This window comes from Benincasa hispida, chromosome 4, assembly GCF_009727055.1.
Source record: "Benincasa hispida cultivar B227 chromosome 4, ASM972705v1, whole genome shotgun sequence".
In the NCBI taxonomy this organism is placed as follows: Eukaryota; Viridiplantae; Streptophyta; class Magnoliopsida; order Cucurbitales; family Cucurbitaceae; genus Benincasa; species Benincasa hispida.
The window spans coordinates 20533242-20677420 of record NC_052352.1 but is presented as its reverse complement, the minus strand read 5'-3'; the positions used below and the strand labels follow the sequence as shown (position 1 = coordinate 20677420).

Below are 144179 nucleotides of genomic sequence, written 5' to 3'. Positions count from 1 at the left end.
AGAGAGTTGAGTTGGTAATTATTTATTTGCAGAGTTGAGTTGAGTTGGTAATTATTGTCTGTGTTTGTTGTGCAGAGTTAAGTTGAGTTGGGGGATCTAATACAGTTTTTTATGAATGAGATTAGTTCTATTTTTTTCTATTTGTTTTTTATTTCATTCTTTTATTTTTTAGTTTTATGTTTTGCTATTGTTGATTAATTTTCAAATGTACACGTATTTTCTCAAATCATTTATGACATAAACTTGACAATCTCAATTTTTTTCTCAATTTGTAAAACATAATAGATTATTTTTTATATATTCTTTTCAAAAACTGTAATAATTCTAATTCTCTTCAATCTGTAAAACATACCAACAAAATACATTTCATATTGCTGCTCAATTAATTGGTATATTTTATATTATATGTATATATATTGAATGTATGTATATATATTGAAGGTAATTATCCCAATTACTAATTGGTATATTTTATTTATATATAATGAATCTTGCTAACTTAACATTATTATTTCATATATCATACAATTTATTTTTATATAATATGGATAGTATATTTGGAATTGAAATTGTACATAGGATAATTACCTTTCATTTGATTATGATGATGAGAATGTGATGTAATATAGTAACATTTTTCATAAGATCACAAAAATAATATGAAACGACTGAACATGTGGCCGTTGCAAAAAAAAATCACAAAATATATGTTCTTTTCGATACTTATAATATAACAGTCTTAGATAGAACATAACATAAGATAAGATCGGTCTTTGGAAGAAATCCAACAAAAACAATGAACCAAATCATCATATCAAATTTTTGTAAAGTGACTTTCTAAAGGTTTGACGATTAAAAAAAGAAAAAAATCAGATCTGGGGAGAATCCAAATAGCGAAGATGAGGGAAGAGAGAAGAAAATAAAAATATCATTGGTTTTTAGGGCTAGTTTTGAGTGGGTAAAAAATGTGGTTTTAATAACCTACCGTTTTTCTTTATGAGCTTAACAAATATGGGTAATAAATACCCACCCAACCAAACAATTTATACCCATTTATCAAACACCCCTAAACTTTCAAAAAGTAACTATTTTGATCCTTACTCTTATGTTAAATTTTTAACAAATTAATGACATAACTTTGAGATGTATATTAGCATGTTAATATGAACATGATTTCAAATCAAATAAATTAAAAAAGAATATTATTGGACAAATCGAATATAAGATAGAAAAGTAACATAGAAACGACACAATCTAAATCTAACCTTAAACCATCTAAATATGAACTATTAGAGACCATGATTTCTTCAATTGAAGAAATAAATGTGATCAATTTAAGTACACAACAATTATAAGCCAATAGAAACAAGACATTAACAAAACTTCTTTCAATAGTTTCTATTAGAAATCCTCATTCACATGTAATATTTTAGTAATAGTCATGCATGCGAGTCTACATATAAATTTCACTTTTCCAAGATAAAGTTAAATCATACAAAACTAATCCTTAACCCAAAGATTAGAAAGTTACCACAATATACAAGAAAAATGTGTTGAAATGTGAAAATAGTATCTATGTTAAATAAAAAATAAATATCTCAATCAATTTACTTCAATATCTATAAGTTAGTCGAGTTCAACTACTCAATACACAATAAAAGCCTTAATCCCGACCTTCTAGAAAAACATACATAAAAAATAATAAAATAATAAAAAAGGGAAGAAAGAACTCTCTGATGCATGTCACACTTGTTTCCATAGTGATATTGACGACCTTGAACATTGAATCTCTTCTATAGCTCTCAAGAATGATTGGTATCTCCTAAAGTTGAGTAGAAATTAAGAGTAGATTGTTTTTTATTGATTGGTTTTTTCAAAAGTTTAATGGAAATCCAATTTGAATTCCCTTTTTTCTCTTTTAATTCAGTACCAAAACCCTCAACCACAACTATTCTTGGCCACGTTTGGTTGCAACTTTTGAAAGGTTTTTTACTTCAAAATTTGAAATTTGTACACCACGGTCCCTTTAGATTCATACATATTTCCATTTTTATATACTAATTATTGGTCGCCTATACTTGCACTAGGAGATTATCCGTCTCAACATCTATCAAGTGTGTCTTGTAGCGTTGAGTGACATAGTTTTTAAAATCAAAACCTCTAGACACTATAGACAATTTCTAGACTCTATCATTCTAGATCTTGATAAACAATTTATAATACAACCCTAACTCTCATTTGAATTATCGTTTTTCCCCATATTGCTCGATTCCTATAAAATTATCAAATAAACATGTGAAAGTATAGAAATAAATTCCAAAACTAAGAATAACTTAAGCCCAAAGATAGCTCACGATGTGTACTATCAAAACTCAACAATATGTGGGTGTTTAAGAGATTTGAACCTCCAACATTTTCATCGAAAGTATATGTCAAAATTATTCAACTTGACAGGTCTCTTCCGTTAATTATTAAACCTATATTTCAATCACATTTTCAAACAAATGGTAAGTTTTAGATTGGTTCGAAATTTGAGCAACTTAAAAGGATATAGTCAAAGTGCTCTAAATTTATATTTTCAATATATATTATATATATATATATATAGCTAGAGGTATTTATAATTGACTAAAACTTGCCTTACATTTATAATCCCTTTTGCCTTAACTTGAGTTTGGTGTGTGTGGTGTAATTTAGTAGGGCCATGTTTTTGGTGATTGAATTGGACATCTATTTATGTCCCATTTTCTGAAAGATGCTTCTCAAATTTTCTAAGCCACTATGGATTGCTCCCACTTTTTATTTACATATTTATATTTATCACTTCATTTCTAACCCTTTATTTTCCCCAATTTTTATTTCTATGAGCCTAAATATTTGGTACACAATACCCAATATCTCCTCTCCAATCCCCTCCCCTTCTAATAAAATCTATATTAATACCTATTTTTATCCATATTTTTAAGTTATCAATTTGGTAGAGTAACATGACACGTACAATTTTGTCATAATTGTAAAAATTAAAAAATCTTTTTAGTACATACTTAATTCTTTCAAAATTAATTTTTATATTATGATACCTGAAGATACTTTTACTAAATTATTAAGAGACACGTCACATCACTCGATCATTTAAACATAGTATCAAAAATTCGTATGATATGACATTTATTATTTTTTATGAAAAAAGATAAAGTATTCTTTTGCTATTATACTTCAAATGGGGACATACATTAAAATTTGGAAAGTCAAAATCTAAAAATTCCAAAAAAAAAAAAAAAAGGGAAAGGAAAGATGTAATAATATATGAAGGGAATAAAATGTTAAATAAAAAGGAAGGATTAATTAATATAGTGGCTTTCTTACTTTTTTGTTTTTGTTTTTGTTTTTGTAGATTAAAAGGCTACCTCCAAATTAGAGGGAATAGGGTTTATAGCCTTTATTGGGCAGCAAACTAGGGGTCCAAAAACCTTCAAAATTAAATTAAACCTTTTTAAAATAGAAGTGTAATCCAAATAAAAATGAATTTCATTATTTTTTAAAAAGAATAAAGAGTTTGGGGTCCAAAAGTTGTTACCTTATTTAGCAACATTTTTAGTCCCTCTCCACTTGGAACTAAGATTGTTACCTAAGCCTAGCAGCCTACCCTATAACCTAGGTTTTGGAGAGAAAAAAAGGTTTTTTTAAAAAATATATATTAAAAAATTAAAAAAATTGAGATGGGCCCAATGTAATGTGGTGGGAAGGCCCAAAATAAAAATGGGCTTTCCAGAGCACGCTTGCTTGGCAGGCACTCAAAAACAGGGCCTACATATGTGGGCCTCAAATATTTCAAAAGTTTAATAATAATTCAAATTTTTAATTCCATCAAAATATTCTTAAAATTCTTGAAAATTTATTCTCTAAATATAATTTATTATTTATTTATTTATTTTGGATCAAGAGGATGCATTCGTCATGGCTTACATTCTTTAGCTTTTCATCCTAGTGTGGCACTTCTATCCAAAAAAGAAAGAAAAAAAAGGAAAAAGAATGGGCCGAAAAAAATTTTATAAAATAAAAATAGAATAAAAATCATATTATAATAATTGTATTTGCCTACTTTACCTAATAAACATAATTGATGTCGGATAACTTTATCTTACAACATTGGGGGAAGGCTTAACACCACTTTAAAATGGGGTTGTTTTTAAAGGGGAAGAAGGGGGAAAAAAACTTTATATTATACATGAGTGCACATATATAAATCTAATGATGAATATTTTCATCAAAGTTTTTCAAATGCTTTCATCCGTATTCTTTTGTCACGTAAATCTTAATCTTAATTGGGTTTGAATGAATTTTTTAGGCCATATTACCACTTGAAAATCCATGATCAATTTTTTGCACATTTTTTAGGTTCTATTTTAGTCAACTATATAATTTGTGATTTTATTGGGATATCTTTTTATCGTTTTTTCTTTGATTAAATGATGCTAATACGATTAGTGGGGGCCATTAATTTATATAGGTGGTGGATTAATGATGATTAAGGATATATGTGAGATCTTATTATAAGGTTTGTTTAATTAAAAACTATATAATAAAATGGATTTGATATCAAAAGGCCACAAGAAAAACAATTATATATTATTATCTCCAAAAGCTCCTTCAAAAAAAAAAAAAAATACTAGGGTAGGCTACCTCATCTCAATTAGTTCCACTTCTCAAACTAATTATTTTATATTTTATTATATATAATGAAAAATTGAGCAGCCCCATTGTTAATAAAGAGAATGATCCACTAATGATTATGGAACATGGACCTATTAAGAACTATTAATGATAGGCTTGCAACAAGTGATGGTAAGGCCAAAAGGGTTTCAACATACTTTTTTTATATTTGTGTACATTTATTTTTTAAAAAAGACTCAATAAGTCAAAACCTACATGCCCCCCATCTAATCTCTTTTATTATTTTTTTAATCTTTATTTAATCATTCTAATATTTCAACGTGTCAACTCGATATAAATAATTATCGAATCTTATCTTTATAACATTTATTTTGTTGTCAAAACGAGTATAACTTATAATTAAGATCTCTGTTCTTTTTATTAAGATCGGAGGTTAAAATTTTCATCCTCGCATCTTTTGTACTAAAATATTATAATTTTATTTTTACTAAATACAATATTTAATAGAAAAATTATTTTAAATGACAAAACTGCTAAAAATACTTACAAATAATAGCAAAATATCACAATTTATGTGTTAGATCACGATAAACGGTGATAGACTGTTATCTGTGTCTGTGTGATGATAGACACATTGGAATCTATCACGGTCTATCAATGATAGATTGTGATATTTTGATATTATTTGTAAATATTTTTTATTCATTTTCCTACATTAGAAAACAACCCTATTTAATAGTTATTTACGATCGTATTTAGCTCAAAAAATTAAATAATAAATAATTGATTACTATTTAATAAAATTTTAAATTATAACAAATAGAACATAGTTTTAGTTTATTCTAAATGTATTTCATGACATGGAGTAGAATTCAATCGTGTCTAAAACTATAGCAAGCAATTATAAACATAATAGTTTTAGGAAAAAATATTAATTAATGGCAAAATAATGCCATTTGTAGGTTAGTAATAGGAAAATTTTGAGTACTACCACATTATATATCTTCGCTCCATTCATTATTCATAATAGATTAAGCATTTAATAATCATGAAGATGTATTGAATAAAATAATATATTATTAAATGGCATACGTCAATGATTGAAATGGAAGAAGTATATTATATTATTATAGTACTATAAATTTTTCGTTAGTAAGATAACTAGGTCTAATTCAGAAATTTAAAGAAGAATTTGGATGCATGCATGGGATCTTGATTTCTTCTACTTAGGTATTACTCCAAGATCATCTTCTTCTTTTAAAATTAGAAGTGGATCGATCTTTTAACAAGTGTCGATTTGAAATAACGTTCTAAGTACTTAAAAAACCAATTCAACAATGATTTTAAGAGAACTAAGCTCAGTTAAGTTGATGTGATTCTTAATCAATAGCTTAGGGAACTCCACACATTATAAAATAATTATAATCTAATCTTTCCTTCGCAATTGTGGATAATTACATGTATACAAGTGCTTGATTAAGTCTCATTTTCTAGCAATGTTGTTCACATTTACTTTATCCAAAAGCTATATATAAAATTAGTCTTTTCAAGATTGGACTTTGATTATTGATTTCTCATTTTTCTTAATCAAAGCTTAGCACTATTATCTCACTCTTACATGTTGCCTTCTTAATGCATTGCACAGAGAAGAAAAGGTTTGAATAAAAGTATAAAATAAAGAAAGAAAAAAAATAGCAGTAATAATAATAATAATAATAATAATAATATAATTAATGGACCATTTTAAAACCGATTAAAACTGGAATTCAATCCTATTTAATGTTCATACTTATGCTTAGTTATATAGTCATTTGTAATGTTTTTTTTTTTTTTTGGGCATGACATATTGGTTAAGAAATTTATGCACCTAAAAGATTATAAGTACAAATCTTCCCTCTCCATATTAAAAAAATAGATTATATAGATTTTTAATAAATTAAATACAAAGAATGAACATAAGTGTTTATAAATATCCGGAATCAAAATATACAATAACCACACAATAGAGTACACATAAAAGTTCAAAGATTTAAATAAATATTTTTTTAATAATGGTCAGTTTATATGCCTTTACTTAAATAGAAAATTTTAATCTAGAATCATGGATGAAATTATTTAGAAATTATATATTTTTTTAGATCTATAAGGATGGAATTATTGACTTTTAAAATGTTAATCGATATTTTATCACTGAATTTTAACTAATAGTCACATCAATTTTTTATATCTCGATAAACGAAAGTACTTTATAACAATATAAAATTTGAATAATTATTGAAACATTGATTGATAATTTAAAAAATCAAACCAACGATTATTGATGTAATTATAACACTAAATTGTGATAATCATTTGTTCTTCATGCATATTAATTGAAATAATTAGATGGATTAAGACTATAATTATCCAAGGAAAAAATTAGGCTCGCGTGCATATTTTGTTGATTTTGAACGAAATGAAAAAAGTAATATTGGTGGTTACTCTATCGGGTTGACATTAAAATTTTATTGTGGGCATAATTATTATACTTTGATTTGACGTTAATTATTAAATAAATATAATGCAATTGTGGAACTATCCTATTAGATATTCCTCTCTATACTTTTGATATTATATATATAAAGTTTGCTTTCATATATATATATTAATATTTTTTTTTTTTTTTGAGAAAGAAGTTAACTTTCATATATTATACCATCAAAATGTACTAAATTTAGATATAATATTTAAAAAATCAATGTGTCATTAATTATGAATTTATTAAAGTGAGGGACCTAATTAAATAAAAATAAAGCTAACACTAAACCCATAACACTTTAATAAGAGAAGTACTTTGCAAGTCTCAAACTTTTTACAATTAAATTTGTTTTTATTCTTTTACCAAATGGTTTGACTTTAGATATATTTCTAATAATCATATATGTCTCTTCTATCCTAAGATGGAATGTTTTTTAGGTTAAAAAATCCCTATACCTTCATAAAAAGTATAACTTAGTTCTTAAACTTTAATGATAATAATTTAATCTTTATACTTTAAAATTTGTAATACTATAGTCTTGAAACAATAATTAATCAATAACAATTTAATACTTGTACCTTACAATTTGTAATGATTTAGTCCTTATTTTAAAAAATATTATTAAGATTTAATGAAATTTCTTATCCATGTAGATCGATAAATTAGTCTAGAATCAATCATTTAAATTATAAATATTAAGTCATTACATAATAAAAATGGTCACTTAATTTTATGAAGAGAGGTTTTTCATGATGGGGATTAAATTTGTTACAAAACATGAAAGTATATTAGATAAACAACAACAACAAATCATAATTTTTCATTTTTTAAAAAAGAAATTTTCATTTTTTTACTACATTGTATTTGTACTTATAATTATAGACTAAATTATATGATAATAAGATAAACAACAACCATCGTAATTTTTCGTTTTCATACTTTTAAAAGAAATTTTCATTTTTCTCACTATAGTATATATTTCATTAATTCTCTAATTTAATTAATGAATAAATGCATATGGATTGGTTTCATTTTAGATTCTAGAAGTTGAGTTTTAAAATATAAAATAATTGAAAGAAAAAAAGTTGGTAAAATCCTACATGTGTGAAAAAGACAAAGTGAAGGTGGTTCAAAGTAATTAACTTGGTAATGAAGGGATTTGAAAATGGAGTTCATTTAATCATATGAAAATGAAAGAGGGAGTAGAGAGCTAGTTTTGGTATTAATTTAATATTCAATTACTTGTCCTTCTTTTGAAGTTTTGGAAAGTGCTTTTATATTTTTCACAATAAAAATGGCCAATTTGAGAAAACATTTCATGCTTTGCTAAACTAATAATAAAAACAAAACACACACTAAGACATGATTAATCATATGACTTTGTTGTTTTTTAGTTGACTAGAACATTTGGTGCTAATCATTTTATAAGGTTGAGTTGAAAATTAAATTGTCCATTTCTAAAGGTAAAAGTTATAAATTTTATTATTAAAATACTTATCTTCATTGTACTTAAACATTTAATTCTGTTTTATTTTCGTCTCTAAATTTAATATTAAAAAAATAGAAGGTCAATAATTATTATTAGTTTTCGTCTCCAAATTTTTTTTTTTTTTTTAAAAAAGTGTAGGTGTAGGAATCGAATCTCTGATTTCAAGGTCAATAGTATAAACACTATGCTAGTTGAGCTACGCTCATGTTAGTAAATTAATTTAGTCATTACTAACCAATTAAATTGACGTAGTTCTAAGTATTTGTGTACTGGTATTTAATGCAAGCATGGTTTCAAGTTGAATGAATTAGAGATGAATATTGAATGAAATGGATTAAAGCTAGAAAAAAATAGAAGAATCAAAATGATTGCTTTTTTCCCCCAACAAATAAAAATAAAATAGTTTTTTTTTAAACTTCATGGATTAAAGATAAAGCAAGTTTTTAGAATGGTGAGCAAACTTGAAAGTTCATGGACTGTATGAAGTTAAAACCTAATTATAAAAATATTAAGTTATAAAGTACTATTTAATCATTCTCTTGAAGTTGGAGATTCAAAGTCTCACACTTTCTACATCTATTGTATTAAAGAGTTTCTCTTTTCTCATGGAATAGGTACACATTTATACTCGACTCGAAATCACAAATTAAAAGATTAAATTATGATAAATCTGTAAAATAATTGGGAGTAGATGATACATGTATATTTGCTTTCTTAAAGCATTTGACAATACGTGTGGGGTTGAAGAATTAATTGAACCTCTACTGTTAAAGTCAACAGTAAATCTTGATGTCATTTGAGATATGTTTATGTTGACAAACTTGACGAGATAATTGTATGATGAAGCTCGGGACAGCGGTAACATATGTATTGGATGGACTGAAAAAGAGACCATTTGTCCCATCCTTCAATATTGGATCAACCCTTGTCTATGTTTTTTGTTTCTCTCTCTGTCTCTGTCTCTCTCTCTAGGATCTAGGTTTTTAGAATCTAGAACAGTGAGTTTTGTTTTGTTTTTGTCTTTGAAGAAGTTGGAATTTCGTCTGATGTTATAATATAGAAAGAAACTTTTGCGGGTTCTTTCCCACACTTTAATGATTGCAAACTTGTAATAAAATAAGTTCAAAAGAGAGCTTTTTAATACCCCTTTTGAGCATTACTTTATATTTCCATCAAATATCATTATCTCCACAAAATTGATGTGTCAACTTCATAAACACCATGTTCATAATATATATATATATAAGAAAGACAACAAAAAAATTTTTAAAAAAATTAAATGCCATTTTAGTCCTTAAATTTTATTGGGTAACTATTAATTTTTATACTTTAATTTACAAAAATTTAGTTTGTGTAAATTTTAAATTTGTAAAAATTTAACTTTCATCGTAAAAAAATTAAATTGCATTAAAAAAATAATTTTAGCTATTATTTTTTTTTAAAAAAAAAATCATTTGAAGCCGCATAATAATTGATTGGGTAGCCGATTTTGAAGTAAATATTTTATCTCAAAGTTATTAGATTTAAGTATAACCTTTGGAATCAACCTTTTTTAAATGACTACCAAAACACACAAAAATTTTAAAAAAATAATAATAAAAAAAACATGAGAAAGAACAAGGTCTTTGTCCTAATTGAGAAGATTAAGAAGCCAACTACGAAATTTACTCGAGAGAAAGAAGCCAATAAATTTTTTTTTTTAAACCAACTTGATTACTACTTGATTAGATAAGGTATATAATATATTTCATAGTATATAATATATGTTAGCAATGATCAAAAGGTATGTGATTCGAATCTTTCTATTTTTAATTTTAAATTAATATATCAAAAATGAAATATTTAAAAATTTAGACATCATAATACAATATATAAGTACTTAAGAGTCCAGACAAAATAAGTACATAAAAGTGCAAGACTCAAGTTGGAGTCAGCTTTATGGTTAAATTATTACATTGTATATAACGAAAATTTCAAATCAACCAATGTTTAATTTGATATACCAAATTCAATACGTGACCCAAAAGGCCAAACCACAAGTTCTCAAATGCAAAACAAAATATTTTATTAATTACTATAAAATATGCCTAAGGACAAAAAAAGAATCACTTTATAAAAATCTTCCCTAAAAATCTCCTGATAAATATTTTTTAAAAAATATATTATTATTATTTTAAAATAATTTTTTAGAATCATTTTCTCTCCACTCTCACTAATATTAATATACGTAAAAAAAAAAAGTAGGAATTAAAATAAATGTTTTTGGCCTTTAGGCCAAAGTTTGTATTAAAATAAAATGTAATTGGCCTTAGGCAACAACCCTCCACTCCAATTTTCAGCCCCTTTATTTAACTTAAATTAAATTTTTTCAAAGGAGAGCTTCCAAGCATTTTAATTTAAATTAGTGTATTATTCACTTAACATAAAGTTTGATTAGACATTCGTGGGTGAGTGTATATATATATATTTTTCCCATGCCCTAAAGTGCATTTTTACAACCCCTTTTGCCCATTCTTCTATCAGAATAATCAAAACTATATAATATACTATTATACAATAAAGTTTACATCATTAAATATATCGTGAGAATCTTCCCAAAAAATATATATTTTTTTTAATATATATATCTGATATATTCTATAGTTTAAGTGACATTGTCAATTGTTTCCAATATATATAGAGAGAGTGAGGAAATCAATAGGCTTAACATCTAATTGGATAATTTTTTAAAAGGTTTTTTTTTTTTTCTTTTCTAGGGTTCAATATGGAGCTTTCTTCGTTGAAGCACACTAATTTTGCACTACTTCATGTATTTTTAAATGCTGCACACAGATTTAAAGGTTAATATATATGATTGTCTCAATTTTTTTTTTGCCATCTTTATATTTCATTTTTAATCTTAAAAAATATATATCCTATCCATTTATGTATTTAGTATTAGAAAACATTAGATTGAATGATAAAATACCATTGTGGTCAAAAGGAGTATATCTCAATTGGTATAGCGTTTGTAGTATCAACCTCGAAAGAATATCGATTTCTGCACCTCCATATTGTAAAAAAACAAAACACCGATGTAACATTAATTAATATATTTCATTAATTGAGTTGAAAGTGTATAGTTTTATTAAGATCTCGATATTTCCATTATTGATACCAAAATTTAACCACCAACAATTTTTCTTATCGTTTATATATAAAAAAAACATACATAAAAAATTTTAAAAAAATTGAACTTCTAAAAGATTGTTGGAGATTTCTGTAGATGGTAAAAACCCTATGTGTGTGTGGAAAAATTCTATGACAAACAAAATTATATACTTCACACCCTTGAAGAGAAACCTAACTTTTAAAAGTAAATATGGAAAAATATATTAAAAAATAAACAAATAAATAATAAAAGAGAATAAATATGAATAAAGGTATTATTTGAATCAGTTACCTTTTCCTTGGTGTTTCTTTTGCCTCATCCGTTCATTTTGTGCATTGCATCCAACCAAAAAAGGTTTCTGAAATTGATTTTTATTTTTAAAAAATTTTAATTTAAAAAACCCCCTTAAAATATGGGGTTTATAATTTTCTTTTCTAGGGAAATGATTCGAGATTCTTGCATCTTTCCTTGAGCTCCAATCATGCATGCTTCTCAAAGTGTTACAAAAGGAAAATATTAAAAAATAAAAAATAAGGTCATATTCCATAACGATTTTATATTATATTATTATTATTAAAAAAAATTAATTTATCAGGCTCGTTTGTCTGATTTTTTACTGTTCACACGAGATTTCAATAAAAATTTATTTTAATATTTTTATGCTTTCAAAATAAACTATAGTCTTTCAGCTGGTTGATCTTCTGTGATGATCGGCTTTTGGACTTGTTGATCTTCTTGGATGATCGGCCCTCAGACAATCGACCTTTGGGCTTATTTATCTTTTTAGATGATCAGCCCTTGGCCTTGATGATCTTCTTGCACGATCAGCCTTTGGGCTAGTTGATTTTCTTGGATGATCGGCCTTTAGGCTTGACGATCTTTTTGGATGATTGTCCTTTGGGCTCAATGATCTTCTTAGATGATCGACCTTTGGGCTCGTTGATCTGCTTGAATGATAGGTTGTTGGGCTCGTTGATCTTTTTGGATGATCAACCTTTGGGCTTGATGATCTTCTTAGATGATCGACCTTTGGGCTTGATGATCTTCTTGGATGATCGGCTTTTGAGCTTGTTTATCTTCTTGGATGACCAGCCTTCAGGCTTCTTGATCTTCTTGGAGGACTAATGTTCGCACGAGGCTTTCGGAGAAACTTGTTTCGTTGAGTTGAACTTAAGTTGGTGTTAATGTTGAGGTTGATTTGATGTGATGTGATTCGATCTCTAGTACTTGATCCTCTGATTCTCTCTCGGTTGGGTGGATGTACTTAACTTGAAGAAGAAAAACACCGAACGTTCTTGAAGTAGAAGTCTTGGAAGAGTGTTTGTGTCTTCAAGGGTCTTTTGTCTTCTAGGAGTGCAGCTTCAGGACTTTTGAGAGTCTTCTGCTTGTTGATGAATTTTCTCTAGGCTCTTTGAATGTAGAATTGCTTGTATCTTCAAAGGGCTTCAATCTTTAGAATGCTTATATCTTCAAAGGACTTCAATCTTAAAGCGTGGTCAAAATGCTTGTAACTTCAAAGGACTTCAGTGTTCATAATGCTTCCATCTTCAAAGGTGTTCAGTCTTCAGAATGCTTGTATCTTCGAAGGACTTCAGTCTTCAGCGTGGTCAGAAGCTTCAGGAGTCAAAGAGTTTTCTGATTGTAAAGAGTTCCCTATAAACTCTTTGGAGTATAAAATTACTGACCCGTGCAAATGAGGGGAGTTTCTCTATTTATAGAGCTCCCTGATGAGCTTCATATGCTTGAGCCTGACCTTTGGGCCTAATTTAATTGAACTTAAGCCTGATTTTTAAGCTCAATTAACTGGGCTTAGGCTTATTTTGGCGTTTTAAGCCCACTTTAAGCCCATATTTGGGCGTAACTGGGCCAACGCCCAAATTATAAAACCAAATTAGCCGAAATTAATTTTACTCAATCGACGTCTGCGACGAAAACACAAAATTTGTCTTCAATTTCAGTTTGAGACACATGTCAACTCTTAATTGGTCACAAATTTGATGATTTCAGAATTTCGTCATTAATTTAGCAAATGACGTGGTGGTCCGTGGTTGGTCTGAAATTTTTCCTCCAACAAATGCCTCCGTTTCGAGATTTGTGCACAGATGTGGGTGGAGGAATCTCGAAAAAGATAAAGCCGACATTGTGATGCAAGTAATTCGATCTTGACTTCGATGCTCCCAATATAATTAATCCGTGAGTTTAGTGACGAGTTTAACTAAAATTTGTAATAGGGGACGGCCAAAATTTTAATTTAAGAAAAAACTCAACCTTTATTTGATTTGGAGAGATAAAACATAGGAATTCTCAATTTTTTTTTTTAACAAAGGAGAATTCAGGTTTCATTACAAATTAATTTGATTTAGAGATGAAACTTAAAAATCTTGAATTTAAAATAAAATTCAAATTTCATCCCTAATTTAATTTGATTTGAAGATGAAAACTTTAAGATTTTGGTTTTAAGAAAAAAAATTGAAATATGGCTAAATTTATAAGAAAACTTTGAGCTTTGTCCCAATTTAATTTGATTTTAGGATAAAACTGAGCAATTTTTTGAGTTAAAAATAGAAATTAAAGTTTCACTCCAATTTAATTTAATTTGGAGATGAAAACTAAAAATTTTAGTTTTAAGGAAGAAATTTGGAATATGACTAAATTTTCGAAAAAAAAAAATTTTGAACTTTGTCCCCATTTAATTTGATTTTGGAGATAAAGCCATGAATCTCAAATTTAAAAAATAAAGGAATAAGTTTCATCCCTAATTTAATTTAATTCGGTGCTAAAATAAAATTAATAAAAAGGTTCGGTGTATGACCAAAAGTTTTAGAAAATGAGGAACGAAAAAAAAAAAGAAAAATCATCAAAGATAAGATTTTGGTGGTTAGAAAAAAAGATTTTTTTAACCACCCAAATTTTATCTTCCCTCCTTTCCCCTTTTTTTTCCAATTTCTTTTTCTTTCTTTACTTTTTTTTTCCTTTTTCTTTTTGTTTTCTTTTCTTCTTTTTTTTTTCAAGAAAAATTCGTTTTTTTCTTTTCTTTCCTTTTTTTTTCTGTTTTCCTTTTTTTCCCTTTTATTTTCTATTTTTCTTTTATTATTTTTTTTTTTTGTTTCTTTCATCTTCTATTATTTATTTATTATTTTTTTTTACTAACTTGTCCCCTTGCCCTTTTTTTACAATAGTTAGAACTATCACCTGCACTTTGTTATTTCCCCTACTTCTTCTTATCTTTGCACAAAATGTGGGCTCTTTTCTTTTTCTTGTATGTATGTATGTATGTATGTATGTGTGTGTGTGTGTGTATATATATATATATATATATATATATATATATGTGCACATAACTTAGCAGGGCATTCACGGACGTGCGATCTGTCAGTTCGTCAGCACGATCTGACTTCTGCTAGATCACAGTCTCCTAATGTGGATTGACTGTGTAAGTCTGCCGGGGTGGTCGCCGCTCTGCCAACCAACGATCTGACTTTGCTATGACACAACCCCTATGGTAGGGACCTGTGTAGCCTACAGGGATGAATCCGCCAACAACGATCTGATGCTTGCTAGACCAACAGCCCCTGATGCTGGGCGACTAATGTAGTTTGCAAGAGTTGGTTCGTCAGCTCTGCCACAAATGATCTGATCTTGCCTAGACACAATCCTATTTGGGCGAACTGTGTAGCCTAACAAGGGTGGTCGTCAGCTTCGGGAACAATTGAATCTGGCTCCTGCTAGACCACGACCCATTATGTGGGCTGACTTGTGTACAGCCTGTGGGGTGATCGCCAAAAACGATCCTGACTCTCTGCTAGAGAATTACCCTAATATGGGCGACTGTGGTTACCCTGCAGGGGCGGTCATCAGCTTCTGCAAACAATGATCTGACTCCTACTAGACACAACCCTCCTACCAGGCGGTGGTTTGTCAGCTCCACAACAACGATCTACTTCTACTAGACACAACCCTTATGTGGCGACTGTGTAACCTGTCAGGGGTGGTCATCACTCTGGCCCAACATTGATCTGACTCTACTAACACAACCTCTATGTGGGCAAACTGTGTAGCCTGCAGAAGGTGGTCGTCAGCTTTGCCAACAATGATCTGACTCCTGCCTAGACACAGCCTCTATGTGGGTGACTGTGTAGCCTGGAGGCGGTGGTCGTCAACTCACCAAACAACGATCTGACCCCTACTGAGAACACAGCCATTTTTTTTTAAAAAAAATCTTTCTTCTTTTTTTTTTTTCCTTTCAAATTTTCCTTCCTTTTTTTTCTTTCTTTCGTTTTTTTTCTTTTTTCTTTCTTTTTTTCCTTTTTTTCTTTCTTTGGATATTTTTGTTTCATTTTTTTTAACTTCCTTTTTTTTTTTTCTCGCAAGCGAAAGCCACACTTGAATTGTGGAGATGAAACGAAGTCCGCACTTGATTATTGGAGATGCAGCAAAGCCGCGACTTGAATTTTCAAGATGAAGCAAAAAGCCCGCACTTGAATTTTCAAGACTGAAGCGAAGTGCACAACTTGACTTTTGGAGATCAAGCGAAGCCGCATTTGAAACTTTTGGAGATGAAGCAAAGCCGGCACTTCAACTTATTAGAGATGAAGCGAAGCCGCACTTGATCTTGTTGGAGAAATGAAGCAAAACCACGTCAGAATTTGGAGATGAAGCGAGCATGCCAGGTTTTGGGGATGAAGTGGGACGCCAGACTTTGGAGATGAAGCGGGCCATGCCAAAACTTTGGAAGATAAAGCGGACCACGCCAGACTTTGGAGATGAAGCGGGTCATGCCAAACTTTGGAAAATGAAGCAAGCTACGCAGATTTGGAGAATAAAGCGAGTCATTCTAGACTTTGGAGATTAAGACATTTGAAGATGGAATTGAGCCATGCGTACCAACCATGACTTGAAGATAGAGTCGAGCCATCACACTGGCCATGAACTTGAAGACGGGAGTCAAACCATACAACACTGACCATGAACTTCGAAAGGTGGAAGTCGAGCCATGAAACACGCCATGAACTTGAAGATGGAAGTCGAGCCATGCACACCGACCATGAACTTGAAGATGGAATCGAGCCATGCACACCAACCTTGAACTTGAAGATGGAGCAAAGCTAGACACATTGGCCTTGAACTTGAAGATGAATGTGGAGCCATGCACACCGATCTTAAACTTGAAGATGGAAGCGGAGCCATGCACGCCAATCTTGAACCTGAAGATGTGAGCGGGCCCTATACACTGATCTTGAACTTGAAGATGGAAGCGGGCCCTGTACACCGATCTTAAACTTGAAGATGGAGAATCATCGATGGAGCCTCTGAACTTGAAGATGGAGGAGCATCGATGGAGCCTCTAAACTTGAAGATGGAGAAGCATCGACAAGACCTTCGCGCTTGAGTTTGACAAAGCATCGGCAAATTCTCCACAATTAAGTTTGACAAAACACTAATGAATCTTTGGCAGTAGGCTTAACTTTGCGACTTTGAGCATGAAGATGGCATTGCGAAGTCTCCAAACTTGAGCATAAAGATGAAGCATCGATGAAACCTCTGAACTTGAAGATGGAGAAGTATCGATGGAGCCTCTGAACTTGAAGATGAAAGAGCATAAGTGAATCATTCGAATTTGTAAATGGGCATCGAAGAAGTCTCTGAACTTGAAGATAGAGGGAAATCGACGAAACTTCTAAACTTGAAGATGGAGGGGCATGCGATCCAACCCTTGAACTTGGAGACGGATAAGCAACAATGCAAACATCAAATTTGGAGATGAAGAGGTATCAATACAACCATCGAAGTTAGAGTTGTAGAAGCAATAGTGCAACCCTTAAACTTGGAGACGGGGAAGCAGTAGTGCGACCATCAAATTCGGAGATGAAGAAACAGCGGTGCAACCATCAAAGCAACAGTCTGATCCTCGAACTTGAAGATGAAGAAACAGCAGCGCCAACATCTTTGTAGAGGAGACAAAACTGCGACAACTTTTAGAGAATGAGCGAAGCTGCAAGGAATAATATTTTTTTAGAGAAAGCAGGGAAGTTGCACCAAACTTGAACTTCAAAAAAGGAGAAATAAAACATCTAAATTTGACTTCAAAGAGGACGGGGTGAAGCCTCCAAACTTGACTTCGAAGAGGAATCAAAACGTCATTCCAAGTGTGTGCTTTTAATTTACTATGCTAGCTTCTTAAAGGGATGAACATCTTCAATTTGTTGTGTTGCCCCCAACAGGAATGAACATCTTCAATCTGTCATGTAGCGTCATACATAGGGTGATTGTGTAAGAGTTAAACAACATGCAGTGGAAGTATCAAAGATCCATAAGCATTCTAATTCACTAATTTTGACAAAAACTAAAGCATGCTCTTCATAAAAATGGGTTTTCAGAACATACCTTTGATGAACTCTCCAAGAAAACGTCTGTTCAGCTGCTGTCTTCACTTGATATCAACATGAACCACCTCAAAGCCTTCTCTACTATGCTCTTGGAGCTTTAGATAGAGTTGTGGGACTCAAGAACAGCTTGAAGATGTTAAGAAATAAGAAAAGCTTATAGCAGCAAATTGAAGAAAACAGTTTCTTCTTCATAGTAATTTTTCTCTCAAATTCTGTATTCCCTTTTTTTCTCCAACAACTCCAATTTTCTTTATATATTTAGATGAACATGCAAAGAGATGGAGTGCATGGCTTTCAGCTCATACTTGGAGAATCAAAGTAGAGAAGATAATGGTTTGTGTGTGAGCATAAAGATGATGGTAATGGAGAAAACTCATTTTTCATTTTGTGCAACCATGCAAAACGTTTTTCCATTTTCTTTCTAAAACAAAAAATGACTTTTAAATCATTTTAATTCAAAAATTGATTTTCTTAAATTAATTTCATAAATTAATTTTAAAAAATTAATTAATTTAATATCAAATATTAAATTAATTTTTGCACAATAATCATCTTATTATATTTAAATCATATTTAAATATTTATTCTCTTGTTCCGTTTAATTTGAACATTTCAAATTAATTTCTCAAGCTACCCTAAAGCTTACCCATTTATGAGCTAGTAGGGGGACCTCGCGGACCTACCGATCATGGGCTCCAACGATCCGAGATTAATCGGTTAAACTCATTAGATCGATCTAACCCCCATTCGTTAACTAATGGGTGATTCCACTAAAGCCCATAGTTGAACTCCCCTCACTGTAGATATATTATGTCCACTCGATATAACAATGATTAGTAAATTAACCCTTCACAGGTTGCTCGTAATAACGGCTGGGTCGAATCTCTGTTTTAGCCCGTAATTACCTCTTGTTTCTTAAGTTCCACTGATCCCCTAGTGAATAATTGATTTGTGATCCAATCAACAAATCGAATCCCTCTCAGGCCAATGAGAAGGTAAGGCCTCTTGTTCAAAACCCAGAATCAACACTTGAAGTGAACAACCTCTCTACTAACCCTAATCAGGTAGAAGTGAATTCCCTCTTGCACCCTATGTTCCCAGCTATTCATCCAGTCTTATCCCCAAAATGGTAAGCTTATTGAGCATAGGCAATTGGTCTACTCTCACCGTTTGTAGATCAAAGAATAATCCCTAACAAATAAGAGTTCATAGTCTCAGGATTAAGGTTAAGTTACCTAGGTCATCGCTTTGAAATAGTCAGTCTTATACAGTAAACAGCATTATAAAGTAAGAGTGACAGGTTTCGTGGTCCAATCTTGCACAAAACTCATTTGCACAGGATACCTTCAACTCCTCATGTCTCAACATGCACGAATTAGAATCACTTCGTATGTAGCATTTTACAACTCTTTGTAACAACTACAGAGTAGGTCGCATCCAATAATGTTACAAGAATAAGGTACCCAACCTTATTCATATACTATAGATCATTTTGACTATTTTCTCGAACCCGATTCACTTGTATGTCTCCACATAAAGTTTAAGTACACATATAATAGTCAAGGGACTTAGGTTTATTGGATTTCTAAAAAACAATATATTCAACAACAATTTTATTGAATTCTTAGAATAAGTTCTAATGTTTATAAACCACGAGTTTGAGAACATAAAACCCAACAGATTATGGTACTCTTTTTTTATGGACTAAACTTAAATTGCTTTAAGTTGCCTACGTACCCTTGAAGAAAGGGATCAAGTCATGACGTAGTTCATATATTTTTTGTTTGTTGGACTAAACTTGAAGTTTCTTTCAAGCTGTCTATGTACCCTTTACAATGACAGGGATCAAGTTATAACGTAATTCAATTGTTTTTTGTTTGCTGAATTGAACTTGAAGTTTCTTTCAAGCTGCCTACGTACCCTTTACAATGCCAGGGATCAAGTCATAACGTAGTTCAATGAGAATTTTTTTTTTGGTTCGTTCACCTTGTAAGCTCATGTGGGCCAAGAGTACCATACAGTTTAGACTCTTGCGATGAGGAGCTTCAATATTTAAATTTCAGAAGCTTTTATTTCATCATGGCTTTGATCATCCTCTTTATTTATAGGATTCATCAATATGATGAGTCTTGGCTTCACTATCAAGGAACCTTATGTATTTATATCAACAGATAATTTCCTCTTCATGCGTGAAAACACACAACTATGAATCTTTTCGTCGTTGTTTTCTTCATGAAACGATGTTGCCTTCAAAAATTTTATCCTTCCTTTATGTTGATCGTTTATTGTCTTGAGACAATCAAAAGAAGATGTAGAAGGTCAATTTTTCTTTGATGTGAAAATACTTAGACTTTTGAAGGCTAAAGTTCGAGTAGAAGTAGTCGTTGGACATTGGTCTTCTTCTCCTACCGTGGCCATACTCAATCTATGAAAGATTGAAGATCGAGCATTTGAAGTTTAATATGATTGAAGACAGAAGTTCTTTGTTTCATTTCTTTTGAGTCGTTGACTTCTTCAGTAGTTATATGATTGTTGTCGACTTCCACTATGCCGACAATGTGACATGCAATAACTTCTGATACTTTCTCTGGATGATTATTGAGATAGCTTCTTGGGAGAAATTCTACCAAAGTTGCAAGTCGTCGGAATTGAGAGAAATCTTTGTCTTCTTTCTTAGCAGGTTTAGCCTTCCATGTCATCTTTTTGCCTTTCTTTCTATGAGTCTTGTTCCTTCTTCTATAGCTTTGATAGGAATGCGACTCTTTTTGGGTGAAATTTGGTTGTCTTCTTGTTCAACGATTCACAACTATCCACCCTTCATTGTCATCTTCAACAGGATTATCTTTGCTTCGAAATATGTTGTTAGAATCTCTTGTTGGAAACAAACAATTATAGGCTCAAAAGTCCCAACTAGATGAAACTTTCTCTTTGATTATGAGAAGCAAGCAAGGTTAGGACACTTGTAGTCATCGCTACTGCCGCGTAATTTGTTTGAGCTATTTCATCAAGCTCCAGCTCAATCTTCTTTTCACGAGCCAACTTTAGAATCAGCTCCTTCCGCATAATGCACTTTTCAGCCAGATGACTAACGACTCGATGATACTTACAGTAGTTAGGATCATCTACTTTTCTTGCTTGTTCCGATCATTTATATTCTGGCAGTTGAATAAGTTGTTTCTCTAATAATTGCTCCAACATTTCGACAACATTAGAGTCAGGGAATGGATAAACCTTCTCATGTCTTTCTTTGAGAGTTGGGCGACGCTTCTGGTCGCTATCATGCTTTCTTTCAGACTTTGTTTCTTTTCCTTTGGAGGAAAGTTTCAATGAGGTCATCTGAACGACCATAGATTCTCTTGTGGCACTATCCATGATTTTTTCAATGCCATTGGCTTCATTCTTGTATTTTCTTCCTTCAGGGACTAAGAAATCTTTAGTTCCCCTGTTGGCCATGCTCAGCTTCATATCATAGTGCGTGTTGCCAACTCCTCAAATAAACGAAGCTTTATCCCTTGCAGAATGTAGAAAAGTTCCCAGTGCATGGCTTGGGTGCACATCTCCACTGCAAATAATTTAGTGAGTCAATCTTTGCAGTCCAGACTCAGAGCTCTCCATCGATTGATGTAGTTAATGATCGGCACTTCTTTCCGCTATTTTGTGTTCGTCAGCTCTATCATGCTAAGATGCGCCTTGTGTTGTAGAAGCGGGTGAGGAACTCTCTTTCCAACTGTTCCCAGCTGTCAATCACTTCTAGCTTTAGATCAGTATACCAATCAAAAGCGTTTCCTTTCAAGGTACGGATAAACTACTTGACTAGCTAGTCTCCTCTAGTTCCTACATTTTTGCAGGTTTCAATGAAGTGAGCAACATGTTGTTTTGAATTGCCCTTTCCATCAAACTGTTGGAACTTTAGAGGTTGATACCCAGTTGGCATTCTCAGGTTATTGCTTCTCTTGGTGTACGACTTGAAGTACAAAAAAGAAGTTTGCAACAGTCCTCCGTACTAAGCTCTTATGGAGTTTGTGATCATATCCTAGAGCTGTTGAACTGACAGGGAGGCAACAGAGGGAGATTGTGGTAGTTGACTTTCCTGCAAGACAGTCTTTCCTTTGTCATTGGCTTTTGTAGCTGGAGATTGACTTGACTCAGTAGTTTCTCGAGCCTGTATTTGATCTCTTAAAGCAGTGATTTCATGATCTTGCTCTTCTATAGCTTTCATGAGGAGATTTTTCTTTCTCTCCATCTCTGCCATGGCCGACTCAACCGCTACGTCAGTCACCATGACAGACACTACATCAAAGTGTGATTCTTTATCTGATGGATCAGTAGCAAAAGCATAGTTGTGGAACAAGGGATTTTCTCTAATGACGATCCCGTCTTTAGGAGATTCCATCAACTGGTCCCAGATTTTCTCCGTGATGACAAAGCTTATGTAAGTGTTGCTTGCGACGGTAGCTTTGGATGCAGCTTTCTTTGGTGCCATTTGTAGATTTGTTGACTCAGATGACGAGAGAGAGATGAGAGGTAGAGAGGTCTAACTGGGCATGCCAATTTGTTCGCACGAGATTTCAATAGAAATTTATTTCGTGGAACTTGAATTTTGTATTTGTATTGATTTTGTGGAAAGTGGATACAATTTCTAATACATAGTATTTTGATACTTACAAAATAAACTACAGTCTTTAAGCTGGTTGATCTTCTTAAACGATCAGCTTTTGGACTTGTTGATCTTCTTGGACGATCGGCCTTTAGGTTCGTTGATCTTCTTGGACGATCAACCTTTAGGTTCGTTGATCTTCTTAGACGATCAACCTTTGGGGTTGTTGATCTTCTTAGATGATCGTCCTTTGGGCTTATTGATCTTCTTGGATGATCGGCCTTCGGGCTTATTGATCTTCTTGGAGGATTAGTGTTCGCACGAGGTTTTCAGAGAAACTTATTTCGTGGAGTTGAACGTGAGTTGGTGTTGATGTTGAGGTTGATTTGATGTGATGTGGTTCGATCTCTAGTACTTGATCCTCTGATTCTCTCTCGATTGGGTGGATGTGCTTGACTTAAAGAAGAAAAGCACGGAACATTCTTGAAGTAGAAGTCTTGGAAGAGTGTTTGTGTCTTCAAGGATCTTCGGTCTGTTTCAGGAGTCTTATGAGTCTTCTGCTTGTTGATGAATTCTCTCTGAGCTCTCTGAATGTAGAATTGCTTGTATCTTCAAAGGACTTCGGTCTTCAGAATGCTTGTATCTTCAAAGGACTTCAGTCTTCAGAATGTTTGCATCTTCAATGGACTTCAGTCTTCAAAATGCTTGTAAGGACTTCAATCTTCAGGCATGATCATAGAGAATTCCCTATAAACTCTCTGGAGTATAGAATTGTTGACCGTTGCAAATGAGGTGAGTTTCTCTATTTATAGAGCTCCCTAATGGGCTTCATGGGCTTGGGCCTGCCTTTAATTGGCCCATGGGCTTGACCTTTGGGCCTAATTTAATTGGACTTGGGTCTGGCCTTTGGGCCTAATTAATTGGACTTGAGTCTGGTCTTTAGGACCAATTAACTGGGCTTAGGCCTATTTTGGCGTTTTAGACCCACATTAAGCCCATATTTGGGAGTAACTGGGCCAATGCCCAAATTATTACGTCACATTAGTCGAAATTAATTTTACTCAATCAACGTCTGCGACGAAAACACAGGATTTTTCCTCAATTTCAATTTGAGATACATGCCAACTCTTAATTGGTCACAAATTTGACGATTTTGGAATTTCGTCATTAATTTAGCAAATGACGTGGTAGTCCGTGGTTGGTCCGAAATTTCTCCTCCAACATGTACGTTTAAATTTATTTAAATACTACTTTTATTATCTTTTAGAGTGTTTAAGCAAAGTTCTGAAAATGAAAGCTAAAAAACGAGATGATTTGATAATCAATTGGATTTTGGTTTTTAGTTTTAATTTTTTTTTTAAATTGATCAATTTGGTATCCAACAAAGTTTTTTGTTTTTCAATTTTAAAAATGCTTTTAAAACAGTTAGGGTATTTTAAAAACGGAAAGCAACGTTTTTAAAAATGGATTTAGCTTTATAGAAACGGGCATGGTGAAGATGTTTGTCTTCCACCTTTTGAACACAAGTTGGATCTATGGAATGTGCATTATTTTGGAATGTGTACTGTGATCAAGTGGTTAATAAATTTTCACATGTAAAATCTTTTTACTTTTGTTGCCTTTCCATTTCATATTAACAATTTTCCCATTTTATAAGAAATTGAATGAAAAATAATGTTCAAAATATCTTTTTTGCTATACATTTTATTTCCACGTTAATTCTCCTTTTTTTTAACAATAATATTTTAAAGATTTTTAAAACTATTTAAAAATTTACAGCTTAAATATCGGAGTACCAGATTACAAAATTGTCTCAAGAAAACGACAAAGATTCCTTGGATTTAGAGTAATTATTTTTATTATTTTCTTATTTTCCTATAATTTTTCTTAAAAAATAAAACAATTTTCTTGTATTTTATCGATATGTTAAATTTTTTTTCATTTGATTTTTTATTAATCCATGCATATAAATTATTGCTAATAATGTTTTTGCTAATATGGATTTTTTTTAAAATTAAAATAAAAAAAATCTTATAATTATGTATATTAGACGGAAAGCTAATGCAAAAATAGTTCAATATTATTTTTATAAAAAAAGTATAGAATTAAAACATCGTCCATTTTTATTTGGCTTTAAAAGAAAAAGATACACAATTATCAAGCTTTTTTTTCAAATTTTAAAAAATGGAAAATAAAAAAACAATTACCAACAACAAGTTTTTAGTTTTTCCTTTTTAAAAAATAGAAAACAATAAATAATTATATATAAAAAGAATTTTATAAAAAAAATCAAATAACTATCAAATAAGGAGGTAGGTTTTAAAAACTTCTTTTTAATGATTAATTAATTAATTAAGTGTTTAATTAGGAAAGTTAAAAAGCGTGATAAAGAAGTTGTAAGAAGTTCTAAATATGGGATAATCTTATATATTTTCAAATTTTTTCCAAATTCGGTTATCTTTACCAAATATTATATTAAATTCTTACCTAATTTTAGGTCAATTTATGTTTCCAAAATTATATGAATTTCCAAATTTTCAAATGAATTTACCAATTAGATTAATTTAGGTGGATGATTGCATGTTGATTTTTAAATTTTGGGAAGGATTAAATTTTTTTTAAAAAAAAATAGGTAAGATGAAAAATATATCAAATGTCGATGAATCTGTCCGAGAATTCACCGATCTTGATGTTAATTTGCATGAGATTCATACCGAGATTTTATATGTTTATCGTATTTTTTTTTTTTTTTTGAAAATTTTAATCTTTCCAAAAAATTAAAAATCAAAATCAAAATCAATAACTTGATATCCATGTAAAAAATATATATTTGGATAATTGGTAAATTTATTTGGAAAAAGAAATGGGACTAAAGATTTAAAAAATTACATAAGATTTTATATAATATTTGGTCAAAATTTGAAAATATATGAGATTTAGTATAAGATTTAGGAAGATCATATAATATTTTGGAAAAATTACTATAATCGAGATGTATCAAGAAATACCCAAAAGGGTCAAAATCGATAAGTTAGAAAAGGTTAATTTTTTTTAATCTAAATATCGGTGCTCGAGATGGACCGACTATTTGAAAAAGTTTTTAAAAAATATGCTAGTTTAAGGTGAAAACTTAAATGTGTGATTTCTGATAAGGACAACCATACACAAGACCCTATATTTCAATTATGTTTAATTTTTCCATTATTTACAAAAATCTCTAAGTTAACTTCAAAATTACAAAAAAAAAAAAAAAAAAAAAAAGCCAATTACCATTTAGTCCCCAATCATTAACTTAGTTATAAGTTTTTTAAAATAGGAAAGAGAAAAAGGACACTGAATGAGCTACATTATTTTAGGAAAAAATATTAAATCATACAATTTTTCAAAATATCCACAACTTTCCACCTTCTTCAATTTCTCACTTAAAACCTTGTCATATATATTTTATGTCGTACATTGAGTCCATCTGTGATTTATATATTGTAGTAGATATTTTTATTTATTTCCAACTTCTTCAAATTTATGCTATATACTTGATTTATGTTGAACATTGAATTAATCTGTGACTTATATACTGTGATATAATTGATAAAGGAATTCGGTTAAACAATATATACTCGTAATTTATATAATAGAATTTTCAGACGTAATTTAGTATTTTTATATATAAGATTTATAAACTTGCAAATGGTACAACTATCTATTTGAATGCATATCAAATATACTTATTAGTATATTTCATATACTAGTTAGATCATTTGAAAATATCTAATATAATATTTAAGATATATTTAAAAATCTCCAACAAATCCAATTACTTGATACGTGAAATGCGTTCACTAAAAAATAAAATCATCATTTTGTCTCTCTAATTGAACATGGTAAGAAAATCTCAACTAATTAATATTATATAATGAATACATTTTTTCAAGTATATTCTCTCTTTATCTGCTCACCACAGGGGATATTTTTGTCCAAAAATTATATTAAATCTTATATATAAAAATATTAAAAAAAAAAATTAGACATTTATGAAAATAAATTTTGAAAAATAGATTTAATCTCTAGTAATCCCTTCCGACAATTGTCCAACTAAGTGTGAAAACCCTTCAGTTCTAAAATTTTTATATATTTTTTTTTCTTTTTCATTCTTGAGAAAGTAACTATAGAAATACATGAGACAAAAATTATGGTTCAAGATAAAATTAATTCAAACAGGAGGTTGAGTCGAATTTGATCTTGACTCGAGAGTTTAGGGATTCAAAACATAATTACTATATATATATATATATATTTTGTTTTTTACAATATTGAAAAATGGGGAATCGAGCTATTGACATCGAAGTTGATAGTACAAACACTATTTCAGTTGAATTATGCTTATTTTGGCAACGACTACATATTATTGAAACAAAAAATAGTGGTAAATAATAATAATAAAAAAATTGGCAATTGCCCCATGTAAGACCCAAATCATAAGATATCGAGAAATAACATGGGAGAGCACACATCCTAAAAGAGAACTACCAGTACCTCGGGGTTTAGGTCAACCAACTAAGTCAGTGAATATATATACCAATTGAGAAATAATCGAGCCGTGTCCAAATTGACACCCTGCTAACTCAAGTGCCAAAAACTTCTCTAATACCGCTACTGTCACACTAACCATAAATGTGAGTCAGATGATTGGCTAATACATAGCCTCATTCGACCACCCCAAAGACGGATAGTAAGTAATTTCCAAATGACAGATATCCGACTTTATTTCTTTATATGCTTAGCTACTCCTCGTATTAATTTAAGTATTAGAGTGCAATACACTTCACACCACATTGGTGTAGGATCTTTTATGTCAATTCAGAGAATATCGAGAATAGACCAAGGAGAAATGGGTCAAAAGTCAAAGCCACTAGATACCCACTGCAAACCCCAACGCGAATGAGAGCTAAGCTTTAATAAAAATATCTAGGAAATAGTTCCAAAACCACACCTAAAGTGAATCATTACAATCATACCATTAAATTTTCAATTTAAATAATCAACCCTAAACTTATAAAATTATTGCCATTTAAGCCCTTACTGATTGAAAGTTGAGAACAGAAATTTAAGACATTTAAGCCCTTATATAATATTAAGTTACCATGCTTTTTAACCTTGGCTGTAAACGAAATTTAAATGGACCAAATCGAAAAAGAAAAAGAAAAAAAAAACTTAAATAATAAGGATTAGAAATTTAATTAGTCTTTTATATACTATATATTTACATGTATTTTAATTAACAATACAAAGTTTGAGAAACTCTCTTAGTCTCTCTCAAACTTTTATTTATCTATTTTTTTTTAGCAAATTCTCTCGTAAAATTTATCTTATTGAACAGCGGACTGATCGTGATCAAGAACGACAAACTATTAGAGTTTGGGATTGATTTGAGAAGAAGAAGAAGAGGAATTTTATACTAGATCTCCCGACGGCACACGTTAGCCGTCAGAAGATCCGTCGGGAGTTTCTAAGGAACTTTCGACAAATAAATAACTCGTCGGGAATTCTTATAACTCTCGACGAGCAGTGTCCTACTGTCGAAAGATAGTTCCCATCTCCCGACGACTAGTATATGGCGTTGGGAGTTATTTTTTACTCTCGATACTTCCTTATATCGTCAGGAGAGACCCTATCTCCCGACAACGGTTTTAGGCGTCAAAAGAGTCTCTTTTTCTTGTAGTGAATAAAGTAAATGAAACAAAACTAAAGTATTGTTAACTTTAATATATCTAAAAGAAATCACAATAGAAAATGAATAAGCTCAAACCAAATTATAAATACCAATTCAAACAAGTTTGATCTTTTGTAGTTGAACTTTTTACTTTATGCATTGTACTATTGAGAAAAAAAAAAACTTATTGCTTTATGTAATTCAAATATATAATGGAGAATGAATAAGAAACCAAATTATATATTTCTCTTAAAAAAAAACTCTTATTCAACTTTGTTTTCTCATTTTAGTTTAGCCTAATTTTGACTTTGTTGAACAATAATTAGTTGAATAGAGTTGGTTTGGTTTCAAAGCTTTATTATATTACATACACAACACAACTCTCTTTTTAAGATGAATTGACCATAGTTGTCATATCAGAAATATAGATCAACCAGTAAAAACATTATACATTTATCCTAAAAGTGACTTCTTTCCATTAAAAAAAAAAATGATAGAGAAGATAATAACTATAGTAAGTGTCATAAGTAATTCTATTTTAATGCCCAATAAATACAAAAGTTTTAATATACAATATACTTTTATATTATAGTAAAGCTTGTTCTTCTCTGAAAGTATTTTTGTAGTATTTTCAGTGGTACAAAAAGTATGTAGGATCAAATTAGGTTAAACTATAAATCTAGTGATTATGGTTTGAAAAAATTAGAATTTATTTCATACGATCTATGGTTAGAATTTAGGGTGGATTTGGATTACATTTTCAAATATTTAATTTTAAAAATAAGTCATTTTGAAAGAAACGGGAGTGTTTATCACTCAAAATAGTTTTTCAAATTATTTTAAACCGTTTTGATCAAAAGTGTTTAAATAAAATAAGTTTTTGAAAAATATTTTTTTCTTAAATCAATTCAAATGGACTTTTAGTCTATGATTTGACAAAACTTCATAAACAGTCCCTACCTGTAGAGACTATTTATGATATTTTTATCAAAACATAGAAACTATTTATAAACTATAGAAGCTAAATTCTAATTGTTTTAATTGTACTCATTATATTTCAATAGAGTCATTTTTTCAATTTTGTGGTTGAATAACATGTTTCTTTAATTGTATATATTAAAATCATTTTTGTAACTTTACTTTCATTCTACGACCTCCTATAATCAAGCGTGCTTATTATCTTTACTTTTTTAATAAGAAAAATTTTCAGTAAATTACTTAGAAACATTTTTGTTAAGAATTAAAAATGCATAACAAATAAGAGAGAGTACTAATCAAAGCTTAGCTCAACTAACGCTTTTATGTGTAAAAAGATCAAAAGGTTCGTGGTTCGAATCCTCCACCCTAATTTGTACTAAAGATAGAGAGAAATTACAAACGGAAGTTGATTAAACCCAATTACGAAACAATATTGTTTTACCATGTAAATTAAAGTCAGAAATAGACCAAAACAAGGTGGAATTTTGGAGGAATAAAAAAATAATTTAGGGAAGAAATGTGAGGGTTAACCAAATCATAAAAACCAGATGGGACCAAATGAAATTAAGGTCAAATCATATTGTCCAAATTAAATTTAAACCTAATGTATCAACTAAATTGATAATTCAGGTGTTGTTCGCTAACTTTTTGGTTTTTATTTTTAAAAAAATAATTTATAAATACTACTTTCATTCATAAATTTATATATTTTGTGACACTTTCTACTTGTATTTTCTAAAGCGCTTTAAAAAATAAAAAGTAGGTTATGTTTAATAACCATTTGGTTTTTTATTTTTGGTTTTTGGTTTTTGGTTTTTAAAAATTAAATTTAGAAATATTACATCCACTTATTGGATTCTTTGTGTTTGTTATCTACTTTGTAGAGGTGTTTTCAAAAATTAAGGGCCCGTTTGGGTTGATTTGAGAAAAAAATTATTTTTTTTAAAAACTCATTTTTATTTAAACATTTTTTACAAAAATTATTGAAAATACACTTTAAAAACTATTTTTGGTCGTTGCCAAACACTCCCACTTTTTTCAAAATGACTTATTTTTTAAAATAAACACTTGAAAATGCATTCCAAACACACCCTAAGTCAAGTCTTTTGAAATATGAAAAAAGCTCTTTCCATAACCATTTAGTTTTTGATAATTAAGCTAATAAACATTACTTTTACCTATTGATTTCTTTGTTTTAGACAAAGAAATTGAGAGGAAACTAGCATCAATTTTAATAATAGAAAAAGTTTCGATGATGTGGAAAATTGAATCAATGATTTTTGAAATGGTAATTGATGTAGTTGGCATGTGGATCTCGCACTCGTTCCTCGTTGTCGTAGGCTTCTATGGATTTGACCTCTCACCCCTTTTTTTCGATTTGGTCTCACTTTTCGAGCTGACCTATGTGAAAGATCTTCACATAGGTGTGGTGTCGAGCTTACCACACTTCAATGCGTAAGTTATTACAGAGAGTATGTAATTCAACTAAGCATACAAAAGTAAAGTCAGAGCTCTTGTTACCCTCCTTTCTGGGATCGTTAAATGGGACTATTTTTAATACCTTTTCTCTTACAATCGCCAGTATTTACGTGTAACTCTGTCGATGTTAGAACTATTTATGACGCTCGAGGTTATAGGGTATCAGACCAAAGGCAACTCAATTAGTTTTCAGTTGATATATATTTTGGGCCCAACTGATTGGCCCAAAATATAAGGCTCCAACTTTTTCTTATGAACCGCATTTCTCATGTCGCCTTCCAATTTTCCCTGAGCTTGACTCACCTATGAACTTTGGGTCCCGCTTGAGATAACCTTCCACAAATGTTATTATCATTGAATTATGTTTGAATCGATGAAATCGAAATCGAAAAAGTTTTAATGATGTTGGTTGGACAAGGGAAAAAAAGTGTGGTGGGGAAGTTCAATGAAATTGAAGGGTAGCTGTTGCTATATGTGTCGTGTTCTAGTGAGTAGATTTGTATTGCAACACAAACCGGCCCACTAAAGCATGTGCTTTGCCTTATAACTCTCCATCCCCATAAAAAGAGAAGATTTTGTTGAAATATTTTTGTGAAGTAGAAGAAGAAAAATGCAAGTGGAAGATTGTTTTTTTTTTTTTTCCTTTTCCTTTTCTTTTTCTTTTTCTTTAATTAGTGGATGACACTATTCCCACCATAAAGATTTCTGATACCACAAAGTCACAGGATGGGTCTCAAAAAGACCTTTTATCTTATAAAGGGAGAGAGAGAGAGAGAAAAAAAAGGAGAAATAAGAAAGGGGTTTTTTAGATTCACCTGAAATAGTTCACATGTGAGATATTGATTGAAATGCGTTTAGGCTGGCTAGCCCACCATATAATTTAGGATTTATTGGACTCAATATGGCTTCTTAAAAAGCAAAAGCAAATGTAGAAAGAGAAACCAAACATTTCTCTATTTCTTTTCAAATGGTGTAAAACTATTGTGGTGTGGGATCGAACCATCAAACTTTTATTTAGTAATTGATGTCCTTTTTTTTATTGAACTATATTCGAATTTAAATCTTTCATATGGTCATACTTTGCTTTTTGTCTACCACTATCTTTATTATCTTTCTCTTTCGCTTCAACTATTCTATTTCACCTATTCTCTACAAGTCGCTATCTCTATCTTGGATTATATATAGTTTGATTGTCTTCAATCATTTACTGTCTTGTTCCTTTGGTAGAATAGTTTTGAAACGTGATTTTCATGATTTTTATCAAATACTAACATGTAAATATTAAGATCACCATGTACATATTTATTGAGAGCAACCATAAAAATATTAATAATGAACTTTTAATTATATCATGTTTAACCAAACATGTGTCTCAAAACTTTGTTCTAGATTAAAAAAAAAAAAAAACATTATTTCCATGTTATAATTTTGAATATCATTGGTTATTTTAAAAATAAAAAAAGCACATACTCGATGGTTCGATGCGTTGGTTATTTGATGTAGATAAAAAAGAGACATGGTGACTAAAATGTGAAAAAAATATTAATATCATTTTTTATATCACGTTAATTTAAATATATATTAATTTTAGTCCTTTCCCGCAAAGCTTTTTTTTATTTATATATACATCTTTTAGCAAAGTTTTTGGGAAAAAATTGTGAACCACTCAATTCATGGGTTAATCACATGTACGGGGCGGTCTAGGTAAATTGGATCCAGTTTGAACAAAAGGCCCAGAAAGATGAAGGCCGATGAAAGATGGTATTGGGCCTCTTTTTAAATCAATAGAAATTGCAAGGAAAGGTCTAAAACAGGACGGTAGTTTTGAAAAAGGATCAAAATTTTCAAATATTATTTTTGCAAATAAAAAGGTCAATCACAAGAAATTAGGAACGTAGCTATTTCTATAATGTAAATCCTCTAACAATGGAATTACCTACCAAATTCTATATACGCGTTAAAAAAAAATCATGAAAACTCAACTTCAAAAACATTACTTAACTATTTTAAAAAAATGACAAAATTCTAATTTAATGAAATCAAACATCAAAACTAAATTTATCATTGTTCCCATTTTTCTTGGTATTCTTCGGTTATTCGTCCGACTAAAAATTTTATTAAAGTTAAATTACAGGAAGCCGTCCTATACAATTCAAGAAAATATGGTTGTGATCATTAAATATTAACTCGTCACATCACAATGAAAAGAAGAGGCATTTTGGAAGGGGAGAAAAAGGGATTTTTTTTTAAATATATTATATATACACACACACATATATATAATATGTTAAGATTTACAAATCATACTATAAAACACTTACCTGCAAAACAAACCAATGCAGAGTTTAAATGAACCAACGAAAGGTTCTTCGACAATAATTCAAAGATTGTCTCATAAAAAAAATGGTTCAATGATTAACAAAGGCACACTAAAAGAATGAAATATCATTAAATAATTTAATAACACTATCATTATGCACAGATTGAAACAAGAGAAATGGTGCCAAAATGAAGAGAGCTTGAAGGGGGTGGAGAGAGGCCAGCATTGAATCTCACTGAAAAACTCATCTCCAAATGCAATAGCTGAAATTTGTTGTTATAGTTTATGGAAATAGTGGCCAAACGCATACCCTAACAAACAAGGATGGCAAAACCTTGGCAGTAAAGACATGAGGATGACTGAGAAGATGCTGGAAATGTTCAAGTCAGGTCAATTCGCTCAATGCAATGAAGTATCAAATGAGAAACAAAATGCAGCTCTTTCTCGGAAAGGTATTGGTAGCTTAACAAGTATGCCGCCTTGGGATTCTTGCTCTCGCTAAGATGTCACTCTGTAGCTTCTCTGAGTATGTTGTTTGCAGAATCACGAAACACTTCTACTCATAATCCATACAGCAGTGTGGGGGAGAATATCACCAGTTCAGTCAAAAGGTAAAATAACATTAGAAGATAGTAGGAACGATGGGTCTTCCCTCAATTCGCAATCAACTTGAGTAACTCTGCTAAGGAATTGTTGCAACAAGCAGATGCTGAAAGATGACTCCAAGGGAAGGCAACAACAGCAGAAGAGAGATGAGAGGTGACCACTCTGACTGTCAAAGGCAGACCATCCATTTACTTTGCCGCCATACAACAGATTTTTCGGTGAATTGTTTGGTTGATTTGGAGGCTGCTGAGTAAACGAAAATACCGATTGAAGCATCCGACAAAAGGTCTCAGAATAATGCCAAGCACTGTTCCCATCAGCTTTGTTCTTGAGAACAGATTTTCTATTGCTTCCACCAAGCATTCTGCTGAAGAAACTGAAACCCTTTTAAGTTCAATCAGACTAAGAACATTTACCATCTGACAAGAAAAATAGAATATATATTTAAAAACTATTAATTTGAACCAAGAAACCAAGATGAAAGTTTTAGCAGATGATCGAATTCTGATGAATTTGCTGGAACAGACGAATTTTATATGGCTATAACATACAGACCTTGGTCTAGTTATCTGAAAATTCCTCTTCGTAATAAAAAAAATTTGGTGGTCAAGATCCAGGTACAAGAACTTCAATCTTGACGTTATCATGCAAGAATGGCTCCAAAGAACCCCATGTTCGTCCAACTTTCAGTTTGACTTGCAAAGGAACTGAAAAGAATCGGATTTACAGATCTTGTGATGGACATTTTGAATGTAGAAAAAGGAAAAATGTAAATGCTACATATTTACCCAGAAGGGAGGCAGCATTTTCCATACTCTTCTGTAACATAGCTGCTGCCTCCTTGACGACGGAAGGGTCCACTTCTAACACTAACTCATCATGTACCTGCGTAAAAAACTTCGTAATTACTGAAATGATTCTACATGAAGTCAAATAGACAGTAAAGAACAAGGCAACTGTAAAAGTTATGCAGTTTGAAAAAGGAAACTGCATATGAACCTGTAATACAATTCGGCAGTGGCCCCTCAGTATATTAGAGTTAGCTGCAGGTAACTCTGTAGGATTCCCCGGGTCATCCATTCCAATGACGGAGTAAATGTTGATCATAGCCACTTTAATTATGTCCGCCGCTGAACCCTAGTAAAAGCAAAACTACTAGCACATAATTACAGAATACTCCTAAAATCAAGACAGGGAGAGAGAGGGGAGTTCCTTCAAGCCACCCCAGAACAGAAGAATGGTAAATGGTAATCACACAAAAGGAAAAGGTAGAAATACCTGACAAACTGAATTCACAGCTTGTCGCTGTGCTTTTGATTTTTCTTTGCTGTTTGGAGAATTAATTTTTGACAAGAAGCGTCTTCTTCCTTTTAGAGTTTCAACATACCTGAAAAAAATTGCGATAGAATGTGATACGCAAGTGAAAGGAAATCCAAAGCAAGTTTAGATGTATATATTGTTTCAGCATACACTCTCGTACACAAATTTATAAGTGCATGTATAGAGGACCCATTTCCAGGTAACCTCCTACGACTTAGAATAAGAATTTATCTAAACAAATGAAAATAGAAAAATACCAAAGAGAACAATAAGTTTTTACCCCTTCTGACGGCAAAATGCAACCACCTCATGAAGCCATGAAGCCACACCAGGGAAAGAACTCTTGAAACTTTGAATTTTCTCTACAGCCTGATCTTTACTACATTCCAGTTGTAATGCAAGTGTTTTGGCGCCCATTCCATAAAGGATTCCATATACCAACCTTTTGGTCTGATCTCGCTCATGAGATCCAACAGAGTCTTCCGTCTTCCCTGTCCATCTAGCAGCAATCATAGTAAACACATCCCCATGAGGTTTACTGAGGAGTTCAATCAGTAAGGAGTCTTTTGAAAAATGTGCCATCAGCCGTAACTCTATCTGAGAATAATCCGCCGATAAGAGTAGCCAATTTTCCTACAGTATATTAAAATCACAACTCAACCAAGGTTGCACGCAGAATAGAATCTTTGATTCTTTAACTAAAATAAAAGAGAAAACAATCATCTCACTTTCAGACAAGACAGCAGCATAAATGCCAACCTCTGGAGAAAAGCGGTAACTGTTGAATGCTCATAAGTCATAACTTCTTTGATGAATGAAACTACTTAACCAAAAAAAAATGTTTGATATTTACTCCCAAAGTCAAACAGACAGACTACTCCAAATCTACTCTTAACACACTTTTTTTTTTTTTTGGGGGGGGGGGGGGGGGGGGGGGGGTAAGTAGTCTTTACACACTATTAAAGTCATCCTATCCAAGTTGTCACAGCTACTACATTCACTGACATCACCTCGCCATAGATTAAATCCGACATAATTCACAATCATCAGTTCACCATTTCATGCATAAACATCAAGTAAATTGTATTTTGTACATTTTTCATATTTTAACCCCGTTGGGCTAATAGTTTACAGGCAAAGTGGCATGCAAAATATCATGGACCACCAAGACCATTTGATGTAATTATTACATCAGTATTATTGGTTGTCACAATATTAAAAACGAAGTAAATGTTGAGAACCAGGGGTTTTTACGAATATAAATTATGCTACATACATTTTGCTCTTTTGGATCACTTTCATACAAAATTGCCAGATCCCAAATTGCAATCGTAAAATAAAAATTGAAACAATTTTATCCTCCATATCATATTTCTACAAAATCGCTTTTTTTTTTTAGAAAAAAAAAATCTATTCAGAAAGATATAAAACTAAATAGCATGGACAGGCGACAAACTCAAAAGACACCCACTTAGAAGGAAATTGAATCGTGTATTTGTCCACACTCTGGACTATCAAAAGTGTTGGAAAGAAGAATGTGAACAGTGATTATTGTTATTAATTTCTTGATACAGATTGCTAGATACAATGTAAGAGAAGCATGGACCCCAAAAAGATCCATAATGCTCAAGAAATATTTTTTGAGAGACAATAAATTTCATCAAAGAATGAAATTGAAATGGAGACTAAACTCTCATCCACCATAAATTCTTAAGAGGTTAGTAAATAGAACTTAATGGAAATACCTGCGTAGAGATGAAAAAATCACGAGCGTTAATTTTACAATGCTCAACATCTTCTTCATTCATTTTGAAATCTACCGCATGCTCAACACACTGCACTCCAAGAATTCAAACTTTAGCATGTTGTTTCATCTTTAATATCATAAACAAAATATGGAAAAGAGGAAATAAAACCCCATACCTGAAGGTTAGGCTCCTCCATGGAAAGCCGGCCAGTTGCTGTGGATGTTTGGAGCCAATGACCATGTAGCGTGTATTTATGTGTCCTTGCAGATAGCTTAGCTAACGAGCAAATGGATCCCAAAGTACAGTTAAAGAGCTTTGCCAATGTCCGGTGCTCTTTAATGACTGGAACAATAGGGTGTTCATTCCTGAAATATAAGATCTATATCAAATGCTTGGCTCCCTAGACACACGAGAGCGCTAAGAAAATGCACGGTAAGCGAGTCAGATATCCTTCAGAATTCAAAACTTTTGTATGAACATTTATGGACTTACAGGAATATGAACTTGCAGTTACTTTCTCCCTCTTAAAATCTATTAAATTCTTCGTTACTGATACATGTTTGGTCATGAATTGAAGATTAACCACGATTAATATGAATTTACCAAAGTATCCCAATCGTATTACATCATTTGGTATCCAGTAAATAAATAAATTAGGTGCATTTAAGCACGTCGTACGATGGAATTGAAAATGCTCCTCTCTTCTCTTAGAGTCTAGAGATTTCAATTTCTGCTAGTATTTTAAAATTCAAGGCTTCAGCATTTGGATTCAAATAAAGTGCAAGGCAAGTAATTGTCCTCTTATCAGCGTTTAATATTAATTTGAAGTATGAACTAGAGCGGCTGCATTGTTGAAAACAATTTCTGCATTGGGTTCAAAGAAACTTTCATTGCATTGAAAAAACGGAGAAAAAGATTATGCTTCCCTCCCCTTTTATTGTGTCAACTTAGATGGCTTTAAAATGCCATGGTGAAAATGATGTGATTTCCTCTTTATTTGAATTTCTTTAAGCAAGAAAAATATGAGAAGGAAATTGCTTGTATTCAGAAAAAACGCATTCCCTCAGTTGGATGATGGAATGTGTGGTTTTTTGGGCAACTACAGGTGGAAAAAAGATCAACTCACCGTTCCAGTTGGCTCAACAAAAGAGGATGCTCAACTTTCTGGGATATGATAAAAGATTAATGTTGGGCCACCAATTGTATTTCAATATCAAAGAAATGGTAAGAAGGTAATTGGGGAAGAGTGTTAATGCTGAGAATGTTAAGTGAGGAGGGAACGTGTATGGTTGTGGGGGGACCACTGGCATGAGAGTGAGGTGTCTGTTACTGATAGAGGGGGTATATAAATAATCGTTAGGTTGATTGGGAGGGGAGCTTGTTTTTGGATTTGAATTCTCGAGAGAGAAAAGGGAGGAACCTTGTTATTGCCTTCGGGTTATTTTACTCTTACAATTACTTGCTGAAAGATGATGAAAGAAATCTGATGGAGCCCACCACCCAAGGACAATGAATTCAGAATGCGGATGCTAAGCCTAGAGCCTCTTAATTCTTATGTTGGTATTGTTGAGGGGAAATAAGATTTGAAGACTCAACGATATTGGAGGCCTTTTCCTGTTAACTCGGAGTTAGAATTAAAATGGAGAGGCCAATGAACATCAGAAAGTTTATAGTTCCATATCCTGCATCCTTGCATTTATTATCAATTTTGCATGCATGCATAAAAATTATTAAAATCAATTTATTACCTCAGCAAGTCCAAACAATGTTTATCAGTACTTGGATGTTGTTTGCCTTTGTTGAACCCCTCTGGAATAGACAGCTTCAAATGTCCATATAGAACATTAGCAATATCTGCTGCTGCATACAGGGAGAAGGTCATGCCAGCTAGCCTATAAGCTTCCTTCTCAAGGCACCTGAGTTTTTTTCCCAGTAAATTACGGGCCCGAATGCATCCCTCCATGTCAACACCTATCCCCCAGGTCTCCATATCAGCAAGAATACTTACCTACAAAAGTTTCCATTGGTTAAACGAATTCAAATGCTTCAATAGTATAATTGGTAATATATTTAGGCTGAAGTTACAGATATCATACAGCTGCTTTGTGGAAGAAGAAAACTTCATATTAAGTACCATTTAAATCTTGCTAAAAAGCAACAAAAGCAAATATGAACGTGAACTTAAATCTGATTGTTTTTATTCTTACGACAATTAGATCAGAATTGCATCATATTTATAGCAAACAACCTTCTAACAGCTACTGTTTATTATTTTTATTAGCATTAGAAGAATCAACTCTTATCCTAATGTCATCTTCCCTTCAGCAAAACGTACAGGGGAAAACAAAAGGCAAAATTTACCAATGGAATCTCTATATCGTTGAGAGCTTCCAAGAACTTTTCAGAAATTATTAGCTTCCAGAGTACAGAACATAGAGCTCGTGTCTGTGCAACACGCCGACAGCAACCATTATGGGCTACTCTTCTCATCTGATTCTTCCACTGGCCACTCCGGGTAGCAGCAGCAGCTGCTTCACCAGATAATCTTTTCTTGACTTCCTATTTCATCACCATCACAATTTCAGTTGAAGATCAGATATCATAAAATATTAGACAATTCATCACAGCAGAAAATCCTTCAAAATAATGTGTTATCTTGGTTGAAAAATGATACTAGTAAAAAATATATATTCTTCAGTTATGTTTTTGCATAAGTTGAGTTGATTCTGCCATACCTTCTCCAGGTTTGGGGTTGAATTTCTCTCGTCATCTGGCCAAAGAATCCAAGCTACAATGCACATGTCAATTACATTGCTTATGTGAACCCTGGACAACACTAAATATGAACCATCCACAAGTTTAAGACCCATATTACGTCGAGCAGAATTCAGGAAACCCAATTTCTGGATGGAAACTCCCGGACATTTAAGTACCTGAACCTGAATTTTCAAATTCCATGCAAACTTTCTAACATTTTTCTTCGCAAAAATTTCCCTGATCTTTTTCCATCTCGTTTCTATCATCTCAAACCAATGTTTATATTGTGAAACATCCACCTGATCACCAGATGTGCTGTCATCTGGATAAAGTCCTTTTCCACTCTTGGAGCCCAACAAATCCTTTGGGAGGTTCACATAATACACCGGAGAATTTTCCCAACAGATGGCTATCCCATGTAATTCAAAGGGGACAACGGAATTCACTTCAGATCGTTTGGTGTAATAGAGATCAAAATAAAATTCCTGGCTAGCATCCCACAAATCCAAGAAAGATTCAAATCCACCAGATGCGCTAGCTGCACTGATAGGACCTTTCATGGAAGAACCGTCTCTTTTCAGAGGATGCAAAACTTTAATACTATGTTGTTCCCTCCAAGCATCTTTATCAGTAATTCTTTCCATGTGATTAGAGATTGCAACATCTACCTTTCCTGCACCTTCAACAACGGTATTTGACTCCTGGATTGCAGACCCTCCAACATTCACTGGAGGAGTAACACCAAAAGTGGGCTGTTTTACTTCAACAGAAATTGCTCCTGTTTCACTCAGGTTCTTGCCACCTACTTTTTCAGAACTGGAAGTTCCTCCAACACATGACTTTGTTAAAACATGCTCCATTTGTCGTGTGCTAACAACTCTGTTAAAAGTATCGATTTCAGAGGGAAAACTTGCAGCCGCTTGTGCTGTTATATTTCCATCTGCACTTGCTGATAAGGGACGAGAAATTTGTGGCACAATAAACCCCAATGATTTAAAAGCTGAGAATGCAGCAATCCTTGCCTCTTCAGCTTTATCAAGAACAACTTTACGAGCACCGTGCTTAATCTTCCTAGCTAATCCAACATGCATCCGTTTTTGTGCTGTACTCTCTATACAATCAACCTCAATATTAGAATTTTGAAACTGGGGCAAGATAACTACGATTATAACAGTAGCCACTAGCCAGAAATCATTTAATCCCTAAGAATATAGTGGTTTGAATCTGAAAATAAATGAAAAGTAAAAGAATAGAGAATGAATCACACTCCGCAATCCTAATGACTCAACAAATTATCACTACAACTAAGTGAAAAATCATTAGAGTATCAGGTATTTGTGCATATTTAAATACTACAGTTCAGAGTTCATTGTCTATTTGATTTACTGCAGCTCAGACTGTTGTTTCGGACAGGATGTACTTTTTCCACCATTGGTGGGCAAAGAATGTAAAATGTCTAGCTTTTGGGCTTACCTTATGTATTACATAGAGTTCTTTCTGGTCATGCCTCCCCATATCTTTATGTCTGCTATATAATCTTTGTATTTAGTATCCTTTTGTTTTCTGTCTGAAAGAGTTTGGTTGTTTCCCAACATGGGTTGAAGACAACATATTTCCAAGATCGTGTCATAATTAGTTAGTAATGGGTTGAGAACAATGACTAAACCCAAGTTCATAGACAGGGAGGCTGGTGTACAATAATTAGGAATTAATTTGTAACTGTGATTTGAGTTTGTTTTCATTGTTGGTCTTGGTTTGTTGGTCAGTTGGTTGGTTTACTTAGTAGGTTAGCATCCCCGATAAATAGAGGGTCAATCAGAATACTCTCCCTAGTCCTTGAAACTAGATTGCTTCATGCAGCCATTACACCCTCCCACTAAAATCAACTACAAAATTTGAACAAACTCCTTGGGCGAGGAAATCGCACAATATCAAGGATAATTTACCTGCTGACCAGAATCAGCACAAACAAATAATCGTGTCTTGTTAAGCTCACCTTCTGCAGTCCATGATGCAGACTCAAAAAGAGCTTTAACTAATTCAGCATCAGAGGCTTCTGCAATTGCTAAAGGTGTCCGCAAACCAGCTTTATAGAGTGCTCTGGCTCGAGAACCCTGATAACGGATTGCTCAAAGTAAATAACATCAAACTGCTGTTGATTAGAATATACAAAGGAACAGAAAAGCAAATAAATGAAGCACGGTGCCTGACCTTAACGTATGGAATAGTAGTAAGTTCTACAATCTCTGCTCTAACTCCAAATGAAACACGATTTTGGAACTTGGCTACCAAACCTTCCAGATCGTGCCATCCAAGCCTCTCACAAAATACGGAGACCATAGATGCAAACCTTCCGGCAGTCTCTTGTAATGCTTGAACCATCCCTCTGGCAACTTTAAAAGCTTCACAAACTTCAGGAATAGGAGTTTCCTTCAGAAACAGCATGAATTAAATTAGGTGGAAATCTTTCAAAAGCTGCTCGATTACTGGACTAAATTGAAAGATGAGTAACCACAAAGACGGAATGTAATTTATTTGCTCAGCTGTTGAGAGGAAGAGCAAATAAAAGAATTCTATTGTCTTTGTATACATGTAAGGTAACTCAGAAAAAAGGTATTCATGTTTTGTATTTCTATAATGTAGGGGCACTACAAAACATTAAAATTACCAATCATGTAGAAATAAATGTAAGATAAACAGCAACACATCCACACACCTGAACAAGTCTTGACAAGATGAGGGCCACATAAAATCGTTTACACACTCGAATAGTTTGCTCCTCTGAAGACCTGTCATCATACATGCACCCATGTTCATCCCGCTTGGTACGTAAACCCACGACACCATTTCTTGAGACATTTGCACGTCGAATGGGTGCACCATGTGCCATACGCATCAAAAACGGTTCGGTCACTCCAACTCGATTTCCAACAGACTGCATTTTCATTTTACATATTTATTAGAAGGGAAGTATGTAGAAAAATAAGAGGGAAGGAGTTTGACAAACTTAATTTGCTAGTCATGTAGCAAAGAGACGGCAGCCTGGTGGGATCGTTTGGCGACAGTGAAATTCAAAATACATAAATTCCTCCACATATTATCTTATGGACACTCAACATTATTAATGTCTAACGACATAGACAAGGAAATGTGTTAAAATGAAATAAATAAATAAGCAGACATCAATGCTCAACTTGGATGAAACACACCCTACGTTTCTGAACATGTATGTTGCTGTGGAAGTATTCCATTTCATGATAGTATTTGCGTTGAAAAATAAAGAAGCGATATCTCAAGAGGTCTGACAAGCTACCACAGTGCAGTTAATTTCACATTTACTAAATAACAAGACGTTGAGCTTTATCTGCAACTCCCTTAATCCATCTTAATCCATCTTACATGGAGCCTCACTGGAGCTATTTGGAAATAAAAAACCTAGTAAATTATGATAGACCCTTGCCTCAACCATTTTACGTACAGAAGACGAGTAGAAAGGGGTTGTGCATATGAGAACATAGAAAGAACTTACCCTGTACCATAGTCAAAGTGAGAGGATTAATAAACCAGTGACTGGGAAGAGAAAAGAATCGGCTGGCCCGTAAATTAGCTAAATAAAATGGACTGGAGAGAGAGAGAGGGAGCAATATCCAAGTGGAATTTTGTTGAATAATACTCCTAAGTTGAAATTCTTTTGGCTGTTGACCATTGAAATCATGGCCAATGCTGACCAGAAGGAAGCAATACGGGTCGTATTAGAGCAGTTCCACCTACGGGGCATAATTGCATTAAAAACTAAATGGAAAACTGATTGGAGCTATGAAAGGAAAGTTGGCAGACTTCATTGTCGGCAAATGAAATTTCACTTGCAAAGAATCATCCATTCAATCCAGAAGAGGAGAATGTACTGAAAAGAATGGAGGGTGTGTTTTAAGAGAGCTGAAAGGGGAAAAGCGTTAACATAACTGGAATAAGCACCAAAGATAGTAATTCTTACATGTTTATCGAATTTCAGGACACTAAACATCACTTGGTCCAAAACTATTTAAGAAGGGAACAAGAAGTCTTCTCTCATTTCCAGGAAACAAAAAACTAACAGCTCCAGTTCACAAAGATAAACAAAAGAAGAGACATCTAATTTAGCACCACACATCTAAACTTTCTGGTAGTAGGAATGTTGCTGAATTGTGGACTAATATATCAACTTTTACTTCTTTGCATTTAAATAAGATATATCTTAGAACTTTTTACCAATGGTTTTTATAACATATATCTCAGAAATTAATTGTAGAAAGGGTTAAGAACCTAATCTGGTCCAAAAACGAGACTCTGATTGTAACTTTCTGATCGTCCAAAAGCGATCTAAACTAGCAAAATAACCAACCATACCTGGTCAAGAGAAGGCAAACCCATAAACCGTTCATAGTATAACTCCCAATCTGGCTCAACGTCAACATTGATCGGCGTGACTAGGTACACCAAATGTAAATCAGATGCAAGCACAAATCCTTCTCGGGCCCTTGAAAGATCATCCAAAACAATCTAACGAGAGATTCAAAATAAAATAATCAGTCAGAAAGCCTTCAGTCCACTTAATTACCACTTATCCTACGTAGTAATTGACTGATAGAACCAAACGAAGATTTAACAGTAAATGATAATTTCGTAACACATGCTGTCACGATGAGTAATGGTGATGGAGTTATAGGAGAGGTTTATTACAAGTGATTCTTCTGGGCTAAGGGAGCTTCCAAATGATGCACGTCCAAGAGGTGTGGTACTATACAACTTGGTATCCCCATTCCATTCAAGAAATTTCCCATGGCATAACCACCGAAGAGATTCTTGTGCTGATTTAACCACATCTTGAAATGGTTTTGTAGAATTCAGAAGAGTACACCTTACATATCGATGAATATCAGTTGCAGTTTGAACAATCCCACCAGCCACAACTTCTAAAATTGCATGAGTCATTCCATTCTTATCTTCAGACAAACATGATTGCAAAGGTGGACAGCTCTCGTTAAGAAGTTCATTAATTCTTTTAATCTCTTCTGGTCTGCAGATGAGTACCTGTTTAGATGGAAATGGAGTAAAATGTCGGGAAAAAGAAGAATCTAACAAAAGGTAAATGTTTCAATACAACAAATAAAAAGCCAAGAAGTAGGGTAGAGTAGGTCAATTGATAAATGTTCGTAAATCAGCATTTTAATACAAAACTGGCACTTCAGTTAAGAATGAAGACTTACACTCTCCCCCTTGGTATCAATCCCAGTCCGGCCAGCCCGACCAGCCATCTGTCTGTACCTTGCACCATCAATAAAGTCTCGCCCAATCCTGGGTTGTCGGAAAATGACCCTTCGAGCTGGAAGGTTAACTCCAGCAGCTAAGGTAGATGTAGCAGTTAAAACACGCAAAAGACCCTTGCGGTAGCAAGTTTCAACAACCTCTCTCTCCTCTACCTATTGAGAAGTAATAAATAATTAAAAGATGCTCAAATATGATCTACTTTAGGAATAAGAGATGATGAATATACAGTAAGGCCAGCATGATGGTAGGCAACACCAGATGGAAAGGTTTCCTCTAATACAGGATCCAGTCCAGAAGGACATCTTCGCAGTGCATCAATTGCCGAAAAAATGTCTGTAACCTCACTGTTCTCGTCGTGAATATTAACAGAAAACTTCTTGAGGAATTTTGACACGTGTTTTGCTGTTGATTCACATCCTTTCCGACTGGAGCAAAAGATCAATACCGAGTGACCCTCTTCAACTACCTGAAATACAATTAAAAAAGTTATTCAATATAAATTTAGGAACAAGTACTACTCAACAAATCAAAAGAAATCATACCTCATTACATAATTCTACAATGTGATCTGGATCCCTACCGCCAAGATTAGCTGTTTTCGAGATTGTTCTAACAATTTCCAAACTTTTATTATAAATGGTATTCCCAACTTTGATGTACTCCTCTAAAGGAACAGGTCGAAAATCAGTATGGTACAAGGCTGCCTGCATGAAGATTTTCAAAGCAACAATGGAGTAGTCTGACATAAAAGATGCAAAGACCAAGCCTATAGATTTTTTCAAAAGGTATAACTATAGCACTTGATCCCCAAACCACGTAAATAAGAACTCAAATTATGTATGTAAAGAGTAAGGAGCTATTTCCTATAAAATTTGAAAATATTTTATTTTGAAAAAAAAATCAAGTTACACCTCTGATCTTTGAAGGTTGTATCAATTAAAACCCCAAACTAAAAAACTACATCAATCAAAAACTTTAAACATTAATATGTGAATCAATTTAGATCCTTTATTGTGACTCTATTATCAAATCATTAGTGCATAATTTTCACATGTGTATAAGACTCCTTTAAATGCAGAGATTAACATAATATCTTTTGTTTTTTTAAAAAAAATTAAAAATTAAAAAATTAAAAAAAAATCAAATGGATAATAGTGACTTTTCATTAATATAAGTGTCTTCTCACCTTTTTCTTTTCTTATTTAGGAAGAATTACGTGAATATATCTTTCCCTTACTAATCTCTCTATTAAAACCCCAAACTAAATAATTACATCAATCAAAAACTTTAAGCATGACTATGTGAATCAATTTAGATCCTCTACTGTGACTCTATTATCAAATCATTAATGTATAATTTTCACATGTGTATAAGATTCCTTTAAATGCAGAGATTAACATAATATTTTTTGTTTCTTTAAAAAAAATAAAAAATAAAAATAAAAGTTTCAAATGGATAATAGTTACTTTTCATTAATATAAGTGTCTTTTTGCCATTTTCTTTTCTTATTTAGGAAGAATTATGTGAATATATCTTTCCCTTACTAATCTCTCTATAGTCTACATCATATTCCATCTCCCTCTAATTTCTTTCTACATCCATACCATTACTCATTAACTTTTCTCAATAAATTTTCTCCTACGATCTCTCTCTACCGACACTCTTTTGCCGATCTCTCTTTGTAAACATTTTCTCCCCTCCAACTTCATTAAAAAATTAATGCAAATGCTTTCTCTCACTAACTTCTTAAACACACTCTCTCTTATTTATATCATATCTTTTTGTTATTTTAATTACATCCATTTTAGCCATTTTTCAATTCTTCTTTTTAAAACCTGATCAACTCAACCCAACCCGTACGGTTTGGGTTGGTTATCAATTCATTAAGGTTGGGTTGGGTTCAAATAAAAGTCCTTGATTAAGTCAATCGCTCTATTAGTGGTGCTTCCTGGCTCTTATGGGCTAGGTTGGTTCATCGGCACCTAAAATAACCCAAACCAACCTGAACCAACTTGAACTTATTATTAATGTTAAAAAGTATGTTGATATTTATTAAAAGTAGGGGGTTTTTACCCTAGGAGCATTTTTGTCTTTTAACAATGTTCTAGCGTTTTCTACTATTCTATTTATATGTGTAGCCTCTCTGTATTGTTTGAATCACGGAAATAAGAAAATATCTTGTACCGTGGTTTTTCCTCCCTATTCTAGGGTTTTCCATATAACCATTGTGTGCCTCTTCTCCCTTTCTCTTTTTCTTTTACTTTCATCATGGTATTAGAGCATGGAGACAAAACCCTAGCCACCATTGAGGAAACCCAAACAAGAGAATCACAACTGCCATCGGGTGAAAACGATGGCACCTCAACCACCGATATAGCTACGGCCGTACAGAACACCGTAGAGCAGTACTTCAAGACAATCCTTCCTCATCTTCATAGACCAGCCGAATGGATGGGAAGCTAGCAGACCGTGACTACCCCTCACGCCACACCTCCACCGACCGGAACCCAACCGTTCGGTCTTCCGCCGTTCGGCCCTCAACCTGTTAGCGCATCCCAACCCAGAACCCAACAGATCTCAACCAAAGCTTCTGTTCGTTCCCAGCTACGACCTCTATTCACGATTGCTCGGGTTCCACAGCAGTCAATCCGTGATACGAAGCTGATCCCAAATGGAGGTACTATCCGGCGCCGAACGTGCCACCATCCCAGCCCGATGTTAGCAGCAGCCGTAATCAACCTCCCTATGGCTAGCGGGTTTGAAATTGGGGAATCATTGGCTCACTATCCCGGACAAAAGTCTGACGGTGTGCACTCTGTTTCAAGGCTCAAGACCGCATATCCAACTGAGATCCAAGAACAGTTCACTCAACTTCAACTTCAGATTAAACAACAAACCCAGTCTATTCAGCAACAGATGGCTACTCTCGGGGAAGCTCTTGGTACGACCTCGAATATTCAGTCAGCTCCGACCCAGTCAGATCTGTGTTCAGCAAACCCGGTAACTTCTTTCCTTGCTTTACCTACAACAAATTTATTATCTGGGTCTATGGGAAACTCTGCGGGCTTTATTATTGGGGAAAAGTTAAATGGTCAGAATTATTTTTCATGATCACAATCTATCGAGATGGCCTTCGAGGGTCGTCACAAATTTGGGTACTTGACAAGAGAGATACCAAAACCAAGACTAGGAGATCCTCAAGAACGTATCTGGAAGGGAAAGGATTCATTACTCCGATCAGTGTTAGTAGGTAGCATGGAACCCCAGATAGGAAAACCCCTACTGTATGTTGCCATTGCTCGAGATATCTGAGATGCGGATCAGAAGTTGTATTCCAAACAGCAAAATGCCTTTCGCCTCTATACTCTATGCAAACAAGTTCATGAGTGCAAACAAGGAACAATGGATGTCACAGCATATTTCAACAAATTGTCTCTCCTTTGGCAAAAGAAGGACTTATGTCGTGAAATGGTCTGCAACTGCCCTTGCGGAGGAGTGCTACACTTCAAATCTGAGGAAACAGATTGTGTTTACGACTTTCTTGCAAGCCTAAATTCCAACATCGATGTTGTACGGAGTCGGATACTTGGCCATCGTCCAATAACTTCCCTCAAGGAAGTATGCTCTGAAATCCGTCTTGAGGAAGACAGATCGAATGCTATGAATAATCTGTTGATCTCTCCGACAGATTCTGTTGCATTTAAGACATCTGGACCGGTTAATGACAAACAGAACAGTAAGCCTCCCCCAGTATGTGAACACTGCAAGAAACCTTGGCACACCAAAAATCGGTGCTGGAAGTTGCATGGTCACCCACCTAGTGGTAAACGCCATCAGTCAGGGTCTGGACGAGCATTGGTAAGTGAGTCAGCTAATGGTGGTTCTCAGCCTCAGAATCAGGGAACTGGTCAAAATGACTTCAGTGTTGTGGGTGTCAGTGCAATTGCCCAGTCAGGTACATTTCAATCCTTTGGTCTCATTAGTGTTAATGGTAGCAAGCCATGGATTCCAGATTCGGGGGCTACAGATCACTTAACCGGCTCGTCTGACCGGTTTATTTCATATTGTCCAAGTGTTGGTAATGAGAAAATCAGAATTGCGGATGGATCCTTTGCCCTTGTGGCAAGAAATGGTCATCTATCCCTGTTTGAGGGTTTAACGCTACAAGATGTGTTGCACGTTTCAAGAATTTCTTGTAATTTATTATCTGTTAGTAAGATTACTAGAGAACTGGGGTGTTAGGTCACTTTCTCACTCGATACTGTTGTTTTTCAGGATCTGAGCTCGGAGACGCCGCTTGACACTGCCCAACATGATAGGGGTCTTTATTTCCTTAACGCAAATACTTCCTCTAGAACATGTGATAGGACTAATTTACTTTCATCTTGTTTTTCTACTTCTGAAAAATATTACATGTTATGGCATTATCGTCTTGGGCATTCTAGTTTTCAATATATGAAATATTTATTTCCCCATCTGTTTCATAATGCTAATGTCTCTACTTTGACTTGTGATGTGTGCATTCGGGTTAAACAACATCGTATCTCGTTGGGCTTCCAGTCTTATAAGCCATTCAAACCGTTCACTCTCTTCCATAGTGATGTTTGGGGTCCTTCCCCCGTTACTACCTCTACTGGCAAACGTTGGTTTGTGACCTTCATTGATGATCACACTAGGCTTACTAGGATATTCCTTCTCACCGATAAGTCCAAAGTCTCGTCAATATTTCAACAGTTTTATACTACTGTGGAAACCCAGTTCAATACAAAAATCGCTATCCTTTGAAGTGATAACGGTCGTGAGTTCTTCAATAATTCATTTCGGGACTTTTTAGCCTCTAAGGGGATTGTTCATTAGAGTTCGTGTGCGTACACTCCTCAACAAAATGGGGTGGTTGAACAGAAAAACCGTCACCTCGTCTAGGTAGCTCGATCCCTTATGTTGTCAACTTCCCTTCCGTCCTACTTATGGAGAGTTGCTGTCTTAACGGCAGCTCATTTGATAAACCGGATGCCTTCCCATGTCTTAAAGTTTCACACCCCACTGGAATGTTTCAAGGAGTCCTACCCCAATAATCGCTTTATCCCTGATGTTCCTCTTCGGGTATTTGGGTGTGTTGTTTTTTCCATACCCATGGTCCTAATCGCACCAAATTTACCCTCCGTACTCCGAAATGCGTCTTTGTTGGGTATCCTCTTCATCAACGCGGGTACAAATGTTATCACCCGTCTTCACGAAAGTATTTCGTCCCAATGGATCACCTTTCTTGAAGATCAACCCTTCTTTCCCATTAGTCATCTTTAAGGGGAGAGTACTAGTGAAGAGACTAATTGGAGTCCAAGTTCATTAGTGTTACCTGAACCTAGGATTGTCCTTCTTGAGCCTGTTGTGAGTGTTAACGAGATTATCTTCCTACCAAACAAGTCCCGTGGATAACATACTATAGGAAGAATCTCAGAAAGGAAATAGTGTCGCCTGTTACCTCTCCGGTTCCAGTCCATGAGTCAGATCCAGCATCATCTCCAGGTACTGGTACCTCTAGTAATAATGATGTTTGTGTTGAAAATGACGTTTGTGTTGAAAATGATATAGGTGAAAACAAAGAAATCTTCGACAGTACCGACGATTGTACCAAAGACACCTTATGCAATGAAGATGTGGTTGCAAATGATGACAGTTTTGAAAAAACTACTCCAACAGATGATACTCTTGAAGGTGAATGTGCAAAAGGTTCCTAAGAAGATGAAACTCTTGAGCAGAAGGTTGAATGTGGAGAGTCAAATGAGAAGAAAAGTCACAATGCCTCTCTCGATCTTCCCATTGCCTTGAAAAAGGTACTAAATCCTGCACGAAGTATCCGTTGCAGAGTTACCTATCTTACAGTAATCTGTCTCATGAATTCAAGGCCCTTACTACAAGCCTGGACACAATTACGATAACAACAATATACATGCAGCGATGGAGATTCCTGAATGGAAAACTGCAATTATGGAGGAAATGGGGGCGATTGAGAAAAATAACACTTGGGATCAGATCACCCTTCCAAGAGGACACGTGACAGTTGGATGCATGTGGGTGTTTACCATAAAGTACAAGCCTGATGGAACGATTGATAGGTACAAGGCAAGATTGGTTGCCAAAGGCTTTATTCAGACCTTCGAAATAGATCTCCGAGACTTTCTCCCCAATGGAAAAGTTAAATATTGTCTGTGTCCTTCTGTCAGTAGCAGTTAAAGAGACTAGCCCCTCCATCAACTTGATGTAAAAAATGTCTTCCTTAATGGAGAGTTAGAAGAAGAAGTTTACATGAGTCCCCCTCCGGGATTCAAGAGATAGTTTAATCACCGAGTTTGTAAGCTGAGGAAATCCTTGTATGGGTTGAAGCAATCTCTGAGAGCTTGGTTGGGCAGATTCACTACCTTCGTGAAATCTCAAGGGTACAGTCAAGGGCATTCAGATCACACTCTGTTTACAAAAAAATCAGTATTAGAGAAAATTGTAGTCCTTATTGTATATGTGGATGACATTGTCATATCTGGTGATGATGCCTCAGAGATTGTCAGGCTAAAGAGGAAAATGGTTGAGGAGTTTGAAATTAAAGACCTTGGAAAATTGAGGTACTTCCTCGGAATAGAAGTGGCTCGGTCGAAAGAAGGGATTTCAGTTTCTACACTCTTGACCTGCTTAAGGAAACAGGTATGATGGGTTGTAAACCAGTTGATACCCCTGTGGAGGTTAATGCTAAACTCAGTAACTTGAATAATGGTATTCCAGTCAACAAGGAAAGATATCAGCGGCTTGTTGGAAAATTGATCTACCTATCTCATACCAAACCAGACATATCTTACGCTGTCAGTGCAATCAGTCAATTTATGCAGGCTCCTTACGAAGAACATATGAAGGTTGTGGAGTGCATCCTAAGATATTTGAAAACCACTCTCAATAAGGAGTTGATGTTCAAGAAGTCTAACAAACGATGCCATTGAGGCTTACACGGATGTTGATTGGGCAGGCTCCGTCGTGGACAGAAATTCAACATCTGGGTATTGTACCTTTGTGTGGGGTAATCTCGTTACGTGGAGGAGTAAGAAACAAGGGGTTGTTGCCAGAAGCAGTACTGAGGTAGAGTACAGACCTATGAGCCTAGGAATATGTGAAGAAATCTAGCTGAAAAAGGTCCAAACTGATCTCGATCAAGACAGATCTCCCAATGAGACTCTATTGTGACAACAAAACCGCAATAAGCATCACAAACAATCCAGTGCAGCATGGCAGAACAAAACATGTGGAAATTGATAGACATTTCATCAGAGAAATGCTTGACAGTGGCAGCATTTGTATGCCCTACATTCCTTCCTGTTGAATATGGAAAGTCTTCTACTTTCCTTACCCAGTTGGATTTTATTCCCTGTAATTTGCATTTATTCTTATTCTTACCATATGTATAAGTTTTTTCCATAGTTGGCTAACATGGTTGTATATATAAGGGATGCTCCCTCTTGTAAATTCACAAGAAAAATAAAAGAAAAGTTCATAATTACAACATGGTATCAGAGCAACCTCTCTGAGTCTTTTTTATAGGTTTCACGTCCGAAACCCTAGAAAAGAAAAACAGAACATTGAAATCTCAAACATACCAATTTCCTTGAAGCAGTGCATCAGAGAAACCTCCACCGATTCCTTGGAGCTTCATGTCCGAAGCGAATCTGTACTCCGACTCTCACGAACGGCTGGCCGAAACGCATCAAATCGCGTTTAAACAGCGAATCGCAAACTAATCAAAGCATTCCGGCCAAAACCCATTCTTCGACCGACGACCACAAAGCTCGTTCATCAACCGAAAGTCGTCGACCGTGGGTGTCGATTCTCGTAAGCATCGTCTCCGATCATGGGTGGTCGCTAATCGTGGGTGCAGAGTGTCGATCGCCCAATTGCTGGTATGTGGATCGCTGAACCGAGTCAATAAATTGATAAGTTTTCGTGGGGCGGATCGTGTTAAAGATCGGGTCTGGAGCAGAATTTTTTTGGCAGAAACCTAATCAGATCGGGTCGGGTCTGGAGTGTTTCTTTTTTAACCCAATCGAATCGGGTCTGGAATGGCTCTTTGACAATACCGGGTCTGGAGTGTTTTTTTGAACCCAATCGGATCAGGTCTGGAGCGGTTTTTCGGGTCTGGAGTGTTTTTTTATAAGTTTTCTTGTTTTTCTCCCTATTTTGTCCTTAATTTCTTGTTTTGCCAATCAACAATTTTCTATGGCATCCATAAATTCTAATAATACTGAAGGGACCATACTTCCAATCACTAATTGTTGAATATGGAAAATCTCCTCCTACCTTGTACATATGATTTTATTCCGTGTAATTAGGTTTTATTTTTATTCTTACCATATGTACATTTTTTGACTGTTATAGGTTTTTCCATACTTAGCTATCATAGTTGTACATATAAGGGGTGCTCCCTCTTGTAAAATCATCACAAGAAATAAAAAAGAAAGAGTTATGTATTACCACACTAATCAAATGGAAGGAATTATCTGCATTGGTGACAATCAGTTATGATGTTCATATGTGTAAAAGGAAAGGAAGACTACCTATCAAGCAAAAATCCTATCCCAGACCAAGTTGATCAAAGATACAAGACATGGAAGGCAGAAAATAATATGGTTATGTCGTGGCTAATCAACTCCATGACGATAGAGATTGGTGAAGGATTTTTACTCTTCTCAACTGCAAGCGAAATCTGGTAAGCAGCCCGTGAAACTTATTCTGACCAAGAAAATACTGCATAGTCATTTGAAATTGAAGGAAAAATTCATGAGCTTCGGCAAGGAGATATGCAAGTCACTCACTATTTCACTCACCTATCTCGTCTTTGGCAGCAACTGGATGTATTTGAAAGCCATAAGTGGGAATGCACTGCAAATGAAGCTATATTCAAAAAGATAGTTGAAAAGAAACGAGTGTTCAAATTTTTGCTTGGCCTTAATAAAGAACTCGATGAGGTACATGGTAGAATCTTAGCTATTAAACCATTATCTAACATCAGAGAAGTGTTTGCAGAAGTAAGAAGAAAAGAAAGTAGGAAGAAACTAATGTTGGAATGACTACAAGTTCTGAAACTGAAGGATCAGCCTTGCTCGAAATCTTGGTAATGAGGTACGTATAAATACTCATGATAACCGTTACACAATCGAAACCAGAACTACACAAGAACTGAGAATCGGCAACGAAAACCAAGACCATGGTGTGAACACTATTAAAAACCAGGACACACTAAAGAAGTGTGTTGGGAAATTCATGGTAAACCTCCAGATTGGAAGCCCAACAAAGGTGTTGGAGACAGATGTGGAAAGGCCTATCACGCAAGTACATCATCAGAAAGTAACTTCAACCCCGAACATAATGTGTTTACTAAGGAGCAGTTGGACCTTCTCCAAAAACTATTTGGCCAACTAAAACCTATTCAAAAAACATCAGAAACCAGTGTAGCAATAATGGCACAATCAGGTAACTTCCTTTGGGCCCTTGATGCAACCAAAGAAAATTGTAGTACTTGGATTATTGATTCTAGTGCAGCAGATCACATGACAGGTGACATCTCACTTTTAACTAACTACACACAATGTAATAGTCAAATCATTGTAAAAATTGTTGATGGTGCCTATTCTAAAGTAATGGGAATTGGGGATGTGTTTGTATCTAAAGATCTAGTGGTAGAGAATGTGTTGCATGTCCCAAATCTTAGATGCAACCTCCTTTCCATAAGCAAACTAACGTTTATGAAAATTTGCAGTGCAACTTTCTACTCACATAATTGCATATTTCAGGATTTGAATTCGGGGAAGATGATTAGCAATGCTAAGGAAACCTCGGGTCTCTACATACTAAATGCTCTTAAGCCGCAAGTCAAGGAGTTAGGTCTTAGTAAGTCTATTTTTTTATCTCTAAAGACAATTATGATAGTACATCTACTTTTGTTGCTTCTAAAGATAATTATGTTCGTACATCTACTTTTGTTGCTTCTAAAGACAATTATGATAGTACAATAATATTATGGCATAATTGTTTAGGACATCCCAATTTTCTATATTTGAAACGAATGTTTCCAGATATTTTTAATAAAAGTTCTCAGGTGTTTCAATGTGAGTATTGTGAAATGGCAAAATTGGCTCGATCCTCATATCCGGTAAGCACATATAAACCCTCTTATCCTTTTTCTATGATGCATAGTGATGCTTGGGGACCTAGTAGAGTTCAGAATGTAACAGGAACTAAATGGTTTGTTTCCTTTATCGATGATCACACTAGACTTACTTGGGCATTTTTAATGAAAGAAAAATCTGAAGTCACTATCATATTCCAGAACTTGTTTGCTATGATTCTCAATCTCTTTAACACCAAAATCCAAATCCTTCACACTAACAATGCTAAGGATTATTTTAACACTTCTTTAAAAAAAATTCTAAACGAAAAAAATATTGCCCACCTAAGTACCTATCAAAATGGAATTGCAGAGAGAAAAAACAGACATCTCTTAGAAGTTTCTAGAGCTTTAATGTGTGACGTTAACACTCCCTATCTTTTTTGGGGAGAAGCGGTTCTAACAACCACCTACCTTATTAATAGAATGCCCTCTCGAATATTAGGCTTCAAAACTCCCTTACAAAAACTTAAGGAAGTTTTTCCACATGATAGGTTATTTTCTTAAGTCCCTTTAAAAATATTTGGTTGCACAGCCTTCATTCAAGATCATAGACCCAATAGGAGTAAGTTAGATCCTAAGGCAATAAAATGCATCTTTCTCGATTATGCTCCAAGCCAAAAGGGATACAAATGCTATTCACCAACTACTAAAAGGTTCTATACATCCATGGGTGTAACCTTCTTTGAAACTCAACCCTACTTCCAAAAGCAAGACACCACTGAACCTTCCACTCTCATAGAAAACGAAAAACTTCTGGAAAACGAAGGAAACCAACTAGATCTCATTGAAGAAAGTGTTCCTTGTGTCTCTTATATACATAAAATCGATGTTCCCAATCAAGGCCCCCCAAAGGTAGAAAAGACCCTATAGTCTATACTAGAAGGAAGAACACCCTTGGACGTGAGCCAGTACTCAATCAGAACCCAACCGAAATACTGGAAAATCATGTCTCCAACTCCACAGTAGAAACACACACTGAAGACATTGATCTTCCCATTGCAAAACGGAAAGGGGTAAGAACCCGTACGATGCATCCCATCCAAAACTACCTGTTTTACAAAAATCTCTCTCCCAAGTTCAAAGCATTCACAACTACACTATCCCAAGTACACATTCCGAACAATGTCTATGAAGCCCTCAAGGATATTAATTGGAAGCAAGTTGTATTAGACGAAATAAAGGCCTTAGAAAAGAACAACACATGGGAAATAACAGACCTACCTCCAGGAAAGAAAACAATAAGATGCAAATGGATCTTCACCATCAAATACAAAGCTAACAGAGGAATAGATAAATTCAAAGCTAGACTCGTCGTCAAAGGGTTCACCCAATCGTATGGCATTGACTATCAAGAAACATTTGTCCCGATGGCAAAATTAAATACTATTCGTGTCCTTCTTTCCCTAGCTATGAATAATGATTGGATTCTTCACCAATTAGACATAAAAAATGTCTTCCTTAATGGAGACTTAGAAGAAGAAGTGTATATGGATATACCTACCGGTATAGAATCTACTAAAACCATAAATAAGGTATGTAAACTCAAAAAATCCCTTATGGCCTCCCTAGGGCGTGGTTTGATAAATTTTCAAGAGTGGTAAAGAAAAATGGGTACTTACAATGTCAATATGACCATACTCTCTTCGTCAAACATTCTTGCACGGGTAAAATAGCTATTATCATTGTCTATATAAATGACATTATCCTTACAAGAGGCCATGAAGAAGAAATAAGAAATCTAAAGCTTCTCTTAGCCAAGGAATTCGAAGTAAAAGACTTAGGCAACCTTAAATACTTCCTAGGGATGGAAATGGCCCGCTCAAAAACAGGCTTGAGCATTTCTCAAAGAAAATATGTCCTTGACCTGTTAAAGGAAACTGGAATGCTTGGATGCAAGCCCACTAATACCCCAATTGACACAAACAATCACATAATCAAAGAAAACAATCACACAATGGTTAACAAAGATCAGTATCAAAGGCTAGTTGGAAAATTGATTTACCTAACTCACACAAGACCTGATATTTGTTTTGCAGTCAGCTTTATAAGTCAATTTATGAACAGTCCAACAGAAGACAATATGCAAGTTGTGTACAGAATACTCAAGTACTTGAAAGGAACTCCAAGAGAAAGATTATACTTCAAGAAATCTAGGAGGAGGAACATTGAAATCTTCACAGATACCGATTAGGCAAGCTCAAAAATAGACAGACGATCAACTTTTGGATATTACCCCTTTGTTTGGGGAAATTTAGTCACCTAGCGAAGTAAGAAACAATCTGTAGTGTCCAGGAGCAGTGCTAAAGCTAAACTAAGAGCTCTAGCCTAAGGAATATGTGAAGGAATGTGGCTCAAAAGTATTCTATCTGAACTTAAAATCAAATCAGAAGGACCGATGGAAGTACACTGTGATAATCAAGCTACTATAAGTATCACCAAAAACCCTGTCCATCATGATCACATAAAACATGTGGACATCGATCGGCATTTTATTAAAAAAAAAAAAAATTGAAAACAAAAGCATCTCTCTCAACTACATACCTACCAAGAGACAAATTGTTGACATACTTACAAAGGCCCTATTCAAGAATATGTTTGAAGCTTTAAAAAACAAATTGGACTTTATCAACATATACAGCCCAGCTTGAGGAGGAGTGTTGAATATGGAAAGCATTCTACTTTCCTTACCCAGTTAGATTTTATTCCCTGTAATTGTCATTTATTCTTATTCTTACCATATGTACATTTTTTCCATTATAAGTTCTTTCCATAGTTGGCTAACATAGTTGTATATATAAGGGATGCTCCCTCTTGTAAATTCACAAGAAAAATAAGAGAAAAGTTCAGAATTACAACACTTCCAGTCAACAAATCGCAAATGTTCTTACAAAAGGACTTCTCAGATAAAACTTTGATTCTTGTGTTAGCAAGTTGGGCCTTACTGATATCTACGCCCCAACTTGAGGGGGAGTGTCAAAAGTAGGGGGATTTACCCTAGGGGCATTTTTGTCTTTTAACAGTGCTTTAGGCTTTTCTACTATTTTATTTATATGTGTAGCCTCTCTGTATAGTTTGAATCACAGAAATAAGAAAATATCTTGTACCGTGATTTTTCCTTCCTGTTCTAGGGTTTTCCACGTAACCACTGTGTGTCTCTTCTCCCTTTCTCTTCTTCTTTTACTTTCATCAATATTACTTCTCATACAATTACTTATACATATATTTTTCTTTTATTTTATTTCATGATTTCTTTATTAATTTATTCTCCAACAACTTCTAAAAATAATTTTTTAGCACTTTGAAAAGAAAAAATTTTATAATATAAATTGAAATTGAGCTATTAATCTTAATTAAATATATGAAAATAATTAAATAAAAGTTTTACATATTAATATTTTACTTATTTTTAGAATAAAAAATTTAAACAGGTGACCAGACTAACCCAAACCAATCAAACTCAAATGTTTCATAGTTGGGTTTGGTTCATTATTTAATAAAGGTTAATTGGGTTTAAGAAATATACAATTCAAACAATTGGGTTGGGTTTAAAAAGTGTTTCAACCCAACCCAACCACAAAAACTCCTTTCAAAGGGAAAAAACTTATATTGATCATTCAAAAAGAACTTCATAGATTAAAGAAATAGTATATTCATTGTAATAAAAGTTTAAAACCAAACAATAAAATAAAGCTTTCAGTCCTTGTAACATAGAAGGTTTTTCTTTATAGAAGCATTTTTCTTTTATCAAAACCACTACCAGCACATCCTAACAAGAAGTCGCACAATGTTTCTCAATTGAACAACCAACGTCTACACAAGCCTAAACTTTGAAAAAATAACACCTATGCTTCCTCTAACAACAATCATATTTCCATTAACTTCTCAAAGGGTTATTATTAATTCACTAACCTGAAGCCAATCTGCAACAGCTGCAACATTCGGCATGGTTGCACTCATGCCAACTATTTGAATACCATGAGCAGGGTCTGACTTACCACTGCTCGTCCCTGAACTCTCACCACTGCTAGAATCTAAATTACCTTCACCAGCAGCATAACGAAGTTTAGTCAATAATAGTTCCAAAAGATAACCCCTCGTCTGATCTCCAACCTATGAATAAAACAAGAATCATCCAGGTGAATACCCTGACTGGGAAAGATTTAAGGTATAGATTATCTACAAATTGGCCTCTTCAAGAAAATAGGAAACTAATGTACGAAACATTCAGGCTACTACCATATCAATCATCACTTATTTACAGGTCAGAAAGCAAGAATATCAATATTTATAAAAATCCACCAAAGAAATTGCCACAAGTATGCTACACAACACGAACAGTCCACTATTTCCATCTCACATTTGAAAGTTTTCATAAAGAAATTGTAATTTCATATTGATTTTCTTACTTACCATGTGCAATTCATCAATCACAATAATTCCAATTTCTGACAAACGACCCTCCTCCAACAATCTGTTTATCAAAGAGTTTGCCTTCTCAATTGTGCAAACAGCCACAGAAGTATCCTTAGGAAGCGTTCCACCACCTTGATTTCCATAATAACTACGCACATGCTTATCCAGAGGTTCAAGAAGAGCATCAAGATGCGCAGCCTAGGACAATTAAAAATTGCAAACAAAATATAAAATTATCAAATGTAAGAATACAACTATTGACAAGATCATTGTATCTGCAAAGTTTATTGAATTTGAAAGGCATAGATCACCTTTTCTGCACAAATTGATACATATGGAAGTACAATAAGTGCCATCTTTCCAGTAGAAATTACCCGCCTTAACATTAAAATCTCTGCAACAAAACTTTTTCCAGCACTGCAGAAGATACAGACAAAATAAGCAACACGTGAGGTGAGTTTGGAAGTATTTCTTTTAGCATTTACTATTATAAGCACTTCAATTATAATTACTTCATCATAAAAAATTATTTACTAATAAATTACTATCTTAATGAGAAACTAAACTATCATTAGGAATGGTAAAACACCAACAAAGTGAACTAGATAAAATGAAAGGTTTAACAACAGGAAGGCAACGGAAAAGGCATCATAGTGGGCTGAGGCTCATACCTAGTCCCAAGATGATGCAGCTCAATGACAAATTCTTTAAAACTACTTGTTTTCTGTTTTCACTTGCCCACCTTGGTTGTTGTTAGGATATGCTTGTTAGTTATTTTGTAAGTTATTGGATCAATTGTTACTTGTCAGTCTGTTGTTTAATAGTTGGGTTCTGGTATACTAAGGCTTCCATCTTGTAAAGATTGATTCAACAACTAAATTTTTTTTGAGAACGAAACCACACAAATGAAAAGAGGCTAATGCTCAAACATCCCTACCCCTAGAAATTCTTTTGGTCCTTTCAACCCAAATATTCCTCAGAGTGGCCAAAAAAGTTTTCCAAATAGTACAGCCTTCATCTCAAAATGAAAGATGAAAAGGCACTTCCTCTAATATTGAACGACAAGCCCAACTAGGCAAAAATGGACACACCATGAGTATCCAACATAATTTCAAACAATGAAGCAAACTCACATTTCCAGAACAGAGAATCCAAATCCTTTGTAGTGAACTTGCAGAGAGCATACCACTAGAGAATCATGAATCGGAACTTCTTTACAAATAACTTTATGCTTATATTCTCAAAACTTCTTTTAAAAATGAAACTGAGTGACCTGTAAGTGTTAAGATTAATATGTGCTTCAACTTGCCGTATACAAGCCTAAAATTTACAAAAGGTACTTGAATTGTTTTCAAAAGCAAGAGATTAGTGTACATACTAAATGAAAACAAGAGAATAAAGAACATTTACATAATTTATTAACAAAAATAGAAAAATAAGGGAAACCATTTACACAAAATAGCAAAATTTTAATTTTCTTTGAAAGAGGCTGATAAAAGTGTCGAAAAAAAGCTTGTAACCCTAGGGATATTTTAGTAATTGTATGTACTTTAGGGCTTCCCACTAGTCTATTTATTTGGCCTATTCTCTTGTACTTTGTGTATCAATTCAATAACAAAAAATCAGTCTCTATCGTGGTTTTTTCTCCCTAATCTAGGGTTTTCCACGTAAATATTGTGTTCTTACCTCTCTTTTTTTTCAACATGGTATCAAAGCATGGCGACGAAATCCTAACCACCATCAATGAGAATAGACAAGATTCTCCTCCAGAAAACTCCATTGGTACAAGTGAGACCATATACGCCGACATCACTAAAGCCGTACAAGTAACCGTGGAACAGTACCTTCAAGATGCACTGCCGAAAATCATCCAATCAGTGTCGGACCTCAACCCTAGCCGACCTAGCTCCAGCCGCCCATCCTTGGCCGAGGAAATCCCATCGAATTTCAACCAAAGCCAACCCAACCCCAGTCGATCTTCCCCAGCCGAACAGCCGCATCCCCAGTCGCGTGATACCCGTGTGTTCCAGACCCAGCCGACTCATTCCTCCGTGCGATTTCGCGATGACCCAATCGAGCGGCATCACGATTATCTAGCCGATCAGCCACTGGTTGCGATTTCACGTGACTCCAGGGCTTTCCAAACCCAGCCAATCGTTTCTGCCGCCCGCCTTCACGATGACCTAGCCGCGAAGCCACCAGTCACGATGACCCAGCCGACGAACCCAGCACTCTTCATGGTCGAGTCCACCCGGGAGAAGTCGGCCAAACCCCATTCGCCGGTCTTCTACCTAAGTACTTCGACCGGCTCTTCGATCCAGCGGTCTGCTCCGATGGCGCCGACGATCAGGTCTGCACAGTGTCACAATCGCTCTTTCGTAAGCTTCTCTTAGCGATTGTGCGGCACTTGTTCCCGCTCACGAACAAGCCAGCCAACTCGAATACGGACTGCCGATGGCACACCGAGTGCCTCTTGCAACCTCCAATCCCGTTCGAGGGAAAATGGTTTTAGAAAACGGGTTTAGAGAAAAGGTTTTCGTAAGAAGATTTGAGAGTGTGTATAAAGAAAGAAAGATTGTAGTAGACTAGAAAGCAATAAACAACAACAACGGCTTTATAGAGTACTACTCCGGGTATGAGGAAATGATGGTTAGTCTTATCCCCATATAGTGCATTCTGAACAAAAAGCCAACTGCCACCCTTGCATATGCAAAAGGGCGAGTGGTCACTTACAATGAAAATGAAAAGAAAGCAAGCTAACTAAACTAATACAATACAGGACATGAAAATATGCTAGAAGGGGGTTGGATTGGGCATGCGGCCATAGGCAACAGGCCCTGGACAAGCATGACCGTTACACACAGCAACCTTGCCGAGGGTCGAATGATCTCCAATGACATTTTACCCATATCCAACAGCAGATTGCCGATTTCGGAACGGTTCTTGGGACAAACTCTCAACTAGATTTATCAGACAACATACCAATATATTTTGAAAATCCGATAAATTCTTTCCCTATTTTACCCACTATAAATATTTTGTCTAGATCCATGGGAAATACTGCAGGATTTATTATCAGAGAAAAACTGAATAGCCAGAACTACTTTTCCTAGTCCCAATCCATGGCCTTGGAAGGACGTCATAAATTTGGGTACTTTACTGGAGAGATACCTAAGCCCGGATCAGGAGACCCTCAGGAACAGATCTGGAAGGGGGAAGACTTGTTGCTAAGATCTGTTTTGATTAATAGTATAGAACCCCAGATTGGCAGATCGTTACTCTATGCTGCAACTGCCAAAGATATTTGGGATGCTGTACAACAACTCTATTCAAAGAGGCAGAATGCATCTCGACTCTATACGTTATGAAAACAGGCACATGAATGCAAGTAAGGAACTATGGACGTAACATCCTATTTCAATAAAATGTCTCTTTTGTGGCAAGAGATGAATCTGTGTAGGGAGATGGTCTGGAAATGTGCACATGACGGAACACAGTATGCAAAAATTGAAGAAGCAGACCGTGTCTATGACTTCGTTGCTGGACTAAATTCGAAGTTTGATGCTATTCGGAGTTGGATTCTGGGGCAACAGCCTACTCCCTCTCTCATGGAAGTTTGCTCAGAAATACGTCTAGAGGAAGACAGATCCAGTGCAATGAATAACCCGGTAATTACCTCTACAGATGCTGCTGCTTTTGCCACTAAGTCCTCCAACACTGACGTCGATAAGAAGCTCACTCCTATTTGTGAGCACTTTAAAAAGTCGTGGCTATCAGAAAGTATCAGTGTTGGAGTTATATGGACGACTCCCCGAATAGTAAACGTCGCCAGTCACATGACAAATCAACCCCTAGACGTGCTCTTGTGAATGACTCGGCGAATGAGAACCCCCAGCATCAGCCCTCAGCAGACAGTACAACCAGCCTAAATATAGTTGGAGTCAGTGCCATCGCTCAGTCAGGTACTATCCAGTCTTTTGGTCTTATTAGTATTAACGGTAAAAAAACCATGGATGGTTGACTCAGGGGCGACATATCACCTTACTGGTATTTCTGGTTAATTTCTTTCATATTGTCCAAGTGCTGGTAACGAACGAATTAGGATTGCAGAGGGGTCGTTTGCACCTGTTGCAAGGAAAGGGCATTTATCTCCGTTTGAGGTTTGGTTTTACGGGATGTTTTGCATGTTCCTAAAATTTCATATAATTTGTTATCCATCAGTAAGATTACAAGAGATCTGAATTGTCAGGCAGTTTTTTCACCCGACTCTGTTTTATTTCAGGATCTGAGCTCAGGGACGACGATTGGCACTGCCCGGCACGATAGGAGCCTCTACTTCCTGACTGATGATGCTTCCTCTAGGAACGATTATAGGACTAGCCTTGTCTCTTTAAATTTTTCTAATTCTGAGAATGATTTTCTGTTATGGCATTACCGTTTAGGTCATCCAAATTTTCAATACATGAAATACTTGTTTCCGCATTTATTTCGCAATATTAATATGTCTTCTTTAAATTGTGATATGTGTATTCGTGCCAAACAAAGTCGTGTCTCCTTTCACTCCCAGCCCTATAAACCATCCAAACCCTCCACATTAGTTCACAGTGATGTTTGGAGTCCCTCACCAACCACAACCTCCAAAGGGAAACGTTGGTTTGTCACTTTTATAGATGATCACACTCGGCTTACTTGGGTCTTTCTTTTCACTGATAAGTCCGAGGTGTTATCTGTATTCCAGCAATTCTATGCTACTGTGGAAACCCAGTTTAATGCCAGGATTGGTATTTTGAGAAGTGACAATGGGTGGGAATTCTTTAATACTTCCTTCCAGGACTTTCTTGCATCCAAAGGGGTTATCCACCAAAGTTCGTGTGCTTACACTCCCCAGCAAAATGGGGTAGCCGAAAGAAAAAATCGTCATTTGGTGGAAGTTGCCAAGTCTTTAATGCTATCCACATCCCTCCCGTCTTACCTATGGGGGGATGCTATCCTTACTGCCACTCACTTAATCAACCGAATGCCTTCCCGAGTCCTCAACTTTCAAAATCTATTAGATTGTTTGAAAGAGTCCTAACCAACTACTCGTTTAATCTCCGATATACCACTTCGAGTGTTTGGCTGTGTTGCCTTTGTTCACTCCCATGGTCCAAACCGCACGAAGTTCACCCCCCATGCTCAAAAATGCGTCTTCGTTGGGTATCCACTTTATCAGCGTGGGTATAAATGTTACCACCCATCCTCTCGCGAATATTTTGTTTCCATGGATATCACCTTCCTTGAGGATCAGCCCTTCTTTCCCATTAGCCCTCTTCAGGAGGAGACATCCAATGAAAAGGCTAACTGGTCCACCTATACAGTTCCATTAAAGTCATCTCCTATTCTCGAACACATGTCGGTTTTATCCTCCCTACCAATCAAGTCCCATGGATAATATATTATAGGAAGAATCTCAGGAAGGAAACAGCGCCACCTGTCGCATCTCCGGCTCCGGTTCATGAGTCAAACCTGATATCAGGTACGTGTATTCCTGAAATTAATGAGATTGGTACTTGTGCTGAGACTAACGAATGCAGAGAGGAAAAAGGAGGAGAAGGTGCTGACAACACCACTATGGCAGATGGGAAGATGATGGTGAATAGTGATCCAGAAAATGTGAGTGATACTAAAGATGATGGTGTAAAGGAGGCTTCTGAAGATGAAACCCAGGTAGAGGAGACAATTGATCACAATGGGAATTCCGACGGTCTGGAAGAGCATGATGCTTCTCTCGATCTTCCAATAGCCCTGAGGAAAGGTATTCGGTCATGTACGAGGTACCCTATGCATAGTTACATGACATACAGTAACCTGTCATCTGAATTTAAGGCCTTTACCACCAGTTTAGATACAGGGGTGATATCGAGTAGCATACAGGAAGCAATGAAAACTGAAGTTTGGAAGACTGTTGTTATGGAGGAGATGAGGGCTCTTGAGAAAAACAGAACGTAGGACCAGGTGATCCTACCCAAAGGGCACAAGACAGTTGGGTGCAAATGGGTCTTCACTATAAAGTACAAATCAGATGGAATCGTTGACCGGTACAAGGCCAGGTTAGTTGCCAAACGGTTTACTCAAACTTTGGTGTAGATTACTCCGAGACATTCTCTCCCGTAGCTAAACTCAATACTATCTGAGTATTATTGTCAGTTGCAGTTAACAAAGATTGGCCTCTGCATCAACTGGATGTAAAGAATGTCTTTCTCAATGGAGAACTTGAGAAAGAAGTCTACATGAATCCTCCTCCCGGATTTGAAGATCAGTTCAAACAGCCAGTCTGCCGGCTAAGAAAGTCACTATATGGGTTGAAACAGTCTCTGAGGGCCTGGTTTGACAGATTTGCCACCTTTGTTAAAGGACAAAGGTATATCCAAGGGCACTCAGATCACACACTGTTTACAAAGAAGTCAACTTCAAGGAAGGTTGCAGTTCTCATTGTGTATGTTGACGATATTGTGCTCTCTAGTGATGATGATGATGAAATTGTAAAACTCAAAACAAAGATAGCCAAAGAATTTGAGATTAAAGACCTTGGGAAGTTAAGATATTTCCTCGGAATGGAAGTAGCCCGGTCAAGGGATGGGATATCTGTGTCCCAACGGAAATACACTATTGACCTCCTAAAGGAGACAGGAATGACTGGATGCAAACCTGTTGACACCCATCGAATATAAATCAAAGCTCAACAATACTACCCAGTCAATAAAGAAAGGTATCAGCAGTTAGTTGGGAAATTGATATACTTATCTCACACGAGACCCGATATTTCATATGTAGTTAGTGTTGTCAGTCAATTTATGCAGGCCCCTTATGAGAAACATATGACGGCGGTTGAACGCATCCTAAGATATCTGAAAGGTACACCTAGGAAGGGGTTATTGTTCAAGAAATCTAATAAACATTGCATTGAAGCCTACACTGATTCTAATTGGGCAGGGTCTATTGTTGATAGAAAATCAACATCTGGGTATTGCACATTTGTCTGGGGTAATCTAGTGACCTGGAGGAGCAAGAAACAGGGAGTTGTGACCAGAAGTAGTGCGGAAGCTGAGTATCGGGCCATGAGTTTAGGGATATGTGAAGAAATCTGGTTGATAAGTGTTGTCAGATCTTCATCAAGGCAATGAGCTCCCAATGAAACTGTTCTGTGACAACAAGACAGCAATAAGTATTGCAAATAATTCTGTTCAGCATGACAAAACAAACATGTTGAGATCGACCGGCACTTAATCAAAGAAAGACTTGACAACGGAAGTATATGCATACCTTAGGTTCCCTCAAATCAGCAAATTGCAGATGTACTCACAAAAGGGTTACTGAGACAAACCTTTGATTATTGTGTCAGCAAGTTGGGCCTTATTGATATCTATGCCCCAACTTGAGGGGGAGTATCGAAAAACAGCTTGTAACCCTAGGGGTATTTTAGTAATTGTATGTAACCTAGGGCTTCCCACTAGTCTATTTATTTGGCTTATTCTCTTGTACTTTGTGTATCAATTCAATAATAAAAAATCAGTCTCTAACGTGGTTTTTTCTCCCTGATCTAAGGTTTTCCACGTAAATCTTGTGTTCTTGCCTTCTCTTTTTTTTCAACAAAAAGTCTATCAGTGATTATCAATGATAGACGCTGATAGAAATCTATCACTGATAGACGCTAATACTATCAGTGTTTTTTTGCTATTTTTGTAAATAGTTTGACATTTTTTCTATCTGTGAAAAGTTTCCTTTATTAAAAATATAAAAATTATTATTATTATTATTAATTTAATTTTTTTATAAAAAAAAAGGGTTCAACAATTGACTTTCATGAAGGAAAATGGAAGTGACATATATTGTAAATAAAGGATGATCCTACAAGAATTTCTGTTCATTGAAACCCAAAAGAAGATATTGAAATGAATACTGCTCCAAACCCTTAAAACCTTAAAGGACCATCTTACATTCATCCCAAACCAAAAATTTCAAAGAAACTAGCTCGCTACAAAAGCTTCCCTTTCCATGTGAGGGGAAATGTAGAAGAGCCTCCCTGCATCATTGGTTTGCAATCCCTAATACATACACCATCCCCACCCCCAACCAAAGAAAAAGGATGGGGGAGCTCCCCTTTATTTATTACTAAGGTATGTGTTGGGGAAAACTCTGAAACAAGGTTCCAAAAAGCTTACCTTATAAATTATATCTGTTTTCTGAAAGGGTACCCTCTACAAGACCCCTAAACTAAAGCTAGCAGGCAACAACATTTCCCCCCGTTCTTGGATACTATAAATATTTGTGACACAATAGTAACCCACTCCCGCGAAAGGGAAAAGTCAACGCTAAATTATAGTACCTGGTAGATGCACAATAAACAAGATTTCTTCTCTGCAAGACACCATCTACCTTAAGACATTCAACCTATAAAAGTGAAGCAGAATACTGAGTGTTTTTCAATCATCGAGCATTATAGTAAAGAAAGTTTCTTTTTATTAGAAAAAATAGCATAACAGTAAAGAAGTAAACAAAGTAACACAACCAACATAGTCATATAGCAAAAAGTACCATATATCAAAATGGTAATATTTTCATAGAACCAACTAAAAATGTAATGTGTTTCAGTTATAAAATGATACATTTTATGGAGTACAAAAAAAGAACGCCCATGTACTCCAAATATATTGAGACACTTGCCAGGGAAGCAATTAGAAAGTTTTTTAATACTTTACGCTACCTGCCAAGGATGCAGTTTTGTTATTCCTTTCTCTTTATAAATGCTGCAAATTTCAGGAGGCAGCCAGCAACTTAAATCCAGCCAATCTTTATGTCTTATTGAACTTGAAGGTGTCATTTCCTCTTTGAAATCATGAACAGTAGAAGCTCCAAGTTCATGAACCGCTGTGTCAGATGTGATACTATCAGAGGGACTAAATATTTTTAATTTCGCTTCAGTCACTACCGGAACAGAGGAAGTTACTTTAGTTTCATGTATCTTTTCTTTTGTAAGAGAATCACTGTCACGGGTCTTATTATTATGCTTTGATAGACTATCATGAGTAGTATAACAATAATCAGACTGCTCATTAAGGTCATATGCATTAACTTTAGATTCATTTGAAGCACAACAAGGTGACGTACTTTCAACCAAGTTTTTATCATCAGCCGAGAAGTCAAAATGCTTAACAGGTAGTGAAGACACTTTTCTATTTAACTCTTTTAAATCACTCCTCAATGAAACTAAGGAAGCACCAGATTCCCCAAGCCGGGCTCCACCACTACCTCCACCAAACTGTCCTTTTAACCTTTTCTGAGCAGGTTCCCCTAGTATGGGAAGTTTCTTTGTATTACTCTGACTCTCTACAAGATTAGCTCCTTTAGCATCACAATAAATAAGGTCAATGCTTGGAGCGCATAAACCATCTGCAAACACAATTGCTTCTTTCCAAAAAGCTTCTCCAGGAGAAAATGTCGAGCTTCCAGATTTGGGAGTTGCATGAAAACATGTATTGACAGTTGACACGCCTGGTGTCTTGCATTCAGTCAAACAATAAGGTGATCTAGGTGCATTGCATTTCTGCAGACATGCCTTAAGCATAACAGGATGATGACTGTCGGTATCCTGCATAGAAGCCATGCAGATAAATGATATCAGATTTTTCAAATAATTATATACATCTATAAAAGAAGGTCAAACTAATCACAAGTTTTCAGAAGAAACCAAAACAGATACCCCAGTTTCAACAACAAAATTGAACTGCTTGTTTCCATCACTCAATGCATTTGAGGAATCAGGTTCACCTTTGGCATTTGATGGACCCGCAATAGAATGTATCTTCTTTGGTAATTTAGCCTCCCCCTCTAGTAGAGATGGACTGGGGTGCCGCTTTAGAAAAGTCACTTTTTGCTCTACTGGCGAACTAACAGTTGTCTGTAGTTCATTGCTACAAATATGGCGACAACATTTATAATTTTAATCAAACATGGAAAAATACATAAATAAATAAATAAAAACGTGTTATCTTTAACAAACTAGAGTTAACATATACCTGCAGTACAGAGACAAAAAATCAGCTGCAAACTGTTTAAGCTCTGGTTTCTCCGTGCAGGGTGTGACACCCCAGTCACTTGCCATAGTTTTAACTGTTGAACTGTTGGTCTCGTATGAGTCCTCCAGAGTTCTTTTCTTGATTCCTTCAGTTGCTGCAGCAGTGTCACACCCTCTAGACAAAGTGGGTTCCTCGTGTTCATTTCTAGAGGAGCTATTAATTCTCAACAATAGGTTTCTCTTTACCAGGTCTTGCCCAGACAAGTTTTCCCGAACTGAATATGATGGGTTATCAGAGTTGCAATGGTCCTGTGAGGTCACCAGGTAATTGTCCAACGTACCTTTAGCACCAGGCGATCCTTCAAGTGTCTTTTTCCCATCCTCGTCGTAACTCCCAGACTTCAGACTGGGAGTAAGAGGTTTCCTTTTCTTTGAAGCATAAAACTGTACGCAGTACAGGAAACCCACACATATAAGAACCGCTTAAATGTCCACCCATCAATTCAAATCGGAATAAATAATATGTCCAATCAAATTATTATGTTCAGGAACACAAATATCATCCCATCCCATCAAGAATTGACAAAAGGATTGTAATAGACCTCGAATTAATCTAAATTAAAAACAACAAAGAGCAAATTGAATTTCTTGGTCCTCTTAATGTTCTCAGAAGCCAAGTAGATATTTCCTTCATTCATAAGATCCAAAGCGCAAACATAACACAATATAATCTTCCCCATGCCTCAGAAAAATCGCATAAGACAACGAAGACGGAGAAGGAGAAAAAGAAAACTTTAAGAAATTCCCCTCTGAATCGGCAAGAAGAACATGAACGGCCATTTTTTGAGGGGAACATTAAGAAATAGTAAAATTGAATTCAAGTTGGTGATTAGTATTAGCCCATAGGGTATTATCTATACAGACTGAAGTGGAAGAAGACCTGGTCGATGCGAGAAGGAGGAGAGCCGGACGCCATTCATGAGCAATCGAGAGAGCCTTGACGAAACTTGAACTGCAATCTCGGCAGCGTCTCGGCGCCAAAAAGAAATGGAATTCGAATGAAGTTTTAAAATTCTCAAGCCTACCGCGAAAGCCGATGTACGAAATATTACTCACAGTGCAGCAGCAATGGTCGAAGTTAGTAGGCCATGGGGTTACTGCAGTCATTTAGGGCGTTTGAGTCGGTAAAAGATTAGATTGTCTGTATTTGGGGTATAAATATATTTAGATAGAATGTATGGAGTGGTGGGTCAAGTAAGAAAGTTTGAAATACGGAGTTTAGTTTAATTTTGATATCTAGTGCAGCTTTTCTAAACAAAATTAATTTTGTTTTGAAATTTTTTTTCTATTTTTAAAAATTTCTAACTACACATATTTTCCTAAAATTTTTAACACTATAAAATGTTTTATTTCTTTTTATAATTCTTAAAACATAACAAATTTCTACAAAATAAACATATACTAAATACAACTTTTGAATTCATTTTTTGAACACTCGATTACATAACATATATCTTTTTCACATTCCTAGACACTAAACATATTTCAAACAAATATAAACTTTTAACAACTATTTAACACTTAATCATGAACACCGAAGAAGCTTAAAAATTAAATAACTTTTTGTCTTTCCTTCTAAAAATTTAACATATTTTCACCATAGAACTTGAACACTCAATTGCATAACAATTTTATCTACATCCTCAAAGACATGTCATATTCTAATAAAATAAACATTTTCTCTAATCCTTAACCCTCAATTAATTTTAACTCGACCATAAATGTTAATTAAAACAAAACAAAACAAATTCTTATATTGTTTCTTACCCAGAAATATGAATTCCAAATTTTTATGGCAAAAGATTTTGTTCTTTTTTTGCAAATATTCGATTCTTTGCATTTTATACTAATACAAAGTTTTTTTTTTTTTTTTTGCACACTCATTTTTGCAAATATTTTTTATGGTTAGTTTTTATGGTTAAGTCTAATTTGCCGCTTACAAATGAAATAATAATATCCACAAAAATATCTATGTAATGTAAAAAAATGTACAACAAGGAATGACACTCAATACATCACAATTGTTCCTTGACGATTAAACAAAATTTGGACTATAGAAAGTAGAATCTGAATGTACAACTAATGAACCTCAAACTAATTATTGGAGGAATTGTGCAATTAGTTTTGACTCTACAAGTAAGATAACGATATATAGTTAGATTAGAATAAAGTTAAATGCATATAAAATTAAAATCAGACATACTACGACATACTTTCAAAGGTTCGGAATGAATTAGATCAAAACACCAAGATTAAATAGGGTTGACATTAAGGGTCTTGTTAGAGGTGGTCTTCGTCAGAGTTGCTCGTCTAAGGTGAATGCTAGTGTTGGTTGACAAAGATGATGTTTCTCGGAATTGATCATCGAAGATGGTCTTCGTTGGAGTTGTCATCGAAGGTGGTTGTCAGAGCCCAGAGTTGGTCATTGGAGTTGGTTACCGGAGGTGGTTGTCGAAACCTGGAGTTGGACAACAAAGTTGGGCGACGAAGGTGATCGTTAAAGTGTGTCGTTAGAGTGTGATAGCAGTAGTCACCAAGGGTGGTCGATGAGTGGAGCCATTGAAAATATTAGAAAGGAAGGAGAGAGTCAGGGTGAGTTGGAGGAAGAGTTGGGGTTGTTTGGGTTGATGCCCTAGATCACATGAGTTCTATAGTTTATAATTGCATTGTACAAACAATTTATTTATTTAATAAAATTTGAGGTATTTTATTTGACATTCAGTAGCATTAACCCACACAACCAATAAACAAACATTCAAGAATATCTTCTAAAGCGTAAACATGTATATAGAGACATACAAGTGGATTGTGTTTAAGTGATAACCTGAAGGGTCTGTAGTAGATGGATAAGATTAGGTACCTTATCCTGGTGACACTACAAATACAGTCCTCTTTGTAGATGTTACAATTGTTGTAAAGTTCTACAAATGATATGATCCTGATCATTCATGTAGAGATATGTGAGCAGGGGTGTTCTATACAAAAGGGTTTGTATAAGATCAGACCATGAAATTAATATTCTCATTATAAAACACCATTAATAGTGAGACTTACATTTCACCAAGATGACCATAGATGACATTACCTGAATTCTGAGTGAGTTGTGAATTATTGCATATGAAGGCGGTCATTTTATATGAATGAATGAGAGTGGCCAGTTCGTCGACTCAATATGTCTACCATTTTGGGGATTCGCCTAATTGCGAAGCTGGGAACACAGCTACACAACATATAATTCACTTTTTCCCTAATATTGGGGTAAGTAGATAAATTGCTTCCTTAAGGACTGATTATAGGGTTTGAACAATGTGGCATCATACCCTCTCTTAGCTCGATAGGGGTTTGATCTGAAGGAACTCTTAACAAAGAGCATCCATGAGCACGTTCGGATCTTTCCGATTTCATTGTGACCGAAATACAACATATACATTCTAACATATATTTATGCAAATAAACACTAATTAACGACATGCTTCAAATAATAAAACATAAGGGAAAGAGTTCTCATACCAGTTGAAGACTCTCTTCAAACGTCGGGCTCAAAATCAGTGGAATAATCTTTACACGCTCTATCGTCCAGCAAATCAGTCGGTTGCGGCAGCACGATCGTCTACACGAACGGCAGCAACACGAATAGTCACGAACAAGTAAACAGTGGGGATGAAACCACCAGTTGGAGCCCTTGGTATTCTCGGAGTGATAGTACAAAGTATGGTCTTTGGTGAATTTGGTAGAGGTAGGAGAAAAGACAGATCGTGTAAACGATAAGCAAGTGGGAGAGAAAAAGCTATCGCATAGTTGGGATGCTTATCGTTTAGATGAGGCTACACGATCGTGTATGTTTTACTAAGCAATCGTTTAGTAAAAGGTAGACGATCCTTTAGAAAATACGGCACGCTATGCGATCGTTTAGGGACAAGCGTGTGATCAATTAGGCGCTGGTGTGTGATGGTTTAGACAATGAGCTACTATCGTATAGACTATCAAGCTAGGTGATTGTTATGTACGTGCACTTCTTTCTAAACGATCGCATAAGATTTTCTAAACAATCGTCTAGCTCTTTCCTAAAGGATCGCGCGCCCGATTGTTTGCTAAACGATTGTCTTATGATCGCGACCTATTTGCTAAACGATCACGTACCTTCTTCTAAACTACCAAGCATCGTCTATACGATAGACATCAGCCTTCTCCCATTTGCTTGGTCGTTGTATACGATTTTCCTTTCCTCCTTCCCTCTGCCAAATCCAACAAAGCTCACACCTCCTGGATTCTCACACTGAGAATACCGAGGGTTCTAAGTGGTGGTGTCCTCCACATTGCTATGTTCGTGTGAAAACTGTTCGTGGGTAGACGACTGTGATTTGGTGGATGATTTGCTTGGACATGCTTAGCGAGAGCGAGAGGAGTAGTCCTTGGTGAGAATGAGATTTGGAGAAGAAGAGTCTTCAACTGGTATGTATTCATTCTCTTATTGTTTATTTGTTAAAAACATGTCGGTAATTTATTGTATATTGCATATTTGTTCTGTTAGAATGTAAATGCGGTAATTCTATAACAATAAGTTTGGAACGATCCGCTTCCACTCAGAGGTATTCTTGTATAAGAGTTCCTTCACTACTTCATATAAGATTATGTGTTGTTTTTAGGGCATTTGGCTCGAGAGAAACAATAGAAGTTTATAAAGACTAAGAGCTCTTCGAAGGGATTTGGCTAGTTAGATTTCATGTCTCCCTTTTAAGTTTTGGTGTTCTAGAATTTTTACACTTGTCCTTTAGATTGGAACTTATTTTTGTTTTAGTTTGGATCTTTTTATGAGATTGTGTCTATTTATACAACCTTGTATTCTTTCAGTTTTTTTTTCTTAATCGAAGGGTGGTTTCTATATATAAATAAAAAGTTATAGATAAGAGAATGTCAATAAATAAAGGTCTGGAACAAGAGAAGAATACATGCCTACAAAAATTTGTCATTCTGACATTTGAATTGCATCTATATCTGAGGTTTTGTCTAATGCTACTTGCATGTGAAGTAACCATCTTTCTACCACTCTATGTGTGATCGGGAATGGTCGATGTCGACCTATAAAAGCTGGATGACCTGAAATGTCACCAACTTTTGTAAGGATCATAACAAGCATATTGCAAATAGATTACATTTTTATGTACTCATGAAATTGTGGTCATCAAAGACCATAATTTTATATCAAACTAATTGTTAAACTGTCATTAGGCTGATAAGTTATGCTAAATTAGGGTGAGTTTACAAGTAATCCAGGTTTTTTTTTTTACAAAAAATTATTAACAAAAGTACTTGAATTATGTGCATTATGATAAAAAAATGCTTAATAAGAAATCACTTTAACATTGCACTAGACGCTACACAAGCATATTCTCACAAAGTACTTAAATGTCGTTTGATTTTTACCAATGATAACAGTTTTACGTTACTCTCAAACAAGATGATTGCGGGGAAGAAATATTTTGAACATAGCAAAAGTGTTTTTAAACACGAGAAAAATACTTTGAAACATATCTTTCATCATTTAATAGGTTCCCTTTGTCTCATAAACTAACCAAACTGCAGATTGCCCACACACATGACATCAAAATAACTTATGCTAATTCAAATGGCAGAAAAGACATATTGAGATCTCAATGATAAATTATTAGGTGAAGAGTTTTGAACATCATAATTGATTGATTGCCTTAACTCAAACAAGGGGTCAGATTCGACAAAGAATAACCAAAGACAGATTCCCATATTTAAATATCAAGGGAAAAAACAGCAATTTTTAAGAGTCTTAGTTAGGAATATTAGTATGGTATTAATAAGAGCATAAAGGTTAACTAAGGAGTTAATTAAGAAATCTGGTTATAAATAAAGGGAAGGGGATCAAGAGAAGTTAGCCAGTTGTTGAGTAGTTTAGTGCTTGGGTTAGCATACTCAAGAGGTCAAGGGGTTCAAGTGTCATTATACTTAGCTTATCTTGTAGTTCTTCATCCTTCATATTTTAATATATTTCAGTTTTTAAGACTAGTTAAGAGGTAACCTAACACAATCATGATCATAGTACAACATTAGAACACTGTTCTGTGTATGTCCCTCTATTAAACCAATTGGTGCTCAATTACAACAAAAAATGGTACAATATCGGTTGAAATGAACGAAATGGTTAAATTTAGTCTTGCTTAAGCAGCTGAGTTTTTTATAGCCTGTATCAGGGTAGGAGGTAGGAGGTCAAGATTCATAACCTGTAAAATGGTGTACTATCTCTTATTTCATATATTCTACAGTCTCATAGATCAAACTAATTACCCAAACTCATGGGTGAAATGAGGATTTAGAGTAAAACAAAAAAACTAACAAAGTACAACTGTTTGATTTCATCTTAAGTTTTTTGCTTTTGAAATTTATGGTTGTTTCCTATTTTCTTTTATGGTAATTTTCATCTTTCTTACAAAAAATTTGAAACTTGTGAATTCTTAGGCGATTTCTAAAAACCAAAAGTAAGTTTTGTTTTTTTTTTTTTCAAACTAATTTCGTTTGGTTTTATAAGCTTGATTTTCAGAAACAGCCAAAAACTAAAAGATATCAGTAGTTTCTCATTTTCGGGAGAAGTGGGGAGAATAAAGAGAAATTGTCATTTTGAAATATATTTGGTGTTGGAATTTCTATATTTGTGTATATATATTAACCATCAAATATTTTTCTTGATTGTCTTTATTCTTTTCCATATTTTTATATTTTTAAGAGGTCTTTCTACCTAAAATTGCACATAAGAAAGAATAATCTTATTCCCTCCATTTGGCATAAGAACAAAACATAAAATTTGAACCTCGAGCCTGTTCAGTTTATGCTTTCAATCAATACTAGAAAACTACTAGCGAGAGCAAATGAATAACTTGCCTTTTCTTTGAGAATATAGAGGTAGACCTCCCATCCTCTGCACGAAGAACTCATACTGGTTTTAAATTGCATCTTCTTTCTTCGAATTCCCAAAAATTGATCGAACCACTCCTTCTAGTCTTCATACACTATAGTATTCACAATAATGATGGAACAATAAATCACAGTACCCAACAGTACAAATTACAATCAGTTTGATTCTGATCAATTATAGTTGAAGCAAATAACATTTTCATCAACTGATATGGACACATCCATTGTCTTATTTATCAATCAGCTGTCAATTATAAGTTATTTCCATGTCTACTCGAAGAAGAGAAAAAAGATACAAAATCCAATTTAGAATCAGCAACAATTTTACTTCCTTTCAACAAAATAAGAAAACAACACAAAACTCAAATCACTTCGTGTATGCTACATTGAAGAACAGAAATAGACCTGTCATAGAATCTAGTCGATACATTAACGAACGTCTGGAAACCTAACTTCTGAAACAAATTGACTTCATCGATGGCGAAGGCATCTTCAATCCACTCCATTCAAAAGCCTTATCTTGCAAATTATGCATCTTCTCTCCCTTCCAGTGGTGAACAACTTCTTCAGGTCAATGACTCGAAGGTTGATGCGTTGTAAATGTGATGCAATTATGATGTGAAGTTGCAGTGATGTGTTACGCATTGCACATGCAAGTTTTCCTAATAAGACCCAAGTATAAGCCTCACTAGATTTCTTGGTAAGTCCAGGGTCGAACACAGGGACTACTGGATAAATTTGCGACAATTAATTTTGATTCTCTTGTGGTGGTGAAAACAAATAAGTTGGATGGTGTTTTGATTAAGTATATTTCCTATGCGACGGAGTTCAAATAAAGAGTTATAAAATCGAGAGTTACAATGAGTATGCAGTGAACGGGATGAGAAGGGGTTAGCTAACACTTTTTAAGATTGCGTTCAAGTTATGCGATCATGCTACACACAAATAAAAGCATGTCATCTCTCAATGCAAATGCCATAATTTTTATTTCTAAGACGCATGCGATGTATACGAAAATGTCGATAGGACTTATGTCTAAGCCTCTATTCTTGTCTATGCGATGATAAATGATACACACATACACAAGGTGACTGCATACTATCATATCCTATTTTTAGGGTGCATGCGATGCGTAATAGCAAATAGAACTTATGTCTAAGTTTCTATCTCTTGCTTATGCGGTTCTAATCTGACTCTCTCAAGCCTAGATTCTAATCTGACTCTCTCAAGTCTAGATTCTATCTTTCGACTACTCTCTTAAGTATCTCTAAAGGGTGAATGATGCATACATAAGATAAGATGATCGCATAAAATGTAAATCTTAGGTCATGCTAGCTAAGTACTTCTCAACCCATTCGGAAATTTAGCTATTCATGTGAAGTATGGAGAGATTGAACATAAGTTGGAATGAGAATTCCATTTTCTATAAATAAAGTGCTGAATATAAAACAATGATGGAATGTAGGGATAAGAAGCCCGGTAGCAATGTCTTGCTTCCCGTGGCTTTTTACACTGTCTTTTTCACTCCACTCTATTTAGCTGAATGTTTTTGCTTTCGCAAGTGATGGTCCTCTCTCCCTTTGTAGCGTTTCCTGACAGTCTCTTGATCTGCCTGGGAATGATCTCTCGGCTTCTTCGTCTCTTAGCTCATCTCCGTCTTCTAAATATAAGTATGAATATGAACAGACTAACGACTCTCTATCTTGTATATGATCTATGGTGATCTAACTTGTTAACCCCTTTTACAATGGTGGTCTCCGATATTTATAGAGCTCAAGGTGAAGCAACCTTTCTCTCCAATGATTGCAATGATGGAGGGTTATTAAATCTTTTGTTCTGATGCGCCGATTAAAGGTCACCAAAAATTGAGTGTACTTGCTACAGTGTGGCTTTAACGGCTTGTCAACTAAATTCGGATTCGACCGCCATCAGCTTTCCGTCCCATCATGATTTATTATGCTATCACCTTGATGCGCCGTCTTTATGCGGCCACCTTCTTGAGCAACTTATCGTGTTTGCATACGATCGCATGACTTTGCGATCGCAATCTTTCAATGTGTGCGGACGCCTAATTCCTTGGATCACAAATTTACTTGCGCCAACACATTTTTCTTGCACAAAATAAGTAAATTAACTGCTTTTATGCGATGGGCGCATGCGATCACAATTTTCTCAGTTTAACACTTTGGGACATGATATTGTTTATTTTTACAGTCGCATTTCCTTATTGTTTTACTTATTTGTGCTGTAATAACGTGCATTTCTACCCGTTATCAATGGTCAAGACATTGTTAAGTTAGGTTAGACGCCTTCAATGGCGAAGGATGAAATTTATAGGGAAGATGAAGCTCAGGAGTGAGACTCTCCATTCGAGTGATTGAATGGGTCGATGGAGCTACGCCATTGGACGACGGACTCGAATCTGTGGGCTGTGGAATATCGGTGGGTGGCCTGGAAAATATTCATGAATACATGATGAGCTAATAATGTAGCTCCATTATAGAAACTAAAATATATTAATAAAAAAGAAAAAAAGGTGTTTGCCACATCACATGGGATAATATATTGGATATTTTTGTTGATTATGAGTGTTTCGTGGCATTAACTTGGCTGAATTGAGTTGGATTTTAACCACTAATTTCATACGTTGATATTAAACTCAACTTCACTAACTACGATCACATTCACTATTGAAATTTGCACATTGTCGATCAACTTTGACGATAATGTCATCAAAGACATGCTCCAGCAATCAACTCTGTCAACATGCTTCGAAACCACCTTTGATGTCCAACTTTGTACTAATATTGCCTTCGACAACCAACTTCGACAATGAACTCCAATGACTAACTCCGACCACCAGTTACATCGTTCATCTCCAATGACTAATTCTAACAACCAATAATTCACCCAATCATATACTAAAAAAATTTATGGTAAAAGTATTTTTAAATACAAAATTGAAATTATTAGCTCATAATGTTTAATAGACGTCTAACATAGTAATTTAATGTTAATGTTTTTTTTTATTATTATATAGCCAAACAAAACAAACATGTGTATAAAAATAGGTTTGAAAAAATGTAACCAAACACATTTGTATATATATTTTTTTAACAATTTATTAAAAGTTTTTAAATACAAATAACTTTTTCAAAAACACTTCATTACCTGTCCAAAAGCTCATATATTGTTCGTTCCAGGCATAGACGAATATCCCATACCATTTGGGATAGTTGTTGTCCCTTATGTACTAATGATCATCTCCTTACTTAGTTAATGTGAGATTTTGATTCCATTTCAAACACCAACATACATACATAATAAACCCTAACCTAAATTTGAAATAAGATATCATAAAAAACCCCAAACCCTGTGATGGCCTACTTTTTTTTTTTTTTTTTTTTTAACAAAATATTGAATTAAATACATGGAGTGAGGGGAATCGAACCTCTAACCTCGAGATTGATGGTACAAGCACTATGCTCATTTTGGCATGGCCAAATTTTCACGTGCATATTACACTCAACATTCTGTTAATGTGAAAGTATATTGTATTTTTTTGTTGTTTGTATCAAATAGTAGTACAAGACACATGTAAAAAATTGAAAAATATATGTGAAGATTTTAAATTGACATCTCGATTGAGTGTTAAAAATTTGAGAAAATATGTGTGCAATTGAATGGTTAAAAGAAAAGTTAAATGAACAAAAATTAATCACAAAAAAATCATACTTTTTTAAAATTACAAATAATTGCTCCATATACACCTAGTTTAGTAACTTAACTCTGGACCACATATACTTCATAACTCCACATACATATTAACTCCATACTCTATAACTAAATTAAACGGCTCAAATAGCTCATTAATATTTGTCTCTCAAATTTGTAAACAGTGTTCTTTAAAAAGTTATTGCATGCTTGATTTTTACAAAAAATAAAAAATAAAAATAAAAATCATATATAGTAGATAAGACCATAATTACCATATTTAAAAGTGGATGATTTGAATTCCAAAACACGCACACTATATATATGGAAAAATAATAGTATCGGTTAGTATGGAAAAATAATAGTATCGGTTAGTGAGGATATATTGAGTAAAACTATGAGCAAAATCATGGAACTTAGGCATATAGTGTACAACACACTATTTCGTAGAGATACGTTGAGGGCATATTGTCATGTTTTCCATTTTAGTTAGTGTGGTCGTCATGTCTCACAAACTTTATCTACCTTATTAAGATAAATGATGGTGGATTTTTTGCATTGTTGAAAAATACAACCATGCATTTTTGTGAAGCTAAAAGCAACGTCACAAGGCTTTTGTGTCCAATATGGACAATATCTTCCATAGAGATTGTGGAAAGTTATGTCTATGTTGTTCAATTTTGAGTTTACTTCTTCTGGTATGGTCAAATATCACAAATGATTTATGTCGTACATCAAAGTGAATGATGATTGGTTGAGTTTTCGCATTATTGAAAACGTAATCAAAATCGTACAATCATTACAAAATAAAGGAATCCACGAATGTAAATAGTAATAGTGTCTCTACTGATATCAAACATTTTGGGTGAAAACCAAAACCAAGTTATGAGAGCTTACGTCCAATATATATGAACAAGTTATCACAATAGAAATATGAATAAGTTCGTCTTGTCTCCAATCACTGGTAAAAAAATCATGCACCCAATATATATAACCACATCATCAGAATTTCGATGATTGAGTGACAAATAAAAAAGTCGCAAACTCGTAGGACATAGTCATGGTGACATATATGTCTGATGTATACCAAATAGGCTATGTACTTAGTGACTTGGATGAGAAAAAAGTCTTGTTTATTAGCAAATAGTTTGACGAATTATGACTATTTGAAAGAAAATTTGATGGTTATTCTTTGAGAAAATGATTATTATGAATGCAATCAAAGTCGCGTGTTGGTTAGAAAAGACGAGAATTCATAATATATAAGTATAGACAACATTTTTCATTAATATGAAACCTTTTAAGTAAAAGTACAAATAACACGACAATGACTTATGCAAACTTGTTGGGGTTCAAATTGTAATTAGAGTCACACTATCTCTCCATAGATTGTTAGGTATTTTGCTCACGGGATAGTTAGCATGTAACTAACTTTACGTCATCCTTCCAATATGCATTGTTGAATGTTTAACAATTAAAGATGCGACAAAGTATTCAACAAGGTCACCACAATGTGGATGCTTCCCAATAATTGTTGTATGTAGATTAAAAAACAAAAAATGTCCACCCCAAATAATAATTGGATACAAAAGTAAGAGTGTGTTTGGTTCAAATTTTCAAGTGCTTAATTCTGAAAACAAGTCATTTAGGAAAAAATCAAAATATTTGGCAACAACTCAAAATAGGTTTTAAAACACTTTTAAAGCGTATTTAGACCGTTTTATCAAAAGAGTTTAAATAAAAATGATTTATTTGAAAAACATTTTTTTCTCTATCAATCCACACATGTCATATAACTTTTACAATTTATCTCACACACATACAATGGTGCAAAATTACTAGTCACATTGTGACAACCTCTTAGTTTTTTTTTTTTCTTCTTCTTCTGAATCTCACGTCATTTTATGTCGTACACCTCATTAGATGGTTCACGGTTGATTGGTTTGTTTTTTTGTGTGTAGTGGATGGATACATAATTTCATGTTATGGGCACAAATTTATATAAAGGATAGTAACACGTAAAACCTTAATAAAGACCCTATGTTATACATATGTCCAATTTTTCTATTATTTACAAGAATGTCTAAGTTAACTTCTTAATTACATAAACATTAGGGCTCAATTACCTTTTTGTCCCCACCTATAATCAATTATACATTTCAAGAAAGGAAACTCAAAAGTTTTCTGGATTCAGGTGTAATTTTTATTTTACCCAAAATTATTTTTCAAAACCCCAATCATTCTCACTCTATCTCACTTCTCTCGGACCCTCTTTTTCTCCAACTCTCTTTCTCTCTCTATCCCACATTCTCTCTATTCCTCTCTCTCTCCACCTTCAATGCTAGCGACCACACTGGAAGACGAACAAAATGGCGAACTATGAACAATGAACTTGGAGCGAAAAGGTGGACGATGAACGAAGGATTCAACTGGTCGATAGACGACAGGGCAATGCAGACAACTGATGAATGGCAGATGATGAATGGCAAACTTAGCTGGAAGACGGATGTTGACCGATTGGGCTTGATGGCAGACAATGATGTTGTTGGAAGCGTTGACGAGCCCACTTTAAATTCACTTTAAAAATTTCATAAACTTTTAAGAAAAGAAACTTGTTCTCTTACAAAACTCAAAAACGCACAAGAGAAGAATATTATTCTCTTGAAACTCAGTTTCTTTTCAAACTTCAATTTGCTTCTATTGATTTTTTATTCTTTTCTCTTGCATACAAATGAGGGAATCAAACTCTTTATATAGTACTCAAGAGACACTCCCTAAAAGACACAAAATAAATGAAGTACATGTATACATACCATTAATGTACTTGAACAATTACATGTATCTTGAAATTAGAAATGTATCTAGGAATGTGTTATCCATAATGTATCTAGCTTATTAATTTCTAACATGCCCTCTTAAGCTAGACTTCCCCGACTCCGAGGTTCTCTTTCATTTTCAAGAATAAGTTTGTCTTTAATGCTTTTGTGAATATGTCTGCAACTTGATCTTGTGTCTTGAAATACTTGATATATACTTCTCCATCTTTGATCAATTCTCTGATTAAATGATACTTGGTGTGCATGTGTTTGCTTTTTCCATGAAAAACTAGATTTTTCAAAAGTGAAATAGATGATTTATTGTCACAGAACATGACGGTCCCTTTCTCTTGAGAACACTTCAATTCATGTAGTACCTTTCTAAGCCAAAGTGCTTGACAACTAGCTGCAGACAAAGAAATGTATTTAGCTTTCGTTGTTGACAATACTACAGCATCATGCTTCTTTGATGCCCACGAAACTGCTCCAGAGCCAATATTAAATACATACCTAGAAGTACTTTTGAAATCATCAATATTTCCTCCCCAATCACTATCACTGTAGCCAACAAGAACATTATCCACATTCCTTTTATAATGGATTCCATGATCAATAGTTCCAAAAATATATCTAAGAACTCTCTTTCCAATTTCCCAATGACTTCTTTTTGGTGATGTCATAAATCTACTCAATAAACTTACGAGAACATAAGATCAGGTCTAGTTGTAGTTAAATATATTAAACTTCTAACAAGACTTCTATAGATGGTGGCATCAAAAGCTTCACTATCATTATGCTTGCTTAACCTTAAACCCAGTTCCATAGGAGTACTAACAGGATAAGCATTCTCCATTTTGAACTTTATCAACAAATCTTTTGCATACTTCTTTTGGGAAATTGTAATCTCATTATCACCTTGTTTAACTTCAATACCAAGAAAGTAATGAAGTAGACCCATATCAGTCATCTCAAATTATTTCTTCAGGCTCTCTTTGAACTCATCAATCATCATGTTTGAATTTCCCATAAAGATTAAATCATCAACATATAGACAAATCATCAAGAAATTACCATTTTCGTCTTCTTTAGTGTAGAGAGCATGTTCATATGGACATCTTCTGAAACCATCCTTCAAGAAAAAATCATCGATACGTTTGTACCAGGCTCTTGGTGCTTGCTTTAGCCCATACGATGCTTTCTTCAATCGACACACCTTATTTTCTTCTCCAATTTTGGCATAACCAGAGGGCTGCTCAACATAAATTTCGTCATCTAAATACCCATTTAGAAATGCTGACTTGACATCCATTTGATGAACTTTCCAATTATCTTGTGCTGCAAGGGCTAACATCAAATGAACAGTTTCCAAGCGAGTTACTGGTGCAAAAACTTCTTCATAATCCACACCAAACTTTTGTTTGTAACCTTTTACTACGAGTCTAGTCTTGTATTTCTGCACTTCTCCATTTTGCTTCAGTTTTGTTCTATAGATCCATTTGAATCCAAGAGCTTTCCTATTCTTTGGTAATTTGACTAACTCCCAAATCTCGTTTCTTCTGATTACATCAATCTTTTGATCCATTGCATCTTTCCATTTCTCATCTTGAATTGCTTCTTCAAAGTATATAGGATCAACATATGCAAATAAAGCAAAACCAACATGTTCATCATCTTGTATTCTTCTTGAAGTATTATAGATCTCTCGAATATTTATTGTCTTCCTTGGAGTAGTTTCTTCATCACTTGTGGAGTGTGATGAAGAAGGTGAAGTCAGTGGTTGAGTCTCTTCAAGCTCCAAGTCTCGAGTATCTTCTTTGCCATTCATGTCAACAAGTAATGGATTCTGGTCTTTATTTGATGCATCCCATTGCCAGAATTTTGCTTCATCGAACTTGACATCTTGACTAATAATACCTTTCTTACTTACAGAGTTGTATAATCTGTAAGCCTCGAAGTTCTCACTGTACCCAACAAAAATGCATTTTTCTGATTTATCATCTAGTTTACCTCTTTTCTCATATGAAACATGAGAGTAAGAAATATACCCAAACACTCTTAGGTGACTAATAGTTGGTTTCAATCCGTTCCATGCTTCTTGAGGAGTAATACCTTGCACACTTTTAGTTGAAGCTCGATTTAGGAGATAGACAGCACAAGTTACTATATCTTCCCAAAATTGATCTAGAAGCTTCTTGGCCTTTAACATGCTTCTTGCAAGTTCCATCATTATTCTGTTTTTCCTCTCTGCAACTCCATTTTGTTAAAGAGTTCTTCGAACAATCTTTTGATGCTTGATTCCATTTTCTTTCAAGAATTCTGCAAAGATTATATATTCTCCTCCACGATCCAAATTCAATGCTTTCAATTTCAAGTTACTTTCATTTTCCACCATTGCTTTGAATGTACATTCGAAAGTAGAGCTCTTTTCTTTTAGCAGATAAATCCAAGTTTTTCGACTGTAATCATCAATAAATGTGAGAAAATAACGGTTACCTCTATGTGTAGTAGTTCTCATGGGTCCACATAAGTCTGTATGGACAAGCTCGAGAGGTTTTGATGCTCTCCAAGAACCTTCAATCAGAAATGAATTTCAATGATGCTTTCCGAAAACACATGCTTCACAAAATTAATCTTCCTTTTTAATATTTGGCATTCCTCTCACCATATGTTGTTGACACATGTGAGACAAAGTGTCAAAACTCAGGTGCTCGAATTGACAATGCCACAACCATGAAGAGTCATTTACTAAAGTCTCAAAACAAACAAGCTTCTCATAGCATATTTTAATTGGAAACATTTCGTTGTGAGTTATGCGTACCTTCGTTATGAGATCTCCATTATTGGTTCTAATCTCACATATGCTATCTTTAAAGATAACATCATGTCCTCTTAGGAGAAGTTTCCCAACACTTAAAAGATTGTGTTTGAGACTCGAAACATAATACACATCAGTAATTCTTTTTGCTCCCTTTTTTGTCTTGACAAGAATATCTTCTTTTCCTTTGACCTCAAGCTTCTTGTTGTCACCAGTCTTCACTACATTTTGATGAGATTCATCTAAAGATATAAAAATATCCTTTCTTCCTGTCATGTGGTTACTGCAACCACTATCAAGATACCATATTTCCTCATTGCTTGTTTCTTGGACGTTGAATGTGAGGAAGAGAAGACCTTAATCATTATCCTGTTGCTCATGCATTGGAGTGGTTTCTGCTTCATTAGAATTATCCTTCTTAGACCATCAATCTGCTTGAAAATATCCATAACGTCTACAATTGAAACATTGTACGTGAGAAAAATCTCCATGGCCACCACTTCTGCCTCTTCCTCTATTTGAATTTCTTCCCCTTCCTTTATTAGAAAAAGATTGATTATCTCTGCTCTCTGACTCAGAATTTGTTACAACATTGGATCGTCTATTGCCTCTACCGCCACGTCCACCTCTTCTTCCACAGATTGCCCTTTATAGAAAGATTGCATGTGAAAAGATTCTTTTGAAGGAGTATAATCAAAATTTCAAATGAGTTCATGAGAGTGAAGAGATCCCATTAAGCTATTGATGGAGAGAGTTGACAAATCTTTGGATTCTTCAATTGCTACAACAATATGCTCATATCTTCTAGTCATGCTTCTAAGGATCTTTTCAACCACCCTTTTATCTTTGATTGCTTCTCCATTTGATCTCAATTGATTAACAATTAAGAGAACATGGTTGAAAAAATCTTCAATAGTTTCAACATCTTTCATTCGAATGGTATCAAATTCAGCTCGAAGTGTTTGCAATCGGACCAATTTTACCTTTTCTTCTCTTTCGTACAAATTCTGCAATGCATCCCATGCTGCTTTAGCAGTAGAGACTTCTGATATTCTTTCAAAAATATTTTCATCCACAACTTGGTAGATGAAAAATAATGCATTCTCATCTTTTTTTCTCTCTGATGGAACACGAGACATACGCATCGGAATAATGATCTAATTACACTATAATTGCTTTCAATTAAAATGAAAATAGCATGCAACCCTACTTAATTAATTAGGTTTTTTTTTGAAGAAATTACCTTTGAAGCTTCCGAAACGTTTTCATCTCCACCCGAACACGAACGGACCACCACTAGAGCTAAACTACTATCCTCTGGACTCAGAACCGGGTTGTGGGACCCGATGGATGAAGAATCTGAGAGAGAGAAAGAGATAGAATTAGAAGATAGATTTTGGGTTGGGTTTGGGTTTTTATTTTTCAGCTCAATTTTGAAAACTATTTTGGCGAAAGTGGCAAAAGTTTTTAATCCAAATTGAAAAGCCCATATTTATAGAAAATGGCTATGCAAAATTGCATGTAACAAATTCATAAAAACCCAACACCTAGAATCCACTATCGAAGTGGGCTTAATGTCTCCACTATAAGCCAACACCTAGCCCACTATTTTGTTAATGAAATTATCCAACAAAAGTTTGGATTTTCCCACTAACTTTAGTCAAAGGGCAAAATAGTCATTTTGTCAAAGTCAAACTTTGACCTAAAAGTCAACATTTTGACTTTTTATGATTTTTTCCATGTTGATTAATTTTGACCTCCTGAGCATGAATTCACATTCATTTTCTCGAAATTCAAATCACATTTGAATATAAGGTCGGACAAAGTTTGACTTTTCAAAGTCAAAACTCAACTCTTTGACTTTTTACATCTTTGACCATTTCTATTATTTTCGAGCTTCCGAATATGAACGTATTCATATTCTTGATATTTAAATCACATTTAAATATTAAAGCTGTATTTCTAAACTGAAAAATCGACCACTATATTGCATATATTTGTCAGTTTCTCTCTCTTCACCTAATTCGGACAATTCGAATTATTCTATCATACTGTTTTAAGTTTATTCCATATGAGCTAGTAGGGGAACCTAATGAACCTATAGATCATGGGCTCCAATGATCTGAGATTAGCTGACTAAAACTCTTTTAGACGGAGCTAATCAACATTTGTTAACTAACGGGTCATTCCACTATAGTCCCGTAGTTGCACTCCCCTCACTATAGATATATTTGTGTCCATTTGATATAACAATGATTAGTAAACTAATCCTTCACAGGTTGTTCGTAATCTCGGTTGGGTCATAAAAATTGTTTTACCCCCAAGACTACATCTTGTTTCTTAAGTGCCACTGATCCTCTAATGAACAATTGGTTTAAGGTCCAACCTATAAACCGAACCCCTCTCGGGCCAAGGAGAGGATGGAGTCCCTTGTTCAAGACCTGGATTCAGTATTAAAAGGAACAACCTATCTACTATCTCTATAACGGGTAGGAGTGAATTCCGTCTTGCACCCCATGTTCCCAGCTATCCACTTGATCTTACCCCTGAAATGAGAGGCTTATTGGGCCAGCGATAATGAGCTGCCCTCACCTATGCAGATCTAAGGATAATTTTGAGTGAACAGAAGCTCATAGTTAACTCAGGATTAAGATTAAGTTACCCAAGTCATCAATTAACGAAATAGTCAGTTTTATACATAAAACGACATTTATAACGTAAAAAGTGACTATTTCATGTTCCGTCTTATGCAAACTCATTGCATAGGATGTCCCCACTCACACATATCTATATGAACAATTTAGGATCACATCGTTTGTACTAACTACAAAGTGAGCCGCATCCATAGTGTCCCCAGAACAAGGCGTCCAACCTTATGCATATACTATAGACCATTTTGGCTATATATTTGAACTTGATCCACATTTATGTCACTTCATAAAGTTCAAACTACATTAAATAGCATCAAAACCTTAGTTTATTGGATTCAAGATTACAATTTCAATAACAATTTTATCGAAAAACAAAATAGAATAAGTTTATTAATTTACAAACTATGAGTTTTAGGACATAAAATCCAACACTCTCAACTCATTGAGTAGTTGTGGTGAAAGACCATCCTCAATTTCTGGCTCCAAATATCCTCTGTCAATAATATCCCAAAGATCTTGAGATCCATAAAGAACCTTCATTCGTTGGCTCCACCGTCTATAATTTTTCCCTCAAAGCGAGGAAGTTGATGTTGCAACATGTTAGATGACATCTTTCAATCCTTTGGCTCTAATACCACTTTATTGGAATTGTTGACGAGCCCACTCTAAATTCACTCTAAATTTCACAAACTTTTAAGAGAAGAAACTTGTTATCTTACAAAACTCAAGAACACACAAGAGAAGAATATTGCTCTCTTGAAACTCAATTTCTTTTCAAACTTCAATTTGCTTCTATTGATTTTTTATTCTTTTCTCTTGCATACAAATGAGGAAAATGAACTCTTTATATAGTACTCAAGAGATACTTCCTAAAGGACACAAAATAAGTGAAGTACATGTATACATACCATTTATGTACTTGAACAATTACATGTATCTAGAAATGCATGTATCTTGAAATTAGAAATGTATCTAGGAATGTGTTATCCATAATGTATCTAGCTTATTAATTTCTAACAAACGCGACACAGACGATGGTGGAGATGTGGTGGACAGTCGAACAACGACGAATGGGCACAACGGACGATTGAACGACAACAAAGATGGATTTGGAAAGATCCTTGGGCAAGCAAACCAAGGTACCTCTTTTATTTTGTTTAATCTATATAAATCCCCAAGTAGGATATATATTATGAATACGATATATTGTGATTTATGTTGAAAATTTCATTTTATATACTATGATTTATTCTAAAAATCGAGTCAAACTGTTATTTATATAGCATGGTAGATATTTCTGTTTGTATCTGACTATTTTGAATTTATGTATGATATATACTTATATCGAACATTAAATATCATAAAATAGTTGTATTTGAGTATATATCAAATATGTTTACCAATATATATCATATATTGATTAGAACATTTGCAAAAATTAATACAATATTAAAAGACATATCTAAAAACGACATGAATCCGCAAATATTGTACTGTCGTACCTATATAAGAACTTTTGAATAGTACATTTCAAACATACTAAAAAATCTTAATATACTTCATATATTGTTAGAATATATTCAAACACCTAACTCAATGTTTAAAAATAACCACGAATCAATGGAAAGAATAGAAAAATGCTTCATACGTGAAATTGGAAAAATAAAATATGAAATGTATGGTATATACTAATATATCAATGAAGTTTATGATATATATATTAAGATTTATGTTGAATATTATTAATTTTTTATTTCTATACTATGGTATATTTTAAATACTTTACACAATATTTTCAAACAATTTAATAGAAAAAAATAAAATGTGGAACAAAAAAATGTGGAACCAACGTATAAAAATAAAATTTCATTAAATACATTTTCTATTTCCAGTTGCAAATTGCTCTAGAATCTTAACAAATTCATACGTGAAAATGGAAAAATAAATTATGAAATGTATGATATAAACAATGATATAAATGAAGCTTATAATATATACTACTATGTTGAATATTGAGTCAATTTTTTATTTTTATACCGTGGTATATTTCAAACACTTTGAACAAAATTTTCAAACACTTTAATGAAAAAAAAAGAATAAAATGCGAAACCAAAAAACGTGTAACCAACGTATATAAAATTTCATTAATAACATTTTCTCTCTCCAATTGCAAATGGGTTATCTTAACAAATTAATGCTATGAAAATTCTCTCCAATATCAAGGAAAATGGATAATTTTCATTAAGTAGACTTTCTCTCTCCAATAGCAAATGGTTTTAAAATCTCAACTAATTACTTATCTCTCATAAATATGTACTCTCTCTCGCATTAAGAATACCTCGTAAATATGAAAATATCAATCATCACACCATCGAAAAGGGTATTTTTGACCGAAAATCCCATAAAATCTTATATTTGAAAATAACAACAAATTTAGACATTTATGAAAATAAATTTTGAAAAGATTTAGTATGTAATTATCCATTTATATAATGTTATAATTTTAGCCTATTAACTTCTAGATTTGTATCTATTATAAATAATTCATAGACTTAAAAAATTGTCCAATAGACCCTAAATTCTCAATTTTGTTTATTAAATAAATTCTTAAAATATTATTTTTATTTCTAATAGATCTCGTGTATTGGAAAAGGTTGAAAATCAAATGTCTTATAAGGTGTAATATATCACAAAATAAATTCAATTTAAAGAAAAGAATCGTAATTTTGAGCAAAACTTTTCATTTTCCTTCTAACCTTTCCAGGGATTTTTCGGAGGTAAAAAAAAAGGTTTATAGTTAAAATATAATTATGGTCTCTCTACATCAAATTTGCTAAATTTTAGTTCACATACTTTTTAAGGACATTTTTCAATATAAAACAATATTTAAAAATATTTACATTTTAGCAAAAAATTTTAAAAATAAACATTTTTTAACCTTTTACTATAAAGTCTACATTTCTTTTAGAATTTTTCTATTTATAAGAATTTTCTTTTTATTATCTAATTTTCTTTTCATTCTTTTAATAAAATCTTAAATTTATTTGTTTAAAGTTAATTTTTATCAAAATTGATTAAACAACAACAACAACAACAACAACAACAACAACAACAACAATAATAATAATAATAATAATAATAATATGGAAAGAAGATATATACATTTTCTAAACACATAGCAAAATTTTTAATAGATAACAACAAAAATTATAAAAGATTAATAATAAACTAGGAGAGAGATCTTTTTTTTTGGAATAACCAGATTAAATTTAAGATTTATTGAAATTAGAAGAACTAAAATTAGATAATTAAAATTATAAATATTAAAGTCATAATGGTTGATCTAATGGTAGTGGGAACATAAAAAGAAAAAAAAGACAAAAAATTAAGAGATCATGAGTTCGATCAAGAGTGGCCTAACTAAGTGGTCATGGATTCAATCCATAGGTCAAGCAGATTATTTAGGGATTGTTTGGGTGCTGAAATGATATAGGATGTGGGGAGTTCTGATAAAGTACGAACAATCGAGTATATTCAAACACTGAGACGACATACGATACATGGAAGGAAAATGATGGTGAGATATGAGACACGTTCCGAAAATGGACCTATAAACAATTAAAATCGGTAAGATAGGATGATAGACCTCCAAACAATGAAATGATAAAGATGTGAGGATATAGATCTCAAGTTGGGTCCCCAAACAATCCCTTAGTGATATTAGATGTATGTAAGCTAGTCATTTGAAACAACTATGAAGTATAAAGATAAAATTGGTATTATCTTCTTTAAAAAAAATGATAAAATTGGTATTATTTTCTTTAAAAGAATGATAAAATTGGTATTTTACCATATAAATACATATATGTCTAATGTACGATATTCACGCGCGTGAAGTAACAGCCTCGTCCTTCCTGTTCAAATCCGTTCGCCTCTTATGATTATTATCTGTGGTGGTCGGCGAGCTGCTGAATCTCTGTATTTTGTAGAACCAAGTCGCCGAAACCCTAATTTTCTTGTGATTCTCAGACATTTTTCTGTTGATTGTTTGTTTGTTTGTACATTCATACACACAGTACCGAGAGATATATATAGAGACAGCGCTGAATCCGCTGATTCATGAACGGCAGCCATGGAAGCTGAGAGAATGGGGAAAGAACAGCAGCGGACTACCAGGAAAAGGCCTCGTTCAGCATGGGACGTGGTGCCATCCGAACAAGAGGTTGGTTGGTTGGCTTTTGGTCTTTATGTTTTCGGATTGGATTTTCAGAGATGAGGACGTTGAATTCTGGAACTCGTGGCAATTAGGGCTTTTATTTCGAATCATGAAGGTTGTTGGGTGCAATCTTTTTTTCCTGTGTAGGCTAATAAGGCTTTGGTGGTGGTTAAAAATGATGTCAAAAGGCATGCATCGCCCCCGAGAAGAGATGATGATCGTGAAGGACACTATGTCTTCAACCTCGGCGAGAATCTCACTCCGAGATGTGAGTGTTTTTTTTTTTTTTTTTTTTAAAAAAAAAAAATTGGATTCTGTTTATACTATGATTCTTCGGTATGGAGTGTGTAAAATGGCGTCTGCATTGGTGGGTTTTCCCTTCTTATCAGACAAGGGATTTACAGTGAAGTCTTAGTAAAATTAAGCCAGTATTTTGTTGCACATTCCACGATAATCTTCCTTTGATCTTGTTTGCTTGAAATAAAGAAAACAATATGAAAAGGAAGAATTCTTAGAACTTTCTGTTATATATATGTCCATTGGTTGTTACCTTACCACCTGGTGTAAGCTGCAATGCCATCTTTGGCTAGATCATCAGTTCTTTTGCAGCATAGATCTTTTTGCAATTTCCAGCACAGGTCGAGCCTGACTCTACCTGTGAATTTTATATTATCAATGAAAATACCTTTTATAAGGGAATAAATCGCATGTAAATTTTGGAATATCCCTTATTTGTTTTAAAGACCCAGAACCATATATATATCCTCATTCGTTTTTGTCATTTACTCAAGTTATCCATTCCTTTAGCGTATTGTTTCAGTCTTTTGATTTGTTATACTTGGATCTTACTGGGGTAATCGATAACATGAACGTCGTGCAGATAAAATCCTCAGCAAGATGGGTGAAGGTTAGCTGTCAAGTTCCCTGCTGTCTGCAAGATTTTATGTTTTTGTGATTCTGCTCGAGTCCACTTAGCAAATTGCTAGTGCTGTAGGCACATTTGGTCGAGTTTTGGAATGCTGGGACCGTCAAACTCGAGAATATGTAGCCATTAAGGTAGTTCGGAGCATACGTAAATACCGTGATGCAGCCATGGTCGAAGTGGATATACTTAAACATCTTGCTCAGAATGACACAGGCAGCCTACGGTATATTTTTATTTCCTTGTTTGATAGTATTCAATTCATAATATTACACAATCTAACTCTGCTTTGCAAAATGTTCCTCTGCAGATGTGTACAGATTAGAACTTGGTTTGACTACCGCAATCACATATGCATAGTAAGTTATTTCAGTTTTTGTCCATGGATTTATCTCCTCTCTCTTCCTCTCTGGATATTTAATATGCTGCTATTGTGATCTTTTGATGTCATATTTTCTGGTAACTGAAGTTATTCTCTTCCAGTGGTCTCTGGTCAAAATAGTGGCGGTCTTTCTTTTGACATCGAATGCATATACATTAGCGAGTTCTTACGTATGTGGACTTATTCATAGAATTGGTAAATTAACAGAAGCCTTCCTTTGAATGCATTTGAATGGTTTGATCAGGTATTTGAGAAGCTTGGACCAAGCTTATTTGATTTTCTAAAGAGAAATAGATACTGCCCATTCCCTGTGGACCTTGTTCGGGAGTTTGGACGACAGCTTTTGGAATCTGTAGCATGTGTGTGGACTTATTTTCAACCTCTGCATCATTTCTCTGATTTTCATTTATCTCTTTTCCCCTAAAGGACTCCAAAGCCATTTTCATTGCTCTTTCCTCTGTTGAGGGTTGGAAAATGTCTTATCATTCCATTCTTCTTTGTTTAACTTGTTTACTTTGCTTCATCATATCTGGCAGATATGCATGATTTACACTTAATCCACACAGACCTGAAGCCAGAAAATATTCTTCTTGTGTCTTCTGAATATATAAAGCTTCCTGGTTGTAAGGTACTTAAATACTTCAAATCTGAAAATTTGGGTGAAAACTCAAATATATCTTAAAAACGATGCTTGAAATGATACAGAGGGTTTCGTCAGATGAAACGCAATTCAGATGCTTGCCCAAGTCTAGTGCAATTAAGCTGATTGATTTTGGTAGTACTGCATTTGATAATGAGAATCATAGCTCCATTGTTTCTACAAGGCATTACAGAGCCCCTGAGGTTATTCTAGGTAACTAGTTATGTGGTTGGCTAGTGAAAATTGTGTTTGTGTATAGTTTCTCCCCTCTTCCCTCTCTGATTCCTTATTGAGAAACCTTCTCTGTTGAAGGAAGCAAAAAACTTACATTTTATTTATCTTGTTGCTAAGAATTAAATAGTATCTGGAGGAAGGGGAATGATGAACCCCAATTGTAGAAATAGGGCAGAAGACGGAATCTTTATAACATTATTTTTAAGAAATACCTTGTGATACTTCGTGATGTATGGAGTATCCTTCTAATATGCAAGCTTATATGTTTCAATAAATTTAAGTTGTTTTGCTTCGTTCTTGCTATTGTATGTTATATCTGTCCGGTCATTTACCCATAAGGCAATAACTCTTGTACTTGAAGGTAGTTTATGGCTCTCGTCGTCCAACTGTTCATACCTATGCATACAGCAGTGCAATTTTTTAAAGCTTTTCATTCTTTTGTGAATCTCTTTTGGAGCGTGAGTGAAAATTGTTTATCCTATGTTGAACCTCCAATCTTTTAACATTTGGGTATTCAAAATTCTTTTGAGATTAGAGTGACATTTATGTTGATCTCTTCAGCATCTTTTCCTGCTGCTTGACCCCGAGTTAAACATTTCCAACCCATCGCCCCTGCCTGCAAATTTATCATCAGGGACACAACAGCACTAAAATTTTATTGCATATCCCACTTTATTACTGTATGATCTCTGATTATTTCACCTAGAATCTCTGCAAGGAAATGTCTACAACATTAGATATCGCTTCACAAATGCCTCCCTATATTATTATGCTTGCTGTAGTCTCACCTGCATTGATGGATGTTTTGCAGGTCTCGGGTGGAGTTATCCATGCGATTTGTGGAGTATCGGTTGCATTCTTGTTGAACTCTGTTCGGTTAGTATTTATTGAACCTAACTTGGGTTTGATTAGGTGGAAGTCAATACCAGAAACTTGATAATTTCTGGAAACCTGTAGGGCAAAGCATTGTTCCAAACTCATGAGAACTTGGAGCATTTGGCAATGATGGAGAGGGTGTTGGGACCTCTGCCAGGGCACATGATTCAGAGTGCCGAGTACTGAACCATCCAGATTTCTCTTCATTTATTTCCTTTGTAGAGTATACAAATAGACTAATTTTCTATCTGCTTCCTATAGCCAAAATGCAGAAAAATATTTCAAACGAGGGTTGCGTCTAAACTGGCCTGAAGGAGCAGTTTCAAGAGAAAGCATTAGAGCTGTGAAGAAACTTGATCGGTTGAAGGTCTGTTTATTAGTATGCTTATTTTATATGCATGCTTATATAGTTTTATTGAGAAGATGATTGTAAACTTATGCAAAATTGCCATCTGTTTGTTTCCAGGATATGGTTTCACAATATGTGGGCTTCTCCAGGTCTCTATTGACTGATCTATTGTATGATTTATTGAAATATGACCCTTCAGAACGTCCCACAGCGCGACAAGCCCTTAACCATCCCTTCTTTAAGAGTATAGCTTGAGAAGGTACAAATCCTTTCTAAGTTACAGTTGCAATACAAGTTTGTCTGCAGAATGCTGACCATTTTATTTTAGGGAAAGAGAGATAGATTGAGATTAAGATTGCTAGTGCAGACAATGAGTTTTACTTGTATTTGTAGAAGTATAATTATTAATGAAAAGCATGTCAATATTGTCTCCAAATTTATTGTGAAAACTCTTTTACGCTAGAGTAGGCTAGTAGGGAATTCATTTTAATTTTTCTTCCCTCTTCAGACACGAATATTGCGAAGAATACAACATGTGAGGATTAGAATTTGAACCTGTCCTTTTGGTCATGGTATAGGTTCTAATCAGTTGGGTCTTTTCTTTCTGTTGAGAACAGTTCATTCTCAATCTCAGTACCTTTTTGAAACAAAAAATGAAGGGTTTTCCCCCTCCCCCCCCCTTCTCTCCAGTTACTAGAATAGACATGGATACAATTCGCACTTTGGTTTATGAGGGATATTGTCAAATTGGTATAGTGATCATTTGATAAGTGTGAAGATGAAATATGTTCCTTTTGTATATAGATTTCTTAGTAACAAAATGGTGGTGGAGGTGTAGCAATTCTACACATCAAATATGCCAGAGATTATAGCTTACATCATACTTTAAATTCTTATTCAAACTCTTGAAATGAATAAGTAAAACTAATCTAGTAGTTGCACAAAGATAAATAAGGTCATAAATGAGTTCCTTGCTTGGAAAAGCTTGAACATGCAAACTATGACAAGATTACAAAATTATAGATTTTTTGACCTCTCAGCAAACTAAGTCAAGATTACCAAAACGCTAGAATCTTTGACCCCCTTGAATCAATAATTTCTCAAAACTCAAATGTACCATACAACACTTGAAATGTGGCTAAAGAGCCATTCCTAAGATCTTGCAAAAATAGATGATTGTTATACATATTCACCCATGATTCTCAAAACAGATGCTTTCAAATTAAAGGATAATCAAGGGCAAAGCTTAAAAATCCAAGCTACATTAAATAGAAGCGAATAATAATTAATCCACGTTAAATGAAATGGAGTTCCATAAATGAAACTTGGGAAGTCCTCAGTGAATGCTAACTTAGACTGATCTCATTGAATGCATCCCATTTCATTTACTCAAACTCAAGTTAGGTCGGTGGATAGACGTTCCAAAGTTGGGAGAAAGAATGAAATTCGACCTACTTTTTTTGAAATTGAAGTTTTTTGTTCATTTATTGACGCCATATTCAAGTAAAATTACCAAAATAAAAACTTGTATATACGGTTTGACCTTTATCTCTCGCTCTTTACTATCTCGTTCTCCTTACTCTCTCCCTCATCTTTTTCTCAATTTCCTCACCCCCTCTCTTGTTGTCTCGCTCTCATTCTCTCTTCTTGGTCTCTTCTCACTCATTTTGAATGATGATACATCTGCAACGTTTCGATGGTCGACGAAAAATAGGGAGGAAAATGAAGAAGACCGATGCAAATGGAGGAAAAAAAATTAAGATGAGGAAGAGAGAGAAAATTAAAGATAGTTTTATAACTTTGATCGATGATAATGTAAACAAGATGGCGAAATTCTTAAATTTGAAAAAGTAGGACAAAAATAATTTTAGGTTTGAGCTTGAGTCTTGTAATCAACTCTCACTCGAAGGATATAATTTATTTAATACAAGTTTTTTCAATGACTTAAAAAGTTTTTAGAAAAACTTGAAGTAACGACATGCGTTAAATGATACTCAAAAGAAGATTTTTCTTAACCTGTTAAAATTAGAGTGAAAAAAAGAAAAAAAAGTAAGAACTTTATAATACTGTTGTAGTATGTAATATATATCATACTATGTATTTAATCCACTTATATTTTGACATATCACTAAATGATATAGCAATTTATTTTATGGATTACACCATTTTAAATATTACTATTATGACAAGTAATGAATGGAGGTAAACCCTTGTCTTCTAACCAAGCATCATTTCGTGATAGTAGTACAAAGCTATATACGAAAGATCAAAGATGTAAGTTTACTTGGACTCCTTACACTGCATCAAAATCAAGTCGAAAGACAATGTGTTATATCAAAACACTAACAACACATTATAGGAGGTTTGAAAGTTGAATTTAATATTATATCAATTCTATTGATCTAATTAGATAAAATGTTTATGGAATGTTTCAAAAGGGGAAAAGAAAATACTACTATAATCCTCATCATTGCATTCAACAGTAGACACAAGTAGGGCCCTTATAGGTTAATCAGAACCATTGGATTCTAAAATTGCCTTTTTGGTTTAATGCAAAACTTTTATCAAACTAACCTTGAATAAGTATCATTGACACAAGACAAATTTACAGTACAAAATTTTTAGACTAGGTGCGAGACAGAGAAAAAAAGAACAAAACTAAACGAAGCAGTAAGACATCAACACAGCCTGAATCTAAAGCCGCTGCATAAACGGAAGTCCCAATACGATGATAACTGCAAACACACTGCAGTCCATGAAAATTGCACCCATTGCCTTCTGAGCCACTATACCTGCCTCTAAAACCTTACCAATTTGTTCAACTGAGCTTTGTCCCTCAGGTGGATTTACTTGACCCTGTCCTCTATCAGATACTCTAAAACCCTTTTGTTTGGTGAAAAGAAGCCTTCCAAGTACAACTGTTGCATTTGTGAACAAGACTAGATAGAGTGGTTTAGATCCAAAAACAGTTCTCATAACACTCTGGCCTAAGAAAGGAAATCCTACATATGAAGCAACTACTAGAAAGGCTATAATAGCTGAAAAACAAAGACGGGTCTTTTCAGATTCAGAAATCGCCGAACTTAGTTCATTTAGAGAGAAAGAACTGACTAGTGGCAATTTTGGTTTGGACTGTTGATCTCTGGAAAATGTAGAAAGAGATGCATCTCGACCATCAGATGGGGTGAAATGGGATGGTGCACTTCCACCGTCTTCAGGAGTAGAAGCTACTGCAGTTTCGATTTCATTAGATTTTCTCGGGAGAGGCACTGTACTGGTTCCATTATATGCAGAAGACCTAGCACTTATCTGAGGATCATTATGTTGCAATGTAGAACCAATCAGCTTGTCCTTATCATGAGAAACTGCACGAGAAGCACAAAATATGAGCAAAACAACAATTCTAATATGCAGTTCAATAACATAAAACAAAAGCAACTGCCAAAAAATGTTGTTAAGTGTAGGTGAACTGTGTTCAAAGCTGCAAATCCTCATGCTTAGCAGGTAATACTGCAAGAAAACATTGTGAGAAGGTAAACAAGGGCAGGGTAAAACTATATAATGATTGTGAAGATTAGTCTGGTACTGAACATTGCCCTATGGGAAAGAATCAAAGAACTTATTACGATAAGTGATGAGGTAGTCAACCAGTGACTCAGCTCAGTTGACTTGATGTGTACAGTGATGTGGAAGAAGCCCTTCGTAAATTATCCTCTTGCAATTCTGTTATTGATGTACAAATAGCATAGCTACACGCGTATAATTTGTTTCATAGAATATTCCTTCTGTAAGTGTATATAATACACCATCGTGCTCTAATTTGTATTCATTGAAAAATATCAATATTGAAATACTCTGAGAGATTATCTAATTTCCCTTCTAGGGTTTTTCTCATTACTCTAAATTGCCATCTAGTATCAGAGCTGTTCATGGCGAATCAGTCATCAATCTTCTCAAACTCATGCAATGGAAATCCTTCGGGTCAATCAGGTAACATCCATAAAAACGGATCAAAACAACTTCCTTCTCTGGCAAAATTTGGCGTGGCCCATGCTTAGAGGCTATCGCTTAGAAGGATACCTCACCAGCGAGAAATCCTGTCCCAGCAAATTTATCAAGAAAGCCTCTGAAGCTGGTGACAGAACTGAGGCTGTTGAAGAAGGCACCGGTACTGCCGTCACTGAGAAATTGGTACCAAACCCAAAATATGATGCATGGGTAGCTGTGGATCAACTCCTACTTGGATGGCTTTACAATTCAACAAGCCTTGAAATCGCAACCCAAGTAATGGGATATCAAGTCTCCAAAGACCTCTGGGAAGCTGAGCAACCACTGTTTGGTGTTCAATCCAAAGTTGAAATGGATTATCTGAAACATATGTTTCAATAGACAAATGGAAGATTATCTGGCAACAATGAAACAATATTCAGATGGGCTTGCTCTTGCCAGTAGTCCAATCTAAAATGATGATCTAATATCAAAGGGCCTCTTGGGGCTTGACGAAGAATACAACCCTGTGGTGGTTGTCATTCAAGGGAAATATGGAGTAAGTTGGACAGAGTTGCAATTTAACCTCCTCTCTTATGAAAAACGACTTGAATATCAGACAACTCTCAAGTCAGGAGTAAGCAACCTATCTATTTCGTCTAATAACACTAATCCACCTCCATATGTGAATATGGGGCAAGGAAAAGACAAGAGTAGCCAGACTTACCCTTCAAACACAAATCGAAATCAAGGACGACCCTCATTCTCAAATCAACGAGGTCGTGGAAGAGGGCGTGGATGCTCTTCAAATAGGCCAATGTGCCAAGTCTGTGGAAAATTGGGCCATATTGTGAATGTTTGCTACATGTGATACATCAGAGATTTCAACAATCCAAGTCTGACTAATTCTCGTGAAGCATCTGGATCACAATTTAGTTTCAACAATAACAACCAAGGAATTCGTCCGACTCCAAATCAGGACGTTTGTTGCCAACTTTGTTATAGTCTCCCCTGAGACACTAATTGATCCAAATTGGTACGCTGATAGTGGAGCATCGAACCACATTGCTGCAAATCCAAGTTTCTTGAACCCAAAAACTGATTATTCAGGTAACGATTGATTTTTTTTTTGCTAATGGAATGCCGTTATCTATTTCTCACATTGGAGATTCTGCCATAAATTCACCATCAGGTTCCTTAAAACTCAAAAATGTTGTGTGTGCCATCAATTGCAAAGAATTTGGTTAGCATATCTAAATTAACCAAAAATAACAACGTTGTCATTGAGTTTCACTCTGATTTTTGTGTGATCAAGGACAAGGTTACAAGGGTGGAGTTAGCGAAGGGCAGTCTTAAAGATGAGCTTTATCAATTAGCCGCTCCGGAACAATGCAAAAACAATTTCCAGAGCACAGTAGATGGTGTCTCTGATGGTTCTCGAGCTGCTGACACTGGATTTTCCTCATGTTTTTCTGTCGATAGATCAAGTACTTTTAATTGTCAAGTGAATATAGTATTGACCAAAGCTATTTTACATAAACGGCTTGGTCACCTTTCACCACAGACTTTAGCCAAAGTAATTAAGAGATGTAACCTGCATACTTCCTCTAATGATAATTTTTCCTTTTGCGAAGCTTGCCAATTCGGGAAAACTCATGCTCTTCCCTTTCCCCGCTCTCCATCTCATGCCTCTAGTCTTTTTGAACTTGTTCACACGGATGTTTGGGGACTGACCCCGGTTTTGTCAGTAGATGGCTATCAGTATTGTGTTTTGTTTATTGATGACCACAGTCGTTTCACATGGCTATATCCATCACGACAAAAGAGTGACACCATTTTTGCTTTCAAGGAATTTAAATCAATGGTCCAAAATCAATTTAATACAACAATCAAAATGATACAATTGGATGGAGGAGGTGAATTCAAACCAATAACTAATGTCTGTACTGCACTTAGCATTCAAGTTCGAATCTCTTGCCCATATACCTCAGCTAAGAACAGTCGGACTCAATGAAAGCATTGGCTGTTGTAGAAACTAGCTTAATGTTGCTTCCCAGGCTTCAATGCCTCTCCGATTCTGGTGGTTTGCTTTCCAAACTGTGGTCTTACTAATCAATGGTTTTCCTTTTCCTTTGTTGCAGGATCAATCACCCATTGAGTTACTCACCAAGCGACCTTAGATATTTCATCACTCCAGGTGCAGGTGTTTGGGTGTGCTTGCTACCCAAGCCTACGGCCATATCAATGGCATAAATTTGAATTTCACACGGAGAAGTGCATTTGTCTTGGTCCCTCGGTTCGGTATAAAGGGCACAAATGCTTAAACACTGAGGGTCGTATCTTCATTACCAGACACGTTACGTTCAACGAGGATGATTTCCCGTTTAAGAACGGATTTGGAAGCCCAAGCCCACAAATTCACCGACCACCAACCCAAAATTCCATTCTGACATAGTTTGGGTTCTCCCCTCCTATAATCCAGTCAGATCCGAACTACCCTGCAACGCAATCTCATTGATAACTTGTAGAAATACAAGTTATTTTGGCTCTTAAGTTGGAACAACTAAGGTTTTTAATGATAAATTCTCCTCATTTTCAGAAGAAACGCATGGAATTACTCAAACATTAGCAAACTCATGCAAAAGAATGTTTATTACTAAATACTGCGGCACTAACGCATTATATTGCAGGATTTCAACAAGAGGCTAATGCTAACGCATGATTAAGAAGTGTCGCAAGCAAAGTTCTAACGCATGGGCCATGCGTCGGGGGGATTCAACACAAAGAAGATTCATTGATTCAGGCTGATTGTGTCAAATCACCACTTGCAAGCATGGGCACCTGTAGCAGGCGGCGTCTGAAAAGCTTCTGAGTGTCAGGCGGCTGACCAGGGCATGGACTTTAATGCTGCCCATCACCAAGTTGGAGTGATCAATGCCTATAAATAGATGAAATCCCTCCAGAGTTCGAAGTTCAGAAATTTCAAGTTCTTACTTTCATAATTAGCGTAGTCGTAGTGTTAGATCTTTAGAAGCTGTGCTGTAATGCCAAGAAGAGCAGAAAGGTAGAGAACCACCATCACCGCCGATCAAGGAGCGGAGGAAGCCGAGCTTGAAAAAGACACTTCGTCCAATTCTTATACAAGTGATTGTACATAACTAGAATTGAGCCAAAGAGATACAAGAGATTGTACTCTGCGGCTTGACTCAGTTCCTTTCATCTCATTTATCGCTTCCATTTCATCTTATTAAATATTGCTTTTGTAAAGACAAACTGCTTCTTTATAAATTCATATATTTGATCCATCACACTTTGCCATAGTTTATTTCTTGTTTATGTTGAATGCATCTATACTTTATGCAAAACTTCATTTCAAACGCCTAAGCCAACTTGATCAATTGGTAAAAGCATCCTTAGCTTAGACTATTCAAAAGAGTAAATAAGCCAGCATCAAGTAGAATGCCTAGTACATCTAGAGATAGACTTACTGGTGTTTATTGCATTATGTGTTTGACGCATGCATCCTAGAGATAGGTTTTGTATGTTATTCACATTGAGAAGTGTTGAATAAAGTCTAACGCATAAACAAAGATAAACAAATCATCCACATCACATTCTGGCTCGTGTACATTCATCTTAGATCGATGCATACCACGTACATTAAAATCCATTTTCACATGATCCATCACTCACTACTTAACTCTTTTGTATCTTCTTGCACAAGCACAACACCTAGTGTAAATAACACATTTTTTCATACATTTAGGAAATCCCTACAACAGCTACAACGCAAGGTCTGCGTTAGCTTAACCTGAATCCCTGAGTTCGACCTTGGACTTACCAGGAACCTAAATTGGATTTATACTTGGATCTGATTTAGGAAATCTTGAACTTCAATAGGAGGAGTGTCGTGCGTTCTGTTGCACATTTCTAACGCACCAACGCGTTACAAATACATAAACGCATCAAAGCATCATTCATACTTAAAACTTATTCTTCCAATTTATTTTATACAATACACTCCTAGCTCGAATCACGATAGCAACGAACACTCATTCACCACCACCAAGCCCAAGTCTCACCGACCCAAGCCCAAACTTTGCCATTTCAAACTCCAGTCCTATTAGCCTAAGCCCAAATCTCGCTAACCCATCCAGCTTAGACATTTGGGCTCATCCCTTGGCCTGGTCAACCTCCACTATTGAACCCTCCCACAGCGCACTGGCCCACCTAACCATTGAGAATTTACCGAGCCCTTCCTCCTTTCCAGTCCATGTCTCATCCCCTTTTCAAACCGGTCCAGCCTCCTTATCCTCTACCTCTCGATCTCCAAGCCCTAATGTTCATGCTCTTCCTTACCATCTACCTCGGCTCCACTTCCAATCACAAATACATGATAACCAGAGGCAAAGTTGGGATCTTACGACCCAAGGTTTGGATGCCTTCCATGTCTCCTGATCAACTACCTTTTGATCTCTCTCTCGTTGAACCCACAAACACGAATGATGCTCTCTCATCCCCTGCTTAGAAAGCTGCCATGGAGTTTGAATACTTTGCTCTCTGTCGCTTAAGTACTTGGATGCTTGTTCCGCCTTCCTCGGATTACAACATTGTGGGATGCAAGTGGGTTTTTCGATTGAAGAAGAATGCAGATGGATCTATCCAAAGGCACAAAGCCTGCCTTGTTGCGGAAGGCTTCCAACAAACTCCAGGGGTTGATTTCTTTGACACTTTTAGTCCGATAGTAAAATTCTCCACCATTCGTATTGTGTTGTCTCTAGCCGTGTCTTGTGGCTAGGCTCTATGTCAACTCGATTTCAACAATGCCTTCCTTAATGGCACACTAAAGAAAGCTGTATACATGACTCAACCACCGAGGTTTGAAGATCCTATTCATCCATCCTATGTCTATAAGCTGCATAAAGCTATCTATGACCTCAAACAAGCACCTCGAGCATGGAATGATGAATTGAAGGTTTTTCTCACCAAAATTGGCTTCTCGGTAAGCAAATCTGATGCTTCTCTGTATTATTTTCGAAGATCATCCTCAATCGTCTTACTTCTAATCCACGTGAGTTGTGGATGATGTAATTATCACTGGCAGTGATCAAGGTTTCATCTCTAAACTTATTCTCACACTCGACTCAAGATTTGCTTTGGAAGATCTTGGTCGTTTGAGCTATTTTCTTGGAATTTAGATTTCATACCTACCTAGTGGCATCCATATGAACCAAGCAAAATATATCTTCGATTTGTTGGATCGACTCAATCTGCCTACTGTTAAACCATGTCTAACAACTGTCTCTGGCCAAGCTTTATCCCTTCATGATGGAAGTCCTCTTGCTGACCCCCTTCCCTGTCGTAGTGTCATCGGAGCTTTGCAGTACCTTGTCAATACCATGTCGGACATTACATTCATCATCAAAAAACTTAGCCAATTCTCGAAGGTTCCCACTGATGTACATTGGAAGGCTTCAAGAGGATCCTTCGTTATTTAAAAGGTACGTCTTCTCTTGGAATTCTCATTCAACCAAGTGATACCTTAACCACCACTGCTTTCTCTGATGCCGATTGGGCCTCTAGTCTAGCATTGATGACAGAAAATCAGTTGCTGCTTACTATGTTTTCCATGGTACCTCATTGATATCTTGGTCTTCCAAGAAACAAGTTGCCATTGCCCATTAAGCATTGAGTCAAAATGCCGTGCACTTGCTCACACATCCGCTAAGATCACATGGATACGACAATTTCTTGAGGAAATTGAATTGGGTCTCTCAGGCACACCCGTTTGTGGTGTGACAACATCGGAGCTGGAGCTCTTGCATTGAATCCAGTCTTTCATGCCCAAACTAAACACATAGAGATTGATGTGCATTATGTCTGTGATCAGGTCCTAAAGAAACAACTTGATGTTTGGTATGTTCCTTCTAACAAACAAGTTGCTGATTGCTTCACCAAAGCTCTGTCTCGTTCTCAATTCTTCTATCTAAGATCCAAACTCGAGTTAACAAATATAACACCTAGTTTGAGGGGGGATATTACGATAAGTGATGAGGTAGTCAACCAAGTGACTCAACTTAGTTGACTTAACGTGTACAGTGATGTAGAAGAAGCCCTTGGCAAATTATCCTCTTACAATTCTATTATTGATGTACAAATAGTATAGCTACATGTGTATAATTTGTTTCATAGAATATTCCTTCTGTAAGTGTATATAATACACCATTGTGCTCTCATTTGTATTCATGGAAAAATATCAATACTGAAATACTCTGAAAGATTACCTAATTTCCCTTCTTCTAGGGTTTTTCTCATTACTCTAAATTGTCAGCAACTTGAATGCAACTTTCTAAAACTACCTGATGCCAAATAGCAATCTATGCTTACTTCAATTCTAAGGCTACATTGTTCAAATATAATTTATGCCATTACAACCTTTTGTTAATGTCACAATATAACTGCACAAGTTCAATTGACATTCGAATTCAATAAACATGCTTAATTACAATTATACTCCATTAAGCAGCAATTCCTCAACAAATATTAGCTCAAAATTTGTCTTCCTACGTTTAGCTGGAATCGTGGCAATAGAAAAAACGACACTTAAGAACCTAGAACTTCGAAGATCCAAGTAGACTCTCTGCAATTCACTGTTATTATTAGTTTTCTTTTTTAAAAAAGAATTAAACGATGTACCTTTTCATGGATGATAAGAAACAGAGCATAGTTATCAAGTAAATGTAAATCATTATCTACGCTAATGAAGCAATTATCTGTTCTTCTCATTAGCCTCGCAAAGAAAAAGAAAAAAAGAAAAAGAAAAGGAAAAGGAAAAGGAAAACGATGAGAAGGAACGAATTGTTTGAATGAAATTCCTAATAACCAAGCTCTTAATTAGCTTCTCATCACATCAACTCCACTCGAATAAACGCAGAAAAAAAGGCAACACAACAGCATTTTCACAGAAGCCCAGAAAGCAAGAAGGAAATTCGAGAAACTACCAGTTGGTTGAGCGGAAATACGAGACGGCCGGAGATCCTGAAGATTCGAGATCAACGGCTGGGATGATGAATCCATATGTTCATCGTATGATGGCGGAGATGCGGAGGAAGAAGGGAGGGACTGGATCTGACCGGTGATTAGGGCTAAGCGGTCGGAACCTCGCTCCAGGATCCGCCGCCGTCGAGCTTCTCTCGGATTCGCCGCCATGATTAGTCACCTTCAAAACACCGTTAGAATTGGGTCGGTTTTTGTTCAGTTCTGCTGCTCTGCTTCACAGATCTACCCCATTTCATTTCCACAAGTACGTTTTTTTATTCCATTTGAAGGTGTTAAATTGAAGGAGAATCATGAGAAATGGCCAAAAATGACCTCCTCCCACTTTATTTATCTTTCTAAATGACTTTGTATGGTTAATTACTTTTCTATCATTCACAACTTATGTATGCAGCCAACCATAGTTAGTAGTAACACCTTAACCAAATTTTATCCCAATCCAAAGTTTATCTTAAAAAAACTTATACTCTATAAAATTGTGATTCGTCTATTCATTATGTAAAAAAAGTATTGAATATCTCGATCATTTCTTTTTATCTTTTTGCATTAGCTACAGTGGCTTGTTTTTTATTCCTTTTTATACGGAGCACATTTCAAATGTGTTGCTACTTCCTCACTAATAAAAATCTTTTGATTTTGATGTTTCTGGTGGATATTTTTTTGTGAGACATTTCAGAGTTTTTCAATGATATAAGGCCAAATACGTAGTTGAATAATCATTAATGTTGGTTTCTTCTTAATTCAGTAACCTAATATTCGAATTCTGACTTAATTATACGTCTTATTGTTACTATTCTATCCTTCTCAACTTATTACATGCAATTACCCACAACAAAGAATTGAACTAAACAAAGTTTTCAATTACTTTTACCTACCTCAACCACCAAATTTTACCTACCTCAAATACCAATTAGTTTTAACTAACCTAACATCAATAAGACGACAAACAAAGAAAAAAAAAGAAATTTAAATTTTTAGTGAAATAAAGAAATTAGTTTAATAAGATCCTAATTGTTAAAAAATAGTTTAAAAAGATATGAAAAAATAAAAATAAAAAAAGAAAGAAATTCATACGGTAGTGAAGAGACCCGGTCAGGCTTCATACAGTGGTTACCAGGGCCTAATCGAGTCATTTTAATCTGTGGCTAGGATTGGACACGTATGTTGGGATTGATACCCTAAATCTCGTAGGATCCTATAGTTTGTAAACATTGTTGAACAAACTTATTATGTATTTAATAAAATATTTGATATTTTATTCATTTTTTTATAAAATATATGATATTTTAATTGAATTAACCACAAACCAATAAACTAACATCCAATGTTATCTTTGTAACTTAAACATGTATGTGGAGACATACGGGTGTTTCATGTTTAAGTGATTACCTAAAAAGTCTGTAGTAGATGGATAAGGCTGGGTACCTTTCCTTGTGACACTATGAGTATGACCCACTTTATAGGTGTTATAATTGTTGTAAAGTACTACAAATGATCTATCCTGATCATCCATGTATAGATATGCGAGCGGAGATGTTCTATACAAAAGAGTTTGTATAAGACCGGACCGCGAAATGTTTAGTCTCATTATGTAACGCCGTTCGTAATAGAGATTTACATTTCACCAGGATGACCATAGGTAACATGACCTGAATCCTGAGTAAGTTGTGAACTCTTGCTCATGAAGGCGGTCTTTTGATTTGGATGGGTGAGAGTGGTCAGATTGTCGACTCAATAATTCCTACACACTTTGGGATTCGTCTGATAGGGAGCTGGAACACAGCTACACAGATGGAAAATCACTCCTTTCCCGAGGCATGGGTAAAGTAGATAAATTGCTCCCTTAAAAGTTATTCCGGTCTTGAACAATGTGGCGCCACAACCTCTCTGGTCCGAGAGGGGTTTAGTCATAGTTGGACTATGATCTATTGTTCATTAGAGGGATCAGTGATACTTAAGAAGTTAGTGTAACTACAGGAGAAAAACAAGTAAATTTGGCCTAGTTGTACTTACAAGCAATTTGTGAAGGGTTGTCATACTATTGATTGGTTATATCCAGTGGACATAGAAATATATCTGTAGTGCAAAGAGTGCAACTGTCGGTCTTAGTGGAGTGCTCGATATTAACAGAGATGGTGAATAATATAATATTAAAGAGTTAATCAATCATTTATGTACTGTTGGAACTTCAATCTACAGGTCCATGAGGGTCCCCTTGATAGCTCAATAGGATTTAGTTGAGAATCTATTTTTTGGATTAATTTGAAATTGGTTCAGTTAATAGAAGGATTTAATTATATATGATATAATTAAGTTGTTTCAATTATATGTGAATAAATTGTCATAATGTATTTGATACATTATAGCTTAATGGTAGGAAATAAATATTTGAAGGAGAATTCAAAATAGTTTTCTATGAATTGGATTCATAGTTGTTACATTTAATATAAATAAGATTTATATTAAATGCCATATAAAAGAGAAAAAGAAACTATAGTTTTATATTGTATGTGATACAATATCAAAACATAGGTTATATGTTATATTGTATTAGCATATATTTAATATATATATATTATATTATTATATTATTATAATATGATAAGTTAGTTATCATATTTTATTTATATTATTATTATTATTAATAATAAGGAATGGGAGTTACAATTTCTTCCCTATCTTTTCTCTCCACCCACATTAGTGAGTGGTAGTTATTTTTTGGTAAGTAAGATTAAAAAGAAAAAATATTTCTCTCTTCTTGTGTGTTGTTGTGTTAACGATTAAGAAAGACAGAAGTGTTCTGTTGTCTTTGAGTTTTGTGTGAAAATTCTCAATCTTCTTCCTCTACACATTAAGCTTTCCCCTCTTAACCAAAGAATAGTCAGTAGTCCACAACTTCTGGGTTCTCACCCGAAATTACCAGGTATCCATGTGGTAGTGTCCGATTTTGGTTTCGAGGTTTTATTTGAAGAAGGTCTTTAGGTTGTTCGAGTGATTCGTTCGAGGAAAATCGTGAAGAAAAGGTCTTCAAATGTGAGGTTTTTTTAACCCTTTTCTTTTAAAGCATGTTGTATATTTGATTAAATGCATATCTTATTGTTGTTTACTATAAAACTTTGTATTCATAGATTATGGAATGTCGATCCGTTTCTACCTTAGGGTGTTCAAAAATTCGCGTAACATCGCGACCAACCCTGGAATCCCACCCAAACTGCAAGGGTTTGGGTGGGTTGGGTTAAAATGTTAGTAGAAAAGAGTAAATTGGGGTTGGATCTCGGATTACCCCATTTCAGGGTCGGTGTCAACCAGACCCGACCTGATAATATAGTAAATGAAATTAGAAGATAAAAAAAACATTCAATTAAAATAGAATAAGAACCGGTGACCCAACTCGGCCCAACCCGAAAATTTTGGGTTGGGTTGACCCTCCAAAAAAGAACTAATAGGGTTCATTATTAGCCAAACCGAATTTTTGGGTTGGTCCACAAAAATCTTCCAACCCGGACTATGTACACCCCTATTTCCGCTCAAGGTTCTCCTCATTAGAGTTCCTTCAATTGGTATCAGAGCCAGGTTGTAGGTTTCTAATTCCAAATTTTATTCTTGTATGAATTGTTTTATGGTAATGGTGGGTTTTATTATTTGCATTCTATTTATGTGATGAATAGTTGTGGATGAATTTGTTGATGGATGTTTTGGGATAGAACTCTCTGTTTAAGGCTTTCTTTAATTTTACAAATTTGGTTTGTAAAGGCCCCTGCGTTTTTGGGCATTAATTGTTGCAAGCGAGCCTGTAATTTGTAAGTTTTGAGTCGCTCGTGAAGTTCTAAGGTTGCTTCAAAGAAGGGTTGCAAAGCGTTGTTTCGATGGAGAAGACAACACAGAGGTTCCATATCGTGTAGCTATAGCTAAATGATCAGGTAGCTTTGTTATGCGATCAGGTAGCTTTTGCTACACGATCGTGTAACATTTGCTAAACGATTGCATAGCTAATGCTACTTGATCGTGTAGAGTTTGCTACACGATCGTGTTGCATTTGCTATAAGATCGCCTAGTTGCTTGCTAAACGATCATGAAGTCTTTAGATGCTCAACGCATGGTTATTTGCTACACGATCGCATAGTCTTTCATGCTCATCGCATAGTTTCTAACTGCGCGATCATGTAGTTTTTCATGCTTATCGCATAGACCATTTGCTACACGATCAGTAGCAAGGTGGTTCTTTGAAGGGCAATTCAATTCGAACGGTTCAAAACCTGGTTCATCTGTTCCGAACTAGTTGACTAAAATCTTGTAATAGTTAGCTTTTTGTTTTTTTAAGAGGTCCTATCCCGATCCATCAACTTTTAGAATAAATATACATGCAATGTATGTTTTATATTATATGTCATAATGTATGTCATATAGTTTTAAAACCTACCATAGGTTATGAATTTATGTTCATGCATCATTTTATATTATAAATGTTATAATATATGAATATGCATGATTTAAATTACACAAAGCATGCTCATGCATCATATAGTATAAGTACTATAGTATATGTATGCATGTATTATAGCATATCTATGCATCATTTATATTATAAGTATTATAATATATAGTTTAATGGATGTATGGAATGTATGTTATAGCATGATTCATTACTTAGTTATATAAATGTTATATATTAGTAATGAATGAATATTGCATGAAACATGACATTACCTTAGGTTAATTTATAAATGTTATATTAACTAAAGTATGTCTAGCATGCAATTGTTGGTTTTCAATAGTATCATTTATTTATAATTGTTATAATTAAATGAATTTAGAATTAAAATCACTAATAAAGAGTTGCATGAAAACCTTAGGCTATAATCATTTTTTAAAATTGTTTTAAAATATGATTGAGATAGACATAAGATCACATTTCTAATGAGATTAGAAATCTAAGTTCAATCTTTTAATCAGTTTAATAAGATTAAATTGATTCTTAATAAAAGATTAAATATATAACAAATGTATCTATAAGGGATCTTTTGTCTAAGGCGGGTTTTGAATAGGCTGGGGTACTTAAGTTGATGGAAACGCCGCTCCCTTACCTAGGAACCTACCTAGAAAGGTGAATTAGATAGATTTGTTATATGCATGCAAGTTTGATGAAAGTCTATTAAAGAGTTTAATGAGACTTTGATCAAAATTGTTTTATCATCAAAGACAAGAGTTTTTTTTAGCAAATTAAACAAACAATTAGATAAAATTAGTAGCTGAATTTTCCTAAGTTAATTAACCCTAGGTAGAACACTCAATGGGAGGAAAATGGGGTATATGATACTTCATTTTGCCTCTACACATTTCTCCCTAAAAGTTCACATCGTGTGATCTACTCTCGGCCTCGAGGCACTATGGATGTCCCTCTACGGGTGGCATTTGGGTAGGTAAGGTGAATGGAGAGAGTGTTTATAGTAAGTGGGAGCGAGACATGTGATGACACATCCCTCAGTCTCTCTCATAAGTTAAATAAAGTTTCATGCATCGCCTCATGGCATCGTGGGTGTCCCCCTAAAGGATGGTTGTATTGCATGACACTTTATTTGATCTCCAAAAATGGATAGGGTTGCTTTAGTTTCATGTTCCAATCGATTTTTTCCTACGGTTGGTGTTGACGAATCGCTGATAGGTATGCTTGATGATGTTCTATGCTCGAAATGATGCGATACTACTGCAAGATATGCGTTAATTATGGATGTTCACGTAGTATGTCATGCGTTGTCACAAGTTTCCTTACGATGGAACCAAGTGTAATTCCACCGCAAGTTTCTTGGTGTGATCCGAGGTCGAACTCAGGGACTATTTTAGGTTATTGTGATATGTTCACGATATATGCGATCAGGTTTTCAATATTTAAAAATGTGTTTGTACAGGTATATAAATTGCGATAAAATAAAGTAAAGCAATAAAGATGCGATAATAACATAAAATACAATAAACCTAAGCTAGACGATATAAGATACATGCTTCATGTTACAAGATGCTGGAGTCAAGGCTGGCTGTGAAAGTTATGTAAAGACGTGGAATGCGGCGTCAAGTCTTATGAATAGAATAGAAAGAGAAAGATAAATAATATAAACAATGCAAGTTCTCAATTGCGTTGAAGCTAGAAATATTGTTCCGCTCTTCTCTTGGCATACACCTTTCAGTAATCGGCCACGCTCCCACATGTCTGTGGTGAAACAGAGAATAACGTAATGAACGCAAGGTTGCTTCCATGTATGGAAGTACTACTCGCTTTAGTTAACGCATTCTTCTAACCCTCTCTCGATAGATCAAAATGGTATTTTCACTTCTGCTCTCACAGGTGAAGATGCCGTCTAGCATAGCTAAATGCATTTTATACCTTTAACACAAAGTAAATACTTGTTTGATTCATATTAACTATCAGGGGATTAAAAAGATATCATGGAGAAAATGATTAATGGAGGAACGGAAATAGACAGAGAATGGTATGAAAGTTATCGAAACATTTAATATATCTATTAAGCGTTTGATACATGGTGTGTGAATGAAAAGATAAAGAGAAAGTGAAATACAACGATGAAAGAGATAGAACAGATACAAACAAGTGCCAATGTCTTGGCACTGATTCAATGGAGATCTGCTAGCCGGATAGGATGGATTTGATGGTAGGGAGAGCTTCCCTCTCAGGCTTGCTCCACCGGTAGTAGAGATCTATGCACAGAGTTTCCGATCGGGTATTCGGCAGATTAGATCTGAGATTCACCTCTCGGTCTTATCTCGTCTTCTTCTTGGATTTCTTCACTTAAGCACTCAGCTTAGCCTTTTCTCTCAACAGTTTAGTAGCACTTAGCCCTGTATCAAGTAACATATGTTTTCTCTTAAATCTATAGGGTATTTATAGGTGCAGGTCTTTGACTCCGGCCTTGTGGTCCCTACTAATGGTTATGGTAATTCTAAAGATGGAGGGATATTATTCCTTCTGTTGTGCAATCAGACCGTCAATTCTGCACAACCGTTAGTTGTACACGTGTCTTAATCCTCCGCTTTTGCGTTGCTCAGTTGCATCTTTCGATCGAGTATTCGTATGCGGTGTTTGTTTTTATTACCGCATGCGGTTGAAAGTTAGCTCTAGATCGACTGTCGCATTGCGCCATTATTGCGGTGATCGTCTCTTCATTGTTGATTGACGGGCGCAATGTGACAAAGATGCGTTGATCAGTTCTTCTTGAGCCTTGAGCGCAAGCGGTGACTTGGTATATTGCAAAACAGAGTAAAATTTGGCTTGTCTTCCATCTTTATGACGTTAATGGGTGTAATTGTGATAATTTATAATTATTGTAATTTTAAGCTAATCTTCATACAATCGACGCATATTTACTAACTTTTGGCTGTAATATCTAGATAAAGTGGCATAAATAACTTGTATTTCTACAAGTTATCAGTTGGCTCATTGGAGTAGAACTCTAGAACCTAAAATAAGGGGTTACACTTACACAGAATTGTTAAGGATGTTAACAAATTCTGGATCGAACAATGGTGACTATTAGTTACCAGACAAGGAGTTGTTTCTATCTAATGGTTGAGAATGTCTCATTTCAGTGAAGGGGCATTTGATCACCCTATGGTGACTTTTGTCCTGCCCCACTGAAACATCATTGCAAAATAGATGTCACTTAGGGTACACTAGACCATCTTGCTAATAATTGATTGGTTTTATTAAAGTGGTTTAATGCAAGTAGACTAAAATAAGTTTGTTCTTTTTCATCAAATTTCATTAATATGGCTACTGCTACTCTAAGTTTACTAGCTGCCGATAAATTAACAAGTGAAAACTATGTTAGTTGGAAAAACACAATCAATACTATTCTGATCATCAATGATCTTCGCTTTGTCCTGATGGAGGAGTATCCTCCCCTTCCACCTGCCAATGCTCCTCGAAATATTCGGGAAGCATATGAGCATTGGAAAAGGGCAAACGAAAAGGATCGAGTGTACATCTCGGCAAGTCTTAATGAAGTCTTGGCCAAGAAGCATGAGCCCATGCTCACAACATATGAGATCATGGAGTCCTTGAGGGGAATGTTCGGACAGCTGTTTGTACAGCTCAGGCGTGACGCTCTGAAGTACATATTCAATGCCCGTATGCAAGAAGGGGCATCTGTTCGAGAACACGTTCTCAACATGATGATCCACTTCAACGTGGCGGAGACGAACGGGTCAAGCATCAATAAGGCCAACTAGGTTAGCATAATACTAGAATCTTTACCTAAAAGTTTTTTGCACTTTCGTAGCAATGCTGTTTTGAACAGGATTGACTACAACCTGACTACCCTGCTTAACGAGCTATAGACCTTCCAATCCTTGTTAAAAAGCAAGGAGAAAAAAGGTGTAGCAAATGTTGCTTCATCTTTTAAAAAGTTTCATAAAGGTTCGACCTCTGGAACTAAGTCTATAGATTCTTCCTCCGGCACCAAAAAGTGGAAGAAAAAGAAGGGTGAAAAGGGGAAGGCTGCTAACCCAATAGTTGCTGCGAATAGGGGTAGACAACCTATCAAGGTTGATAAAGGAAAATGTTTCCACTGCAACCAAGATGGGATTAGAAGAGGAACTGCCCCAGATATTTGGCAGAAAAGAAGAAGGCCAAACATGGTAAATATGATTTTCTTGTATTGGAAACTTGTTTAGTGGAGAATGATAATTCTGCCTGGATTATTGACTCTGGGTCACTAACCATGTTTGTTCTTCATTCAAGGGAATTAGTTCCTGGCGGCAACTAGATGTTGGTGAGATGACGATGCATGTTAGAACCGGCCACATCGTCTCAGCTGTGGTAGTGGGAGGTCTCTGGTTGACTTTACAGACCAAATTTCTTATTTTAAAAGATATATTTGTAGTTCCTAACTTAAAAAGGAACTTAGTTTCTATAAAATGCTTGTTAGAAAAAACATATAATATCAATTTTTCTTTTAATAAAGTGTTTATTACAGAGAATGATGTTGATATTTGTTCTGGAAAACTGGAAAATAATTTGTATGTGCTAAGGCCGTTAGCAACAAATGCCCTCTATAACATAAAGATGTTTAAAACTGCAATAACTCAACATAAAAGACCTAAAATTTCTCCAAAGAAAAATATCCAACTTTGGCACCTAAAATTATGACACATCAATCTCAATAGGACTGAGAGGTTGGTGAAGAATGAACTTATAAGCGAGTTAGGAGAAAATTCTTTACCTGTGTGTGAGTCATGCCTTGAAGGAAAGATGACTAAGAGACCTTTTACTGGAAAAGGTCATAGGGCCAAAGAACCTCGAGAGCTAGTACATTTAGACCTCTGTGGTCCGATGAATGTAAAAGCTAAGGGAGGTTATGAATATTTCATCACTTTTACTGATGATTATTCAGGGTACGTTTATTTAATGCAACATAAGTCTGAATCTTTTTAAAATTTCAAAGAATTCAAGGTTGAAGTTGAAAATGCATTAAATAGAATGATTAAATTTTTTTGATCTAATTGAGGTGGAGAGTTTATGGATTTAACATTCCAGAAATATATGATAGATAATGGAATTGTATCCCAACTCTCAGCACTTGGTACACCTCAGCAAAATAGTGTATCAAAAAGGAGAAATCGAACCCTGTTGGACATGGTTCGATCTATGATGAGTTAGACTTCCTTACCTGACTTGTTTTGGGGTTACGTAGTGGAGACTGCAACGTATATCCTGAACTACATTCCCTCCAAGAGTGTTGCTAAAACACCTTTGAAGTTATGGAATGGTCGTAAAGCTAGTTTATTTCATTTCAGAATCTGGGGTTGCCCAGCACATGTGCTTGAAGCTAATCCTAAGAAATTAGAACCATGTTCAAGGTTGTGCTTATTTGTAGGCTACCCCAAAGGAACGAGAGGTGGTTACTTTTTTGATCCTAAATAAAACAAAGTACTTGAATCAACAAATATTACTTTTCTTGAAGAATACCACATAAGGGAGCATAGGTCTAGAAGTAAGATTGTGTTGAATGAGATTTCTAAAGAAACTATTGAATCTTCAATAAGAGTTGTTGAAGAACCTAATACCTCAACAAGAGTTGTTGAAGTAGGTTCATCTAGTAGGTTAAATCCACCTTAAGTGTTGAGGGAACCTCGACGTAGTGGGAGGATTGAGAACCCACCTATTTGCTATATGGGTTTAACTGAAATCCTAACTATGGTAGTTGATGGTGAAGTTGAGGATCCATTGACTTACAAGAAGGTAATGGAGGATATTGATAGAGATGAATGGATCAAAGCCACGGATCTCGAAATGGAGTCTATGTACTTCAATTCCGTATGAGATCTTGTAGATCAACCTGATGGGGTTAAATTTATAGGTTGTAAATGGATCTATAAGAGGAAACGGGGTGTTGATGGGAAGATGCAAACCTTCAAGGCTAGACTGGTGGCAGAGGGTTATACATAAGTTGAGGGAGTTGATTATGAGGAGACTTTCTCGCCTATTGTCATGCTTAAGTCTATCTGGATCCTCCTATCCATTGTCTCATATTATGACTATGAGATTTGGTAAATGGATGTCAAGACTGCATTTCTGAATGGAAATCTTGAGGAGACTATTTATATGGTGCAACCCGAGGAATTCATAACCCAAGGTCAAATGCAAAAGGTTTTCAAGTTTAATCGGTCCATTTATGGACTAAAACAAGCTTCTCGATCTTGGAACATAAGGTTTGATACTGCGATCAAATATTATGGCTTTGATTAAAATGTTGATGAGCCTTGTATATACAAGAAGATCATCAATAATTTAGTAGTTTTTCTAGTGTTGTATGTAGATGATATCCTACTAATTGGGAATGATGTAGTTTTACTGACAACAGTTAAGAACTGGCTAGTGACCCAATTCAAAATGAAATATTTGGGAGAGGCTCAGTTTGTTATAGGTATTCAGATCTTTAGAGATCGAAGAACAAAATGCTAGCATTGTCTCAGGCGTCCTATATTGACAAGATGCTTGTCAAATATTCGATGCAGAACTCCAAGAGAGGCTTTTTGCCTTTCAGGCACGGAGTTACATTATCTAAGGAACAGTGTCCTAAGACACTTCAAGAGGTTGAGGAGATGAGACAGATCCTTTATGTATCTGCTATGAGCAGTTAGATGTATGCGATGTTATGTACTAGACCTGCCATCTACTATGTGGTGAGGATAGTCAGTAGATATCAATCTAATCCAAGATTAGATCACTGAACAACCGTTAAAAACATCCTTAAGTATCTATGGAGAACGAGGGACTACATGCTTGTGTATGGTTCTAAGGATTTAATCTTTACGATATATTTGGACTCTGATTTTCAGACTGATAAGGATTCTAAGAAATCCACATGAGGATTAGTGTTCACTCTTAACGGAGGGGCAATAGTATGGCGAAGCACCAAGCAAGGATGCATCGCTGACTCCACCATGGAGGCTGAGTATGTAGTGGCTTGTGAAGCTACTACGAAAGCCGTTTGGCTTAGGAAATTCTTGACTGATTTGAAGTTGTTCTAGACATGTCAAATCCTATCACACTTTATTGTGATAATAGTGGTGATATGGCTAATTCCTGAGAGCTTAGGAGTCACAAGCGCGGAAAGCATATAGAGCGGAAGTATCATCTCATCCGAGAGATTTTGCATCAAGGGGACGTGGTTGTCATGCAAATAGCTTTGGAGCACAACGTCCCTGATCCGTTTACAAAAGCCCTTATGGCTATGGTATTTGAGGGTCACCTGCAGAGTATAGGTCTATGGATAGGCCATGTCTGGACTAGGGCAAGTGGGAGATATTATACTGGGCGCGTGTTATGCCCTAGTTTATTATTTGTGTACTTTGTATTTTGATTATATTTTACACCCCACTAGCTTTAGGTCAAGTGGGAGATTGTTGAGTTGATGCCCTAAATCTCATAGGGTCCTATAGTTTGTAAACATTGTTGAATAAACTCATATGTATTTAATAAAATATTTGATATTTTATTCATTGTCTATAAAATATATGATATTTTAGTTTCATTAACCACAAACAAATAAACTAACATCCAAGGTTATCTTTGTAACTTAAACATGTATGTAGAGACATACGGATGGATCATGTTTAAGTGATAACCTAAATGGTTTGTAGTAGACAGATAAGGCTGGATACCTTGTCCTGGTGACACTACGAGTATGGCCACTTTATAGGTGTTACATTTGTTGTAAAGTGCTACAAATGATCTGATCCTGATCATTCATGTATAGACATACGAATGGGGATATTTTATACAAAGGAATTTGTATAAGACCGGACCACAAAATGTTATGTCTCATTATATAATGTCGTTCATAATAGAAACTTACATTTCACCAGGATGACCATAGGTAACATGACCTGAATCTTGAGTGAGTTGTGAACTCCTGCCTTTGAAGGCGGTCCTTTGATTTGTATGGGTAAGAGTGACCAGATCACCGACTCAACAAGCCTACCATTTTGGGGATTCATCTGATTGGGGACCTGGGAACACAACTACACAAGATGGAATTCACTCATTCCCCGAGGCAGGGGTTAGTAGATAAATTGCTCCCTTAAAGGGTTGATTCCGGGTCTTAAACAATGTGGCGCCATATCCTCTCCTGGCCAGAGAGGGATTTAGTCATAGTTGGATTATGATTTATTGTTCATTAGAGGGATAAGTGGTACTTAAGGAGTTAGATGTAACTACAGGGACAAAGCGGTAATTTGACCTAGCTATACTTACGAAAAATTTATGAAGGGTCATCGTACTGTTGATTGGTTATATCCAATGGACACAGAAGTATATCTATAGTGCGAATAGTAGAGTGTCCGACAGTTAACAGATGGTGAACAATGTAATTAAAGAGTTTAATTAATTATTCATGTACCGTTGGAGCTTCAAGCTACAGGTCCATAAGGTCCCCTTGGTAGCTCAATTAAATATAGTTGAGAATCAGTTTTTGGATTAATTTGAATTGTTCAAATTAATAAAGGGATTTAATTATATATGATACAATTAAGTTGTTTCAATTATATATGATATGATTGTCATAATGTATTTGATACATTATAGCTTAATGGGAGGAAATAAGTATTTGAATGAGATTCAAATATAATTTTTATGAATTGAATTCATAGTTGTTAACTTTAATATAAATATGATTTATATTAAATGCCATATAAAAGAGAAAAGAAACTATAGTTTATATTGTATGTGATACAATACTAAAACTATAGGTTATATGTTATATTTGATATAACATATAATTTAATATATATATATATATAATACGATAAGTTAGTTATCATATTTATATTTATATTATTTTATTTAAATAATAAGGAAGGGATTTACAACTCCCTTCCTATTATTTTCTCTCACCCCACGTAAGTGGGTGGTGATTAATTTTGGCGAGGAGAATAATAATTTTTTTTTCTTCTTTCATGTTGTGAATTTTGAGGAGCACAACGGGAACACAATACCAATCAAATATAATATTAAAATAAATATAATATAATATAGTAATAGAATGAATAGGATTATTTAAATTAAACATAATATATAAATTAACAAAATAAAATAAATTAACAAAATATAAAATAAGAAATTTCTCTAAGTTTTCCACTTTCTCCAATTTCACTTTGCCCAATGTGTGTGTCTCTTCCATAACCCACCAAATGCCACTATTTATAAGCAATTTGGCAAGTATGAGATGGATTCATGGACACTAATAATGTGTAATATTGAGACACATGGACAACACTTTAGAAAATGAGGGCATGACACATGGCTAATGAACACTAAGTATGAGCATCTAACATCTATTGTCATAATATTTATAATACTCCCCCTTTGATGCCCATTATATATATGAAGCCTTGTTAAAACTTTACTAGGGAAAAACCCAATGGGAAAAAAATCCTAGTGAAGGGAAAAAAGTACATATTTCATCTCCTCATAGAAACATCACTTGAGATCTCTGACTCACCGCATTCCAATTTTATGCACCAGTTTTTCAAAGATGGCAGTAGATAATGCCTTTGTAAATAAGTTTGCCAGGTTATCTTTCGAACAAATTTGTTGTACAGTGATGTCGCCATTTTCTTCAAGATCATGAGTGTAGAAAACCTTTAGTGAAATATGCTTTATTCTATCTCCTTTAATATATCCTCCTTTGATTTGGGATATGCATGCTATGTTGTCTTTGTATAATATTGTAGGAAGATTTTTATTAGAAAACAAACCACATATTTCACGAATGTGTTGAGTCATTGATCTTAGCCATACATATTCTCGACTAGCCACGTGAATTGCAAGAATTTAAGCATGATTTGATGAATTAGCTATTGAAGTTGATGTCCTAAATTTCATGTCTTGTAGTTTGTAAATACAAATTACATATCTAATAAAATGAAAGGTATTTTGTTGACGTTTAGACTGCATTAATTCAACTAATAAACAAAGATCCAATGTTATTTTATGAAACTTAAACATGTATATGGAGACATACGGGTTGATTATGTTTAAGTGATAACCTAAATGGTTTATAGTAGATGGATAAGGCTAGGTACCTTATCTTGGTGAGACTACGAATATGACCCGCTTTGTAGATGTTATAATTGTTGTTGCTACAAATGATTAGATCCTGATCTTGTGGAGACATGCGAGCGGGGTATTCTACAAAAAGAGTTTGTATAAGATCAGACCGCAAAATGAATAATCTCTCTATATAACACCGTTACTGGAAGAGGCTTACATTTCACTAGGATGACCATAGGTAACTTGACTTTAATTCTGAGTGAGTTGTGAACTCTTGTTTATAAGGGCAATCCTTTGATTTGCATGGGTGAGAGTGGCTTTGTTAGTCGACTCAACAAGCCTACCATTTTGGGGATCTGTCCAAGTAGGGAGCCGGGAACACAACTACATAAGATGGAATTCACTCATTCCCGTCTTTAGGGAAAGTACATAAATTGCTCTCTTAGTAGTTGATTATGGGTTTTAAACATTGAGGTCTCAACCTCTCACTAGCTCGAGAGTTGTAAGTTTATAGTTGGACTATAAAATGTTTGTTCATTAGAGGAATCAGTGGTACTTAAAGAGTTAGAGGTAACTACAGAGGTAAAATGATAATTTGACCCAACTTTAGTTATGAGCAATTTGTGAAGGGTTGACTCACAGTTGATTGGTTATATCCATGAACACAAAAATATATCTACAATGCAAAGAGTGCAGTTATCAGTCTTTAGTGAAGTAACCGGTAGTTAATGAAGATTGATTAATGTAATTAAAGAGTTTGATTAATTAATCTCATATCATTGGAGCTTATAATTTGTAGGTCCATAAAGTCTCATTGTTAGCTTACTAAATGATAGATAAGAGGAATGATTTGAATTGTTCAAGTCAATTGATGAAATAGTATATTAATGAGATTAATATGACATGGTTAATTATATATGTGATCTATAATTAAGAGAGAAATATTTGAATAAGATTCAAATATTAAATTCTTATGAATTATATTCATGAAGAATTAATTAATTAATTTTGAGAGGTGAAGGCAAATAAACATATGATATTTATTAATTAACTATATATATTAAATTAGATTTAATATATATGGTTATTTAATTGGTATGTTAATTAATTGAATAAATGTTATTTAATTAATTAGACTTAAGGGTAAATTGGGAAAGACTTGGAAAAGGGGTAAACCCTTCTCCATATAAATATCTCTTATGGCCAATTAAGGGGATGAAATTTCATTGTGAAAAATTCTAGCCTCCATCTAATTTCCTCTCAAATTTTATTCTCTCAACCATTCTCTATTATTCTTCCTCCTCCAAGGTGATAGAGACCACTCTTCTACCCTTGGATTCCTAGAGAATAACAAGGTTATTCATAGGATGGTGTCCTTGATCGTGAAGAGATGTTCGTGATCAAAATAAGAGGATTTATAGAGAAGTTTGGGATTCAACAAAGTTTTATTGCTTTATCCCTTTGTTTCTTCTTTTAAAGCATGCTTCCTATAATATTTATCAATTATTTTTTTCGTTGTTGTTTTTGTTTCCTTAAAAACTGAAAAACAAAATGCAATGCGGTCTCACACTTCCACAAGAATTCGATTCCCTTCAATAACCGTTATGGTCTGTTTCACTAACCGTCACGATACAACAGTTTCTCCATATGTGAATAGAAACCTGTTTGAGATCTAGCTTTGTGTGGATCAGATAAATATCCATAATCTGCATAACCAACTAGATCAAAATTTGATTTATTTGAATAAAACAAACCCATATCAATCGTTCCTCAGAGATAACGGAATATATGCTTAATTCCGTTCCAATGTCTTTTTGTTGGAGAAGAACTATTTCTTGCTAATAAATTTACTGAAAATGCAATATATGATCTTGTATTACTAGTAAGATACATAAGTGCACTAATTGCACTAAGATATGGTACTTTAAGACCAAAAATTTCTTCATTATCATCTTGAGGTCGAAATATATCTTTCCTCACATTTAATGAACGAACTTCCATTGGAAAGTTCAATGGATGTGCTTTGTTCATATAAAATATTTTCAAAATTTTTCCTGTATAAGTTGATTGATGAACAAATATCTCATCTGCTAAATGCTCAATTTGTAAACCAAGGCAAAATTTTGTTTTTCCGAGATCTTTAGTCCGAAGTTATTTCTTAAGATATTCTATTGCCTTTGAAAGCTTTTCAGAAGTTCCAATTATATTTAAATCATCGATATATATAATTATAATAACAAATACTATTTGTGATTGCTTTATAGAGACACATGGATATATTGGATTATTATGATATTCTTCTTTTAACAAATGTCCACTCAGGTGACTGTACCAAATCTGTCTTGATTGTTTCAATTCATATTGTAACTTTATTGAATACAATTCCCGGGAATTTGATTTATATGTTTCAGGTACCTTAAATCTTTATGGGATTCTCATATAAATGTCATTATTAAAGATCCATATAAATATGTTGTGACTACATTCACAAGATGCATGTCCAGATTTTCATACACAGTCAGAACAATTAAATATCTTAGTGTAATTGCATCTACCACTGAAGAATACGTCTCCTCATAATCAATACTAGATCTTTGTGAGAAACATTATGTAACTAGTCTTGCTTTATATCTTGTGACCACATTATTTTCATTCCTTTTTCTCACAAATACCCATTTCTATCCCATAGATTTGACACCTTCTGGTATTCAGATTACTGGTCCAAAAACTTGACGTTTTGAAAGTGAGTTTAATTCCGCCTCGATTGCTTCTTTCCACTAACGCCAATCTTTTCTATGTCGATATTCTTCAATAATTTTTGTTTAGAATCCTCATTTTTAGATATAATATCAAGACCAACATTATATACAAATTTTTTTTCAATAATTGCATAAGTTCGGTTCAATCTTTTTCTTGTCATGACATAGTTTATTGAAATCTCATTCTTATCTTTAGGTATTTCACCTTCTTCACTAGTCATGTCAAGGATTTTTTTCATTCGTATTTACATCCTCAACCAAGTCTTTTTTACTATTAATTATTTTTCCTTTTCGAGGATCTTTAGTTTTTGAATCCACTGGTCTACCACACTTTTGGAGTGTTCTAGACTCATCAGTGACAACTTGCTGTGTTGAAATATCAATTTTCGGTGGAACATTTGCAGCTAGTATATGTGATTTAGTTACTTTTATTGCATCCACAAATGCATCTAGTAACTGATTTGCTATATTTTGCAAATGAATTATCTTCTGAACTTCAAATTCACATTGATTTGTACGGGGATCTAAATGAGGCAATAACTATGCATTCCGTGTAATTTATGTTTCCAACTTCTAAATTCCTCCTCCTATTGTTGGAAAATTTGTCTCGTTAAAATGACAATAAAAAAATCATGCAGTAAATACGTCACCCATCAGAGGTTCAAGATATTTGATAATTGATAGGGAATCATATCTAATATATATTCTTAACCTCCTTTGATGACACATCTTAATGTGTTGGTGAAGCAATTAGAACATATACTACACATCAAAAACTTATCATATGGGAAATATTTGACTCATGGTCATAATCTAATTGTAATGACGAGTACTTATGATAAGCTACTAGCCTAACGCATACAAGTGACGTTACATGCGAAATAACATGTCCCCATACAAATGTAGGAAGCTTAGCTCTCATAAGCAATGGTCTAGCAATTAACTTGAATAATTATGCTAAACTATTTTGTGTAGGAACATGAGTTATAGGATGTTCAACACTTATCCTAATTAACATACAATAATTATCAAAAGTTTGAGATGTAAATTCACCAGTATTATCAAGACGAATGGTCTTAATTGTATAATCAGGAAATTGTGCTCTTAACTTAATTATTTGAGTAAGTAATCTTGCAAATGCAAGATTTCTACTTGATAATAAGCACAAATGTGACCATCTATTAGATGTGTTTATTAATACCATAAAGTATCTAAATGGTCTACTTGGTGGGTTAATAGGTCCACATATACCACCATGAATTCGTTCTAAAAATGTAGGTGATACAATCCACACTTTAGCTGGTGATGGTCTAATGAGTAGTTTGCTTTGAGAGCATGCATCACATGATAATTCATTATATTGAAGAATCTTCTAGTTCTTCAATGGATGTCCATTTGAATTCTCAATAATTCTTCTCATTATTATAGACCATGGATGACCTAATTTGTCATGCCAAATTGTAAATATGTCTGGATTCATGAACTTCAGGTTCGTTGTTGCACATATTTCAATTACTCGTATATGAGTATAATATAATACATAAGATAAAGCAAGCAATTCTTTCAGTATAAGTTTTTATAAAAGACAATAGATATGATATAAAGATACTCCATATTATTCTTTCTATCAGTCTCAATATGATAACCATTGCAATGCATATCTTTAAAACTAAGTAGATTTCTCTTTGATTGCATTGTCAATTGTAAATTTTGCAGAACCTGATATTGTATTGACTTTTGCTTCCAGCATTGTTAGTTTTGAAAAATATTTTTTTATTTATAAGTATTGTATGTGTACTTGCACTATCTACCAGACTTAGATCTTCTTTACTCATTTTTTAGTCCCCCAACATATGAAAATGATCCATGTTTCTTCATTAAAAGAAAATAATTACGATAAAACAACATTTAGAATATACAAAGGTTAACATCTACTAAGAGGAAAAAAAACATGGAGATGAAAAAAAAAATTAAATCTAAATATTTTCAAAGTCAAAGGAAACACTTGATGTTCCATCAATTCTGTCGATTTTCTCTTTAGGAGATTCAAAGAAGCCCGCCACATCTAACTTTGTCATATGGGATGGGTAAAATATGTCACTATCTTGGTATGCAAAATTTGCTTCCATATTTTTCTTTTTTTCCCAGGGAGGCTTAATAGAGATCAACTAAGTGTTTTGACGTACGACAGATACGTAACCAATGCCCAGCCATTCTTCATTGGAAGCATTTATTTTCAATACCTTTTGAACTCTTATCTTGTGGAGTTTTGAAATTTGAATGATTAGAATGACCACCACAAAAATAATAATTATTTCTTCTTTTGTCACGATCACGACCACGACCTCAACCACGATTATTATTAAAATTCATAGCATTCACTTCAAATAATGTTATTGTTCCAGTTGGTCGAGATTCATGATTTTTCATCACGATTATTAAAATTTATAACATTCACTTCAAGGAATTTTGTTGCTCTAGTTGGCTGATATTCATATTTTTTTTTAATCAATAACTCGTTATTTCATTCAACCACGGGAAGACATCAACTGAATGCATAATACTTTTAAAATATTTCCCTTGATATTACTATTGCAGGATCATATTTAAAATGTAGAAAAATATTTTCTCTAACATATTAATTAAAAATTTTGGAGCCTTAAGTGCATCCGTTATCGATGAGCTTTAGGAAGAAAAATTGTTTTCTGATGATCACATTTTTATGACATCTAGGCGTATTTTGGCATCAAGTACTAATGATAAATAATTATTACCATTAATATCAAACTACAAATTCTAATTTTATAATATTTTTCATAGTAATACTATTACAAAATATTATATTTATATTAGAAATTTAATGTATATCAAATATGTAAAATAACATTTAATTTATTAATTATAACTACGAGAGAAAAATCGACATACCTTTAGGGCCTACCTTCAGCGAGGGAAATTAAAAAAGCTCGTGTTGATAATGTGTTATGAACTTGAGAAGCACAACGGGAACATGGATACCAATAAAATATAATATTAAAATAAATGTAAAATAATATAAAAATAAAATAATAAATATTAAAATAAATTAAACATAATATATAAATAAATAAAATAAAATAAATTAACAAAATATAAAATGAGAAATTTCTCTAAGTTCTCCACTTTCTCTAATTTTCGTAGACTTTGGCCAATGTGTGTCTTTTAAAATCTACTAAATGCCACTATTTATAGACAATTTGACAAGTAGGGGGTGAATTACATGGACACTATAATGTTGAGCTACATGGACAACACTTTGGGGAATGAGAGCATGACACATGGTCAATGGACACTATGCATGAACATCTAATGGACATCTATTATCATAATATTTATAATAAATTTTATATTTAATAATGTTTGGACAATATTAACTTATACTCCTAAACTTTGGGTTATATCAATTAAAATCTTGAGCTAATAATTTATCAATTTAAACTTTAAATTTTTGTAAATATATCAATTTACGCCCTTCATATTTCGTTCAACCAATATCACGTGGAACTTATAATTTGAGTAAAATAAACTCTTAAATTTGTATAAGCGAACCAATTTAAACTCTTCATTATGATTACCTTTGAAAATCATAGATGCATTAATTCCAAAATGTGTGTAGAATTCTTCAAATGTTAGTTTAACAAAATGAACAATTAATGCATGTACGACTTTCAATGAATCAATTTACTCTTGAAAATTTTATCTAAGAATCTAAAATGGTACATTTATGAAAGTTTAGGGGTTTAATTAATAAAATTATAAGTTTCACACGAGTTTTTTTTCAAATGAAATGTAATGAAAAGCGTAAATTGATATATCAATAAAAATTCAAGATTTAAATTGATACAATTATTAGTTTAGGGTTTAAATCGAAACAACTTCTAAAGTTTAGGAGTATAAATTGACAAATTTAGTTCCTAAGATTTAAAGAAAGTTAGAGTTTAGTTCTTATAATTTTAAAAAGTTAGAATTTTTAATAATCCCTATTGTCTGACCATGTTATAGGGATTATGAAAAAAAAAAGTTATAAAACTATTGAGACTAAATTCTAATTATAAACACTTCGGACTAAATTCCTAAATTTGGACTTTCTCTAAATCGTAGGTATTAAATTTGTAATTTAATCACGTTTTTTTCAATATATATATATATATATTTTCTCAAATAGTGAAGCCGTGGGTTGGCGTGGGCACCACCGAAGGGTAGAAATAAAGTTGGAAGTGGAAGTGTGTTTAGTCAAATAGAATGGACCAACTTTTCGGCAACATTAAATCACTTTGTCAGTAAATGGAACCCACTACACTACAATTTTATTTATGTATTTATTATTATTACCCTTCAAACATTTAATTCCAACCTATCACCAAAAGAATTATATTTCCTCAATTAATTTACAATTAATTTAGTACCCAAAAAAAAAAAAAATTTAATGTTGACATTTTCACTTGCAATTCAATTCCAAATTTAAAAAAATTATAAATTTTAATCGATAAGTTCTTGTTTGGTAATCATTTTATTATTTATTTTTATTTTTGAAAATTAAGCCTACGGACACTACTTCCACCTACAAGTTTTTTCTTTTGTTCTCTATTTTTCACTAATGGTTTAAAAAACCAAACCAAAATTTGAGAACTAAGAAGTTTTTGTTTTTAGAATTTGGCTAAGAATTCAACCATTGTACTTAAAAAAGATGCAAATCATTATAAGAAATATGGATGAAATAGGCTTATTTTCAAAAAAAATAAAAAATAAAAAACCAAATGGTTACCAAAAGGAGACTAACTTTTATGTTTGTGTATATTTGGTCTTGAATATTTAAAAAGTATCCAATAAATTTCTAAGCTCTCGTCTGAGAATCATTTTGTGTTTTTGTTTTTATTTTTGAAAATTAAGCCTGTCGCTACTTCCACCTCCAAATTTCTTCTTTCTTTTCACCAAAGGTTTAAAAAATCAAGTCAAATTTTGAGAACTAAAAAAAGTAGACTCAAAAAATTATTTTTGTGTTTGGATGGCAAAGAATCCAGCCTTTGTATTTAAGAAAGATGCAAATCATTGTAAGAAATGTGGATGAAGTAAGCTTAATTTTCAAAATCAAAAACTAAAAACCAAATGATTATCAAACAGGGTCTAAACATTAATGTTATGAAATTTGTTGAGGATCCCACATTAAAAAAATCTAGGGACCCTAACTTTTTATAAGATAAATGGGCTACTCCTCTCATTGTCAATTGATTTTAATGAAGGAATCAAATTCCTTGTAGAAGCACATGAATGCTGTGCAATTTGAATTTGAAATTCAATTTGAAAAAAATGAAATGCAGAGAATCAGGCATGTTGGAAAATATAGGATAAACATGACCTAAGCATGCTTTCTACTGAGATTTTGAAGAAGAGAGAACTCACCCTTGATGAACTCGTAAATCCTCTTTACTGATCACAAATAGAAGTACCTCTCTACATGAACTCCTTCCACGAACCAAAAAAACATTAACAAGGTGAATAGGACACAACCAACAAATGATCTTCCTCATTATTCTCTGGAACAAGGAATTGGATGTGTGGGCTCCAAAATCTTTTTGGTTTTTGGCAGAGAAGGGAATGAGTATTGAGAAGATGAGAGAATTAGAGAGTTTTTTCTTCTTCTTCACGTCCTGTGTTCAAAACTACTACTCCTCGTCTGTCTTTTCAATACATATCTCAAAAAGTAGTAGGAGGGGATCATAGTTACTCTAACTCCCATCTACGTGAAGAATAACTCCCTTGTAGTGGGGAGTTATTAATTTTAAATATAATAATTATACTATGTCATAATCTAACAAACTTTATAATATAATTGATTAAATAACTAACTTAATTAATCAATCATATTATATGTTTTTTAATCATATTAAAAAGACACATCTCTCTTGTAACCTATAGTTTCAATATGAACCAAATTCACATTAAATTTTAACCTATAGTATTCATATAAATCTTATTTATATAAATAGTAAGTCAATCTCATTCAAATATTTATCTCTCGCATATTATATAGTTTTAATTATAAATCATATTTATAATTAATTATATATTATAATATATCAATTTATATTATACTTTATATTATATGAATTAATAACTTAAATAATTTGAAAAATTCAAATTATTTCAAAAACTAATTTTCCTTGTTTTTATCTTAGTGAGCTAACAAGAGATCTTATGAACCTACAGACTAGAAGCTCCAATGATACGAAATTACTCAATTAAATTCTTTAATTAGATTAATTAACATTCTTAACTGCAGGTCACTCTATTAAAGACCGAAAACTGCACTCTTGGCACTGTAGATATATTTTTATGTCCATGGATTTAACTAATTAACCGTAAGTTGACCATTCACAAATTACTCCTAAGTACAGTTGGGTAAAATTACCATTTTACCCCCGCAGTTATATTTAACTCCTTAAGTACCACTAATCCCTCTAATGAGCAAACAGTCTATAGTCCAACTATAAACTAACCCCTCTTGAGCCAATAGAGGGTGAGGCCTCATTGTTCAAGACCTGAAGTTAGCTATTAAGAGAGAAACTTTCCCTATAGGAATGAGTGAATTCCATCTTATGTAGTTGTGTTCTCAGCTCCCTATTCGGACAAGCTCCCAAAATGGTAGGCTTATTGAGTCGATTAAATTGGCCATTCTAACCCATACAAATCAAGGGATTTCTTTCATAGACAAGAGTTCACAACTCACTCAAGATTAAGGTCAAGTCACCTATGGTCATCCTAGTGAAATATTAGTCTCTTTAAGTAACGATGTTATAAAGAGAAACAAATCATTTCGCAATCCGGTCTTGTATAAATTCTTTATACAGGATACTCTCACTCACATGTCTTCACATGAACGATATGGGTTATATTGTCTATAATGCTTACAACTCATGTAATAGTTACAAACTGAGTCGTGTCCGCAGTATCACTAAGATAAGACTCCCAATCTTATCCATCTACTACAGATCTTTTAGGTCATTACTTGACCATGATCCACTTATATTTCTACCACATACTGTTCAAATTACATTAAACAACCTTGGATCTTAGTTTATTGGATTGAATTAATGCAATCTAAATGTCAAATAAAATATTTCTTATTTTATTAAATAAATAATTTATATTTACAAATTACAAACTACAAGATTTACGAGATTTAGGACATTAAATCCAACAATCTCCTACTAGTCCTAAAACGAGTGGGATGTACAATACAACATATAATATAAAGGACAATACAATAAACTATGGCATATCTATACCCTATAATACTTCCACTTCCCCTAGTCAAGTATCCCGTATACCCAGATTCTCTAAGTGACGCTACAAAAATTTAGCTATGGGAGTCTTCATAAGTGGATCAACAATATTGTGCTCCGGATTGATCTTTTTAACGACCACATCTCCCTGTTGCACACTCTCCCTAATGAGATGATACTTGCGCTTGATGTACTTTTTTCGTTTGTGGCTTCAAGGCTTCTTGGAGTTTGCCATAAGACCACAATTATCACAATAAAGGATGATGACAAGTGACATATTTGAAACAACTTTCAAATCTATAAAAAACTTCCCAAGCTAGACAACTTCTTTAGCAGCTTTGCAAGCAACTACATACTCTGCCTCCATGGTAGAGTCAGTAATACAACCTTGCTTGATGCTACGCCATACTATAACCCCTTCATTAAGAATGAACGTTGATCCTAATGTGGATTTCCTAGAATCCTTATCAGTCTGAAAATCAGAGTCAATATATCCTATAAAGATCAAATCCTTAGTATCATATACGAGCATCATTCTCCTAAGATACTTGAGAATGGTTTTAACCATCGTTTAATGATCAAATCCTGGTTAGGTTGATATCTACTGACTATTCCCACTGCTTAGCAAATGTCCAGTCTAGTACACAACATGGCATATATTAGACTACTCACTGTAGATGTGTAGGAAATCTGTCTATTTCTTCAATCTCTTGAGGTGTCTTAGGACATTGTTCCTTAGACAAGATAATTCCATGCCTGAAAGTTAATAAACCTTTATTGGAATTCTGCATCGAATATCTGACAAGCATTATCAATATACTATGCTTGAAACAAGGCCAGTGTTTTGTTCTTACGATCTCTAATGAGTTGGATCCCTAGAATAAATTGTGCTTCACCCAAATTTTTCATTTGGAATTGTGCAGCTAGTCATTCCTCAATATTAGTCAGTAAACCTACATTATTCCCAATGAGTAGGATGTCATCCATATATAACAATATGAAAGTTACTAAAATGTTGGTGATCTTCTAATAAACACAAGGTTCATCAACATTCTGATCAAAGCCATAAGATTTGACTACAATATCAAATCTTATATTCCAAGATTGAGATGTCTATTTCAATACATAAATGAATTGATTGAGCTTGCAAACCTTTTGCTCTTGACCTTGTTCAATGAAATCCTTCTAGTTGAGACATGTAGATAATCTCATCAAGATTAGCATTTAAAAAGGTAGTCTTGACGCCCATCTATCATATTTCATAATCATAAGATGTGGAAATGGACAAGAGACAGATATATTTAAGCATAGTAATAAGTGAGAAAGTTTCTTCATAGTCCACTCCCTCAACCTGGGTATAACCCTTTACCACTAATCTAGCCTTAAAGGTTTCCACCTTTCCATCTACATCTCTGTTTCTCTTATAGATCCACTTGCAACCTATAGGTTTAACCCTATCAAGTTGATCTACAAGGTCCCAGACAGAATTGAAGTACATAAACTCCATTTCTAGATTCATGGCTTTAATCCATTCATCTTTGTCCACATCAACCATTGCCTACTTGTAGGTTAATGGATCCCGTCATTATCTGGTATGACGACTTGAGTTTTTATTAAATCCAAATAGCGAGTAGGTTGGGTTATAATCCTCCCACTACGTCGAAGCTCCCTCAACTTTTGAGAAGGATGTGCTTGACTAGATGAAGCAACATCAACAACTTTTATTGAAGTGCTTGCTTCTTCAACAATTCTTATTGAAGTTTCAGTAGTTTCGTTAGAAAGCACATTTAATACGATTTTTCTTCTTGGTTTATGCTCTCTAATGTGGTCTTCCTCCAGGAAAGTTGAATTTTTCGATACAAATACTTTATTCTCTTTTGGATCATAAAAGAGATCACCTCTCGTTTCTTTGAAATAGCCTACAAGGAGACAGAATTTCGAATGTGGTTCCAATTTCTTTAGGTTGGCCACTAGCACATGTGCTGGACACCCTGAATCTTGAGATGTTGTAAACTACTTTTTACGACTACTCCATAATTCAAAAGGTGTTTTAAAAACACTTTTCAATGGAACTTTGTTCAAAATATAAGCTACAGTCTCCACTGCATTACCCTTGAACGAGTTAGGTAAAGAAGCATAATTCATCATTGACCAAACCAAGTCTAATAGGGTTCTGTTTTTTCTTTCTGATACATCATTTTGTTGAGGTGTACCAGGAGTTGAGAGTTAAGATGCACTACTATAAAAATTTTATTATTTGACGCTTGGAACTTTTGAGTACTTGACATTTTTATTAAAAAAATGTCAAGTAACATATACATTTGATGAAAAACGTCAAGAATAATGAAAAACAGTGGAGGTTGGCGGAAATTTTTGGATTTTTTTCATTTCGTTTTTACTTGACGTTTTATAAATGTCAAGTAATTTGTGGTTTAATTTTTGTAGGTTTTCATATATTAAAGAGATGAAAAATTGGGGGAGGCGCCCCTAATTGGCAACACGCCTCTTCTTTACATTTTCATCTCTCTCCCTCCTTTGGCAATCCTTTCCCACGCCTACCTCTTCACGATTCATACGTTCTATAGATCTGTCAAAGAAGACATGAAGAAGCACCCAATCGCCAGCAGTAGATCTTCACGATTTCCATGCCTCTTCTCTTCTAAACCTACCAGCAATTTGCTTTGCCATCAGTCGAAGAAGCACCAAATTGTAGATCTGTCAACGTTAAGTTGTGGGAGGTCGACGCCGTCTCGACTACTAGCCGTGAGGTGAGTTTTCTACCATCTCTCTCTTTTCCAACCTATCTCTATCCCTCTCTCTCTTATATGCAAAATCTTTTAGTTTTTCGTTGTCGGTACAATCCTATTTCAAAGCAAGGAAATTGGCAATAGTAATAAGGAGCGCAACGTCGAACATGATGGAAGGATTGTCATTGAAGCTGAAGGAGTTTTTGCTTTCGTCGAGTTCTGAAACACATCCAAAAAGTGTGTTTTTGGGGCTTAGAATTTAGTTAGTTTTATTTTTAATTTGAGATCTTTGATGCTTTTATTGTTTGATTGTAGGAAATCGAGCAATCGAATGAGAACAAACAATTTTAGAAGATTAATGACCAAAATACCCCTAAGAAGGTCAAAGTTTTGACCTAGGATAATGATCAAAGGAGAAAAAGGAAAGAAAATGTGAAAATCAGAGGTAGGACAATGTTGAACAAGCATTGCAACTCTGCCCCGTGATGCTGCAAGGCAGAGAGCTCATGGAAACAGAGCAGCGTCGCAATGCTACATGCAGCGTTGCAACGCTACGAGTAGAATGCGCTCAATTATCGTCAGCATTGCAACGCTGCGACTGCTGCCTATATAAGAAATTTATGGCCAAATTAGAGGACGAGAGTCAATTTCTTTCCTCTTTTATTTTCTATATAAGAAATTCATTAGGTTGCGATTCCGAATTAGAGGACGAGAGTCAAGAACACGACTTGCAATTTCTTCCCTCTTTTATTTTCTGTCCTTTATGTTTGGAAACCTCATGAATGGTCTATGTTTGTGTTGTAACCATGAGTGACTGATTTGTATTTTTAGGGTGTTGATCTAGTTTTATGGATTGCGAAAATTGATTTAGTTATTTCTTGGATTGAATTTATGCATAATTATTTTAGCATGTTTGTTCTTAATGCTTTTGATTAACTGATCACTAATTGAATGGTTTTTACTTATGTCTGTCTCGAGAGAGAAGATGTTGAGTTGGATCTAGTATGTTAAACTGTTAATCGAGTATGAACGAGAGTGATAGGAGATTAATAGAGATTGTTGGCGGAGGAACTTAATAGAGATTAAGCGATAGAAGATATTCGGGTCGATGGTTAGTCATTAGAAAGGGTTGAGCTCGAGAGAGGTTACCTAGATAAAAGATTTCTAGGTCTATAATTTGCATGAAATCAATCTACGATCAAAATAATTAATTTGGTTAATCCATTTAACGAAATCATACCCTAGAACGTGTCTTTATCTAGTTTCGCCCCAGTTTTATCTTTTCTTGCTTTTTAGGATTAGATTAGATTAATTTTCCTCTCAGTTCGGTCCCCTAAATAAAATTAGAAGAATCTCTGAATAGCTAAAAGAGTCAAACCAATTCCTCAGAGGATTATACTCGATCTCTTGACCGTTTTACTATATTATAATTTGACGCATGTGCTTACGCTACCATCAAGTTCTCACATGCTCTAATGCCTAATCTCAACAGCACCATTAAAGATTTCTTCGAGGCTTGTCTTCTTCTTTTCGCGCTTCCTTATGAGATCTGTCTTGTTGAACTCTTTGTATGTCCCTTTCTCTCTTGAAAGAATTCGTGTTCTGATATGCTTCCGAGTTCCATTTTAAACTTACGGATTTTGGGGCATGAGATATGGGGATGACGATTGAATATGAAGATTCCACGACTCTTTTACCATCTGGATATGAGATATTGATGTCCCTTCTTTAGTGATTGTGTAAATCTGTACATCTTAAGTGTTTTGGTTTTGTGTTTATTCTGATTATGCAAATCGTTGAAGTTAGATAAGGCACATCATATTTACTGGGATTTCTTATGATTTTATTTTGATTTTTGGCTAACCATGACATTTGGTTTGTTTATTGTTCTATTTGAACATGATTGGTAGAACAATCATGCTTTTCAGAAGCAAAATTTAATATGTTTGTTTGTTTGTTTTAGCCTTTAGATAAAGTGTTCCATCCATTTTTGTTTTGTTTCTTAATTTTGTTTTTGAATTCTGTAGGGAATAAGTTATGCAAAACTTGCAAAATACTAAATGACATTGAACTAAAAGTTAATTTGATTTGTTAACTCTTTGTGGGGTTTTATTACAGATTCAAGTTTTGAGCCTCCACTAGTATATTCTATCCTTAGGAGTTAATTATAGATATCTTGTTGTTGGGCTAATATCAATTTCTAACATTTGCATTCCTAAGAGTTTTAATAAAAAATTTCTACCCTGTCACTCTATCAACTTCAATTCCACTTACTTCATGGAAGAACCCAAGTGTGATTCACAGGTATAGGTACTAACTAACTAATTAAGACTAAATCAAATCATTTTCCTAGAACAACAACTAGGATACAATCATCACTTTTATGTATATTTTGTTTTTCTCTTAGTGCATGTGTATTTGCTTAGAACAATAGCAATTTTTTGTTGTTTAGAATTTTGGAAAGAGGATCACTGATATTTTGATGTGGATTAAGCTTGGATATTTTGAGGTGGATTAGTGCTAAGTTTTAGTTTGAGTTGAGCTTCACATTTACAGATGTATGGATCAACTTGTAGCCATATTCGATATTTTGATTTCAAAAGAATGATTTAGTTTCAGGATCAAATGTGATTTTTTTTTATTTGTATTTAGTGTTAGGTTTGTGAATCATGTTACCATTTGCTTTTTCCTTAAGTTCCTAGGATTTTGTAGGTTGTAGTGCTTAACTTTAGTAATTTTTAAATTATTTCAGTCTTTATGTTGAGATTTTTAATATTTATTTCAATGTATGTAGGTGTTAAAAGCAACAAGTTCAAGGTGAGCTACACTACTTCATGTGGGATTAAGTGAGCTAGATTGTTCATGTATGGACTTTGTTATGAATTTTGTAAATATTTTATGTTGTAAGTATATATATATATGATGACAACTATGTTCAAGGATATATATGCACTTTTGTTAGCTAGGTTGGTGGAAGGTTTCGAATGATTGAACAAGTTCAAAGAGTTCAATATATCCGTTGTTTGTAATTTCTATATCATTGTTGGACTTCAAAACAGGAAATTGTACAGATAATTTTTAATAGTAATTTTTTTTTTTAAAAAAAAAGCTTGACAAGAAAAACGTGTCAAGTATTCCTTAAGTTGTCAGCTTTTGAGTGTCAAGAAGAAATTACATTTAACAAGTAAAAACTGTCAAGTAATGAAAAACTTGATCCATAATAAATGTCAAGAATTTATAGACACTTAAAATAAGTTAAGAGATCCCATATACTCGACAGTTATAACGTATCAAGTAAATTATAGCTTAATTCTTTTAGGTAGTCAAAAAATTTCTCTTATTCTTGACAATAGATTACTTGACGTTTTTAAAACGTCAAGTAATACTTATACTTGACTACGAAAAAACGTCAAGTTATACAGCTTTTGTAGTAGTGATGTGATCCCATGTTCTATCAAATAGTTTTGGAATACTATATTTAAATATACTCTCCACCTCAATCTGGATCAAAGTGTTTTTATCTTTTTATCTAATAAATTCTCAACTTCAGCCTTGTACGCCTTGAACTTTTCAAGTGTATCAGACTTGTGTTACATTATGTAAACGTACCCATATCTAGAATAATCATCTGTAAAAAAGGGCGGAATATTCATATTCTTCTCTTGTCTTAACATTCATCGGACCACAAAAGTCTGAATGTATAAGTTCTAAGAGTTCTTTGGCTTTATAACCTTTTCCGGTGAAAGGTCGATTTGTCATTTTTCCTTCTAGATAAGATTCACATACAGGTCCACTCTTGACCAACCTCTCGATCCTATTGAGATTTATGTGGCATAGTCTTTGATGCCAAAGATGGGTATTTTCTTTTGGAGAAATTTGTAGCTGTTTATTCTGTGCAGTTGCAGTATTGAACATATGGAGCATTTTTATGCTAACGGTCGTAGCACATATAAGTTATTTTCGTTTATTGCTGAACATATATCAATACCATTTTTCGAGATAAATGCTTTATCACGAATAAAAGATATATTATATGAATATTCCAATAAAAAAGATAAAGAAATTAAATTCCTCTTAAAATTAGGAACAAAATAAATATTGTAACAATATAAATTTTGAAATAAAAAACAACTTCAAGCTCCCTACTCAACCACTAAGATGACCAGCCCTGTCTGATAGCTATAAAAAAGAGCTAGTTTTATGTCCTTAACTCTACCATATCTATATAATTCTTATGCATAAAATGTTTGTTGTATAGGTAAATTCATCCCAATGGCCAAATGAGTCACTTAAGAGAAAAATGAGACAAATTGATGTTAAAATGGAGCTTAGAATCAACAAAATTGAAGAAGTCACAAAAATTACCAAAAAATCACTCAATAGAGCACATCTGGCAATGCAGGCAGCGCCAGGACCCTCACTTAACATTGGCGTGTGGCGATTGAAGGTAGTAGGCGAGGAAATAGGGCAGCGACGCAACGTTACCCTTGACGTCGCAATGCTAGTAGATTGATAGAGTTCCAACGAAAGAGTGTGTGTGCCTCACTGCAACCAAGCGTCACATTAGAGTTGCAATGCTCATCCAACACTCGAGGTCTTGAAATTGATAAGAGCGTTGCAACACTATTCTTAACGTTGCAATGCTACACCTGTGATATAAAAGCAAAATTTTAGTCATTTTACGTGGGAAATGAGAACACAACTTGATTTTCTCTCAATTTTCTTAGCTTTTTGCACTTTTTCTTTCATTCTTTTCTTACCTTTGATGCATCCATAAAACCAGCACTTTTTGGTGAATCATCATCGGGAAAGCCATCTAGATCTCAATCGTTGAGAAGACTCCGCAATCCCACCGACCCCTAAGAAATGCATGGGAAAGAGGGTCGGATTAACCCCGAAAAAAGCGTATTTTCACACTTTCGATTGATCAAATCTGGGAGGAGATGCTACATTAAGGTAAGTAAATCTAATTTAGTTTAGGTAGATTCTTAATTTTTTTGGTATGAGGCTGAATCTTTTATAATTTCTCATGTAGTTTCTTGATTTTTGTAATAAATTATTGCTGAAATTGATTCTTGAATGTGAAATAACTTCTATGCATTGGATTTAAGAATTTTTTGCCAGCTTTCTTTTATTGAATGAATGCTAGAAATAATAGCATGTCTATGTGCTTAATTTCTTAGGACAACCACAACTAAAAAGTGCAAATGTGTGAATTTAGGTTATTCGGATTAATCTTGTTCATAATTATGCATGCTTAGTAATTCAAGAACAATTGGGCTAGTAACCTAGGTTTTTCGATCTATTAATCCAATCTTAGTCAAGAACTGCTATCTCTTAATGCAAATGAACAATTAATTAGGTCGCTACGGATTCTTATTAATTGAGTCATTTAGGTTTGATTAATTGTTTAATCCATAAATTAGGGCTATGCATTCCTATGCTTTTAGGGTGTATGGATTAAGTGAATAACTAGCAAGAATCTTAATTTTGTTAAATGCCTATGATTACTAAGAAAAATTAAGAGGAAACTTAACTAAACTAGATCAATTAATAAAAATTGAGTTTTCATTTTTCAATCTCTCATTTACTTTTTTTTTTTGCAAAATTTTATCAATTTCTTTACAATCACCCCTCCCCCCCCCAATAGAGTTTGTTAATTGTTTTAGGGCTAGTCGATAATTCTCCGTGGACTCGACCCGCACTTACTGCTTATGCTACCTTTTAGTGTAAGTTGTAGAAATGGAAAAAATACAAATATTATTTTTTTAGGCTAGGGTTTAAAAGAACGACGTTAAATCCTTCCTAACAAAATTGGTGCCATTACTGAGAAATCTTGGCAATTGTTTAGGCGATTTTGAATTCAAATTTGTGTGTCTGCATCTCTTGTTGTTTTTAACTCGTTCTTTTCGAGGTCTTAGAATTCAATATTTTGCAAGAAATAAATAAGAGAAGGACAAAGATTTCAACAAGAGTGGTGAAGGAGACAAGGAGAAAGTGAGCTTCAATGAATTAGTTTGAGGAGAAGGAATAGTAAAAATAAGAGGAATAAGAGAGTTAAAATTTAGAAGAGAAAAAGAGAGATGGGAGAAGAAGCAAGAGAAAAGACCCTAAGGGAGTTAATTGAACAAGATTTAACCCAACAACCTCTTTGCATAGTTTATATGGAGACTACAGCCCTTTTTGAACTAAAATTAGGGCTAATCCATTTACTATGTATCTTCTAAGGCAACCCTGGTGAAGATCATCTCAAGCATATTAAGGATGTCCACCTAGTACACGATGGGATGCGTCCTCACAGAGTCACCCAAGAGCAACTAAATCTTAAAGCCTTTCCCTTTCTTTAAAGGATGTGGCTAAGGATTGGTTGTACTACTTGCCCGCCGGTTCAATAACCACTTGGAATGGTCTTAAAAAGAAGTTTATGGAGAAGTTCTTCCTGGCTTCTAGAGCCCACTCGATTGGGAAAGATATTTATCGAAATACGCAAATTGTTGGAGAAACCTTATACGAGTATTGAGAACGCTAGAATCAACTTTGTGCGAGCTTCCCACATCACCAAATTTTTTACCATGATTTGATTTAATACTTTTACTCAGGTTTGCTTCCTTCTGATAGGAGCAATATCGATGCGACGACTGAAGGTGCATTAGCTGATAAAACACCTTTGGAGGCGAGCCGACTCATTTCTACCATGGCAGAAAATTCCCAATAATTTAACTCGAGGCCCATCGGACTCAACCCTTCCAGAACACAAGAGGTAAAGGAACTATGCTCTCAACTTATTAATCTTACTACTCTTATGCAGCAAATGGCTCTAACACAAAGGAATACTTAAGGCCAAGTGGAAGAAGACAATTATCTTGAAGGCTAAAGACGAGATCCTTATAGTAACACTTACAATGAGGGGTGGCGAGATCATCCTAATCTTAAATAGGGAAGTCAAGTTGACCAACAAGGGAGTATCTAGTTCTAGTGCACCACTAGAAGATATGGTGAAGTCATTGGCAACCACTATGTTGACATTTCAAAAAGAAGTTAGTACCTTCTTGAAGGATCCCGTTGAAGGAAACCTTGAGCGGAATCCCAATTCCCATTTTTTCGCAGAATCAAATGTTTACAGATACACACACACACACACTAAACTATATTTTAATATTGTATCATATACAATATAACCCATAGTTTCTTTTCTCTCATATATGACATTTAATATAAATCATATTTATATTAAATTTAACAAATATGAATCCGATTCATATAATTAATATTTGAATCATATTGAAACATTTATTTCCTCTCACAAATGTATCAAATACATAGTAATTATATAAAATATAATTAAAATAACTTAATTATATCATATATAATTAAATCCCTTATTTAATCCGAACAATTCAAATTAATCCGAAATCTGATTCTCATTTAATCCTATTGAGCTACCAAGAGGACCTTATGGACCTGTAGCTTGAAGCCCCAATGATACATGAATAACTAATCAAACTCTTTAATTAAATTATTCACTATTTGTTAACTGTCAGGCACTCCACTAAAGATCGACAGCTGCACTCTTTACATCACAAATATATTTCTGTGTCTATTGATCAAACCAATCAATAGTATGATGACCTTTTACAAATTGCTCGTAAGTACAGCTAGGCCAAAATTACCATCTTCCCCTATAGTTACATCTAACTCCTTAAGTACCATTGATTCCTCTAATGAACAATAGATCATAGTTCAACTATGACTAAACCCCTTTGAGCCAGGAAGGTGTGGTGCCACATTATTCAAGATCCAGAACCAACACTTAAGGGAGAAATTTATCTACTTACCCCAACTACGGAAAGGAGTGGATTCCATCTTCTGTAGCTGCATTCCCAGCTTCTGAATTAGATAAATCCTCAAAATGATAGGTTTATTGAGTCGATGATCTGACTACTCTCACCCATACAAATCAAAGTACCGTTCTTATAGGCAGGAGTTCACAACTCACTCAAGATTCATATCATGTTACCTATGGTCATCTTGGTGAAACGTAAGTCTCTATTATGAACGGCGTTATATAATGAGACTAGACATTTCGTGGTTCGGTCTTATACAAACTCCCTTGTATAGAATATCCCTGCTCACATGTCAATACATGAATGATCAGGATTAAATTATTTGTAGCAATTTACAATAATTGTAACACCTACAAAGCGAACCATACTTGTAGTGTCACCAGGATAAGGTACCCAACCTATCCATCTACTACAGGCCTTATAAGTTATCAGTTAAACATGATCCACCCGTATGTCTCTACATACATGTTTAAGCTACAAGATAACCTTGGATGTTAGTTTATTGGTTTGTGGTTAATGCAGCTAAAAAATAAAGTAAAATATCATATATTTTATTAAATAAACAATGAGATGTACAAAAACATTTACAAATTATAGGACCCTATAAGATTTAAGGCATCAACCCCAACACTTCCAACAAGAGTAAAAAAAGTTACAAGAAGAAAATGCTCTTTTCCAAAAATAGACAAGACAAGGTATGCTACATCTTTCCAATTAAATCTCCGAGTTGGTCACCACAGTAAGTAAACTTAATATTAAATGTGGTAAGCTCCACGAACAATCTGAGCACTCATTTAAGAATGTAAGTGCTCGTACTACAGTTAGTGTCTCTGCCTTTTGATTCTTCTGAACCCGAATCTTCTAGTTTTGTGAACACTGAATCTTTTGTATCTTTTGAATGTCTTGAATCTTCTAAATTTGAATCCTCTGAATATGTTAATCCTCTTTAAACTCTTTAATACTTGAATTCGTGAAATCTGAATCTGTCAATTGAATCTCTAAAAATGAATTTAATCAACTGTTTGATTTTTATGAATATAATAATAGAACCCCAAGCATTTAGGAGCTTTAGGAAGGTTAATTCTGATTCTTTAGAAAAACCTGATTTTAAAGCTTATACCCTATTGCTCCTTTTCCAAGTGAACTCTTAGGTCCTAAAAAGAAAGAAGAAAAAGATAAACAAACCGAGAGCCCTGGAAAAAAGACTGCTAGCTCTCCTGAAACGAGCTCAAAGCAGTGGGTCAAGAAAGAGGTAGAAATGATTGTTGCCCAAGCAACAACGGTAATGCCAAATAAGCTACCTCTGAAACAAGAAGATCCAAGTATGTTTTGCTTGCATTGCATTGTAGGTAAGAAGAAGCTGCAAAATGCTCTAATAGCTCTAGGAGCAGTTGTGAGTATCATGCCTACACCTTTGTTTTATGAACTTAGGTTGCTAGATCTTAAAAGTACAAATGTTGTAATCCACTTGGTAGATCGTACTTTGAGTAAGCCATTAGGAGTAGTACATGATGTCTCAGTAAATGTAGATTGTTGAATCTTTCCGACGAACTTTTATGTTCTTAACTACGAC

General features: G+C 34.4%; 4 protein-coding genes across 9 annotated transcripts; 1 reads left to right on the top strand and 3 right to left on the bottom strand.

The window, feature by feature from the left end:
* Positions 1-33397: 33397 nt before the first annotated feature.
* Positions 33398-70868, bottom strand: LOC120076001 (helicase and polymerase-containing protein TEBICHI). Of its 6 annotated transcripts, none has more exons than XM_039029770.1 (27): positions 70652-70866; positions 69713-70155; positions 69397-69607; positions 68401-69285; positions 68023-68087; positions 59969-60074; positions 59655-59855; positions 59154-59354; positions 45583-45744; positions 45267-45506; positions 44980-45192; positions 44453-44803; positions 44120-44272; positions 42450-42668; positions 41945-42163; positions 41730-41847; positions 39712-40844; positions 39338-39535; positions 38725-38984; positions 37152-37341; positions 36974-37063; positions 35509-35861; positions 35187-35295; positions 34908-35045; positions 34697-34793; positions 34464-34615; positions 33398-34327 (listed from the first exon to the last, which is right to left on the bottom strand). In XM_039029770.1, exons 1-26 carry the CDS (start codon positions 70685-70687, stop codon positions 34515-34517), a joined length of 6492 nt encoding a protein of 2163 aa, XP_038885698.1. In that variant the 5' UTR covers positions 70688-70866; the 3' UTR covers positions 33398-34327; positions 34464-34514. The 6 variants fall into 6 exon arrangements, with proteins under 6 accessions (XP_038885698.1, XP_038885699.1, XP_038885700.1 ...); XM_039029771.1 differs by having other exon boundaries at positions 33398-34284; XM_039029772.1 differs by having other exon boundaries at positions 33398-34275.
* Positions 70869-73355: 2487 nt separating this feature from the next.
* On the bottom strand, positions 73356-77245 carry LOC120076125 (two-on-two hemoglobin-3). Its single transcript, XM_039029902.1, is given in 6 exon segments — positions 73356-73487; positions 74721-74755; positions 74758-74868; positions 76678-76796; positions 77116-77206; positions 77209-77245. Coding segments are annotated over 6 exon segments (525 nt in total).
* A 15341-nt stretch (positions 77246-92586) lies between these two features.
* Positions 92587-96761, top strand: LOC120076373 (serine/threonine-protein kinase AFC3). Its single transcript, XM_039030186.1, has 12 exons — positions 92587-92928; positions 93070-93190; positions 93803-93829; positions 93917-94070; positions 94155-94203; positions 94471-94585; positions 94763-94854; positions 94932-95079; positions 95912-95976; positions 96058-96155; positions 96238-96343; positions 96443-96761. Exons 1-12 carry the CDS (start codon positions 92839-92841, stop codon positions 96578-96580), a joined length of 1203 nt encoding a protein of 400 aa, XP_038886114.1. The 5' UTR covers positions 92587-92838; the 3' UTR covers positions 96581-96761.
* A 2007-nt stretch (positions 96762-98768) lies between these two features.
* On the bottom strand, positions 98769-107691 carry LOC120075907. Its single transcript, XM_039029650.1, has 2 exons — positions 107314-107691; positions 98769-99690 (listed from the first exon to the last, which is right to left on the bottom strand). Exons 1-2 carry the CDS (start codon positions 107519-107521, stop codon positions 99020-99022), a joined length of 879 nt encoding a protein of 292 aa, XP_038885578.1. The 5' UTR covers positions 107522-107691; the 3' UTR covers positions 98769-99019.
* Between the last annotated feature and the right edge of the window lie 36488 nt (positions 107692-144179).

What these genes read in the sequence shown, in the direction of transcription:
- LOC120076001 (XM_039029770.1), bottom strand. Translation starts at nt 70,687, where the DNA reads ATGGCGTCCGGCTCTCCTCCTTCTCGCATCGACCAG. An exon ending in TATCAATTTGTGCAGAAAAG is followed by an intron (nt 59,856 to 59,968) that starts GTGATCTATGCC and finishes TAATTGTCCTAG; the next exon opens with GCTGCGCATCTTGATGCTCT. An exon ending in CTGTGAATTCAGTTTGTCAG is followed by an intron (nt 35,046 to 35,186) that starts GTATTTCTACCT and finishes TGCTTTTACTAG; the next exon opens with GGTTCAGCGGCGGACATAAT.
- LOC120076373 (XM_039030186.1), top strand. Translation starts at nt 92,839, where the DNA reads ATGGAAGCTGAGAGAATGGGGAAAGAACAGCAGCGGACTACCAGGAAA. An exon ending in TTCTTGTTGAACTCTGTTCG is followed by an intron (nt 95,977 to 96,057) that starts GTTAGTATTTAT and finishes GGAAACCTGTAG; the next exon opens with GGCAAAGCATTGTTCCAAAC. An exon ending in CACATGATTCAGAGTGCCGA is followed by an intron (nt 96,156 to 96,237) that starts GTACTGAACCAT and finishes TGCTTCCTATAG; the next exon opens with CCAAAATGCAGAAAAATATT.
- LOC120075907 (XM_039029650.1), bottom strand. Translation starts at nt 107,521, where the DNA reads ATGGCGGCGAATCCGAGAGAAGCTCGACGGCGGCGGATCCTGGAGCGA. An exon ending in TATTTCCGCTCAACCAACTG is followed by an intron (nt 99,691 to 107,313) that starts GTAGTTTCTCGA and finishes CTTCTCGTGCAG; the next exon opens with TTTCTCATGATAAGGACAAG.